Source organism: Daucus carota, chromosome 2, assembly GCF_001625215.2.
Source record: "Daucus carota subsp. sativus chromosome 2, DH1 v3.0, whole genome shotgun sequence".
Lineage (NCBI taxonomy): Eukaryota > Viridiplantae > Streptophyta > Magnoliopsida > Apiales > Apiaceae > Daucus > Daucus carota.
The window spans coordinates 30,576,660-30,707,440 of NC_030382.2; the positions used below are offsets into that span (position 1 = coordinate 30,576,660).

At 33.3% G+C, this 130,781-nt stretch overlaps 13 protein-coding genes across 32 annotated transcripts in view; 6 read left to right on the forward strand and 7 right to left on the reverse strand.

Annotated features, from left to right (window-relative positions):
* The window catches only part of LOC108209481 (U11/U12 small nuclear ribonucleoprotein 48 kDa protein), a 9,532-nt gene extending 4,435 nt beyond the window's left edge, over positions 1-5,097 (reverse strand). For all 4 annotated transcript variants that reach the window (XM_064087115.1, XM_064087114.1, XM_064087113.1 and 1 more), the window contains exons 1-3: positions 4,113-5,097; positions 3,662-3,776; positions 2,152-2,259 (exon numbers count right to left, since the gene is read on the reverse strand). In XM_064087115.1, coding sequence (XP_063943185.1) covers positions 2,152-2,259; positions 3,662-3,776; positions 4,113-5,014 — 1,125 coding nt within the window. In that variant the 5' untranslated portion in view covers positions 5,015-5,097. The remainder of the gene's footprint in view (positions 1-2,151; positions 2,260-3,661; positions 3,777-4,112) is intronic.
* Positions 5,098-9,906: 4,809 nt separating this feature from the next.
* Positions 9,907-10,910, forward strand: LOC135150492 (uncharacterized). The gene is made up of 2 exons (XM_064086822.1): positions 9,907-10,532; positions 10,601-10,910. The coding sequence occupies exons 1-2, from the start codon at positions 9,907-9,909 to the stop codon at positions 10,908-10,910; spliced, it is 936 nt and encodes a 311-aa protein (XP_063942892.1).
* Positions 10,911-15,288: 4,378 nt separating this feature from the next.
* On the reverse strand, positions 15,289-19,504 carry LOC108207327 (inactive protein kinase SELMODRAFT_444075). The gene is made up of 10 exons (XM_017377782.2): positions 19,238-19,504; positions 18,941-19,095; positions 18,661-18,758; positions 18,079-18,563; positions 17,122-17,730; positions 16,868-17,025; positions 16,485-16,561; positions 16,246-16,393; positions 15,985-16,134; positions 15,289-15,885 (listed from the first exon to the last, which is right to left on the reverse strand). The coding sequence occupies exons 1-10, from the start codon at positions 19,431-19,433 to the stop codon at positions 15,514-15,516; spliced, it is 2,448 nt and encodes an 815-aa protein (XP_017233271.1). The 5' UTR covers positions 19,434-19,504; the 3' UTR covers positions 15,289-15,513.
* A 5,336-nt stretch (positions 19,505-24,840) lies between these two features.
* On the reverse strand, positions 24,841-34,048 carry LOC108207328 (signal peptide peptidase-like 5). Its single transcript, XM_064086823.1, has 14 exons — positions 33,938-34,048; positions 33,529-33,687; positions 32,835-32,946; positions 32,570-32,689; positions 31,444-31,601; positions 30,409-30,582; positions 29,887-29,921; positions 29,654-29,801; positions 29,212-29,265; positions 29,047-29,139; positions 28,282-28,424; positions 25,518-25,588; positions 25,036-25,119; positions 24,841-24,944 (listed from the first exon to the last, which is right to left on the reverse strand). The coding sequence occupies exons 1-14, from the start codon at positions 34,046-34,048 to the stop codon at positions 24,841-24,843; spliced, it is 1,566 nt and encodes a 521-aa protein (XP_063942893.1).
* A 5,048-nt stretch (positions 34,049-39,096) lies between these two features.
* Positions 39,097-46,365, forward strand: LOC108209444 (transcription factor bHLH128). The gene is made up of 6 exons (XM_017380350.2): positions 39,097-39,604; positions 42,739-43,049; positions 43,264-43,401; positions 44,414-44,479; positions 44,699-44,767; positions 45,918-46,365. The coding sequence occupies exons 1-6, from the start codon at positions 39,247-39,249 to the stop codon at positions 45,981-45,983; spliced, it is 1,008 nt and encodes a 335-aa protein (XP_017235839.1). The 5' UTR covers positions 39,097-39,246; the 3' UTR covers positions 45,984-46,365.
* A 1,492-nt stretch (positions 46,366-47,857) lies between these two features.
* LOC108209873 (vesicle transport protein GOT1) lies at positions 47,858-60,900 on the reverse strand. 9 transcript variants are annotated; one of them, XM_064087118.1, is made up of 9 exons: positions 60,762-60,844; positions 60,496-60,656; positions 59,286-59,372; positions 56,859-56,938; positions 54,134-54,225; positions 53,962-54,042; positions 51,675-51,772; positions 51,517-51,592; positions 47,858-48,122 (listed from the first exon to the last, which is right to left on the reverse strand). In XM_064087118.1, exons 4-9 carry the CDS (start codon positions 56,884-56,886, stop codon positions 48,093-48,095), a joined length of 405 nt encoding a protein of 134 aa, XP_063943188.1. In that variant the 5' UTR covers positions 56,887-56,938; positions 59,286-59,372; positions 60,496-60,656; positions 60,762-60,844; the 3' UTR covers positions 47,858-48,092. The 9 variants fall into 9 exon arrangements, with proteins under 9 accessions (XP_063943188.1, XP_017236547.1, XP_063943187.1 ...); XM_017381058.2 differs by having other exon boundaries at positions 59,241-59,372; positions 60,762-60,843; XM_064087117.1 differs by having other exon boundaries at positions 59,241-59,372; positions 60,375-60,516; positions 60,762-60,831.
* Positions 60,901-64,086: 3,186 nt separating this feature from the next.
* LOC108210075 (glutathione synthetase, chloroplastic) lies at positions 64,087-71,003 on the forward strand. Its single transcript, XM_017381329.2, has 12 exons — positions 64,087-64,461; positions 64,922-65,091; positions 66,087-66,162; positions 66,520-66,650; positions 67,373-67,495; positions 67,590-67,670; positions 68,118-68,198; positions 68,287-68,356; positions 69,131-69,252; positions 69,340-69,479; positions 69,572-69,764; positions 70,333-71,003. The coding sequence occupies exons 1-12, from the start codon at positions 64,150-64,152 to the stop codon at positions 70,454-70,456; spliced, it is 1,623 nt and encodes a 540-aa protein (XP_017236818.1). The 5' UTR covers positions 64,087-64,149; the 3' UTR covers positions 70,457-71,003.
* Positions 71,004-75,488: 4,485 nt separating this feature from the next.
* Positions 75,489-83,371, forward strand: LOC108209075 (clathrin interactor EPSIN 2). 7 transcript variants are annotated; one of them, XR_001804487.2, is made up of 16 exons: positions 75,489-75,592; positions 75,742-75,764; positions 76,296-76,368; positions 76,548-76,599; positions 77,622-77,701; positions 77,958-78,036; positions 78,212-78,295; positions 78,402-78,547; positions 78,773-79,144; positions 79,517-79,558; positions 79,626-79,718; positions 79,798-80,057; positions 80,553-80,695; positions 81,379-82,186; positions 82,285-82,937; positions 83,096-83,371. XR_001804487.2 is itself a non-coding variant. In XM_017379803.2 (15 exons), exons 3-15 carry the CDS (start codon positions 76,334-76,336, stop codon positions 82,800-82,802), a joined length of 2,712 nt encoding a protein of 903 aa, XP_017235292.1. In that variant the 5' UTR covers positions 75,489-75,592; positions 75,742-75,764; positions 76,296-76,333; the 3' UTR covers positions 82,803-83,371. The 7 variants fall into 7 exon arrangements, 4 of the variants coding, with proteins under 4 accessions (XP_017235292.1, XP_017235294.1, XP_017235293.1 ...); XR_010288758.1 differs by having other exon boundaries at positions 79,804-80,057; XM_017379803.2 differs by having other exon boundaries at positions 82,285-83,371.
* A 1,874-nt stretch (positions 83,372-85,245) lies between these two features.
* On the reverse strand, positions 85,246-90,665 carry LOC108205586 (pentatricopeptide repeat-containing protein At1g06710, mitochondrial). Of its 2 annotated transcripts, XM_064087122.1 has the most exons (4): positions 87,581-90,665; positions 86,993-87,110; positions 86,812-86,922; positions 85,246-85,712 (listed from the first exon to the last, which is right to left on the reverse strand). In XM_064087122.1, exons 1-2 carry the CDS (start codon positions 90,452-90,454, stop codon positions 87,075-87,077), a joined length of 2,910 nt encoding a protein of 969 aa, XP_063943192.1. In that variant the 5' UTR covers positions 90,455-90,665; the 3' UTR covers positions 85,246-85,712; positions 86,812-86,922; positions 86,993-87,074. The 2 variants fall into 2 exon arrangements, with proteins under 2 accessions (XP_063943192.1, XP_017231029.1); XM_017375540.2 differs by having other exon boundaries at positions 86,812-87,110.
* A 4,289-nt stretch (positions 90,666-94,954) lies between these two features.
* LOC108205865 (PTI1-like tyrosine-protein kinase 3) lies at positions 94,955-100,144 on the reverse strand. The gene is made up of 8 exons (XM_017375975.2): positions 100,018-100,144; positions 99,171-99,348; positions 96,942-97,195; positions 96,702-96,828; positions 96,307-96,580; positions 95,674-95,806; positions 95,497-95,583; positions 94,955-95,406 (listed from the first exon to the last, which is right to left on the reverse strand). Exons 2-8 carry the CDS (start codon positions 99,262-99,264, stop codon positions 95,287-95,289), a joined length of 1,089 nt encoding a protein of 362 aa, XP_017231464.1. The 5' UTR covers positions 99,265-99,348; positions 100,018-100,144; the 3' UTR covers positions 94,955-95,286.
* Positions 100,145-106,647: 6,503 nt separating this feature from the next.
* On the forward strand, positions 106,648-115,298 carry LOC108209797 (PTI1-like tyrosine-protein kinase 3). 2 transcript variants are annotated; one of them, XM_017380915.2, is made up of 8 exons: positions 106,648-106,891; positions 107,418-107,598; positions 113,122-113,375; positions 113,458-113,584; positions 113,708-113,981; positions 114,401-114,533; positions 114,653-114,739; positions 114,829-115,298. In XM_017380915.2, exons 2-8 carry the CDS (start codon positions 107,502-107,504, stop codon positions 114,946-114,948), a joined length of 1,092 nt encoding a protein of 363 aa, XP_017236404.1. In that variant the 5' UTR covers positions 106,648-106,891; positions 107,418-107,501; the 3' UTR covers positions 114,949-115,298. The 2 variants fall into 2 exon arrangements, with proteins under 2 accessions (XP_017236404.1, XP_017236403.1); XM_017380914.2 differs by having other exon boundaries at positions 106,651-106,873.
* A 6,226-nt stretch (positions 115,299-121,524) lies between these two features.
* LOC108207329 (uncharacterized) lies at positions 121,525-122,676 on the reverse strand. Its single transcript, XM_017377785.2, has 6 exons — positions 122,527-122,676; positions 122,169-122,445; positions 121,993-122,092; positions 121,788-121,909; positions 121,631-121,718; positions 121,525-121,576 (listed from the first exon to the last, which is right to left on the reverse strand). Exons 1-6 carry the CDS (start codon positions 122,674-122,676, stop codon positions 121,525-121,527), a joined length of 789 nt encoding a protein of 262 aa, XP_017233274.2.
* Positions 122,677-126,184: 3,508 nt separating this feature from the next.
* On the forward strand, positions 126,185-128,631 carry LOC108207330 (calcium-dependent protein kinase 24). Its single transcript, XM_017377786.2, has 8 exons — positions 126,185-126,658; positions 126,733-126,856; positions 126,983-127,126; positions 127,226-127,378; positions 127,634-127,749; positions 127,839-128,006; positions 128,121-128,354; positions 128,485-128,631. The coding sequence occupies exons 1-8, from the start codon at positions 126,185-126,187 to the stop codon at positions 128,629-128,631; spliced, it is 1,560 nt and encodes a 519-aa protein (XP_017233275.1).
* Positions 128,632-130,781: the final 2,150 nt, after the last annotated feature.

The following is a 130,781-nucleotide window of genomic DNA, read 5'->3' on the forward strand; positions in this document are numbered from 1 at the left end:
TATATTCTTATTTAATTTGAATTATTTAAAAAATTATAAACGTAATAATACCAATTAATGAATAAAATAATATATTTAAAAGTAATTATGAGCTAGTCATCCAGATAAATTAGAAAAAGGACTATAACAAACAACAACATTCGACATTCATTCAGATTAACTCTCATTCAGAAATTTAACTCGTCCAGAAATAACTGTTCAGATTTAACAAATGACCCCTTAGCCTTAGAATCCATTTCTAAGACATGTGTAAAGCTAAACAACCCTTAAATACTTGTTTCTAAAGAAAGTAAGTCGACAAATATTATTTTTCCTAAGAATAAGTCCATATTTGTGTGTGTGTGGGGGGGGGGGGTATTGCTAAACTAGCCAAAATGAACGGTCATAAGTACGTAACTTGCGCAAGATCAAATGGTTCAAAAAAAAGATACATGTCACATATTCGTTTTACAAATAATCCAAATCTGACGAATTATTACTTAGATAAAATATGATCCAAGATATGAGCACCTTCGACTAGGTCTCATATCTTTTATAAAATGATCATATCCAAATGTCCTTTTATGATCCATGATTCGTATTCGGTCAAACCATTATATTTTTAGCCCATTAGATATGCAAGTAAATAGCCATTTTATTGTTTCTTAATATTGTCTATAAAATTTTCACGAAATACCATCTATCCACCCATAAAAATGGAACAATTATCATCATATATATTAAATATATGTATTTTAAATTTTTGAATCATGACTAATGTGTTTTAATATTATTATATTTATTTTAAAATAAATGATAATCATTTATATAGTTCAAATAAAACATTTATTAATATTGGTGGATAATACTTGACCCGTATTCGGACGATCATACAAAAAAGATGATAGAAATTATGATACTAACTCTCATATTCAAATTGGATCTAGACCTTAATATCTAAATCGATTTATATCCGCATAAAATGATACTGGACCAAATCTACACATACTAAAAATAAATCATGTACCAATGTCCAGTTTTTCACGGATAATTTTATAATTCTACTCCGATTATTGGTTCAATTCACATAAATAATTTTTTGGGTAAACTAATTAACTGATAACATTTAATATTGTTTGTGTAAATGAATTAATTAGAGATTATATATGAAATACATTTTTATAAAGTGGGCTCAATAAAATGTGACAAGTGCAATTAACACAAGTATTTATTGTGTAAATAAATTAAGTGAAGACATAATATAATTTTTGGGTAATAAATGAATTTAATAATGTAATTTTTGTAATTATATTTTTGGGTAGGTATAATTGATAATTCAAGGTAAAAAAATTTGTCGCGTTTTTCCCTTGTTGCCGTTAATATATATAGAGAGCTTGTGTGCTTGTGTGCTTATGTAATAAGTTACAAAATGACTTAAAGAGATAAAGTTAAAATTTAGAAGTTGGTGGAGGTACTTCTTTTAACATATTTTGTTTTGTGATTTGATTTAATAGAAGTTGATGTTATCATTCCTTTTATTTTCATATTTTTTATAATCTATAAGTTATGCATAAAACAAACAAAAAAGAGTTTCAAAAATTCACCACGGCGAACTATTACATATGTTCACCATGGAAACTATATTCTAATCATCTTTTTGATAATCCAACCAAACAGAGGATGCTATCTTACCAATATGATATTGAATACAAAATTTTATTTTGTTTAATGAAGTGAAGCATCATTTTTATAATAATATTAGTTTCTTTAGCAATTTTAAAGCTATAAGTTAGTTTTGTATTTATAATACAGATTCATAATTACAATTCCTTAATATCTGATTAAAATTTGTATATTTGCTTATTTTGTTAAGATATTCACATCCATACCATTTAAAATAGAAAAATTATGATTTTTCAACCTACACTAAGTTTTATATAGTGAATTCTAAAAACTCTACATGGCCAAACAAATAGATACTAACTTAAAATCTTCACATTTCACGTTCCACCATAAGTAGCTTTTTGCCATAAGCAATTTATTTATTTAAGTTTACCAGATGGGCTCTAAATGGTGTCAAAACTCTATTTGAAGTATTGTGATTGGAGCACTCACAACAAAGAGAAATTTCAAAACAAATCAAATGAAAATAACATATTGGACTTGCATAACCTGTGTTGTTGTTCTCTTTATTTTCTTGCCACGATATGACATTCTTCGACGTTTGTAATCCCTTTCTTCAGCCAACAACTCTTCTCTTGACTTGGTAATACTTTTATCCTGCAAAATTAAAATAATGGGATCAAAGAGACAAAACCAATTAAAATGTTAAGTTCATATCCAAAAATGATGATGAAGATCTATTACACCCTTTGAATTTATCACCATACTCGACTGAACCTAATACATGCAACCGGACATGTGCCCACTACAGGACAGAGCATAGGCTCAATGTTCCAAGGACTTCTTAGTTTCACAGCCATCCACCTTACCTGTGTTGGATGGTTGTACAGTTGAACACAAACTTATTCCTCGTCATATTCTTTAAGAGAAATTTAGACTTTGACCAAGTGAATGAACACTGATGAGATGAACTAAAGATGCACAAAGAAAAGGATGAGAAAGGAGAAAAAAACATATAAACAGGTATTAATACTGGAATCTTAATATCATAGGTTTAGAAATAATATCATTTGTAAATTACAAAATCCTTAGAAAATCAAGTTTAAAGATTATGTATAATTTTTGTCTGTTGTACTATCCAAATTAATACGGATGTCTTATCTAAATTAATACCCAACAACAAAAAGAAGGGAGTTTCTTAGTAGCATCCTTCTATTTTTGCCTTTTCCAACTGGTACCATATCGTATTTTTGACTTACAAGTGCTACTCTTATAGTATAAGATTCACATATAGCATATAGCATGCCTGGACGTTAAAAAAAACTTTAAAATGTAAGTAAAAGACCTACTTACCCATTTAAACTTAAAATTTTCCGCAATATTTACAACCTTAAAAAAATCATCGTCAAATATAGAAACAACATCTAAAACAAACACGTTAAAATATAGGAACAAAAACATCAGAATATGGTCTAGAACATAAATATATGATATATTCACATGCAAATACAAACTTTCATACTGGACGGGTTTTGGAGACCCCCGTCCTACTGAACTGAACTAAGAGGGTTATCTTATTAGAAAAGATAAGAACGTAAAGACACTTTTTTTAACCCTAATATAATTGGAATCGATCATGATTGATCCCTCGTTACTTCTCAACGAAGAAGTAATAGGTAGGGATGACAGGATTTGAACCTGTGAGATTTTATACCCAAAACAAACGCGCTACCAAGCTGCGCAACATCGGACAATTTGTCGCACAATTTTTATTAAGTTTAGTGTATAACCGGAAGACCGTGTTTTAAAATGTAAAGGTTTTTATATTATATCACATTCCAGTCGTGTGACGACCTAACATTCGCCGCCTTTATCTATTCATAGAATCCTAATATTTCAAAATTTCAGGATCATACAGACCATTTCCACATACCGGCCAAATCCCCTGAATATGGAAACATAGCTTTATTGATTTCAGAAGGCCCAATTTCGTTGAAGCATAAAACCACATATTTTTATTTATAACTCCTTTACCAGGAATCATGTCACTAAAATTTACCTTATTATGTCCCCGCTGCCAAGAGAACATATCATGTTCAATTATAGGCTTGTAGTCCGGGCGCTTGTGCCTCTCTTCCTCAGCTCTCTTTGATATATATTCATGCTCAGCCGCTCTAAATTCAGAATAAAGACATTAGGCCCTTCTTTAGAAACACATTACAGTGACTTATTCAAGTAAGTAAACAGGGAGCATCATTAAATTTACTCCAGGCTCCGTGTTAGAAACAAGGCATGTTTTCATATTTACTAGTAACAAATAATACTTGCTACCAACAACGAAATAGACAATTATACATATTCAAACCTTACCATGTTAGTATCATCCAAAAACATAAAAAGAAATGTACAACTTACAATATTCAAACGAACCAAGGAGTATTAAGAAATGATTACTCAATAACTAAAAGGATGAAGTAAAATACACAGCCATAAGAACAGAAGTGTTATACCGTTGTGAACGATTAAGCTGCCTCAAGGTCCGAGCAGCTTTCATTTTTTGTTCAAGCAATGACCTCTCACGAAATGCTGCAACGGCATCTTCTACTTGAGAAACGGATACCTCCCCATCACAGACAAAATCATCCTTGCCACTCTCAATTGTTTTATCACTAAACATCAACAAGTTCATCGTAACATTCAATACCAAGTGCTTGAACAATCCCAGAGCAAACAACTTGCCATTCATTTCCCCGAACAATATACCCACTTGTGTTCCATACCACCCCAATACTTGACACAAAACAGGACAGCTAAAATAAAATTGATTCACATCTCCATCACCGAGAGCAACCGCTTCAGTAAGAATCGGCCTCAAACACGACCTCAACAACAGCACAACATGATCCTTAACGAAAACATCAATAGCAAGACCATAGGAAGGCGCATTAACAAGAACCCATCTGGAGACCACATCAACAAGAAGCTTGGTTCTAGTGGAAGCTAAACACAATAGAAGCCGACGAATAATGCAAGAGTAATGTAAAGGGTAATCATTCCAGCCATTTGTTTCTTTGAGAAGAAACATATAGTCTGAGGGGAGAAAGCGATTATGGGAAGTGTGGGACAGAGCATGGGGAGGCTTGTGGTGTAAAAAAGGAGGGAGAGACAAGGGGTGGGGAGTAGGGGGAGGTAGAGAGACGACGGAGGGGCAGTTTTGGTAGAAGAAAGAGGAGGAGGGGGAGGGGGAGGAGGGGGGTTGAGGGGAAATGGTGGTGGTGGGTGGGGAGAGGAGGGTTGTGATGGAATGGGAGAGATAAATTAGGGTTTTCAGAGATGATAATGTTGTTTTGAGATTCTTCTCGTTATTAGGGTTTTCGGGAGGATTCATGGCGGAGGAATTCACCGCCTCCATAGTCTTTTACTTTTCGATCTTTCTCGGTCGGAGAATGGGTTTCTTGCCCGTGATTTCAATTAAAAAAAAACCCAATACATACCTGCAGAATCATTAGATATGAATTATGGTTTATCCTCTGTCGTCCCAGGTCATGGGTTCGACTCTGGCTCACCCCGAGAATATCTTCGAACAGATACTCACTTTGTAAGGCTATAAGCCATATTAGTCAAAAAAAAAAAAAAAATTATGTATGTGTTTGGTTTGGGTGAATGATTCCGGAAAGAATGGAATGAAAAATGAACTATATTATGGGCAATTGTTAACAAATTTCATTCCTTACTCCATTCCATTCCTTACATTATGTGCTAGAGATCATACCTTCAATTTGAGATGAAATGCTCCATTCTCTTCTACCCCCAATTTCTTCTCGAATCTTATCATAGCAATTTTGCCCTCACTTACATTTATTCCAAAACTTCCATCCTATCTCTATTAGTTCCAAGTAATTTTACCCATTCCATTCCATTCCATCCATTCTCCTCAACCAAACACAACACCTAATGTTGTGTTTGGCTTGGGTGAATAATTCCGGAAGAAATGGAATGAAAAATGAACTATATAATAGGTAATTTTTAACAAATTTCATTCTTTACCTCATTCCATTCCTTATATTATATGCTAGAGATCATACATTCAATTTGAGATGGAATGCTTCATTCTCTCCTACCCCCAATTTCTTCTCAAAACTCATCATAGCAATTTTGCACTCACTTAAATTTATTTCAAAACTTCCCTCCTATTTCTATTAGTGCTAAGTAATTTTACTCATTCCGTTCCATTCCATTCCATTCTCCCCAACCAAACACAACATGGGTGTAGATTCAAACCTTTTTTTTTGCCTTCTGTTATAATTTTCTGCGGATCGGATTTCTTCCTTTATGCGGAAGAAAATTATAGCGGCAGGCAAAAAAAATTTGCTTGAATCTGAACTTTTGAAATATAGATCCGACCCCCTGGATGAGTATATTATATAAATCCTCCCTGGCAAACACTTTGCCAGGGACCAGGACCCTTTTATTTTTATTTCAAATTTAGCTTACAACGTTTGATACATGATTACCAATGTCCAAAATAACATAATTATGGAAAATGACCTCACATACCATTTATTAATCCTTGATAATCTAGCGTTTTCAATTTCGGAAGAAAACGCCATCATTTTGTTCATTCTTTCAACCCCAACAAAACCATATGTTAACGGAGGATTTTGGTGAACAAGAATTTTGTGAGTTTAGAGATTTAGGGTTTATGAAAAAAGAGGGGATGAGCTTGAGAGATGTCTCGATTTGTCTCGTGTATCGGATCTCATATCCCAAGATGCATGCGTACCTATGTTTTTATAGGATCAAGCCCACGCAGTTCTGTTAGGATTGGGCCTATGCCGAGAGACTTTAGGGATAAGCTACGTTAAATGCTGATTTAATTGATTTTAATCTGATATAATCTTCGAGTTATGATATCTTTCTGGATTTAAAAGATACCGTTTGGAGATATTTTCTGTGATTGTTGATTCTTTCCTCGTTTCAGAGAGAGGATAATTACTTGTGGTCAAGTAATTAATTAATAATCTTAATTAATAAAAGAATTTGGGAGATAAATAGAATAATAGGCTATGCCAAAATATGGCATAACACCATACACAAAATAGCGCTATCTTTTTTTAACTCCAACAACATGCTATATCGTGTACCATTTTGTTCTTTTAATCCAGCAAAATTCTACATCAAAAATAAGGTTATGTTTTTTTAACCCCAGCAAACGCTAGACGATGTAGCATTTTTTTTTATCAATATTCAAAACACTACACGATGCATTGTTAATAACTGGTATCGAGGGTCATTTTTCCGGATTCTAATATTCAGGAAATGATTGATAGTGTGATAATGGGGTCTAACACACAGGTTGAATGGAGTTTTGATCAGACTACAAATTTAAATTGATTTATCAAACTCAAAAAAAAAATTGGTTAAATTATTTTAACAACTTAAATGTTTCATAATAATCCTGAAACACATTAAGAATATAACAACCATTCAATGTCGATGACTTTAAACGATCGACTGTTTAATCGTGCCATATCACGTGACACATAAAATTTATAACATTCAATTCAACACAAATCGAATATATGCATACAATCCATCCCTAATTTAACATACTCTATATCTATTAACTTAGAAAGTCCACTCCCAATATATACACACAACTCCTAATTGTGAAGATGGTGATGAGAACCACTTAGGAATTGAGATTCGTTTGATTCCACAGAAGAAGAAGAAAATTGTTGAAGTAGTAAATGAAGAAGTTATAGTTGAGGAAGTCGGCGAAGATTATCCCGACGAAAAATCATAGTGTGTAGTTCTTATATACATTATTTGTTAATTATGTTCGTCATTTGCTAATATTTATTGTTTATTAAGATTTGTAATATGATTTTAATTAACATGAAGAAAATGTAAAATGTTGAAATGTTATACGAGGGTCATTTTGTCCATGTTTCATATTTCTCCTTATACAAGTACTATGAAGAAGGTTTATGAGAATGTTGATTTTGAGAACCTCACTCTGTCCAAATTAAAAATATGTTTTGCTGATGTTGTTGGTGAGTATTGACTCATTATATGTTAAAGCTCAGAAAACAAGATAAATCTACTGAGTCAAGAATCAAAGGATGTATTGGTTGAAAATTATGATATGAAGGTTGTGTTACATGTGTATGTTGTTACTTGTTATTCCTTCAAATGTTGAATCTGATATAGAGAGGGATGGTCATGGACGTAGTGATGATGAGTATGTTGAAATTAGGAAAAAAAAATATAAGGAAAAAAATGGGTGACGTTGATAGACAAGCTAATTTAGGTGAAATGGATGATGGAGTTGATGGTTTTGATAATAGTGAATCAGACATGACATATTATCTTAGTAGTGAGGAGAGTGATGATGAGTTAAGTTTTGCTATCTCCCTTCCAAAAATTGACATTTGAAAATAAAAAGGATTTTTAGGCAGATTGTGTTATCTAGTTTTGTGGCTAATGGTAAACTCTATCAATATATACATAATAATTTAAAAAGGGTCCAAGTTGGTTGTGCTAGTGGTTTTCCTTTTAAAATATGGTTAAATTATAGTAAAGAAAAAGATGGGTGGGAGTTGAAGTCAATTATTAATGAGCATAATTGTGCGTGGAATTATAAAATCAAGTTAGTCACTACCAAGTTCCTTATAGAGCAGTATGGACACAATAAGAAAAATCCAAATTGAAAAATTAATCAGATGTAGGAAGAGTTTAAAAGGGTCCTTAAAGTGGATATTTGTGATGCTATATGTTGTAAAGTGAGGAAGGAAGCTTTATCAGGGATCGAAGAGAAGACGAAGGAACATCATGCAAAAATAAGAAAGTTTGGTGGTGAAATATTAAGCAGTAATAGACATAACACAATTAAGATTTCAACAGCAAGGCTTTTGGAAGGAGATGCCAACAGATTTAGGAGAATATGTGTTTTTTATACTGCACTGAAGAATGGATGGAATGCCAGTTATAGACTAGTGTTAGGACTAGATAGGTATTTTTTTTTTAAACTGTGACTGAGAGACAATTGCTTACTACAGTAGGAAGGGATGACAACAATAACAGTTATCCTGTGGCTATGACAGTAGTGGAAGCTGAGAATTATGATTCATGGAAGTGATTTTTGGAAAAACTTATTGATGATTTGGATCTTCAACATGGTCATGAAAAGACGATTTTTTCCTATTGATAGAATGTTATGCATTTTCCTTATATTTTTGCACCTTCAATTGTATTATTGTGCAAATGTTTGTGCTTTTATTGTGTACAAGGGTTGGACACAGTGGCAGAGGCACACTAAGGCCAGAGTAGGTCCAGGCCCTCCCTGGAATTGGGCCAATTTTTTTTATTTTTTTTTTGATTTTGCAAGCCCAGCCTAGCCAGCATTAGTCCTGAAATCCCAGGCCCACAAATCAAATAACAAAACCACGCAACAGGGAAGCTGCAAGCGAGAGCAGTAGCAAATTAAGTGAAAAACATTAGAAAAAAAAAACAATACCTAATTTGTGATTTGTGAAGACAGAGTGAGTGACGGGTACAAACTAAAAAGCACCGGAGTAGTCGAGTAGAGCCCCTGGACACAGCACGCTCTTCAGTCTTCTACTCTTCTCCGCTTCATAGCTTCAACATTCTTGATTCTTCCAATTCCAGAGGTTCATTCAAATTTTTAGGTAATTTCAGATTAGTATTTTATTTGTGTATTTGTAATTAGATTTTAGAAAATTAATTATTTCTGATTTATAATGCTGTGATTTGTAATTGTGATGTTTAATTAGGATGTTATTTACTTTTAATTCATAATAACAAATAATAATCAGTTGGTTAATTGGGTGTTATTAATCTATTTGTGACAGCTATGAAGAGATATTATCAGTCTATGTTGCAAAATGAAATTCCTTCAGTTTAATCCGAAAATGTGAGTGAACCCAGTGTTCATAATCGCCAACAAAATCGTGAGGAATTGAATGTGGATGAGTTGCCGATTGATCCCGCAAAGAGAAAAAATATTTCTGACTTCCATGTTAATGACAGAGTGAAGGTCAGAAGGTTTTATTTGCAGAAGGGACCTTGCCAACCGAATATAATTTTTCCTTAGAGATTGTTTGGGACTAAAAAGCGAAGATTTGTTTTAAATTGGTACAAAGAACATCCTAGTTGGCTAGAGTACTGTGTTTCCGAGGATTCAATTTATTGTCTATGTTGTTATCTTTTCAAACCTGAGCGTGGAGGCCAGAGTGGTGGTGATGTGTTTGTCACTCAGGGGTTTACGATGGAGCTAGTAATATGCAAGGAAAGTTTAATGGTTTGAAGAGTTTGATTTTGAAAGACAATCCTTGTGCATTTTATGTGCATTGCTTTGCTCACCAGTTACAGCTAGCACTTGTTGGTACAGTGAGAATACATCAGAAGATATCAATGTTTTTTTCACAACTTAATACCATTACAAGTGTTGTTGCCGGATCATGTAAACGCCAAGACTTGCTTCGTGATAAACAAACTACTGAAGTGATTGAAGGTATTTGTAGTGGTCAGATTTCCACCGGAAAGGGACTGAATCAAGAATCAACTTTAAAGCGTGCTGGGGTTACACGATGGGGTTCGTATTATACTACATTATTGAGCTTGATCAGATTATTCAATCCAGCTATAAGTGTATTGGAGCATATTGTTGAGCACACGGATGATCATGATCTTCGAGGTAACGCTGAACTAATGTTGTCAACCATGAATAAATTTGACTTCATTTTTCTCTTGCATCTTATGAAAAATATAATGGGAATTAGTGATGGATTGTCACGTGCTTTACAAAAAAAGGATCAAGACATTGTTAATGCGATGAATCTTGTTAATGTCACAAAAAACATGTTAAGATCTATGAGAACAGATGGATGTGAATCTTTTTACAAGAGGTTACTTCATTTTGTGAGAGTCATAATGTTGTTGTTGTTGATATGAGCTCAAGTTTTGTTGATCCTAGACGAGTTTTACGCAAGTCCGAGGTGTTAACAAATCTACACCACTACCGCAATGACATGTTCATAGATATTTTGGAAAGACAAGTTCAAGAATTACTTTTCGGTATGTCATGTCTTGATCCTCAAAACTCATTTTCTGCATTTGACAAGGAGAGATTGGTAAATTTTGCAAAATTGTATCCGTTTGAATTTTCACCGGTTCATATTATGGAACTTGAATGGGCACTTCCTACCTACTTTCAAGATGTCACGCATGATGAAAGATTTGTGGATCTTGATGGAATTGCGGAACTTGGTTGGAAAAATGGTTGAGACAAGAAAACATTTGATTCATCCTTTGGTTTATTTACTTATCAAATTGGCTATGCTTTTACCGGTCGCAACAGCTGGAGTGGAAAGAGCATTTTCTACTATGAATATTGTCAAGACTCGGCTTCGTAATAGGATTGGGGATGAATGGTTAAATGATCTTTTGGTAGCATATATTGAGCGAGACATTTTCTTAAGCGTAAAGACAGAAGAGGTACTTCAAAGATTCCAGAATATGAAATCTCGCAGGGGAGCACTTTAAACAGGTAATTGTAATGAATTATGTTGTTTATGACTGTTTTTTATTGCATTTTTCTACTTGTAGTTGGGAAAAAAATTAATTTATTTTGGCCCTCCCTGATTTTTATTCGTGGCTCCGTCACTGGTTGGACAAGGGTATTAAGGAATTTCTCCTTCAAGTTGAACATAAAATTTACGCAAGGCACATATCTGCTAACATGAAGAAGCAACATCCATGCAATCTACTGAGAAATGCTTTTTGAAAGGCATCAATAACAACTCATCGTCAGACTTTTAAATCTACAATGAAAGAACTCCATCATGTGTCTAGAGCTGTTTTGAAAAGATGAGTGAACTTGAACCGAGTATGTGATCTAACGCTTACTTCAAGACACACTCTTTGACTGATTCAACTGAAAATAACATTAATAGGTGTTTGAATTCATGAATTTTAAAAGTAGAATATATGCCTCTCATTGATATGCTAATGGAAATACATGTTATGATTATGACAAAGAGTGCATCAAAAGAGATATAAAATGTTCAATCTTGATTGTATCATTTTCCCAAAATAAATGAAAAATTAGAAGAAGCTATAAAAGAATCATGTGATTTGACAGTCCTTTAGATGGGAGGGAAACTTATGTGCTTAGGGGTAAGGGTATCTCATGTTTTGTAGATCTTTAAAATAGGACATGTTCTTGTAGAGGGTAGGATTTGACAGAGAAACCTAGTTTTCATAGAGTGAATACTATTCAAGAGGCTAGAAAGAACTCAATTGATTTTGTTGCAACATGTTACTCAAAGGAGACAAATCTGCAAACATATTCTTATTGATTGGATGTGATTAGAGGAGAGGATTTCTAGGAAAATGTTGAGGGCGATGAAGTAGTACTTCATTTACTTGTGAAAAAAATTAAAAGGTAGACTAAAAACGATGAGAAGAAGGAAGGTTATGAAGGAATTATGTCGAGCGATAACAAGATTAGGGCTAGCTACGCAGGAAAAAAGACGTATTGTGGTTTGTGGAAAAGAAGGTCATAAGAGGGACAAATGTCCAGATAAAAAAAATCCCACAAACAACAAAGAGGAAGAAGAGGAAAGAAGAACACTTCTATTATTTCATTACGATAATAATGATGTTTTATTTTTGTGAATAGGTAAGATTGATAAAATTATAGATCATAATGTATTTGATAAGCAAACTGTGATGGATGTAAATGAGTAGATATTCATAAGATGATTTAGTAAATAACTTAATTTTCTTATAAATTGAACATACTTATTCTAGCAACCAAATACATGATATCTCAAATCCACATCAGGTTAATTATAATCCAAATTTCAACTTCAAATTAACTAGCACTCAACTTAGACAGAATGCGTGTTTATATAGTCACATGTAAATAGTAATAACAATTAATTTTATAAGAGGACTGTTATAATATTATAAATATCAAATAAGAAAATTAAAAAACCCTTTTATGTAATAATAATATCCTAAATCAAAATTTAAGATATTTAGAACAAACGAGTACTTCAATAATATTCTAGCGACGCCTCAAAACACCAGTGCATCTAACAAATATTTTAATTTTAAGACGCTAAGCTAGCCTTTAACCCGTGCGAAGCACGAGCGGGTATAGAATTCGTAATTTATTAATTATAATTTAAATTTTAACATCATCTTATTAGTATTTTAGAATTGATGAATTGGATTTTAACCAGATTATATTTACCAACTGATTATATTTTTTGGACGACTACAAATTATACCAATGTCGGTTCATTATTATATAATATATAAATTATATTTAAAAGAATAATGGTGGAGTTTTTATCTTGTACTACATCTCAAGTGTTTGTAATTTAAATGGTATAAAACTCTTCAATATTGTAAGAGGTGAGAAATTTACATGTGACAGACTTGTAGTTACAAAAGAGATGAACAAACCAAAATTTTGTACGATTACAAATTATACTCATGTTGGCTTATTATAGTATAGATAGATAGATAGTATTGCATGCATGATGTCGTAAATCACCTTTTATCAATAAAAAAACCAAGAAAGAGTTAAAAGAGGGAGAGAGTGCGTAAATTATACCTCCTCCCCAAGTCCACATCGACTGGAACTAGATGACCCTTGGCAAAATACAAAGACAAATATAAAATCAATAATTAAATACACAAGCATTTATGCAGTGGAATTATTGCTCATGCCGGCTGATGCCTAATTTTTATTTTAAACTACGTGCTACCTACAAAAAGAATGATTGATGTAGATAATTATAAGTTTTCTATGAAACTACTTGATGATGTGAAGTGATGTTTGTTCTTATCTAATTAACTTAGAAACAAAGAGGAAACTAAGAAACAGAAGTAAGTTAAAACATTGGTGGATCCAAGGATCTTCTACATTGTAGTGTCCGTCACCAGAAGTTCTTAAAGTGAGAAACTGTTTAGATAAGACTTGTAAAATCATGACTCTGCCTTCCTCTCTCGGCAGAAAATTATTTCAATCTAGTATGTCTAGTGCTGGAGTAGCAGCTGAAGATGGTTTCTTGAAATTAGTGTATCCGAAACGACGAATAGAGTTGCATAGGCATCCAATAACTGCAGCACAGGTCCTGGAAAGGAATCCCAGGTGCTGCGTGGCGCGTCCTGATGTGTTTAAGTACCCTTGGGTGGTGGTTCGGCCTGAGTCGGTTTTGTCTCTTGGCAGAGTTTTTTATGTTGTCCCTCGCCACACGATTCACCGGTTGTTGCAGCAGCATGGAACGTCTTCGCCTAAGAAGGCACAACAGCCGGTTAAAGAGAAAAAGGCATTGTCATGGAATGTCAAGATTTCACCGCGAAGGAAAACGTACCATGGTGAAGAGTTTAATGATCTGGTCGATTCGGATGATGATGATCATGACAGTAACTATATTGAGCTAATACCGTTTTATAAGCCCTTGAATGACGATAGAGAGCTTGCTCGTATTCAAAACAGCACGAGGCAGGAACATCGTAATAGACAAGGTACCACGTCACAGATGAAAATTGTGAATCACGAAAGTAAGGAGGATAGTGATAACAACACGCCAAGACAGAGGGCGACGAGATCATCAAACAGTAATGGGGTATACAGCCGCATTGATAAACCACCAAAAACGGAGAATTCTGTGCCAAGATTATGTGATGTGGAGCCTCAGAAGAAACAATACCCAATTGAGCATTGGCCAGTCAATCGCGACACCAAGAAACACCACTATGAACAACTGAAGCCGTTTGACTCGTGTGGGTCATTGAGAAAAAACAAAGGGGTGAGTGAGCCTAGTAGCAGCACAACTGTGAAGTTCTCTGGTTTAAGATCTTGTCTAAAAAATCAAATCAGCGGAAGTCCTAGACTACAGCAGTTAAAAGTGTCTTTCAATGAGGAAATTGAAGTATATGACCTGAACGAAAGAAATATGCACTTATTGAGCAGATGAAACTTCAGGCATATGAATCCTCGAATTTTATCTGCTATTAATCTAGCCAAGTATTGTAAAAATTCCTTGTCCATAGTATAACATAGTAGAAACCCCCCTCCTCAACCAAAATCAAAAAATATTTTCTCAGATTCATATATATTTTGAAATACACCACTGTAATTGTTCGTCCAGCTAAGCGAGCCGTAACTCCACAATATTACGATATTATGTTATCAGAGCGAGGTTGGAACGGTCCGTAACAATCTCCGATGAGCTCCGATATAGGCGACGGACTTCCGATATAGGCTTAGGGGAGCCAAATCACACACAGGAGGCGGAATTCGACAAGAACCGAACCCGATGTGTGATGGGAGAGATTGTTAGGATTTATGCCACATCAATTGTGGGAGGGGCATAAACCTAAAATATAAGGAGGCAAAACAACTCCAATAGTATGAGGCCTTTTAGGAGGTGCTCAAAAGCAAAGCCGTGCGGTCTCAGTCCAAAGCGGACAATATCATACTATTTGTGAAGTTATGGATCGCTTAGCTGGCCAAACAATAATGTCTTAGCTTACATTGGAACTTTTCCTTTCTTTACGGCAGTCCATGGCATTCTCAGATTCCAGGGTAAAGTATCATGATTTCAGTTAAAGCCTTCCGAGGAAAATTTCGAAACAATTTGAAGCATTTACATGATTTTGGATACGAGTGCATAACAACAAATGCATATTCACAAATTTGAAGCAATTACATGATTTTGGATATGAGTGCATAACAATAAATGCATATTCACACCCTACTGAACTGCTCACATGAGCCACAACATGAATCCTAATTCCATTTACAGTTATTGAAACAGGATAACTGTTTAATGAGTTAACTAAACTTCCTTCTCTACCCTGAGTACTCTACATGACTTTCATGTTCTGGATATATCTGGAAAGTGACCCTTGTAGATATTCTTGATAATCTTCATTACGAGGTAATTTAGATTTGTTTTTGTCCATCTTATTGGCAGTTCCGGCAATTTTATTTTCATCCGAAAAACTCACTTGCTTGTACATGCTTTGCAGTTGAGTGTCCTTCAGGACCTGGTGTAAGGGATTGCATTTATCGTCGCTAATCCCTGCATACACAAGTCTATTTCTTTGAAGCTTTAAAATTTCTGATTTATTATCTATGTGGTCTTCAATTAAGTTGCGACCAGGAAATGTGGAGGCTGGCTGTGAATGAGGACCAGGCACAACTCTGGGCATATATCCTTCCAATATTTTCAGCACCTGCAAGACAAGCACAATGAACTTTGATAACCACTATATATAACATTCCAGCTCTCTTTACTGAATCAAAAAATAAAATACTAGTATACAAATTATAACCTCTGACATCCTCGGCCTTTGATCAGGATCAGGTGAGATGCACAAGCTTGCAGCTTGGATCATGCACTCCACTTCCTTCTCTACAAAGTCGTGATCTAGTCTCGGGTCTACTATTTCACTTGGTACCTTGCTTTCAAGAAATTGACGGCTCTGTGTAAAGTTGATAAAAAAATTTCAATGGGTTCTTTATAGGGTGCACTGCTGAAAAATATGAATTTGATTTATTAGATGAGGACATCAAGCAAAGGAGAAAACACGAACCCAGTCTGGCATATAGGGCTGTTTTGCATTTCGTGCAAATTCAGTTGCTTTAATGCCAGTTAAAAGCTCAAGCAAAACCACTCCAAATGCATATACATCAGCCTTTTCTGTTATTAGACCAGTTTGAGTATATTCAGGAGCCAAGTACCTACCACCAAAATAAAATTGATTTTGTCAATCAATTACAAGTATTCATAATCTAATATAAGTTACAATTTTGTGTTGATACAGATACATACCCAAAGGCACCAACAATTCGTGTCTCTTCTGCTGATTGACCATCAGCCTGCCACCTTGCTAAACCAAAATCTCCTACCTACATTGAAACCAGATAGTGGTTAATCATTTTAAAAGAAGAGAAGTCAATCAGTCATATGCATCTGCAGTGGCAGGGAGGGAAGACTTATCAAGCGAAGGGTAAATATAACTGGAGAAAACTAATCAATCTTACAGATTTATATATGACATGAAACTACAAAAATACAGTTAAAATTACAGTATCAAGCCTGTTTGTATTATGTCCCTTTAGGTTATTTTATTCGAATTCTATGAGTATATCATTATTGCATAAGAAATTAGGCATAGTCACATTCAGGAAATGTCACTTATAAGTTATACTCACCATAGATTCAAAGTCATGTGTTAAGAGAATGTTGTTAGGTCTGAAATCTCTGTGCACAATACAACCAACCCTGCAATCTTCATGAAGGTATCTCAAGCCTCCTGCAGAACCAACTGCAACCTTCATCCTATTCTGCCATGCCATCGGCTCACCTCTTCCTTATAAGTGCAAGCAATATTTATATGAATATATTCGTTCAAGAAGCATTAAGAAAATGATGAAAATTTCATGATTAATTCTTCTGTTACACTCACCATATAAATGCTTGTCCAAGGAGCCATGACAAACAAACTCATAAACAAGTAGCCATTCCATCTCAGTGCAATAACCAACCAGTATCACTAAATTCTTGTGCTGTGCACAGCTCAAGACTTCAACCTCAGAGCAAAACTCTGAGGCTCCTTGTGCACTCAACACCTTGTGTTGCTTCACTGCAACAACCTGACCATCATCCAGTACTCCCTTGTACACATCACCAAACCCACCCTTGGCCAAGAAGTTATTTTTTGAGAATCCATTAGTTGCTTCCTGAATCTCCATGTAAGTGAACTTTCTTGGTGCCCTCCCAAAAATCGGGGCATTGTTTTTGCAAACCGAACAAAGGGGTGGTGGAATTGGTGGCTGCTTAACCGAAACAGACATAGCCTTTCTAATGCTTGATAATCTGTCTATCTTTGCAACTTCAGTAGTCTGATTGGTTTCTGTTCTTAAGTTTTGTTCTCCTGACATTGGCTGTTTTGGTCTTGAAAGCTTAGTATCAATAGATATCCTTGGTGCTACTTGAGGTGGATGAGTATGGATAGATATCCTTGGTGCTACTTGAGGTGGATGAAATGTTTTGATGCCAGTATTCCAGTTAATATCTGCAACAAAATGACATTTATAGAGATTGATCAGATTATTTCATATTCAGCATTCCTTCTCACTCGAATGACAAGGAGACAAACAGACAACAAACATCAGCAAACCTACAAAAATAAATTCCTTAAGGTTTGAACTGGATACCCTGTTAAGTAATTAACTCTCCTACTACCTTATGGAGTTCATAGGAGTCCTTAATTATCATATTACAATCAGCAACATCTCATCATTGTTATCTCTACTGAGCTCACTTTCCTCTGAATGTTCTATTATTGAGATATATAGACATATTTAGGTAGTATATACAGTGTCATACAAAAAAAAAGATGCATGAAGCGGAAATTCCTTACCGCTTCTACTTTTGGATAGACCGCTTTTTTCTTCAAGAATTCCAGATTTTGACTTTGTAGGGACTTCGAGTTCTCTCAGCACCGTCTGACTCAATGGTTGTGATTTGCTATATCTGTTGAGAGCTCTGTACGTGGCTTTAAGTTCCACTCGATGTTCGCCTAAAGGGGAAAATATATCTGGCTTACTGATTCCTGTCTGGTGGAACTCTTCAACATACATTTTGGGGGATGATGATGAAGAGGTTGAAAAAGTAGTAGCCTCTAAACCTGGACTGGTACTCTGGCTTGTTGTGCTGCTAACATTAAGAAACATGTCTAGCATATCAGCCACTGTTGGTTTCTCAAGAAATTTAGCTTCCTCTTTGACCTTGTCTTCTTTATACAAGTTCATTGGTTTCAATGCTCTTTGAATGTCACGGTCAATGAGTACGAGATTACAATTAATCAGCTGTTTTAGGGAAGAATGGTCTTCCTTCTTCAGGCATCTGCAGTAGAGTAAAGCAATATTTAGTGAACCTTGAACATTAAGAGGTTTCAAGTTTTCCAATTACTGAGTATTATCTGTTATGTATGTATGTATACCGATCAAGAATCACCCATGTTGCTCCGATTTCCAGTGCTAATTTAGTAATAGATCCCTCAGCAGCTTGGTCTGCCACAACTCTTACTTCAGTACGTACCTGATAGACACCACATAATTTAATGAAGCACATCCAGTTTCTGGTTAAGTATCAAGTATTTATCTATTTATGCAAGTTATCAAGATCCAAGAAACTAAGTATTACGACGTGTTAGCAGTCAGGTATACATTGATGATTGGAAGATAGTTTCATCACAAAAATGCGCGGTAGGTCTTACACACCTGTACAATGCTATGCAGCTTCAAGAGTTGGCGAATAATCTGTGTGCATGAATCGTGTGTGTCCTGGACCAGTTGATCACGACAATTCTCCTCTGCAATCTTTTCTTTTAAATTCCTAGTATTCTCCCTGCGGTTACACTTTTTCTTCAACACACCTATAGTTTTAAAGAATACCAAATCATGCCTTGACAATGTTGCGCACAAGTGCTTTAAGAAAGGCTATTACTCAGTCAGAATTGATCCATATATATAGTTATGCATCAATTACAAGTTAGTATTAAAATTAGACACACGAACCAGTAATGAACTGATAAAGAGTCCGGGGAGGATTATTTTCAGCTACTACACGAAACGGAGATGAAGTTGAAGGAAGAATGGCCAACAAGATGAGAGAGTCCTTTGGTTTGATCACATTCTGCACAGCCCATTCGAGAGTATAATCAGTCACCTCCTTACTGGCATCAACAGCTACTAATATCACTTCACTCGGCATGTTATTACAAGTTAAGAACAATGACACTGCCAGTACATATGTTGCCAAGTCTTTATATAGAGCCTGACAAGCCAATGAACCTGATTCACTTGGCTGATAAGGTCAGACAAGATGATATTCAAATTTTATATATTTATCAAGCCAGCTCACTAATTAACTACTTGATAAGATGGCTGATAGCGTCAAAGCAGCACTCTGTTTAAGGATTCAGTCATTAAAATGCAAAATAATGAAATAGGCATATGGTGATTGGTTTTATCAACTCAACACCGATAAATATGTGTATCCATTGCGCATGAACATTTCTCTAGTAAGTGTGTCTGTGGCAGAGAAGACATAGAATGACAGATGTAAAAAGGGTTGACAAGCAAATAGGACATGATGAAAGATTCTTGACAAGCGTCAGAAAACACCATTTGGCATGAAACGTTACGAGAAGAGGCCAAGTTTACGCGTTGTATGGATATCTTAGTAGTAGTAGCTAGGCTGTCTAAACAATTTCTTGCTTACCAGTTCTTCGAGTTTGATGTTAAGAGTAATATACTCAGCCTAAAGGAATAATTACAAGCCACCTGAGACTGCCCATAAACTTGACATGGCCTAAGCAGTCCTTTTCCCAAGTCTTTGATCACATAATTTAAGTTCGTCTATCTATTCACTAATTATAGTCATGTTTCCGGGAATATCAAATAGGGACTAAATTTTGATTACAAAACTCAAGCTCCTAGACCGTGTTGGCTCTCGCTATCACTATGTTCATGATTAATACTCTAAATATCAAGATGCAGAAAAATAGTCTCAAATAACATTTAGTAACGCTACATCGTCTAGCGTTCTGATAGAGTTAAAAGGACACAACGCTAGTTTTATGTAGTATTCTCTTAGGTTAACATAACAGAACACTACATCATATAATGTTTTGATGGGGTTAGAACACCAAAACGCTACACGATCTAGCGTTTTTTTTCCAAATTCAAAACGCTAGATATTCAAAATGTTAGATTATCAGGCATTACTAGCTGGTATTGGAGGCCATTTTCTCCAACTCTGTTATTGTGGGCATTACCTCCAGAATTTGTGAGATCCGGGATCATTTTCTAGCTCGGAGATCGAATAAATTTAGTGACATACAAAAAAACAGGACACAGAAATAATTTAACGGACAAAGAATATAATTCATACAAACAAAATAAATAATACACATGAAAGTGAAAAAATATATAAAACATACTGGTAATACAAAACTACAAACCTAAAAGGTCCTTAGAAACATTAAAAAAGTGCATTTGCTGCAGAGAGGATTCTTATTAAAATTTTAAGTAAAAAGATATGTATATAATTTAGAATATCATTTTATCCTAATATAGGGATTATTGCAGATTTCTTAAAAAGCGATCATAAGCTGATACTAGTGCCAAGATCTAGTTCCAGACAAGCGGACGTTATTGTAACAGCCAACAATGAAAATGACCCCTGTCTAAATGGAGTCCGGATCCTCTATCCCCTCTTTATGTCTCCCTACGTGTCCTCACTTTTTCATTGATCAGTTTTTTACTTATCACGTGATTTATAATTCTATAATTCTTATTTATTTTCTCACAGAGCTTATTATATAAACTTTTTCAAATCCATAGAAATATATCTCAGTTATTTAAATATCTTTTTCATATAGTACATAATCAACTAAAAATATTTTTTACATGATATAAATATAATATTATATAGTAACTTTATTTTTATGTTTTCTACATGAAATAATTAATTAAAATTTTGAAAATTTTAATATTATTAAATTTAAAAGCAAAAATATACTTTATTTACATTATCTTTTCCATATAGTACATAATCAACTAAAAATATTTTTTACATGATATAAATATAATACTATGCAGTAATTTTATTTTTATGCTTTTCTATATTAAATAATTAATTAAAATTTTGTAAACATTAATATTATTAAATTTGAAAGCAAAAAAAAAACTTTCTTTATGACTTAAATTATATTAAAAAATTGAGATGTTATTTATATAATATTTAATCTAATAAAATTAAATTGGTATATGAAGGAAATTCACTGGTACATTTTTATTGATAAACCAAACTATACATCATGGAGTTAATATTTAATGCAACAAAAAAAATGATTGAGAATTTATAAAATTGAAGTCTACATTGAGAAGAAATAAATTAAACCTGCAGTTACAAAAGATTTTATCTCAGAGTTCACAGAAAGTAACTCACTCAGTTGAATACTTGTAATTTATATGTATTCTGCAATAACAAGAGAGAGATCACGTGAGAAGTAAAAGAACTAACCAATAAGAAACAGGGGACACATAGGGACACAAAGAGAGGACAGAGGATCCCGACTCATCTAAATGAGATTATACGAGCGAATGTCCGTATCAATATATATTATTATTATGAAAGCATGTATTAGTACTATTTTTTTAATAATATATCAATTATCATGAATTCATGATAGAGGGATCATCAGATTTTAATAGAATCGGATAAAACATTTTCTCTAATTTAAATAGTCTATCATTTTGTATAGTTTGAATTTAAAGAAATTTAAAGAATTTATGGTGTGCAACCATGTATAGGGTTGTATAGAAACAATACTTACTTTATTCGGACGCGGTGTGGGGTTTAAAGTGTTGAAATAGATTGAAGTGATAAGTAAAATTAAATTTGTAAAATATTAAACTGTTTGAATAGATTTACTTATAACTCAACGGATTGTTTTTAATAAATTTAAATTTATAAATTAACATACTTTTCTAATTAAGTTATTAATACAAAAAATTTATTCATACATGAAACTAAAGTTGCTAACTCAATATTTAAAATACGTGTAATATTAATATATTAAATTTAAAGTTGCATAGTAATTTTTGAATAATTCGTATATATTCTCTATTGTTTTTAAATATTAAAATCTAAATTCCTTAAATATTCAAGTACCACAAGATTGTAGTTAAAAAAATAAGGTATTTTTTTTTCATAAATACCCAAGTCTGAAAAGTTTTTTACAAAAATATTATAATTTTTTTAACCTTTGCAAAAATACAATCTTTCAAATGAAAATTGCAGAATGCCATTATTCTAAAATCTTTATGCAAATATAAGGTGGTTGCATATGCAACCATATCTGCAACTGCTAGCACCTATATGCAATCACAAATACAAATTTGAAAAAATTTATTGGAAATTACATTAAATTATATAATAAGTTGCAAGTGGTTTTTTCTTTCAAAAGTCGCAAAATGAGTACTCCTTTGAGGCCAGTACTAATATTACAAAACTAACCTGAAAATTCACAGTTATCGCAAAATCAATTAAAAATAAACCAACTTTTCTCGCTCTCTCCCGTCTATACTCTTATCTCTCCATACTAAACATCTCTCTCTATCACTCCATCTCTCTCTTTATCTTTCTCCCTCAACACCCCCCTCCTGCGGCAAAATATGTGCTTATGCTTGTGTATGTGAGGAGTTGAGAAGGTTTACCAAAATGAGAAAACATAGGCAATGATGAGGTGGGAGAGAAAGTTTGAAATCAAAGAGTATATATGTGCTTGCGTTTGTTTATGTGCTTGTGTATGTGTGAACTTTTATGTGTATATGAAGCTAGGGTTGCAGCATGGTAATTTTTTTCCAAAAATACTCAATGCATTGTATATTCGTAATTATTTTCGGAAAATAGTGAAATTGCAAAAAAGATCTTACAAAAATCAGTATATTTGCTAAATTCCCAAAAAATAATGAATAATGTGAATTTGTAGAGTTTAGTGTCCAACTAGAAGAGAAAAGAAGTAGAAATATGAAAGTTATAATAGCACATTGCAACTTATTTCAACTTATTTGAAGAGTAAAAAAGTTAAAAAATTATCAGAATTTTGAGTATTCAATTAGGATTTAAATTATGCTACAAAATCTGTTGGTATTCAATTACGATTTTAAATTATGCTTAAAAAAATTAATGGTATTCAATTGAGTTTATTTAAAATCCACTAAATATGATGGTATTCAAATGTTGGTAGATTTTTTTGGACCTCATAAAATGATGGATTTTGTGTGCTTGTTCGGTGTATTTTAAGATATTTGAAAAACCACCATAATCCATGAGATTTTGAAGTATTGTGCTTAAATCTAAAGAGTCTACATCAACTCCGAGACATTTAATCTGGAATATATATAAAATCAAATTCGATACAATCATTAAAATCCATAAACTATATAAGTTTATTCCTCAAATTTGATATAAAATATTAGATCTTAGTAATTTAGGACATCAATAACTATTCTCATCTCCAACAACATTCCTTATATTCATTCCTTTTGTAATATTATATCATCAAAAGATTTCATTACTACAAAAAATAAAGAGAGAGAAAGTGTTTGTTTCCAATAAATATTACTCCCTCTATTAGGATATAATAATCATTTGACTTTCTTGTACTTTTAAGAGTTTTGACCGTACATTTTTAAATATTACTTTTAAATATTTTTTGTGTGAATAAAAATATTGGTGTCATATTTTTATTCACAAAAAGAAATTTCTAAATATATTTATAAATGTACAGTCAAAGTGTCGGGTATCAAGCCACTATGAATGGGATTATGATTTGAGTTAGAAATTAGAATTGGATTAGTATTATGATTAGGTATATTAGAATTAGATTCTAATTTGTCTAAATTTGAGATGGCTATATATACATAGTCATATTGTTTGATAGGCATGCTTGAGTATTGTGAGGCTTGAGTATCCTAGTTTGTTGGATTGTGTTATTGATAATGATTTTTGATAAATAATACAAGTTGGGACGTGGGTTTTCTACGTCATATAATTTTTGTGTGTGTGCTTTGTATTAGAAGATTGATCTCGTATATCAAGTGCTTTTATTATGAAGAATTGGGCCACACGCAATTCATGTGTCCGAAAGCAAAGGAAGACTTAAAGGAGTTAAAGAAAATTCGAGAGAAGGGTAGTGCTTTGCTTGTTGAGACGCTTCGATTGTTGAAATATATCATTTTAAATCTTTAAGATAATATAACTCAAAATTAACTAAAAAGATGGTGCAACTACCTTGAACTTCTTTTGTAAGGAAATTTGAATCGAACCAATACTATGTCCTGAAATTGAACCAGGATATTTAAACGGTGAGGATTCTAAAAGTGGGTAGATGGAACATGATGCTGCATGATACAAATAGTGTATATATGTTCTAAAGTAAATCAGAATAATCCCTTGTCATGTCTAGTACTAATAGAAATTGTTTTTAAAAGAAAACAACATATTAAGGCCTATATTAATTTCAAAACTTAAATGATGAAATAAGAGTAATCATTTTTTCCCCTACAAATGGGACATGGATTAAAAAAAATTATGAATCTATGCATCATCAAGTTCCTCCCAATGACTTGTTAGATTTTGAAATATCCTCTAGGGTGGAATTCCATAGCTCTTTCAGCTCACCTCTCTTTAGACTCAATCCGACAATTGTTCCTGGGCCACATTGTGAAAGTGTAAGTAGAAAACAAAACATGGATAACAAATTAATTAAGATTAATTAAATATGAAACCAATCATTATGGACCTAGTGTACTTGGAACAAGATACAGTAGAGCTGGTTGCCCATGTCCATCCATCAAGTACAAACCTACGTAAGTACAGATGAGGCCTGCGCAGAGAATCTCATATAAATATACAATTTTAATCATTTTTCAAAAGTTTAATAGAACATGTTTAGGAAGATATATTATAATGATATATATGGCATGTCTTGTTTAACTAGTATCGTATCTAATTCTCAAACATTTCCTATAGTTATGAAATCTATCTAGCTACATATCCTATGTTTAAGCATTATAGTTGGTTTAGCTCCAAAAAACTTTAAATATTATGGTTGCATTCGTTGCTACTCTATGAAAAATATATTATTATTCGGTTGAAGACAGTTAGTAAATCCCCTGATTCCTAACATTCTCAATATTTTCAATACTTAGTGGTTGCATAACTTGAAAGAAAATAATTTGCATCATTGGCGTCAAAGAGGAATACTAAAATCAGAATACAAACCGCACGAATAGCCAACCATCAACCAAATAAAGTATCCATCTCTCACACCTTTCTGTTTTGCTTTGTCAAATCTGTGCATGAATAACACAAAAATTAGGAACAAGTTTTAAAGAGTCATAAGTAACAAATATTATAGACAAGGAAAATTAATGGACTCACCATCTCACTCTCCTGTTATTGCTTTTGTTTCTTTAATTTACACAAACAGAGTGCCCAACAACTAAACATAGGTCGGTCCAAAAGTGCTAATAAATACATTAGCTATTGTCTTCTATTTTTAAAGGCCCCGACGTTCTTATTCAAATCGATGCGTGGGATGTTACAAACACCACATCTATTGTATTCCACGCCGTCAACAAATTCACACATAAATTGACGAACCCCGAATAATGCCTTTACACTTCCGGCCGGGTCAAGCTCTTTAACATTTATAATATCCCAAACCCACAACTCAATGCACATCGAACCCAACAACCCATCACAGCTCGGTCCAAAAGTGCTAGCAAATTGGTATACATAAGTTGTGGACTTGTATCTATAAAGGACCAAAACCTTCTTATTATTCTAACTATAGGGGGATTTTACAAACGTTGCCCATTCTATTACTAGGTGTATTCAATTCGCACCATTTTTAATTTGTTTTTGACTATTTTAAATTCCAAAAATTATTTCAAAATATGTTTAAAAATATTTAATTATTGATCTGTGGCTTTCAAAATTTTTGTAAATTATAATTTGTTGAGAATATTTGAATTATATGTATCATATGATTCTTAGAGCGGTGAAAAATATTTCATTTGGACCATTAGAGATATAGGGTATACCGAGTTAACCGTTGGGGGTAGTGGCATGACACTTCCGTGACAGTTTGATTGGTTACGCAGTCTTGGGAGGAGCTTTGACCAGTTTTAATATATTTTTTTCAGTGTTATTATTTGTTTAGGATAAGTGGGTGCACTTAGTTTGATTTGATTGGTGATTTTTTGAACAAATGTCTCTTTATTACATAATAATTATCCCTTGCATTTTCCATACTCGGTGATTTAAATATATTTTAAGACAGAGAAAACTATTATCTTGAAAATATTTAAATTATTAATTTAATATAAATATAATTATTTTTTGTCACATTCAGAAATTTTAAAAATAATTAGAAGTTAGATCTAAGAGTGAAATCGGAGAACTAGAAAACAGTCAAATGGAGTGAAATTACAATGAAAATATATTATATTTAAGAATTTGTACCCGAAAATTAGTTGAACGAGGATAATATGGGGGTATCTAATTACTTTAGTTTCATGGAACATGGTGATAAAGATGTTTTTGAAAAGAAAAAAAATTCTTGTTCAAAAATTTCTGCTTGTTCAAGAAAAGCAAGTGGTTGATAATTTTAATGAGGTTAAGATGATCAAATTCACTCCTTCACTTGATCCCACTTCACTTGCTAGTTAGCTTTTAAAGTCCTTTCCATTTTATTCCAGTATAGTTCTTGCCTTTTACAAAACTCATAATGAAGTTTGTTATTCAATGATGGGAAACATGAAAGAAACTAAAACTAGTCCTTTAATTCTGTTAGAAATTAATTTAATTCTATTTATAAATATTTTTTATGTAGGTCTGGTAGTTATATAATAGATTATATAATAGATCCACGTGTTATTCGGTCGTAGTCCATTAAGATTATTTAAATATATATTCAATTTTGTATATATAGTGACGTAATCCTCCACATATTATCTAAAACTTAATTACCGGAATAATATTAAATATTGTGTCTATTTTATGATTGTGATCCATAGTTTTATTGTGCCTATTTCATGATTGTGATCCATATATTTATCTCCCTTCCGAAAATCTTGGATAGTCAATAATTTATCTTTCATTACTTTCATACGTCATACATTATGTCCATTATTTTAAGAGTACTGTTACACTAACAATTGCATGATAACCTGTAGGGCTTATATATATTAATGATGTTCGTATACAATTATGGTTTAAGGGATGGTAGTAAGGCTTTTGTTGTTGCTATTCTTTGTTGTGAAAAAATATGGTAGGAGTGGACGAGACTTCAAATAGGGTAAAGGTTGAAGTTGTCCAAAAATAAAATTGGATTATGTACAAATAATGATCATTCAAGAGTTCTCTTGATTCCACAATCATGAGTCTGCTTTATGAAATATGCTTTCAAACTGATAAGGATTCTTAACTTTTGTTACCTAGATGCAATATCTGTCGTATAAGTTTAAACTACTTAAATAAAGTAAATTTACTTGCAAGAAATATTGCTTATATATATGATGATGATATAAAGGCAAACTATGAAACTACTACTTTTGTATTCAAGTAACTCTGTATAGGTCTTACTCTAGAGTACTCATTAAATGTTTAGTTCTCAATATGGACCACTCATCCAATACTCATATCGTTACTTGCAATACTCATCAAATGCTTAAGTCTTCTTATGGACTACTCATTAAATGCTTACGTATCATTTACTATCCATGCTTATGTGGTTTAGGTCCAATATATCCGCAATGTTCAACCCAAGGGTTTTAAAGAAACCCATGCCTCTCTCTGCCCTTTAGTTTAAATAGTGAAAGAGACTAAGGTTTTTTATGTCTAGAGGGTATGAATTAAGTTGATAATTAAAGTAATTTATTGTAGAACAATGAGAAAGTTATGCCTATATATAACAATAAGGGTAAGGGAATCAAACATGTTATTTGTTAACAGTAAAAAAGATTTAAACAATAAAAAGTACCTAAAAGCATACGCAACGAGCAACCCTGGGAACAGGATGTCTCCGAAACCAATCATGTTATAACCACCAAAGGGATCGTGAAATTTTGGGGATCTTAATAGCATCGGAATGGATTCTCCGCCACTATTATCACCTTTGGCAACCTATGTTTTACATATGAAAATATTACGAGGGATGCATACAACAAAACTACAAACATGACATAGTTGTAAATCCTACTACATGATTACACACTTATATACCTAGAGCATATTGTTAGGAATCAGCCAATTCTTGAAAAATATATATCAATGATGTCTAGTACAATCATATGTACAATACAATTTTTATTATGTGTTTTAGTAACTCCATCAAAAGGTTATGAATTGATTAACAAGTCCGCTACCAATATCTTGATTTATAGCTAGACTAAATAGCTCATTGGTTAGGTCATTATATCTCCATTATTTTGAGATAAATATATATAAAGAACGTATTAAATCTCATACCATCACATGAAAAACTCTCACTAGCTAGTCAAGTAAATTGATGGGTTTGGTGTGTCATAATTAATGCTAGCAAAATCTAAGTTCCTGGTTTGGGGAAAGACATGTGAATCACAATCTACCATAAGGAAATCATTCCCCGTGGATCATGATGACAATCAATAAATTGATCAAGAAAATCATTATTGCAGACTTATATATTTATACGTAAATCATGGCTTCACAGGCATGCTTCTGGTGAACAAGCAATATAGGCACAACAAGAGTAACTAAAACTTACCGAAATCATAACGCTGCTACCGAATATATAAGGAGAAATGAAAACCCAAAAGATGTCATAACAGAAAGCACAAGAAAGAAGTGCAGTAGCAACCTGGATAAAACAAACAGAAGCCATAAATTTTATAAAAAAAATGATTAAAAATTCACTACATTACCGAAGTACCTTAATATTAGGTAATTGAGCCAGCTGCAAAACTGTTATCATCAAACAGATACCCTGTCAACAAGAGAGTCATCTTAAAGAAGCAACATCATGTATCAAGAGTGAAGGGAAAAGATGATACTGAAGGGGTATTCTGTAATGTTGCATAAATATTTATCAGCAGATTAACTGTACAAGAAGATTAGTTAGAATGAAAATTTAATAATGAAGACTAATGTTATATACTAATATACACCTAATTCCTCCAGTTTGTTTATGTACGTAATATTGTTTAGCATTCACCCCTACATTTCTTTGCAAATACATACAACTACTAAATTAGTAACTGCCTAGCAGTGATATCATCCCATTTCCTTGCAAGCCTATAAATACTTATCATAATTTCAAAAATTGAAAGGAATTTGCTAGAAAATAAAAAGAAAGCATAGCTGATAAACCTTACAAGAATGTCTTGCCCAATCCAAGAATAAGATGCCCTCCGTGTTACGGCCCAGAAAATGGCTAACGCAAAGGACAAAGCCAAAACCAGCAGAGAGAAAATAGGAGTCTCTCCGAATAGTGGTAATCCGACTTTTTGCTGCTTCCATTTGCTACTTAGTAAAACATATAAATATCAATTAAAGTTGAAGTGGTTAATTCTTTTGCAATACGCAATGCATTGAGTTTGAAATATACCTTGAGACAACAGATGTTATACAAAAATGCATCCCCTGTTTTGTCAAAATAGAGTATCGACAAGGTATAAGTTAACAAATAATCAAACATCATTTAATGTAAAGTTGGAAACTGTTGTCCAAAACAATTCTGATTCTTAACACATAAGAATAATCGGGAAAGTCAAAAGAGAAAGGGAAAAAAAATCTTACTTCCGTAATACTATGTTAAAAAAACCATCATGAAAAATGTTGTATTGCCCTCAAATAGAAACAAGTCTAGAAATGTACGAAACTATTGATCGCATGATAGAAAGAAAATTATATATTTAACAATTAGTTTTCATTAAATTTCATCACAAATATCAACCTTCTACAGGCTCCTTGTAAAACTTACTATATATGCAGTGATGTAATATATTATATTACAATACAAATTTGAGACAAAGGGTAAGAATAGTACTAGAGTGTGTCAATATTCCTTATTTCATCTCATGGATAAACATAACTATTACATATACGAATAGTTAAACATGAAACACACCTGAACACCCCCAATGCAGAAAAGTATAATCAACACCCAGACAAACGATGCCGACATGAAAAAATATAGCAGTAGCAGAAAAACAGATGCGGTTATGACAAATGTAACCGCACTCATTAGGTTAACTTCTACGATTTCATCCTCATCATCATCTGCTCCAACCTTCGAAGATTTCTGTTAATGAAAAAAAAATACAAATTTAATCAATATACTTCTACAATTGCATATTTATACCCACAAACTAATGCACACACATCAGGGAAATTCTTAAACTTCTCAATATCAAGGTAAGCAGGTTCCAAATCCTCATCCTATAGAGATAGATCTTAAGAAACAAACAAAAACCTCACCATTCAATAGATACTGAGACAAAAATATTCAAAAGTAGTTTTAGCTATCGTAAAATAGACTTGTAAATAATGTCCAATAGATTGGGAGAAATATAAGTAGCTGGCTCATAAACATCAATTACTTTAAATCAGGATCAATTGGATGGGTGAATAAACTAATTCTTCACAATTAGCAACAACATATGGAATCTCAGAAACAAATGCACAAAAACATACTTAAGTGGTGACCAACAATATGCATGCATCAAAGAAGGCATCAAGGATCAAAGAGGGGGTAGTTTCCTGGTTCCTTGATTATTATGTTGAATGTGTATAAACCTTCATTGATGGGAAGCACAATAAAAGCTGAAACTTTTATACAATATACAAGACTAGCAATCCCGTGCTAATTTTCTTTCATATTCCTGCTTGTACTCATGTTAGTTAGATTAAATATACCCATATGTAAAAGAAATTACACATTTGTTTCATTTCATGCTAGTTCATTCATAAATATTCATAAAAACCTTCCTAATATATATTACACACTACACATGCACTCAAAAGGAAGCCGATAATGTTTTAATGACTTGTAAAGAACCAATCTCTGGTATGGAAGCTTATAAAAAAAATTCTAGGACAGCAGTACACGAAAAAACAATGAACTATGAAATTCTAGATGAAATCAAGAAGGCATATATGTGACCTTTGGTGAAAATTCATCAGAGCTCTCCTCACTTTGTTTGCTTGCAGTAAACTCTGACCAAACTGCAGCACATGCTACAGTCCCAACAGTCATAAACCACAGGAATACCACAGACGGGTCAACGATCGAGCGCTCTGGCGCATATAGTAGTAATTCCACTAAAATAAATTGATAAATTAGTAACAAATAAATCAACAGGGATCATTAAATTTACTACCACAAGTTCACTACGGAGAGATAAAATATATACAAAGCTAAAAGCATAAAACAGAAGCAATATAATTATTATATCAAAGTTAGCTATTAATATGTATGTGTATTTTGGTCATGGAGTCTGAGTATCACAAACTATACATTTTGAAATATTCTCTATGAAAGTGTGGTAAAGTGTTCAGTAAAATCAGCACCTAAGTAATTCGTTAAAGGCGGCCTCTCAAATTTAACCGATTTGATGTGCCATATGTGGAATATGGTACTCCATGGAATGCAGTAGAACCTTAGGTTACTAGGTGATGGGCAATGTAATTGAATGCATTTTTCAAAAAGTTATATTCACAAATCAAATTGAACATCTAATAATGAAGTGACTAGCTTGAATGATAATCACATACATATCACTATCCATTTTTACCACTTTAAATTTGTAAGACATGGAACACTAAAAAAATAGTTCCAAACAAATAGCAATATTTTTTACTAACATTTTATTCATATAGAGCACTAGAATTTCTAAAAGATAAAGAATATCTTTAATTTAGTTACTGCTTAGCAAAATATCATGCTCCATTTGGTTCAGGAGTTAGTCGAATTGTGAGCCAAACTAAAGGATAAAGAACGGAATTCATAAGAAAGAGCGAAAATATAAGGAGTTGAGACTTTCAATGATGAAATTTGTTAAGACAGTGAGTAAGATTGAAATTGAGGCATTTCTTATTGAGTTGATGAGTAATGGAAAATCATGAATGTTTATAAGTTAACTAGATTAATTTTATTACCATTCCTAACCATCCCCCCTATTTTACAAAATCAAGGTAGTAATACCTGGTATATTATTAATTACAAGGTCAAATTTTGAAATGTTAGGACTGTAGGAGGTTCATCAATTACACTTTGCTTTACAACTCACCGTTGTTTTTACCTCCCATGGAATTGGTGAAACGGTCTCCATCAGACTTTGTGATAATGACAACGGGAATTTTAATATCTACAGATTTATTGCTCGGACAATCAATCACAGGAAGCTCATCTGCACATACGAGAATAGAATAATAGGTAAAAATATTTAACTTAGCATCTCGACCAGAGTTTTGCTGGCTTTTGTTTGATTAATTAAAATGGTGCAACTAAAATACTAGATGGAAACAAAGCATATAAGAGCCCAAATATACAACCTGGATCATCATTAATCAATAGCAAAATAGCTGCACCTCCAGATTCTGCGACTTCAGCCTTCACCGAGAACTCACAAGTACCACGTGGGCACACGGCAATTGAGCCAGATAACTGCGAAACAACATGTAAAGAACATATGAAAAACTTTTGAAGTGATATCATGACGGTTGTGAATAAGATAAACCACTTTTATTTTGCCTCTGAACTCCCAAAATATGTACTGCTTATGAATTGCTAAAGACTAGAGGTAATGGCAAGTCGATACAACTTTGTTGGGGTCATAGCAAAAATATATGATGCCTCAGCAACATTTCAATTGATATATAAAAGAAGGCTTACTTGTGAACTCTTTTATGTGATAACATTTGAGTAGGAAATAACATTCTCATTTGTTTTTATAAAAGCGAGTTGCAATGTGTCACTCATTTACGTGCCAAGATAGGTAGAGGTTGCCAAGGAAATGGTAAATGGAGAAAGTAGAGATCAGTGATGATAGTAAGTAAATCCTCTGCAAGTTTAGTTTATATGTAGGACACGTATAACTGCCTACAAAAACAATCAAGGGAAAGTGAGAATCTAATATGTAGACATACAATACTAAGACAATGAAATGGAAGTAATGAACAGTATCTGTAATCACATACAATATAACCAAATTAATTGTATGACAAAAAATTGAAACAAAGAGGGAACCTTTTCGCTTAGAGTAGAACAACAATCCGAGGGATTAGGATTTTTTGCAGGTAGTTTAGTAGCATGTTCCTTTTCTTGGGGTAAGTCAGCACCAAATTTTGCATCCAAACCCACAACTTGATCAACTTTCTCATCATTAATCCAATACCTAACTATTACCTGAAAATATAAAGAATAAATCATATTTGAACGAAAGATTTGAAGCTAAAATACAACAATAGTTGAAGAAGATGATGTTTAATCAGAATGATTATGAAGTATCATCACCCACAAGGCAACATTTCTCATATATAAATATGTTCATGTATGATGAACATGATAATAAAAAATATATATACGCAATGCCCATTTTATTTGTAATAAGAAAAGAGAAAGAGGAATAGCCAAAAATAATGCAAGAAATATAAACCTCTCGAACATCTTCAGACTTGCGACAAATGGGAGCGGCATGGGAGTGGAATGATGAAGATAATAAAATGAGTAAAATTGTTGATGGGAAAAAGAGAGAGTACGACGCCATTCGAATCTATTAACTGGGTGGCGCTCAACCCTCTTTAAAGCCTATATCTCAAAGCATCAACACATTCAAGAATCCACATATAAATAAATTTATGTATAGAAACAGATACATAAATGGAGGAAATATCACATGCACTCATTTCTTTGTTTGCCTTCCCTACTAAAAGTAGCCATTCCATGTCTTATTCACACGCAATTATTACTTTTAAAATAACATAAAAATACACAAGTAGAAGTCAAAATTTTAACTTGTCAAAGAAAGTCTAATGAGGTTGGTTATAATGAATGGCTAAATTGATCAGTAAGAGCAACTCCAACCATGAAAAACTCTAGCTAAAAAGTGAGTTGGCATGCATATCAAAATTTAAAAAAAAAATAGTCGATCTCTTGAAAAAAAATCACACTCCAACCATCCTCAGCCCTTGTCTATAATTATAACCAAGCTCCTATGGATGACTATATTTGTCGAACCAATACAAATTTGTAGCAAATACCACGTCATCTAATTACCATATTTAAACAATACATTCTATTTAAAATCACTTGAAATAATAATAACATAATATTTTTAAAATATAGTCAATCAATATAGCCATCAATACCATCGAAGCAAAATGTCTTACAAGTTCAACAAATTATACATAATGTCTTAGAAGTCCAATTTAGCCAACCATTATCTCCAATGGGGTTAGCTATAATGGTTGGCTAAACTGGACCTGTAAGACATAATGTAAATTTTGTTGAACCTGTAAGACATTTTGCTTTGATGGTATTGGCTATATTTATTGGCTATATTTTAAAAATAGTATGTTATTATTATTTCAAGTTATAAATAGAATATATCAATTTAATATGGTAATAAATAATGTGTAATCTTCCTACAGATTTCTTACTTGTAGAGGTTCGACAAATATAGTCATCCATAAGAGCTTGATTTTAATTATAGACAAGGAGAGAGCATGGTTGGACTGTGATATTTTTAAGAGATTATCTATATTTTTTATTTTTGGTATGTCAATTCAGTTTTTAAATAGGGGCTTTTCATGGTTGGAGTTGCTCTAAGAAACAATATAAAATTTGTTGGAACTGTAACACATTTTGTTTCGGTGGCACTGGCTATATATTAAATATAACATGTTATTATTATTTTAAGTTGTTATAAATAAAATGTATTATTTTAATATGATAACTGATGACGTGGCATTTGCTATAGGTCTGTAGTTTTTCGACAAATATAGTCATTCATAGGAGCTTGACTAAAATTATATACAAGGGAAAGTATGGTTAGAGTGTGATATTTCATGATATTATCTATATTGGGATGCCGACTCATCTTTAAGCTAAGGGTTTTCCATGGTTGGAGTTGCTCTTAGCTTCCGTTGTATTAGAGCAAATCCAATCTCTTAGCTATTTGAAGTCTTAAATTAAAATATAAGAAATGTGGGAAAAAAACACTCCAACATAATCCTAGTGATTCCTTAAATCACTAACATCCACTAAGATCTTCTGCTTTCCTTAACTCTTATTTTATTATATATATTACAAACAAACACTTTCTCTCTCTTCACTTTATGTAATAATGATACTTTTTAATAATAAAATATTATATAAGAAATGAATATAAGGAATGTTGTTGCAGATGAGAATAGCTATTGATTAAAGTTACTGGATCTAATATTTTATATTAAATTTAATGAATGAACTAATATGTTGTTGGAGTTGCTCTTGGGGGCCGTTTAGTTGGGGGTAACTAAGAGCATCTCCAACGGCGTTGGCTATAATCGTTGGCTAAATTGGACATGTAAGACATTATGTAAAATTTGCTGAACCTGTAAGACATTTTGCTTCAATGGTACTCGCTATATTGGTTGGCTATAATTTAAAAATAGTATGTTATTAATATTTTAAATTGTTAAAATAGAATATATCAATTCAATATGGTAATAAATGATGTACAATCTTCCTACAGATTTTCTTACAGACCTGTAGAGGTTCGACAAATTTAGCCATCCATAGGAGGTTGGCTAAATTTATAGACAACAGGTGAGCATGGTTGGAGTTGAGTTTTTGGAGCTGTTGGCTAAATTTTTTTATTTTAAGTAAGCCAACTCACTTTTTAGCCAAGGGCTTTAGATGGTTGGAGATGCTCTAATAATAAGAAAGGGAAACAATTAAAACGATTCTGTATATGAGTGTTTGCTTGACTAAAAGTGTCAATTCCTTTCATCTCTTTTAGTTTAGATTTACTCAATATATATCCCTCCTTATTAACTCCCCACAAGCAAGCTACCCACATCAAGAAAAATAGGACGTGCATGACTGAGGAGCATAGAGGAGCTATATATATATATCACACAAAGATGCAAATAAACATAATCTATCCTTTATACTTAATTATTAATAATTCAAATACCATCAAAGGATGCACCACTGTTAGTCGATAGATAGGAATTTGTGTACTTGAATTCATTTGTTTCATATTTTTACTCTGTCACAAACATATTATAGGGGATGCATCACTCAAACGTGTTTGCTTTTCTGGTTTTTTTTCCTATTTTCGTACATGTCATTATTATCAACATAGTCGTCGTATACATATAAATTGATTAGTCTTAGATTATAACCCTACAAAATATAACATAAAACAATTTGGTGTCGTTTGTAAAAAACTAGCTAAGAAGCTGTTCAATCTATACAGCAATGGAGGACGAGCCACCACATAACGAAGAACAACGACATGGAAATGGAGAAGGAGACGGTGAAGACACGTTATCAGTCATCAAACAACTGCAATCCAATATAAAGATGTGACGATTAGAAAACAAAGCTCTCAAAAAGAGCTAAACTTGGTGAAATCATTCAAGACGACCGGGGAAACCATAATCAATAAGGTACGACGACTAGACATGGATGATACCAACGATGTAGATAAACATGAAAAAGAGACGCCGCCTGAGAATGACGAAACAGAAAAGACGAAGGAAAGGGATGAGCGTGATCATCAATGTTATACATGGGATGAGAAAGAAGAAGAACATGGGGAGACTGTTAGCTAATCTGTGCAAACCAAGCAATTAACTAAAAGTTGTGTTCGTGTGTGTACGTAATGACAGAATAAATTATAGGAGACAGAAAACAAACGAGAAAAACAAATCCGAGTCTAGTGCAGAATTGTCTCTTTAAAGTGTATTCTTCCACTCACCGTGTGTGTAGAACGATCGCTTCACATGATAAAACGGACTATGATGTCGTTGCAGAAGACCGGCACCGGTAACGAGCTGGATACCAAGTAAGAGAACTATTACCAAAATAGAGAGAACAGAGAAAAGATGTGACAGCTAGGTATTTACATCACAGTGTCATATACATAAAAAATTACCTAGCTAGCTAAACAAACATATATTTCCAACATTTATATTTGAAGCATATAATAAAACCTAAACAAACATAAATGTTGGAAATATATGTTTGTTTACCTGTGGTTTATGACAATTTTGTTACTTTGTATAAATTTTCAAATCTTGTTTTTTGTCCAGACTCCCAAGTAAAACATCACAGAAGAGAAATTGAGAAATGTCATGAAAAGCTTGAGGTGTAATTTAGCTATACTCATAAAATAAGGTAGGATAACTGTGGTTGAGAATCACACACTTTTCAATAAATGAGGTCAATAAATGAGACACTTGGTGGTTTTAAGTTACCACTAAAACATTGTTGGGATATTCATTTATATAAAATGTCTTAAATTTTAGTTTAGGACATTATTTTAGGTCACTCTTGAACTTGCTCTTAGAAAACAAACTATACACTTTGTCGTATGAAATGATATTGTGCATTATTTGTCTTTTCAATTTACACTTTGCATTTCGTCCGACAAAGCGCATACTAATTTTTTAAAATTGTCATAAACCACATCTAAGTTCGTCTTCGACATTGCAGACTAACATGCTAGTTCTCAAACTTCAGTCTAACCCTGGTAGTTTCGAAAAATGAGTTCAGTTTCTTCTAGAAATGCTATTAGAAATATAACGGGGTTTCCACCGCTGTCATTCATTCTTCTCGATCTAACTAGTTAAATATTAATGTATTTAATTATTTGAATCACTTTTCTTCAATCTTCTAGAAAATTATTCACTTTGTCTCAGCAGGTTCTTTACGTTAATTTTTTACATGTATTTTAAGATTTCTATAAAATATAATTATATAATTTTTGTTTTTAAATTTTTTTTATTGAATAAAAGTTTGACGTTAACATTTTATTCAAAAAAATTATGAAACCATTATAGAAGTCTCAAAATACGTACAAATAGTGAATATAAACAACCTCCTCGAACGGGCGAAGAGACTATATACCAGGAATATTGATGAGGATTAAACCGGTGTTTGCGAATTCACTTGCAGAGGTGTGAAAAACAGTACACCTTGCTAACACCAAGTCATCACTGAAAAGTATCAAGGCAACTAAAGACTACTCTGGATCATATATTTATCAGCTGTAATTTGTATGAGTTATATACCAAGAGTTTGATTAAACCGGCGTTTTATGGAGTCAGTTACACAATTGAGAATCTCTGAGCTTAATCTGTATATTTATTAATAACATAATTTTTAAAATCCACGTAATAGATATATCGTTTAGAAACAGAATAAATAAAGAAAAATGAATGGATGGTGACGTTGAGAAAAGAGCAAGTTGCATGATAGCAAACCCAGCGTCCCGGCCATCAGTGACACAGAAGGCCAACTAAAACAGTGTTGTAAAAACGAGAATCATATTTCATCGGTCATAACAAGAGTTAACTAGAGATTAATTAGATAATTTAATATTAATCGAATGACCAAATAATTAGAGATCTTGACGAGTTATATCGTAGAAATTAATCATGATTAATTACCGAACAAAGAAAAAGAGCGATGGATGGAGATATAAAAGATGATGCAAGTGGGTTAATCCAGAACATAAAAAAGGATGCAAGTGGCACAAATTGTTGAATGTGTATTAGGCAAGGGGAGATGTATTTATTAAAAAATTCTGACACCACCAATAGGAATATAAGTAAACAAAAATGCACTAGACAATTACTACAAGAGAAAGTCACGTGGCTTGCTTGAGATGTGCCCCTGCTTTCCTATAGCAAGCAAAACCAGCAACTCGCATTCGTAGCAAAACTACTTATAAGTTATAATTACTATTGCAGCATGTATCCACCACCGTCTTCCTCAACATCATCATCATCTTCTCAGCAGAGCTTGGGTGAATCCAACCGCCTCAACAAGGGACTCGGTCTCAACCGCTACGACTCGGCTCCGGGATCGTTCTTAGCCGCGGTTGATTCTGTCATCGGACAAGCACGAAGCAAACAAGTCTCGCCGCAGCCTTACTTTTCTGCTGGTTCGAATGGGAGCAACGCGCCTGATCATAATCTGTCGATCAATGGATTGCAGAGATCGTATGGATCCTCGCCGTCTTCGTCGAACGGAGGAATTCCGTTGATTCGTCATAGTAGCTTGCCTGCTGCCTTTTTGAACCGCGTGCCTTCGGCGGCTGCTGACAACGGTACCTCCTCTCTCGAAATTTCATTTTTTCGACATTAGTCGCTACGATAATATCTGTTCTGATATTTCTCGGGATGAATCCTGCAATGGCCTTTCATTTTCATTCTACATTTTTTTCACCTAAAATATATTTTTTACATATTTTGCTGGGATTGTTGATTTCATTATTACAGAGATTTTAGTTGCGAGAAAAGTCTTCTCACCTAAAATATACTTTTTTCACGTCCTTATCTACATATAGTAATATAAATCCTTGTCTACAAATAGGAAAAAAATATAATGAGTTAGTGAAAGGGATATTTTCCATATATACTTAAAGGTAATTGTTAAGTAGACCTAAATTTATTAAAGTTTAAAAGCAAACACCTAATGATAATTAGTCTTCATTAAAATAACAAGTGTGCAATAGACAATATAATGAGATTAAGAAATGATGCAAATAGTTAATCCTAAATATATAGATATGTATATTTAAATAACACAAGTGGCCCGAAGACTTTGTATTAGGCAAGTGGGAGGTATATTAATCTGACAACCCCACCAGTCCACCATCACAAGGTCACGTGCGTTACTGGAGATGCCCAGCTTTTCATTAGCTTGTTTTGAGAAAAAATTCAGCAACTTTTATATTTTTTAAAAATAATTATTTATTTTTTGAAATAAGAAATATCGGATACACTCTAAAAACTTGTATGTAAAAAAGTACCTAACTATACAATTTTTTTTAACTAGGTACCATTTCTTAACAAAAAGAATGTCCCGCCCCCGTCTCCTTTTACATGTCTATTTGACTTTTGATCAGTGAAATTGACTATATTTTGGCTGAAATTTATATAAATTATATAATTGTAAAAATAATAAAAATTATATCATTAGAAAATAAATCTAGTCTATTTTAATATGCAACTTTAAGATTTTAAAAATAACGATAGATAATTTGTAATGTTTAGTCAAAAATTGATCAATTTGACTCTTTGAAAACTAAAATGGACATGTAAAAGGGATAGAGGGTTACTTAATTATATGATTAAGTGCGGCAAACACCTTTCTCACCACTCCCTCTATGTCTTTCCTAATTCATTGAAAAACTAGCCCAAATACGAAGATTTTACATTATTCCATAATAGTAACAGTAATAATAATAATTGAAAATCAAATAATAAATAATAACATATTGTAAATTATTTTAAGAACGTGTTTGAAACTGTCTAATTTTTTTCAGTTTTATTATAACTTCTTTTTAAATTAAAACTCAAAAGTTCGTAGAATCTAAATATATTATCATAAATACTAGAAATCATAACTTTGTACTTAATTGTGATAACATTCAAGAATAATGTGCAAACCTTTATAAATAATATTTTCACTCTTTTGAACTCATATTTAGAAATATCTGCAGCTGATTTAAGTGACAGATTTGAGACTGTTTTGAGTTCGGTGACCAACTGGATATATCGAGCCTACTTTGATGACTCACGTGATTATTAACCCAATAAGTTTATTGATGCTTTTAAAAAAAGGTTTGTAGAAGTGTTTGAAGTTAATTTGTTTTTAATACATTCTTTAAATAATATTTTAATAATTAGTCTTGCTAAACAGATTTAAATGTAAAGGTACAAGTGACATTTAATTAATTTGTTTTTCAAACATAACACCGTTGTGGGATGCCAAAATGAATTTAAAAAAGTCTTATCTTTGTTGGATTATGTCATTATGTTCTTTCTTGTATGTGTGAAGCTTTGGGGCGGTTTGGCGAAGCTTAAAAAAAGTGATTTTGTGCTTAAAGTAATGAAGTGGATTAGAAGTGAGAAGTAATAAGTTAATAAAGAGTTTGGGAAATAAGCAGAAGCTCCGAGAGAGAACTAACATTCTCAGCTTCTTAAAAGTGCTTCTATTTATTTACACAAACGGGTCAAGAAAAGTAGAAGCGAGCTTCTTCAATACAAACAGGCCCTTTGTTTATTTATGTCCAAATATTATTATTAATGAAAATATTTTTCTCAGTTTTCAGCATGTGCATGAAAGTACAATATTTTTCATGAAAGGAAACCTGCTTTGAAAATTGACATGATTTTCTAGAAAATGGCTTCTCTCGTTCAAAGATGAAATCGGTGTTTTCATTCATCATTTTCACCAATTTTTATAAATTTTTTCGGCATAGTTTTTCGTCATTTCAATTTAAGCAATGAAAAAAAAATGATTCAAGTAATTTATTTCTTGAGAACCTCTTTTCTAAATATATTGTAAAAATACTTTCAATAACATTCCATATTTAATAACATTATTTGAAACACATTCAATTTTAACCCAACATCTTAATACTCCCTTTGTCCCCTTTTTCTCTAACATGTCAAAATCTGAATTTTATTCAATAATAATAAATAAGCTATATGTTACTTAAAATTTGTATTGATTTTCAAGTAAAATTAATAGATTTCATATAATTTGCCATATGGACTTTAATATGGATAACCTTTTCGGACAAATGAAAAAAAGTAAATGAGTACTTAAAATTCTTCATATATTAATCTATTTACTAATGTCATCTTTTTAACTAATAAAAATAAAAACTAAATTTTATTGTATGAGCTCACATGTGTATGATTATCCACCCCTTTTGCTCCAAAGAACTCCAAAGTGTTATCTTAAGTGCTGCAACAGACAACTTCGTATTCACCTCTTAACACCCAGGCTTGCATAGTATTTGATCAGCTAATGTTAAGGATCTTTCACCAGTTTTAAACTTTTGTTTGTAGCATGTTTGTTAAGAAATTCTGAAAGTTAATTGGGCTTTGTTAACATATGTATAAGATACTGTGTTAATAAGTACACACAAAATTGTTTACATAAAATTTGTACATAATGACATGACAATTGATGTGGTCGGTTTTAATTGGGATTTTTAATGTAAATACAGGGGCATTTTGATTAAAACCCACCACATGTCATTATGTACAAAATTTTGTACACAATTATGTGCACCAAGCATTTTTCCTTTTGCATATGAAAATGATACACCAGGACATCTAAAAGTAATAGAGGTCAAGTATGTGGCAGCCACGGGTGCATTGCCATTAATCCTTGTTTCTATATAAGGTGTGGACTAAGACTTACATAAGCAGAAAATAATTTCAGGTTTTTCAGTAACCAGGGGAATGGGAAGCTATAATCCTCATGGGGGCACAGATAATGCAAGTGGGATACAAAGGCTAAACTCTCAATTGAGCTTCACTAGACCAGATTCTCTTTCTCAGATAACTGAAGAAAGTGAGGATGTTGACGATGACATCCACGGAGAAGGGCATAGGAAAGCTACTCATTCTTTCGCCACGGCCAGTTTTGGGATGGGAACATGGGACAATTCAAGCAATATAACATTTTCAGGAGGACGAGGAAAACGAGCTAAAAATGATAATGGTGGTGGTCTAAACATCACGGAATCACAGGTACTTAAATATAGTTCAGCAACATTCAAGGCCACTTATGTTGTTATTTGCATTTGAAGTATGGAGAGATCTTAATCTCCATCTCTTTGGGCTGGAAAACGTTCCCTACCTTCCTGCAATCTGAGGGGATGATGTATATGCAATTTGTGTTATTACTCTGTAGTATTTTTTTTGAATTTCAGTTCTCCATTTACTAAATCTTGTTTTGTTTCAGTTCCAGTTTGGCTTGTCAGAGATGGCTTTAGATATGGCTTCAATGGAACATATGATGGATATTCCTCAGGACTCTGTACCTTGCAAAGCTCGAGCAAAGCGTGGTTGTGCTACACACCCTAGGAGCATTGCTGAAAGGGTGTGTTCAAAATGTTAAAATAAATTCATTCTCTTTACAATCTTACCGGTTTCAATCATTATTGATAACAATTTTATCAACTGTACGACAATAACCATTAATCCGTATTGACCAGTAATAAAGTTTATGAAAAGGAAGTTTTTTATAATACTGTCTACATGTCATGACTTCTATGGTATCTTGGTACTCAAGTGCAGAAAACAGTTTTTGATTAGTACTTTATATCAAATTCAATCTACACTACATCTATTTTTGTCTTCCCGAAAGTGTTTGGTCAGCCCATCTCAAAGTCCTTGTATTCATTTAGTAGCTAACAACACAAAAACCTCACCTTCAATGTCCAAACTTCTTATAGCTATGGTTTTATTATTTGAATTCACATCTCTTTAACATTGGTGTCTTCTTTTCTGGCCGTCTTTCTTATCTGTTCTTCCTACGTATTAAAATACACAAGTTACTTCTTGGTGTCCTGTATCTCACAGAAAGAGCAAAACGCTATGTAATTCCCCAGTATACTTCTAAATAGAAATTTAAAAAGAATTCAGCTTCTGGGATCCTGTAAAATAAGTAAAGTAGTATCAAACATATGTGCACTGTAAATTATATTTTAGTTTACTCTATTTTGAAATCTGTTTTCCTGTAGCTACTCTTTCTATTGTTGTCAACTAGGAATGAGGCATTTCATTAAAAGTTTTTTATGGTGGGAGTGGTGTTATCTTCTTATCTCTTTAGTATATATTATCATGTCATGGAGTATTAGTGTTTTACAACGTTCTTTAGGTTGAGATATCTTTAATTTTGTACCTATAAATATCAATGCTCTAGCAAGGATATTGATATGCTCTAATTAGCTCCAATTGTATGAAATTGTTAAAAGCTCAGAAATTGAGCACATTTAACATTTTTTATGAACTTCCATTATATATTCATCTGAATATTTGGGTTATTTTGGAAAGAAGGATGCGAATAAATTCTATTTTTATATGTATTTGAATGTTTGGGGTTATTCTAGGAAAGAAGAACGCGAATAAGTGGGAAATTGAAGAAGCTGCAAGATCTTGTTCCTAACATGGACAAGGTAATGTCTTTACTCCCGCTGTTGACATAAGGGTGTGATTTCATACTTCCATTCGTGGGATGATTTTAGGCTTTATGTACAAAGTTAAGCTCATTCAATTGCAACCCTGGAAACTGATCAAATAAATATGAGTCTACTCCCGACCTATATGCCATATTTGCCATATTCAGAAAGTATTAGTAAAAGAGTGTTCAGCATTGTGATTATTGTCTGCTGCAGCAAACTAGCTATGCCGACATGCTAGATTTAGCTGTTCAACATATTAAAGGTCTTCAGACACAAGTTCAGGTCAGTTTATGCTCTACATCCACTTTTTTATGCATTATAACTTCCTGTTCTCCAGTTGGTTATGATATTTAGAGTCAGGTTTACATCCAAATATTGTCAGCTATGTGTGCGCTATAGTAAAGTACTCACCTTGTGTCCTCTATTTGAAGTCCTTAATCATATTTGTGTCTTAGATAGAACTCATCGGTACACTCATCGTTTAGCACCTATTATAATATTGAGCAGTCTTTGTCATAACGAGGTACTGGACAGCAGTATAATTCTAGCTGGTATAAGTTAAATAGTGACAGGCTTATCATATGACTTACAATTTACACTGATAAATGGTTTGATGTCTGAACATTATGTTAAAAGATTTTAAGTCTCAGAATAAAAATTGAAAAAGTTTCAACTAAAATACTGATGTAATCCAGAGAAGAGAACTCTAAAATTTACCAATGCTGGCCTTCAAACTCTTCTAAGAGTTGTTCGTTATAATTGTGTATTTCCAGGATTAAGGCAGTGTCCTAGTTGATGTCCCCAGAGTTCCGTGACCATTAGGCTTTTAGAGTCGTATTTGCAGGATAAGGCAGAGTTGTAGATTGTAAATCCAGAGTTTCGTGACCAAAAGGCTTTAGATGCTTTTATTTTTTTCAAGTAGTGGTCAGTTACAGAAATGTATGCAGTCACTCACCCCAACTCCACTGAGGTTCAAACTCTGGATAGCTTGTTACCAAAGAGTAGACAGCTATCCACAAGGAAACCTATCTTACTAATAACATAGAAAGGGGCAAGCCAAAACCTACTCCTAACAAGCAGCCGGCTTTTCATCAGCCGTTGCGCGCTTCTGTTTTTCAGCAGGCTTCTTCAAATATCCCATAAATGAAGTAGGGGCTATAACTTATAAGTGTAAGTAGCTAGCAATACCCGAGATACAGCTTGTTTTTATACCTTGTCATACAATATACTAATCCCTCTACCATTACCTTTCCAATTCGGTAAATATGCAAATGATATTTCCCTAACTTTGGTTTCAGGAGAAAGGTACGCATTAGTGTTATTACTTTTTCATGAGCCATCAACTGGGTGATCTTTTTAATCAATATATGATATGCTTCTTTGCACGATTTTCTTTTTAACCAGTTACCATTTTTGTTCTCATGTTCTCCAGAAGCTTAACACAGACCTTGAACACTGCACTTGCGGATGCAAGCAAAATGCACCATGCAACCAATAATGAAAACTGAAGCCAGAGAAATTTTGTGTTAACTGTCTGCATTCATTGACATGCAAATCATTCAAGGAAGGAAGAAAAGTTGGAACATCTGAATTTGTACATTGATTAAGAAGCAAAGTATTCTTAGACTTCTTCTGCTTCTTGTTTTGTCCTAATAAATTTTGTTATGTACATCATTGCTACAGTTTATTTTATAGTTTGGACTTCCAGTCCTGTTAAAATGCATGTTTGTTGGTTTGAGTTACTAATAGATTGTGAAGTTGATGGTTGTGACTATGGGTGTATCATGTATTCATGTATGTGACAGGCTCAGAGACGGTGCATAAGAATTTAGATCTGTAGTATGGTTTGTTCAAAGTAAGAAAGTTTAGCCATTTGTTTATATTCAGTGTAATTTGTATTCGCAGTATATCGTTAGTTACTTAAACTAAAAGGATTTGATTGGTCTTCGAAACATGCCTCTAAAAATAAAAAATAAAAAGGCATTGAAAGGTGTTTTGTTCATTCTAACTGACCGGAAACTTGTGGTTGTGTCATTCAACTCAAAAGAAATTCAGCCACATAATTATATTTTTAAAAAATTTCATTCGAATCATTGGCACTTACACTCCATTAAAGATTTGACGGAAAGCACTAATCTTGGTGACTTGGTTTGAATAAATCCATCGTAGCATAGCGCTTTGATCACTTACTTGAAATAGCGCTTTGATCACTCAACTGACTCGGAACTTGCAATTTGATCAGTTTGATCACTCAACTGACTCGAAACTTGTAATTTGATCATCAAACTAATGAAACTTTCATCCAGTAACTGGTCATTACATCTGATAAAAATTGAAAAGAGCTCTCCTACAACGGCAAGTACTCTCCTATAACACCTCTTTACATCAAAATACACAATATCGTCAATGATTTCACTCACAAAAACATCATCCTATTAATCTATTGTCATTTTATATATCTTTTTATTATTGTGAAAAAGTCCATCAAAAATTTAGTGAGTTTTTCAATAATGGGCTTAGGATATATGAAACAACATGAGATAAAACAAAGGTTAAGTTTTGGTTGGTGAAACCAATGATTTTGATTTTATGTATGTGTACATTCCTATTCCTAATGTTAAAATTTTGTGCAAACTTGATGAAGGTTTTAGAACAATTGAGAAGTCAGTTATGAATTCATAGGTTCATGCACTAGAGCAAGTCCAACAATGTCCTAACTAGTGCCCTATATATATAATAAAAAATTATGTCCTAGTGATTTAGGACATCATTTTAATATAACAACTCCAACAATATGTCTTATTATTGTGCCTTATTATTTAAATAATAGAATATTTGAATTATTGTTGAAGGGAAGTGAAAAAGAAAGAAAAGAGAGGTGTGTTGGAATGGGAGTAAACTAATATTTTATTGATAGAAATGGTTTAGGGCATTGCATGATTGTGCCTCAAAAATAAGGCATTTATTAAATGTCCTAGTGTTTTGAGGCACCACTAGAACATTGTTGGAGCACCATTTTACTTCAAATGCCTTAAATTTTGATTTAGGACATGATTTTAGGGCACTCTTGGACTTGCTCTTAGAAAGTCATTGTAGTTTCTACATTTAATATTGGTACATGGAACCTGAGTAGGCTCATGCATCTAATAATTATCTAGAATAATCTATTATTACTATAAAATGTACTCTGCATATTTGCAGAATATCACAACTAAGAAATCAGAATTTATTCACAAATAAATTCCTTGTTCTCTCAGTAGTAAATCAGCAGTGTAATCAGCAGTGTATGTGTTTTTCTGTGAGTTTCTGCCTAAATTGTTTAGTCTGATCTTGGCCTGTAGTTAACAGTTTTAGCTACAGTTTAGAGAGTGGGCACAAAGAAATCGCCTGACCATTAACCTCGTAAATATAGTTTTATATGGCACTAAATTTGTTCAGGGCAGCATACAATACGATCAAGTGCATAAACGTAAGGTAATATTCTCTCTTGCAAAGAAAAATTGAGTGCAGTAAACCATTCAAAAATATAGTAGCTTGAGTAAGCGGTGGATGGTTAGCCGACTATATTTCTTCAGTACGACAGTAAGAATCCTAAATTAACCAAATATCAACCAGGCCTCCTCAAACGATCAAGTACCTGCAAGAGAAACGAACTAGATATTAAGAAAATTTCTTCATGTGACTTTTACTAGACTATATTCTCATATGATTTTCCCCAGATCCTACCTCACCCAACTACCAAGCCTCAAACAAAAACTTTAAACCAAGGGCATGAATTTAACAGTGAAAACCTTTCTATCTTCACATTATATGAAAATAATAGTACTAGGACTATAACTTTCTTCACATCTCCCTCGACTGCTACAAGAAAATATCTCACTTTGCTAGTTAAATAAATGGCTTTCTTCCAACAAGAGAACACTGGCAAAAAATGTTCTCACAAATACCGGTAAATCGTCCGCTGGTAGATAAATTCATAGCAATTTTCAACCTTTTTCTACTCACTGACCATTGCTGCCCTATAGCGTATTAACTATTAGGTTACAGACAAAAACAGAAACCTCAAGGCAAAGGAAAACTGGCAAACATCTAGCACAGAGTTTTTTAAGGTTTTTTTTTAAAAAGATCAAACTTAATGCTTGCATGTCTTCCACCTACCAAATATATAGCTGATGCAGTTTTATTAGGTAACTAGCACTGTAGCCCGTGCAAGGCACGGGCATGTTCTCACGCGTGTGTATGAATATTGATAGTTTTTTCGGTGTCCGACAATACAAATAATAGATGATTTATTGTTGTGTTAAATTTGGGTTCTTGTTGTTACAGTATGGTACAAACATTTTTCAATCGTTTAAGTGTTGCACTAATTGTTAATGTGAGTTAGAAATAGATGTCCTTAAAACACTGTAAACAAAAGTGTCATGTTTGTCTAACTCAAAGCATCAATCTTAGGTTTGCCTGTTTGAGAAGGTTATTCTCGAGGGAAATAATGGGGCCGTTTGGGTGAGCTTAAAATAAGTGCTTCTTGCTTAAATTAAAAAAGTGGTGTAGAAGTTAGAAGCAAGTTAAGACTTATAAGTGATTAAAGTGTTTGGGAAATAAGCAGAAGCCCTGAAACAAAAGCTAGCATTAGCTTTTTATAAGTGCTTCTTGACTTTTTACACAAATGGTACAAATAAGTGCTTCTAACTTATAAACCAGAAGCCCGGCTTTTAAGCCGGAAACAAACACCACCAATGTAAGAAAATTCAATACTAATTTCTTCATATCCTCTAGCCTCCAAGAATTCTTATGTATAAAAGATATGAGTGATTGGATGAATAAAAACACCTAATTTGATAACTTCATTCACCTAATCGATAACTTCAAACACCCAAGTTTGAACAACTAATAATATCTTAAGCATCTTGTACTTATCATTGTCAACAAACTATTTTAGCCAATAATTGTAATCCCACTTCAGACATACTCCCTGCATCTTAATTGATGGTCTGACCTTGCGCTTGGGACGTTGGTCTCCTGCTGAAAGGCGCAACACAAGTATCACATCGATATTCCTCTATTAATGGAGTATCACCTTGATATTAAACTGGTTCTGACGTATCATCCTGATACTCCTCGGACGGTTAATATCTAGCGGGTATTTATGGCCTCTTCTTAATAAATATTAATATCTTGATAAAATATTGATGAAAATTGCTCTTTTGATGGATATTTATTAAATAATTTATATAAACTTACAAATATATATTTGCTCCATTCCTAGTGGAGTATCACACTGATAGTACTCCTCTACTCATGAAGTATCACCCACATATTCAAGAATTTAACTAAACTTATAAATACACACACACACACACACAACACACACACATATATGTTGTTCCACTCCCATTAGAATATCACACTGATACTCTCCTACGTACTCGTGGAGTATCACTCTGATACTCAACTGGTTGTGATGTATCACCATGAAAATCCTCTAAATAGTAAATTATGTTATGAATATTTGGGAACCTTTATACAGAATATTCGTATTTTGAATTTTTGATCAAATGTAGTTGAGACACGAGCATGCAGGGTATTCAGGGTCGATTCTTACTGAATATTCATATTTTGGTTAAAACGTTGCTGAGAATGGATTATTTTGGTCGGGCATTCACCCACGAATTTAATTAAGCTTTTATAAATATATGTTGCTCCACTCCTAATGAAATATCACATGATACTCAATTGATTGTGACGTATCCTCATAATAGTCATTTTACAGTAAAATATATTAAGGGTGTTTAGAGTCCACTTCACTGAATATTCGTATTTTGGTTAAATATTGTTGAGACACGTGCATGTTCTCATACGCATGAATGGATATTATTATTCTTCCCACCGTCCAACAATGCAGATGGTAAAAAGTTTGTCTGTTCAATGCAAACATGTATTTTATTACCTGAGCGCTAAATTAATCGTTAATGTGAATTAGAAATAACTCACATGCGAGCAAAATATTACAATGATATACATCTACCAGTGAGGTTCCAACTTGACATTCAACTGGTTGTGACGCACCATCTTAATAGTCCTCCGACCGTGAAGTATATTGTTGGTATTTAGGACCCTTTTATACTGAATATTCATATTTTTGTCAGATATTGTTGAAAATTGAATAATTTAAATAGGCATTCATCCAAGAACTTAATTGACGTATTTTTGTTAAAAATTATGCAAAATTAGATTTTTTAACTATAAATTAGTAAGTGTTATACATGCTTTGACGATGTAATTAATTGCCTACCCATTAATAATTAACATATTATTTATAAATTTAATTATAAATAAATTAATATGTTAGATATAATCACACATATTAATTACATGTATTAAAAAAGCATGTAAATATATTAATTACATGTCTAATTATGAACTCATTAAAGTTTTAGATATAATTATGCGTATTAGTTGTAAGTTATTAACTATATATATTAATGGAAGACATATTAATTACAAGTTATCAATTATGTGTATTAATGAAAGAGAGGGTTAAAAGAGTAATTTATGTTGTGAATAAAATGTGGCACGTTGGTCTATTATATAGATAATAGATAGATGAGCTTTATCTGTTACTCACAAATTGTTAGCCTACTACTGTACTGAACTTGTTGCAACTGAGGATGTCGCAACATAGTGTTATGTTGGGCATATCTGGAAACTAATTTGTTAATCTACTACAGAATTTGTTGCAAATGAGGATGTCTCTACATAGTTCTAATTACTGGGCTCATATCTGGAACTTAAAATGATATTAAATGTCACCTCCTTGGAACTGGAAGTGAAAGAGAGAAGTCAAGAAGGTTAAGAAAGGTGAGCTATCATCACCATCACATATTTTTATTTTCTCTCTACTAAACTGAAAGCTAGATGGAGCATTCTGTGTATTTTAAGAGTCAAGAAAACAGTCCAACTACTGTGAGACTTTCAAAAATAGTTAACATTAAAATGCAATCTGGAAATCAAAGAAAAGGAAAACAACTTACCATAACAGGAAACTGAAGTATCAGTCCCAAAACTGGAATCTGATATAAAAACACTTTGACAGAAGACCAAAAACCACTACAAAAAAAAAAACAGAGAACTTCAGTCATTAATACAATAAATTAATGATCAAATTAAAAAGGGTCAAGTAGATACCAACCCGAATAACACAACACAGGCATAAATCTCAAAGATTATACCAACTATTGGCCACCGAACAAATATGAAGAAGAGACCAAGAAGGAAGCAAACAGAACCCTGCATTGTGCGGGGATGGCGAATATCAGTTCACATCTGGAATCTAAATGCAATTACAGTTTTTCTTAAAAACATAATGAATAAGCAGGTAATCACTGGCCGAGACTGGAGTAGCAAAAAAGTAGTAAACACATGTACAAGCAGAAAAGTTCTAGGGTTCATAGTTCTAGACAGGTTTTACTTTGTTAATAAGTTTGAACGCCCCCAAGTGAGAAAAGGCCAAACAAAAAATTTACACAAACTAAATTGAAATATTATGTTTTATTGCAATGAGAACAGAAGGGCTGATGGTAGTCTTTCCTTACGAACTCAGGATTCTTATGTATTACATAGCACACTTAAACTACGATAAATTGATAGCCAATGGACCAATAAAATTTATCAAGATTAAATATACACTATCTCTATTATATTGGGACAAAAAATTATATTAATTTATCGAGGTTTCTCCGTATTCTCCCATTCCCCGGTTGCGTTTACAACCAGAAGTGTTATACCCAAAAAGTAGGATAATTAATTTGTGCTTTAACCAGATGACCTTTGCGGTTATGTACCATACACGGTAGGGGTGGCTATCACAGCTCGGCCTGGTCTTGCTGTTTGGGATCAACCATCCTTGCATAAGTATCTCAAGCATTAGTTGAGAAAGAAGCCTGAAAGAGGTAATTCTGAGTGAGAGGGCTAGCGTGTTTATATAGGCTTAAAGAGTCTCAGACTTTAAATAGTTTTAGGAACCTTAGGGAGAATTTTAGGTCCTTGTGGAAAACCTTTTCCTTATAGGTTTCCATGTCTTGGCTTATAGGTTTCCATATCTTGGAGGCTACTCTTGATAGCAGTTTCCTTCCACTAGGATACAATTATTCGGCTTTTAATTAGCCAATTAATTAGTGACAAATTTAATAAATAATTGGGGTTTAGACATTAAATTACAGCCAACCTTTTGAACCAATCTAGTAATTAATCGAACAATACGAGTCTCTAGAATTAAATGTTGCTTATATCATTTCCTCCCCAAGTTCAAGGAAACATATTCACGTTTCAAAGAAGTTACAATTCATTTAAAGACCCAGGTTTGATGGTGTTCAGCACTTGCAACCCTAATGGAGGCTTTAACTTTAGGCACTCGGTCCTTTGGTCCTAATCAGGGCTTATCTTCGTGCGTATCACGTGCGTCGATAAATATTAGAAGCATCCATACCCTAATCAAGGTCAATTAAGGGTCAGTTGACATTCAATTGAGCAACTGAACTTTTGGAAGCACTAATCATGCCTTAACTGAGGCTAATTAAGGGTTGGTTGAAGTCCAATTATATGAATCAAACGCTTGTCGGCTACAACTGAAGCCACTTGGACTTCAATTAAATAAATTGAAATTTAGACTCATGTGTGACACTTCAATTGAGTTGAATCAAAGTCCAATGAGTCCCTGTAGGGTCCTGGTCAACTGGTCCCTACAACCAAGCCAGTTGGACTTCAATTAAATGAATTGACGTTGTAGACTCATGTGTGACACTTGAATTCATTGGAGTTTAATTTTCGTAGAACTGAACTGAACATATGGGATCACCCATGGCCATGATTTAATTTGGCCATTCTAGGCTTCTAGTTGACTCGCACCTAGAATCAATAGGTGGGATCGTCACTGGAATCTATTGAGTTCAATTGGAGTTCAATTGCCATGATTTAATAGATGTAGAATTATACTAATCGAGAAAATGTGAGCGTTTAGCTCTTTGTTCTTTCTGGGTCAAGTGATTTCGATCTTTCATGGGCTTCAAGCCTTTATTTATGGGCTTTCCTAGCCTTCTAGGTCTAATGACTTGCAAGCCCGCTTGTTTCTGTAGCTTTTATAGGTTTTTACCTAAAAAATCAATGCAATTCAATTTTTACTTGCTAAATGACTTTTCGACCCTATGATTCATGTAAATCTTCACTTTATATTTATTATATCACATGTTCTCTCATTTATAAAAGAGTGGGAGTTCATGCAAAAGAGTGGGAAATCACAGACGCGCGAGATGAGCAAAGAGAGGGAGAAAATGGAGAATCCGGTTCGACCGAAAATTCTTGAGTTCATGCAACAAAACCTTAATGCCGGGAAAAGAGATGTCACTAGGACACTTTCTGTTGTCCTATAAACAAATATATTAATACATAACAATAAATCAACAATAAGTCTTACTCAGCACCTTGTAGTTCGCTTTTGTTGTAAAGAGTTGCAAAGTTGAACGCCAACTCAGTAATAGCACTACACCAGCTAAGAAAAATATCTGATGGAAAAGAAAGGTAACTTAACACAAGTTTAGACAGCCACAAACTACAGTAAGAGTCACAAGCATAACTCACATATGAATTACTTACATTTGCTAATGCTAACAACCCTCTATCAAAGAAGAGGACCACAGCCAGAAATGAGAAGAAGAATCCAAAGCCAATTAACCCCAATCCAATTTCTGAAGAATTGAGACAAATTGTCATTTTATGAAATCAAAAAAGCCTTCAGTATAAGAATGACAATAAACATAATTGATAACAACATTTGGTATTGATAAATATAGGAAAAGAGAGTTACACGCAAAGGGAGTTAAATTATCCTTCAAGAAAAAGAATCACTTGTGACTAAATTGTTAAAGCTTTTAACATTAATTTATCTAATATATTTAGCTATCATGTCATTTTCAAATAAATTAATATTCCGCCAACCAATTTGGGTATTACTGCAGACTACGTAGCTGCTACTTTTTTTCGTCATCTTCCTCATAGTCAAATTTTAACTCCATCATCCTTTTATAGGGTTTATATATTTATGACCAGATTACATAAATCTTGTGCAGTGAATAACAACCCAACTTCCATGTACTAACTGAAAGACAAGACACCGTCAAGGTCGATGTGCATTTGATGATGATATACTTTAAATTAAAAACAATGAATTTTCCAGATGGCATTACGTAAATCAGAATAAGATCATGTAACTAGTCTCTATTAGACTAACAAAACAGTTTTACTTCTGTTCAAGTCACCAATTTTATGTGAAAACTGAAAAGAACAGACTGATAATGAGCAACCTCATTCCAACTTTCAAACTAAGAGGACTTGGAATAAGCAGAGTGGGCATGATGATTGATAAACAGACTTTAAATAAGCAAACATTCAGCTTGAGTAGACTTCAAAAAAGATGAGTTGAACAAGCAGACATCAATCAGCAAACATCTAGATCCTTAGAATCATCTCTGAATCTGATTGTCCAAAAACTCTGTTAATATTTAAAATATACTGCTGTTAATATTTAAAATATACTGCTGATATTTCAAAAACACAGAAGATAAAGGAAAGTCTTTCAGAGACAAAAGGCAAGGTTACAGGCAGCTCAGAAGGAACCCAGAGCCAACTTCATGTAGTTACTCTGTATATAGAAAAATTTGCAGCAGCTTGTTCTGAAAAGTTCAAAACACAAAGATGTTTTTGAAAGAAAAACTATATTGACTTGTCAAACTGCAGAAAATGTATAGACAGTTCACAATTTAACTTGCCTATTTAGATTAGGTAACACTTGGTCTCGAAGCCGGATTCGGCTACATGGGTTCAAGGATTAGCATACTACATTGTAACTGGTAAATATAAGATATCATACTTGTTTATCTGTTCTTAAGAGAATATAGACAAAACTTAGCAGTGTTTTACAACCAGTTGTAGTCTTAAGCTCCACAGTTTTTAACCACAATCCCTTCATCAATAAAATTAATTTACTGTGAGAATATTGTTTTTGTTCTAATTTTTTAAGATTTACCAGAACATAAACTGTTCTAAGTACTTTATTTATTAATATTCAGGGGTCGTTTGGTTTGCCTTGGGGAAGTGGAATGAAATCCAGAAAGGGAAATGTGAAGAAAGGATAGGAATGATCCTAAATTGTTTTACCTGTTTGGTTTTGATTCGGAAACGGCATGAAAAATTATATGATTAGCTTTACATCTGACTTTTAAAAGTTCATATAATTTGTTATTTATAAATGTCATTAGTTTTTATAATAAATTAATATATAAAGTCTATCATTTTATAATTTACAAAAACTAAATTAACTTTAAAAAATAGTTTACATATTATTTTCATTTTTTTGATGATTTCATAAATAAATAATAGATGAAAAGAAAAAAAAATTAGGAAATGGAAAGCAAATACCTAGTGGGGGGTGGGGAATGTATAAGGAGGGATATTGGGTAAATCTAAAACTAAAAAAGGTTAAAGTGAATGACAATTTTAGTGAAACAAACGCCAACAAAGGGAAAGTTTTATAGAATTGGATACTTTCAGTCTTGTCCCCGTCCCTTCGCCCCCCCCCCTGGCCCTGCCTTTTTGTGCAGACGGGTCAAAGACATGAATTATTTTCAGATTTCCTATAGAAGATACATGATAGGCCTTAAACTGGCATATGAATAGACTTTAAGACGATTTCGAGATAGAAGGCAGGTGATCAGGTGTTAATTCAAAAACATTCTTAAAAGGAGTTAAAACACAAAAATAAAATAAAAAATGAAGGTTGCCAATAAAAAAATTTCCCGAAAAGATAATTATATAATAATGGTAAGCCAGATGAAGTCAAACTAGATGCATGCTTAAACAACTCCATTCATCATCTTTCCTAGTTCTAGTTATTCAAACTAGATGTATCTTTATGCTTCTAGATAGAACTAACAACACTCACCCGTAAGATTCTTAGAGAAACATGAAAAAAGAAGATGCAGCAGCACAATGGTAACACAAGGCAACCTAATATTTAAATGGCATCGAAAGCAAATGATGCTGTTAATCGCCTCCTTAAATACACCTATATTTACAATCTGTCAGTTTCATATGCTTTTGCATAAGTAAGATACCAAAGTCTTAATTCAGTTAAAAAGATTGCATGAATTATGTTTTACAACAGATTGATTCAATAATGAAAAAGTAGTCAAGGTGTGAGGAAAATAATTATTGTCACAAGAACCTCACTCTGACAAGGCCACTGGTTGAGAGACTAAAAAATCGACTTCCTCAACAAACTAATGCAAATGTATACGTAACAGAGATTCATATTTCATCTTACTTTTCTGCTCAGTTAGTTCATATGCCATTTTTATGATACCCAAGATTCCTTCTCATCACCAACGTAGGTCTTACAAAAAACTGCAAAATAGATAACCGTCAGGGAATTTCAAGAGAGATTTAGTGCCACATACCCACATAGATGTTCTATATTGTTATATATGTATTAGTTAAAATTGTATATACAGTGAGAGATAGAATATTAAAAATGATTGGATGTATATTATTCTTTCATGAAAAAATATACAGATGAAGCATAACATCATATTCCAGAAGAAATATCTCAGGTTATTCATGGTAAAATTTTAGCATAATACTATTCTTAGTCATATAGACTAGTGTACTTTAAGATCTTTCTATTTCATGATGGTTAAAGGGAGGCAAAGACAACAGCAAGTTACTCCAGTAAAGTTGTGAAATAGAGTGAGAAAAAAACTTGCTTCTCCATTTAATGATCAAAATGAGAAGTACAGAGTATGATACAAGTCTAACAAACCAACATGTATTTATTCTATATCTACACATCTAACAGATATGCAAGGTGAAATGACAGAAATAACCCTACACCTAACTAACTTTTGTTCACTCTCTTCACTATGCTCAGTAGGGATTCTGCACTCCCAGTTTGCCAAGTAAAAACTGTAGCCTAGATTCCTGGATGCAGTGAGAGGTTTAGCAAGTAAATCTGCAGGTTGCTGAACAGTAGACAGATACAGAAGTTGCATAAGCCTTGCTTAACTTTATCACAAATAAAATGACAATCTAGTTCGATTTGCTTGGTATGCTCATGTAGAACTGGATTCTCAGCTGTCAAGCTACAATGGAATGTAGGAATTTTGAACTTGAGTTCAGCTAAGAGATTGAAGAGCCAAGAAACTTCACAAGTGGTAGTCAATGATTTATCATAGCCTAAAAAAAATCTTGCTACTGTAGATTGCTTTTTACATTTCCATTTAGTTTAAGAACAGCCTAGCATAACACAAACCTGATAATAAGGTAGCCCAACCACAAAAGGCTTAAATACAGATAAGTAAAGCACTTTTTATGTCTATTTGATTGATGTGTCAGTGCTGAATAGCAACAATGGATAGAAGAAGTCGCATATTTTCAGTTTTGGCAACTAGTGCAAATGTTTGAAAATAATCCAACCATGTCGTCAGAGTAAAGCCTTAAACTACTAATCTAGCTTTTTACCTATCTAAAGAACAATATGATTAGTACTTTCTTTACAAATCCACTTGCCATCTTTATTATCTTCTTTTAAAGGGTGACAAGAAGGTCAGTGTTATCAGAGAACTTAGCTGGTATTATTTTGTTTCTGTTTTGTTTATGACAGGTTTGGAAACAATAGGAAGTTGGATCCTGAGTATCTTGGCTAGGTACAGATGGAGACAGAATAGAGTAATTATGTGTATGGAGAAATTGTGTTGACAATGATGTAAAGGTCAACGAAGGTGAATGAACTGTTTCAGAGATGTAGATTTATCACATGATCTAAAGCAGATGAATAGGAAGAATGTGCAAATGAAAATAATGAACTGTCACATTCTAGATCAACTAAAAAGTTTGATTGGGAAAAACACTTTCATAGAAACATACATCTCGTGCGGAGTCTAAGTTCATGCATGGGTTTATAGCCTCTTTTATTCCGAGGATAACCCAAGAACAAACATTTTACAGTTCTAGGAGCAAATTTGTCTTGTCTTTGGAACAGAGTGGAAGCATATGCAAGACTTCATATGACTATAATGGAGGTCTGTGAAATAAAGCGTCATACGGTGACTTATTCAGAAGAAAGAGATGAAGGTGAAGGTGTTCTATTCATTAAGTTGCAGTGAGGAGAGAATCCCCGACATATGAATCAGTAGGCACAATTGACAGGAATCTGAGTGCTCTTGCAACAGAAAGAAGGTGTCTGTGCTTTCTTTCCGCCCTCCTATTTTGTTCAGTAGTTTCAGAACAGGAACTTTAATGGATAATACCTTTATTTTGAAAGAAAGATGTAAGTTATTTATTGAAGAACTCTGTACCAGACCTGCTTGAACTGTAGCCTTAAAATGATTGCTCACAGAAGTCAATAAATGTTGTGATAAAGAGCACATTTGAGTTCTACTAGATGAAGTAAAGTTCAAATATCCAGTACAATCATCAACAATAAGAGAAGTACACGTAGAGAAAAACTTTGTGCCTTTACGGCCCCCTTAAATCACAATGTAACAATTGAAAAGTAAAGCAGCATGACTAGCACTGTGGAAAACTGGAAATGAAGTTCTACTTTGCTTTCTTAAGCGACATACATCACAAGGTTGAAAAGAAAATGATTTAACATGAGAAGAGACACAGCTATTACTTAGGAACATAAGAACAGAAAATGGCACATGACCTAACGTAGAATGCCAAATTAATGATACAGCTTGATGAATAGTACTGTAGATCGCGGAGAAAATGAGTCTGTGACAGCATAAACATTTGCAGGAAGGAAGTTCATAAGCTGGTGTTGAAGTCTACCAATCCCCTGTATACAGTCATGGATGACACAATTATTTGACAAAAACTGAACACCAGATTTCAAGGTAGAAGTCAGTTTAGTGACAGAAATAAGATTGAGCTAAAAGCTTGAGACAAGTAAACCAGCATAAAGAACAATAGCTTGAAAAGTAGAGCATCATAAAGAACAATTTCTGCTTTGAACTGTAAATGGCCTTTAAGTTGAACTTGTGTATGTTCTCCATTAGGTAATCAGATATCAACTTGACAAGAACTGATATTAGTAAGCAAATGATGTGAACAAGTGATATGTTCTGACACCAGAATCAAGAATCAGTTGAGTTTGATTCAACGTAGAGAGTGTATTGAGGAATTAACAAGCAATTGTTTAAGTTCATATCAGCATTCTAAGTCCCATTCTCCAGGGAATCTGAGGATTGACAGAAGTAGATGGTTGAGAAACAATGCTAACCAGAGCAACCATCTTATTTTCATTCTTTGAAGGCTTGTTAAAAATGTTTGGAAACTTGGAGTTTGGTGGGAAACAAATGAGATGATAACAAGGATATGTTGTGATTTTGTCATGACAAGCATGCACTTATATATGCACAGAATATTCGTAAGAAAAACATTTTATTGATTTGTGTCTTTTATTATGTGTTCTTTATGATTCACATCTATATCTATATAAATCCGCTGTTGTACTATAGAACTTTGAAGAAATTTGTATTGGTGAGACAGAATTAAAAAAGATCTTCCTTTATGAGCTCTGTCAAAACATATCACCTATCCATTCAATGAATAAAATAATACAACTCCACACTAGCATGTACACTATCTAATGATTAGAGAAATATCCATTCCTCACAGATGATGGAAATTAGAGGCGAAATGATGCAATTGGATGCAAAAAGGAAGCACGATGTTGGTTCCTACAGTGACAATAAGTGGCCATCGACAACTAAGACCGATACAGATGTGGTAGATCGTAGAGCAGTGAAAGGGAGCAAATATAGTAATACATACTAGCCTGATTTCCCTGTATGCTTGCAATAACAGCACGAATTGCGGTGAATAACAGCACGAATTGCGGTGAATTACAAAGAGTTCCACACATATCAAATTACTCTTGCTGTGGAGTAGCTACTTACTTTGATCTTTGATCTCTGTTTCTGTACCATCAATTTGGAGAAGCCAGTCCACAATTAAGAAATCGAGTGGTAAGTTTCAGAAGCAGATGAATTGCGCAATGCTATCTTTCATTTAAGTTAGTTTAAAGCGGGAGTAACTTGTACAGCGAATTTAAACCTAACTACAAGGCGAAAACACAATAATAATCAACTAAATTCAGAGATTCATATCAACCGCAGCATATAGATTGTGTGTGTCATGGTGGCGGATTTAACACAGAACGTACCTGTAACGACTCAACACAGCAGTAGAGACTCTCTTCGAGTATCACGTATCTCCGGGCAATTGTTTTTGGGGTCCTGTTCCCTGACATGTGGTTGTCAGGGAACGTTTATTTGACAACCTACTCCCCAGCCGTTGGATCGACGATCCAACGGCTGGGACAAAAGATTCAGTTTTTAAGTGTCCGCGCTTAAAAACCGCGGACACTAGGTCTTCCCGCGGACACACATGCCTATCCGCGGTTAATAACAGCGGACAACAGTGAAAACCCTAAGTGTCTACTTCTAAAAAAATATGAAATTATACTCTCTTTTTTTTTAATTTATGGATTTAGATGATTATTATGATTAAACTAATTTTGTTTTGAATAAATAACAATTAACTTTATTTTATATTATATGTTTAGAATTCTTTGTTTATATATTTTTAATAGTTAGTAGATTATTATTAAAATTATCATTATTACCTATACATTCTAATCTTGGTATTTTATGATAAATTTAATTGTTATTTTTTTAAATTTTTTTTATTGATTGACTAATTTTTTTGTGAATAGTTAATATATAATTTTTATTCTTGTCACATATTATATGTTATAAGTATTATTTATTTTTTGTGTTATATAAAATATATTTAAATTCAATTTATTTAACAAAAATATAAAATGCTACTTAGACAATGTATGTTTTTAGACGTTTATGCTAAATATTTTTGTATTTTCTCGATCCTTCTTGCTTTCTAGCTGCATGGTTTGCTGTTTATATTGTTTTTTTCTTTTACTTTAACAAGCTTGTGTAATGTTGTAAAAGACTTTGTGGTTAGGGTGATATTTATGTACTTAAAGAGAATATATAATAAATATTATTCTCTTTTATGTGGTATATATAACACATAAATATTATTCTCTCTAAAATATATAAATATTATTCTTTTTATTGGATATATATACCACATAAATATTATTCTCTTTTAAATTAATTTAAAACTTAAAACAAGAAAAACGTCTAAAAAATATACATTGTCTAAGTAGCATTTTATATTTTTGTTAAATAAATTAAATTTAGATATATTTTATATAACACAAAAAATAAATAATACTTATAATATATAATATGTGACAAGAATAAAAATTATATATTAACTATTCACAAAAAAATTAGTCAATCAATAAAAAAATTTAAAAAAATAACAATTAAATTTATGATAAAATACTAAGATTAGAATGTATAGGTAATAATGATAATTTTAATAATAATCTACTAACTATTAAAAATATATAAACAAAGAATTCTAAACATATAATATAAAATAAATTTAATTGTTATTTATTCAAAACAAAATTAGTTTAATCATAATAATCATCTAAATCCATAAATTAAAAAAAAAGAGTATAATTTCATATTTTTTTAGAAGTAGACACTTAGGGTTTTGTCCGCTGTTATTAACCGCGGATAGGCATGTGTGTCCGCGGGAGAAACACGCGGAAAGACCTAGTGTCCGCGGTTTTTAAGCGCGGACACTTAAAAACTGAATCTTTTGTCCCAGCCGTTGGATCGTCGATCCAACGGCTGGGGAGTAGGTTGTCAAATAAACGTTCCCTGACAACCACATGTCAGGGAACAGGACCCTTGTTTTTGTATTTTGTTTGTATTTTGTTTGAGACCGTTTACGTAGATAAAAAATGTAATTGAAAATTAAACACCTTTATATTGTTTTGAATAAAATTAATAAATATTATTCAGTTTTTATGTAATAAAATATTATTATATTAAATTTCTAATTTAATAATCACAAATAATTAAAAATATATTTTACCTTATATATGATTTGGATATATATATATATAATTATTTAAATAAGGGTTTTGGTCCCTGACAACTGATTGTTATTTGTTGGGAGGTTTTATCTAACACATAGCTCTATTATCATCTGATCTGTATTTCAAGGGTCTGGATCGAAACTTGTTTTTTTAAATATCCGCTATAATTTTTCTTGATAAGAACTTTTCCTATCTGCAGACCACGCCCCTGGAAATGTGTGTTAAATAACTTGTGTGTCATGTTTAAGAGAGAACATTAGAGAGAAGCCATAGAATCCTTATCATATTTATAGTCTTAGTTAGTGTTCTACAACAGAACTTAAGTATTAGTTAGGTTTCTACTCACATGTAAAAAATGTTAATATCTATGTATCATAGTTTAAAGTTATTTTTAAACACACACAATAATAAAAAAAACATGTCTTTAGATCCAGATACTAAAAATCTATTTAAAAATTAAAATTATGCAACAAAATTTTAAAGATTTTACAGTTCTCTTTTAAAAAGGGATCTTTTTAAAAATACTCATCTGTAAAATTACTTTTTTAAAAATACTATCATCTTTTTCATTGTTTTTAAAAATACCTTTTCATAAAAAAAAAATTTCAAAAATACGATTTGCAACTTTTGCAACCTCATTTGCAACCTTGGGCGGCGCAGCCGGAAAAGTTGCAAATGAGGTTGCAAAAGTTGCAAATGAGTTTGCAAAAGTTGCAAATGAGGTTGCAAAAGTTGCAAATAAAAATGGAAAGTTGCAACTGTTGCAACTGCAATTGCAACTAGTTCAACTGAAAATTATAAGTTGCAAAAGTTGCAAATGAGGTTGCAAAAGTTGCAAATGAAGTTGCAACTGCAGTTGCAACTTCATTTGCAACCTCAGTTGCAACTAAATGCAACTGAAAACTATATATAGTTGTAAATGAGGTTGCAAAAGTTGCAAATGAGGTGGCAACTGCAGTTGCAACTTTTGCAACTTCATTTGCAACCTCAGTTGCAACTAAATGCAACTGAAAACTGTAAGTAACAACAGATGTATGGTGTGCCCCTGGCGGGGCCATTAGATTACAATAGAATCAACTAAGTTGCAACTGCATTTGCAACCTCGGTTGCAACTAAATGCAACTGAAAACTGTAAGTAACAACAGATGTATGGTGTGCCCCGGGGCCATTAGATTACAATAGAATCAACTGAATGCAACCATATGCAACTGAATACAACCATATGCAACCATATATGCAATTACAAATCCTGATTTCAAGTTCCAGTTTTCAAATATACATTTGAAAACTGGAACTTGAAATCAGGATTTCAGCTGCATATGAAGTTGCAAAAGAGGTTGCAATACGGCTGGCGCCGCCTGTAGTTGCAAAAGTTGCAAACAGTATTTTTGAAAAAAAAAATTTATGAAAAGATATTTTTAAAAATAATTCTGGAAGATAGTATTTTTGAAAACAATAAAAGAAAAGGTAGGTCTATTAAAAACTAGTATTTCAAGGATTATTTCACTCCTCATCGCGACCCAAATTTATATCTTTCCACGGGTCGAAGCAGTAACTTTCGAATAATGCTTCAATGGCAGCCATCGACTACAACTCAATTGGCATCAACACTGACCTTGATCGCATAATCAATCTAAACAATTCTCCACTTTGTACTTTCCCTTCCCAAAATCAAGTCAAAACCACCAACACTCACCTCAGAAATTCACTCAATTTGTCTCTCAAGTGCAGTAAAGTTGAAAACTTTGAGACCCATCAAAAGATTTTGTCAAGAATCATGTCTGACCCTCACAGAATTGACCAAGATTTGCTGCAAAAGTTGGTCTATGATGCACTTGTTTGGAGCTCTCTTCATGGGCTTGTTGTTGGAGATAGAAATATTCAGGTTAGTGTGCCGTAAAAGATCAAACTTTATGCTTATATGAATAAATGTGTATATATGAGCTGAATTTTTTGTATCTTGGTGTTTTATTTGGCAAATATTTGTTTCATTTGAGACTCGAAATGTTGATTGTAAAATCTGAAAAAAATTTAATTGTTATTTGATGCTTATATCAGTTTTTTCCTGTCATGTTGGGTATATAAAATATTAGGACTTCGATAATGACTGCGACTAATGCAGAGACTTAAGATTATATACAGTAAAGTGTAAACCTTAGATTTCAGTTAGTTGAAGAAATTAGTACTAAAGCTGTCATTATGTATGATTGTGAAGTTTAGGCATCTAATGCTTCAATATAGTTGGAGTTTGAGGTTTAAAATATACATTGTTTATGATAATGTGTAAGGGTCCAAATTGTTGTTGAGTGACTTCTAATCAATGTTGCAATGCTTTGAACTTATAGAGGTCAGGAGTAGTGCCGGGTGTGAGTATGGTTCATGCCCCAGTTGCTTTATTGCCAACATCATTTCCTGAAAGTCACTGGAAACAGGCTTGTGAGCTAGCACCCATATTTAATGAACTTGTCGACCGTGTTAGTTTGGATGGGAAATTTTTGCAGGATTCACTTTCCAGGTTTCTTCTCTTTACACTTATCTCCTATATACTGCAAAAAGTAACTAGATATCCTCATTCCTTTAACGAGTTAATAATTACATGAAATTTGAATAATGACTCATCTAAGAATACCTGTTTTGTTTAATATAGTCACATGCCAAGCAACTGCAGGATTGTGAGCGATCGTTTTGTCAGCCCGAGTAGACATATACTTTTTATAACCTCCTAAAAAAGGGAGTTTCATTAATATATAATATATGATATATGATCATCAGATTGGGAGTTGGGAATCACAACATAATCTTCTGTTGCAATTTTCACCCACTTTCTTGTACAAGTAGTCTGTTGTGTCCATGTCATTGCCTTCTGAACTTAACCGGGCAGAATTTACACGAAATTTCACTTCCAAATTCTGCTAACACTAATTTTATATTTAATAGAACAAGAACTTGAGAACATGTATATATCCAGTGCGTATGTGTTACCTAGCATGCGTTGGCTGACTTTTTAATTTTTTATAATCCGTGTAAGTGTGTAACACCGTATATGTCTGCTAAAAGTTATATAGTAAGTAGTGGATGATTAAAATTACAAATGCTTACCTTTTTATATACTTGTGTCATTAAATTCCACATTGTGAAACTTGATCTTAAAAACTCCATTTTCTATTTTTAGCAACAATTTATATATTTCTAGCATACTAGCAATTTGTTTCGTGGTTATTGGTTTACCTCAAAAGAACAGTAATTTGTTGACCAGAAGTATCTCGACCCTTAGCTAGCAGAGAGTTATAAACATCAGGCATCTTGCCTGGTGGAACAGCTACATCTAGTACTAGACCAATGATCTATTTTGATATTATTCATAATCTTGTGCTCATTTTCTTAGGTTTTAATATTTCTGTTTGTTACATTAGGAGCATCAAATGTCATTTAATAAGCACTCTAGAGTTTACATTTTTAATGAAGATGCTGAAAGCTGGAACTGATTTAAACCTTCTTTTACTATTGCAGAACAAAAGAAGTGGATGATTTTACTTCCAGGCTCTTGGATATTCATTCAAAGATGCTACAAATGAATAAAAAAGAGGTGTGTCTTATAAGGGTAATTTCATAAACCGTATGTTCATTGTAGACCTATTCTGATTACGTCATGCATTTTTATTCTTTTCCTGACAACTATTACTCACAAGATTCTAATTACAACCTTGCGGGAACTGAGAATGTATATTGTGGTTCTACAAGCTTCTGGTTTTCATAATCATCAATTTATATTGTTTAACACAAGATCGATTGGGATAATAGGTTTTGTCTTGTAGATAAACGAAAATCATATCACCAATAGTTTCTTAGGATATCGATTTTTTTTTGTCGGTGACTTGATGCATTAAATCTTAATGTGGCTTCCTGATAAATTATAATATTATTTTATTTAACACTTTATTAGGATATACGCTTGGGGTTACATCGGTCTGACTATATGCTTGATGAGCAAACAAAATTACTACTCCAGATAGAGCTTAATACAATTTCGTCTTCATTTGCCGGGCTAAGTTGTGTTGTAAGTGAGCTTCATAGGTTGGTATTATAAACTGTAATCAGCTACGCTTAGTTGTTAACTTGTTATGTTCCCCTGACACAAGTGCTTTTTATATATAATATACTTTTCCTTGCAAGCACAGACATATATCATATTATAATCAAACATAAATATAGAGCTGGAAATTGCATATTGATGGAGTCGTGTATAATTGCCTATTGTAGTTCTGTCTTTATCTGTTAAAGCGTTTTTGTTCGGGCATTGATTACTCTTGCAGCCAATATTCACTTTTTGCAGAAATATTTTACATACTTATAAGTGGAGATGAACCCTTGGAGATATATCATTTATGATTCCAATTATTGTTTATTGGTCATTTCGAGTGGCTTCTTTCTAGTGCCTTGATCAGTTTTGATTGTTAAGGCATCGTGCTATGACCAGGCCTTTTTTTTTTTTTTTTTTCTTGTTTTTTGCTCCTACGGACTGGTTGAAGAATTGATTACTAGGAAGGATGCCTGAGAGCAGAATTTTTTATCTATTTAACTGATAGATTGTCTTTGTTACTAAACTTGACAGCATCTCCCAATTCTTTTTCATTCATCCTCTCCTTTCCTTCATCAGTATTGTTCTTTACTCATTTACCTTTTTCTAGACAGAATCTGGGACATTTCACTACCTTGAACAAATAATGTTTCTTTTAATTTTTTTAAAATATTAACTAATTATCATATTATAGATGATCAGTGTGTGCTTCTTGCAGGAGTTTAATTAATACATACAAAAAACAACTTGGATTAGATTCTAATAAGGTTCCTATTAATACTGCTGTCACTCAGTTCGCTGAAGCACTGGCCAGAGCTTGGACAGAATATAACAACCCAAGGTCTGAAAGTGATACGTATATGTTATTACCTAAAGTTTGTTGTATCTGTATTCCATGTTATTAATGCATTTATACATTTTGATATGTGCCATAGGGCTGCTGTTCTGTTTGTCGTTCAACATGAAGAAAGGAACATGTATGACCAACATTGGTTTTCATTAATTCTAAATGAAAAATATCCTTTTCTCATAATTAGATTGCGGCCTATCTATGTAGCCTGGTCCTCTAGAATTTTATTTTTGGTTTTACTTCACGTAACTGACTCCCTAAACAAGGAGTGAAATGGGGAATGTATCATGTTAAAAGTGAGTAAATATTGTGGTAGTGGAGTACTAGGCTACTAGCCTCTCGAATAGCTCAAAGCTGTTTTTCAGTTCCTTTTTACGCATTAATCTGTCCAGTTTCTATAAACCATCTTTCTTATCTTATTTTTATCCATGTATAATCATACTTCTCTTTAAAGACTCAAAATCACAACGTTAAATTTTAAAGAGAAAACCAAGAGGTTGAATTCCCTGTGATTTTTATTCACAAGGGATTATGGGGGATCTTTAATAAAAACAGTGCAAGTATCTGTTTCAAGATATGTGGCTACAGTGGTTTCCTCAGCTTAATTTCATACACATAAGATTACAACCGTTCGTAAGACATTAGCTGAAATCAGTGCACAGGGGAAGCTTCAACCAGATGGAACCCTTGTTATGTATGTAAAACCTAATTAAATGTGATTCATTTTATAACATATTAGATTATCATGTACAACCTAACTTTTAAGTGTTTATAAATTGAAGAGATGGTGAAGCCATTGCAGTAATTTATTTCCGAGCTGGGTATGCACCTACAGATTATCCAACAGAATCGGTGAGTACATCTATCCCGTGATTGCCCAACAAAGTTTCTTGCTTTTATGTACATAAAACAATTTTCTCTGCACACAGAAATTTGGTACTGTGTTGCTGTCTATAGTTGTTATTGGACCCAATGTGTACCTGCACCTGTGCTCCTGAAAGGGGGGTTGGGATAAAAATGAAGAAATTTATCTCCATGATGTGTAATCCGTATCTTCATTTCTTTTCATTAATTTATTTGGGAACACAGGGAAGAACATTGGCTCATAGTATTCACTTTCTTTTCACTTTTCATTCATCTTGTTTTCTACTCTGCACAAATTTGGAAACTTTTGCATGTGTGCTACTGTACTTTCTTAGATTATTTACCCTGCTACACTAGAGATGTAGGAACTGTTAACTCCTTCATAACTATTTGCTGGTTTGTTTGTAAAAAGTGGGCCACCAGGAATCCCATTTGCAAGTTTTCGCCTGCGATACGAGTACGACCAGTCAATATGTCAGACATCTGCTGTATCCCATGTTTTTTAATTAATAAAAAAGGTTGAATTTGTCCTCAATGTCCAGATATTTTATTCACGACTTTACGATCGATTAATTAGACATGCGCCATTGTGCGTAATGGTTTTTTTTTTTTTTGGCTGCTGAGACTGACATTATTATAGTTGGAAACATATCTTCCAACCATTCCTTTATCAGCATTCCTAAGTTCTCTAGGGCTCAAATGGTTGTGCACTCGTGCCTTTGTTATGTCATACAACCTCATTCATTCTTTTTCATCTTCCAGGAATGGAGAGCTAGATTACTGATGGAGCAGTCCTCTGCGGTGAAATGTCCTTCGATATCTTATCATTTGGTTGGCACCAAGAAAATACAACAGGAGCTTGCAAAGCCTGATGTCCTCGAACGGTAATATGCTCAATGCTCTGATTGTACATTATATGCGATATGATATATCTTGTAGTCCATGAATGCTATTCCTTAACCCTTGAACAGCTTTCTTGATAACAAAGATGACGTCGCCAAGTTACGGAAATGCTTTGCAGGACTATGGAGTTTGGAAGAATCAAACATATTCAAGGATGCAATCGAAAGACCTGAATTATATGTTATGAAACCACAAAGAGAAGGGGGAGGTCTGTTCTCTTGTATATATTACCAACCTGATTGACCATAAAGTTAAGTATAAAAATTCTTATTATAATATCTCGAGCTCTTATTCCACTAGGGAATAATATCTATGGATATGATGTGAGGGAGGCCCTGCTAAGATTGCAGAGGGAAGAGACTAATGAAGATGCTGCTTATATCCTCATGCAAAGAATTTTCCCAGTTGTTGCTCCCACAATTCTGTTGCGCGATGGCAGTTGCCATAAAGATAGTGCAGTATCAGAGCTTGGAATTTATGGGGCCTACTTAAGGTATGTACGGATTGCTGAATTTATATAATAATTTGTTTTTCCTGCAGAAACGGTTGCTTAAACAGGGAAGACCATGAAAGAGTTTTAAGTAATATACTAATGTCTATGAATTTAGTTGGCACAATTGGTAGATAGAGCCATATACATTTACGTGTATATATTGTTATTGCATCTGTCCTGCAAAGACCGGCTAACTATTGGACTTGATAAGTTGTTGGTTCAACAATCAAAATCCCTTTCCACGTTTTTAACCAGTTGACTACACTTGATTATGATAGCTCACTTATTTCCAAGACAGATATTTGAGGTTTATATGCGGGGACACTTGGTGCTCATTTCTATTTCGAACCGATTTTTTATTTCTCTGCAATGAAAAGTTAAGTTTTACGTTGTGATGTTAATACTACTTTTCCAAGTTCAGGAAATCAGGCGAAATTTTATCTGTCACATACAGATTATTTCTTCCAAATACGTGTAAAACTCTGTACAGCTAGTCTTTGCAATATGAAGAGAATATACACATACAGCAGATAGAATTTCATCTTGCAAAAAACTTTGAACTGTGCAGGAACAAGGAGCACGTACTCGTGAATGAACATGCTGGTTACCTGATGCGAACAAAGGTTTCTTCATCGAACGAGGGTGGCGTAGCAGCAGGATTTGCAGTTTTAGACAGTATATATTTGACTTGAAAGAAGCATGCTTTCTGGTTATTGCAACTGTTTGATATTGGGGAATTGGCACTTCTATACATCCAGTCGTGCATATCGGCTCAGATAATGCTTGGAGTGAACCAGATAAACTGGGAAACAGTAAACTGTATTCTTTAATGTAGTGTTGTTTACTTCCTATTGGTGTGTTGGATCCACAATTAATTCGATGGATCCTTAGGATTGGTATATTCTTTTATATCCTGAACTTCTATGGATCGAGCCAAGTATCACAACTCTTTCTTCCCATCCTGTATATTGTCCTTTTTGTTACGTGTTGGACTAGAAATTTATTACTTTTTTTTATTAGTTAGTTATCAGACGAGATTTTACAAAAATTTTTTTTTTCATATATAGTGTATAGTGAAGTGCTGATCTGGATTATGTATTTGCATGGAAGTTCCCTTTAGTGACCACTTTGTTAAATTATCTCCATTTAAAATTTACTTTCATTCTTGAAGAGATGTGTGCAGTACATAAGTTCTGCTTGATTTAGTAAGCAATAAAGTTTACGCCATTTGGAGAGTTCTATGGTTGATTATTATCATATGAAAGAACATACAGATTTTAGAGTGTCAACTGTTTTTGTATATACATAGTATTATCTATTACCTGTCTGAAATTGTCTCAGTAATTACTGCCAGGGGATTGAAGTTTTACATTCATTTGGATATATACTAAATGAGAAGACAGAATACAACTATCTGACTATTTTTCGTCAGAGAAAACCTTAAGCAATCCTCATACTACAGAATTACTTAAGAAGATTCAATATCATCTTCAATCCACTCATCCATTTTTACGCGCTCGATTGTCCCACAATGCTTGGAGCTTACGCTCTTCAGAAAGTGCAGCCCTGGCCTTTTCCCTTGCTTCCTCACAAGTTTCCATCCCTGTATTGCATTTCTCTGCTTCTTTTTGATATTGTGAAGAGCTTTTCCTTGCATCCATAACCAATGCTTTGGTGTGTGCCAGGTTAACTTCACCTACACTTTTGTGCAAGCTGATCTCCTCTGTAAGTAAAGTTATAATGTCCTTGGTCATTTCCGTGTTCATCTCCGGATCATCTTTCCCAGTCTGGACACAGAATACAGACAATACCATGTCAACTGATATAAGCTATTACTCCTACACAAGTGAATCGGCACACAGGGAGATTAACTTAGCTAACCTGATAACGAGCTGTCAGAAATCCCTGAAGACGCAAGAAACATCAGTTAGAAGCTGACATACGAATGTCTCAATAAATGAAATTGAAGTTAAGTATTAAGTGTGACTCAACAAACACAGAAAAGATAACAAATTTGCTGACAAGGAAATCAGAGATGTGGTCAGCACTGTTAGTTAGTGTTCATCGAATCTTCCTTGATGTGCTAATCGTCTTATATATTTTTTTTCTATCAATCTAAAGCAAATATTATTAGAAGGAAAGATGAATCCACACTAGAAAGGCTTGTGTTTTGAAGCAAAACCACAATAACTAATAATCAGTGGCGGAACCAACTCCATAACCGGCTAACCTCCAGAAAACTATCAGGAGATGACTTTATCCAGCCACTTCTAACCAAAGATAAAAAAAAACATTAGACCGAAAAACTATAATCACAATTGTTATGTTTGAAGACACATAAATTGTTTTTCTGCAAGATCAGTTTTAATCAGCACAAACATTCATATAAACAAACAAGTGCTAAACAGATCCTACAAAATCTGAGAAGTTGAGTTTTTTCATGATAGTGATTAACTCAGTTTGAGATATTTTAGTATGACTTTAATTTGATCTCATTCTAATCAAACTCAGCTTTTAGTACTTTAACAATTTGCTCGGCACAATCAAGCTTCGGTTTCAAGTACCCATTTTCTTGCTTAATTCTTTCATTTCAACAAGTAAGACTCCTATATTTCATCTTTATCTTCAATTTTTTATTCACATTAATTATCTTAGATTACTCTTTTGTGGCAGCTTCCACACTAGTGTGGATATTGAACATGTCGATGCTCACCTCCTAAACAATCTTTTATAATTGTTCTTTTTTAAGAGCTCAAAATGTAAATATTAGCGAATCGAAGTAGTTAAATCAGTTATAATCAAGATTGTAACTTATTATTTTTGGATGTAGGTGGTTCATTATTTGAATTGGTCATCAAATCAAATTTAGTAATTCCACCAGTTCATCCTCATCGGTATCATACTATCATTCCAACTTTTACACGCTATGATTCAAACTCTTCTCCGTAATTTCTTATAAAAAGCTTCATATTTTGCCTCAGGTTTTTAATAGTTGTTTGTTTTTCTTCACCTTTGACTTTGCACTTTATTGCAAAGTGCCCAAGATCATAACATTAAAGCACCTAATCTTGTATTATCAATAGACCTTGTCATGTATCCATCTTTAGTTCTTGTACTTGATCTCATGAACTTGCCCTCGTAGTTGTTGTTAGTGTACGAACTCTGGTCTTTTTCTTTATATGATCGAGGCTTCTCGAAACTAATATTAAAATCTTGCTAGCCAAGTAAGCCATTAATTTTATTCAATTCATCCAACTCTTCAAAATATTTAACTCATCATCACATAACAGCTTTATCAGTTCATCTCATTCATCATCAACTTCAGTTATTCTCACATGGTTATTTGCAACACCATCATCAAAATAGGACTTCAGCTACCAAGACATTTGACACATCAATACAGATAATATGTAAGTAAATGGGTACTTCAATGGGTCATTCCCCTTGCGAAAAATGTAACCAGTTAATTCATATTGATTATATGCAGCCAACCTCTAATAGCATCTTCAATGGGGCTGACAATAATTGTCGGCTAAATTGGACCTATAAGACATTATTTAAAATTTGCTGAACACGTATTGTTTTGATGATACTATTTTTAAATATAGTATGTTTATTATAATTATTTCAAGTTGTTATATATAAATTGTATTATTTTAATATAGTAATTAATGACATGACATTTGCTATAGATCTGTAGTGGTCAAGTATAGTCATTCATGGGAGGTTGACTAAAATTATAGACAAGGCCACAAGGGGAGGGTATGTTTGAATTGAGATATTTTCATGAGATTATTTATATATTTTTTTATTTTTGACATGTCAACTCACTTTTTAGCTAAAGATTTTTCATAATTGGAGTTGCTCTGACAAGATTCAACATCAGTTATTATCATATTAAAATAATATTTTTAGTTTATAACAACTTGAAATAATATTAACATAATATTTTTAAAACTATGATCAATATGTATAACAAATACCATCAAATTATAATAACTGTCGAATTTGACAAATTTTACGTAATTAATATTTTATATTATTTAATCAACACCATCGGAGATTCTAATTATAACAACAAGTTTTATACTCCATTCGTCCGTCCCAACCAATTATATACATTTGTTGTTGACACAGATACCAAGAAAAGGTGTAAAAATGAGTAATATTCAAAAATGGGTAAAGTGATGGGACACATTTATATTTAATGATAGGTTAGAGATAGTGGAGAAAAAGAGTGGGCGTAATAGTGTTTATATATTTTTTTTGAGGAAAAGCGAAGAATTTAATAAATAACTGAAACACAGTCAAGACAAACCCTCGAACAATCACAACCTGGTTAAAAAAAATTAAAAAACGAGCTAAACATATAGCTGCTTTGTTTTCAGATTGCTTAACATGTAGAATATTTAAATTTTTTAATCCAAAAAGTATTACAATCAAATCTCGAGCAATCCAACCTACATCAATTGTGAACATCGAAGCATCAGAATTGACAATCACATAAGCAGCATCACCTGTAACCCACAGTTCAGAATTATCAGTTACATATACTGATATTCGATCAACAAATGATCCCAAAACATAAACAATTTTAGGTCGTCAGAGGTGAGCTCTTGCGATATTCACCACAATGCCATATTTGAATCAAGCCTTATGGATCATCCAAAATATATAAGTCCTTCTTGAAAACGTTCCCGAAACCCATAACAAAACACACAAAAACATCAAAATAAACACAAACATCCCAAAAAGATGAGCACGACCTTAATGACAAGGTACTCACCAAGAACTCACCCAAAAAAGGGTTAGATCTTGATTTTATTAATAAAATTGATAAATTAGAGATAAAATGGAAGAACGAAGATGATTAATCACTAAAAAGGATGAAGGTTGAAGAGCCGAGAAGTGACGGGTAGAACCCTAATTTTGGAGGTATACTCTTAAAACTGCAAACTCTTGTCCAAAGAATGAAGATAGTATTATAGAATGAAGATAGTGGAAAAAAGTAGTGGACATAATAGTGTTTTATATTACTCCATCCGTCCCATTTCAGTTGTCACCTTTGGTTTTGTGCCGGTCAAATTGACCAAAGTTTGACTAAAATTCATTAATATTTTATCAATTGAAAAAATAAAAAAAATATGTCACCTAAAATAACTTTTAATCTATTTTAAGATGTAATTTTCAGTTTTTTAAAATAATGGCAGAGTAACTTATAATCTTTGGTCAAAAGTTAATCAATTTGACCAACAAAAATAGAAATGTGACAAGTAAAAAAGGGACGGAGGGAGTATTAAAAGTTAATATTTTTGGAATGTATAGAAATGATGGGACATCCCAAAAAGAAATCAGTATAGTTGTTAGTGGGATGTAGGGAGTATCAATCAATGAAAATAATCCAATTAGACGAGCCGGCTCGACTCGACTCGTGAAATTAAACGAGCCGAGTTCGAGTAAAGGTTTGGGCTCGATTAAGTGTAAAATTATACGAGCTGGCTCGCTCGACTCGTGAAAACCGGCTCGTTTAGCTAAACGAGCCGGCTCGACTCGACTCGTGAAATTAACCGAGTTGAGTTCGGGCAAAAATTTAGGCTCGATTAGTTAACCGAGCCGACTCGGCTCGATTAAACTTGACTTGAATTAGGCTCGGCTCGAAACTCACCCGGCTCGGCTCGAATCACAGCCTTAGTTAGACATTTTTTATTCGTATTGAAAAAATGGATCAACAGAAACGCTAACTGGTGTACGATAGTCTAGAAATACAGCCCAGCATTAGAAGTTTAAAACCTGAAGGAAGAAAGGGGCCAATCAAATCATTTTTCTCGGTGCGCTGTGCTGTCTTTTAACTCTCTCTCTTTCTCCGTTTCTTGACAATTTCAATTACAAAGTGTTACACAAAGTCTTCAATTTTTCAATATATACTACTTGTCTCATTTCTCAGCTTATTAATTGCTTGCTTTTTTCTTACTATTAGATCTGGGCTGTCAATTTTTCAAGGTGAGATCTATTTTTATTTGGTTTCTAGATCTGCGTTTCTGTTGTTTCTGCTTCTGATGTTGTTTACAGATCTGAATTTTGTTGCTGTTTTTGATCGCTGAATTAATTATCTTCTTCATATTGATTATTATATCTACCGGGATTAAATTGACACTGTTTGATCATTCATACTTGAATATTTCAAGTCATCTATTGCTTTTTACCATTTTTTTAGTATCAATTGAATTTTGATTTTATGTTTTGCAAAGAGATCATAGGATTGCAGCTATTCTTACTCACAATCCGTGCTATCAGATTAATAAATTGTTAGCTTTCCTTGTTCGAAACTGATTAAGATGATTACTAATTTGTTAGATGCAATATAAAACTCATTAGTTGAATGATTTCGGAGCTGCTATTTCAACCTCATTATGTGATTCAAACAGCAACTTCGGCTACCATTGCCCATTCGCGTTTTATCTATTTCTGTATCATCACCTTCTTATTATAAGTTGTATGTTTACCTAACAATTAACTTTTATTGTGATCTAGCTAATAGGGAACATTTCGTTTCCTAATCCAAGCTTCAAATGAAGAAGGCCTTAGGTCAAACTGTTCGTGATTTGTAAGTCAATTTCTTGCTGCAAAATCATAGTCCAAGTATATAATCGAATATAGTGACTGGTTTTGTTTTCATGCTTGTTAACGAATACAGTGACTGTTTTTATTTTACTTTTCCCAATCGGCATGGTAGAGATCTAACATATTAAATTATTCATAATTGTGGGCTTTTCCTCCATGCAGAAAAAGAGAGGTGAACAAAAAGGTTCTTAAAGTTCCTTCTATAGAACAGAAGGTTGGTCGCATCAGCTTAACTCTTTCTACTAATTCCATGATTTCCTTTCTTTAAAAGCGTGATAACTTTTGAGCATTCATAAGGCTGTGTGTTGTCTGCACCTTGTAACAGGAGATGCACTTCTCAGACCCTTCTGCATTTGAAATTTTTTATTTCTAGTACAACTACATGAGCAATTGTTGTTTAGTCTTTTCCTTTTTAATTTCAGTAGGCTTTTAAGCCTAGTGCTCCCAATAACAAGGGAAAGAGATGTAGTTTAGCATCCTGTTAATGGTATAAACTTTGATCGAAGTGTACTATTTATTTGTCCTGTCGCATATTAAGTTTTGTATATAACTGTTGTATATGATTATTTTCAGAGCAATTCTTTTTAGTGCATCCATTCTGTGTCGACATGTGTGTAAATTTGACGAGTTAGTATTACATATCCTCCTTATGTCCTGGCAGTATCAATGCAAGTTGTACATTTATACTTATCAACTTATTACGTTTTTGAGATATTAACCTGATTCTTCTTTGAAACACAATCAAAGGTTTGTAATGACCTTGTGCTCAGATATGACATTTTTAATCTGGGCAATGCTACAGAATTAGGCCATTTTCACACACACACTATAAGTTGTTGTAAAGTAATAAGTTGTCTGTCACCAAGTTTATGCTGTCAACTATTAAGTGATTGTTTAAACTTGCACAGATAAATAATAGTTTTCGTTGTTCAATACAGGAGTTCTGTAGAGAACAGTAAATCCCTTCTGTGACCTTTTATTTCCAATTTCTTGAAAGATCAATGGGTTGTCACAAACTTCTCTTTTCAGTAATCTCTTTGACTATGGATCATTATTGTTTGTGTTATGGGTTGAATTATCTGTATTATATGGGCACTTGTCTACTACATGCTAGATGTGATTACATAATATTTGAACAGTCATTCTGCAATTTTGAACTCAAAGATTAAATGCAGATGATATTTGAAGCTGGACTAAATCTCGTGGTTTCCATGGTTTTCTATTTGTCTGATTTAGGTACTCGATGCTACAAGCAATGAGCCGTGGGGCCCTCATGGTTCACATCTTGCTGATATTGCACAAGCATCAAGAAACTAGTAAGCTTCCGATATGAGCTAGATTTGTTATATAAATCATTCTGATTCTTTTATCCAGACTTTTAAACTCAATTAAGAGCAAAACATAATAGTCGAGCAAAAGTTAATCCAATTTTATAACTACCTTTGTTATGACAAGTTTATATATGTTGTAGCAACATGTTGCCTGCAACCTACTAAGTAAAACTATTCTTCTTCTATCATGTGTGCACTACGAGTAAAATTTGTCTCATACTTGCAATATTCATTTTTGTAGTCATGAGTACCAAATGATCATGTCAGTACTATGGAAACGTATAAACGACACTGGGAAAAATTGGCGGCATGTGTACAAGGTTTGTGGTGTTGCTCCTACATACGTTTCATTGTTGCAGATAATCCTTCCCCGATTCAGTGTCTTCTCTGCGATTGTTGCGCATTATATCATCCATATGCCGAACTGAAATGATAGCGGTGTGTAATTCCTTTCTAAGTGATCTGACTTCAAAAATTCTTTGTTTTCTCCTTCAGGCTTTGACTGTCCTGGAATACCTGGTTGCCAATGGGACAGAGCGTGTCATAGATGAGATTAGGGAGCATGCTTATCAGATATCAGTAAATTTTGATTCTTTGAAGCTGAGAGTTTTTAGCTTTCAGTAATATGTTGACCTAAAGTTTATCAATTTTCCAACTTTGCTGATTATCTATTTTTTCTTGTCAGACATTATCCGATTTTCAATATATTGATTCAAGTGGACGGGACCAAGGTAGCAATGTCAGGAAGAAATCTCAAAGTCTTGTTGTACTTGTAAATGATAAAGAAAGAATACAAGAAGTTCGTGAAAAGGCTGCTGCCAATAGGGAAAAGTGAGCTGGTTTTTTTCTTAGTGAATCATCTTCATGTTCTCATTTGTATACAAAATATTTCCAAGGCTTTTCACATTTCTTTCGAGAATATTTTTGACATAGTTTACTAGGCTTTACTTTCTTAAAATTAGAGAACTTGTTCATCCATATAGCCTAGATGTTCTTGCTTGCAAAGTTCTGAATGGTGTTTCTGATTAATTAATTATACAAATACAATTTAAATAGGTACCGCAACACTTCAACAGGTGGTATGTATAAACCTGGTTCTTATACGAGTGGCGGAGGGTATGGTGAACGCTATGAAGATGATCGATATGAAGGCAGTTATGGGAGCAGGGATGAGGATCCAAATGGGTACGGGAGAGAAAGAGAATGGCGCTCTAGAGATGATGACAGATATAGCAAGTATGGTGACTCCAGTAACCGTGATAGGGATTATTATGGTAGAGAGTCTGAAGAGCGCTCTGGCCGAGATGGCTACAAGGATAATAGTTCTCGCGGAAGAAGTCAGAATGGAGATGACTACAATTATGGTGTGAGAAGTAAGAGTTCTGAGAGAGACCGCACCTACGAGGATGATAGTCAATATTCTTCTAGGTACAGTACATGTACTTTGCATTGTATTTTCTCTTTCTTTTGTATGTTGGGGAGTACTGAGCTTTTGATGTGTTACTGTTTCCCCTGCTGCCAATTCCCTTTTCTTTAAAATATTAAATATTTTATAGTTGTTAAAGCTAGTTTAATGACTAGCACCCTTGAAGATGCTCTTAGTATTCCAAACTGGTCTATGGAATTAGTGGAGCATAGTTTCAGGAACTATTGGCCCCTAGCCTCTTAAATAAAGCTGAAGTACTTAAAGTGCAGTTGCCTTTACCTATACAGCTGTACATGGTTCTTATTCTTGAAAATACAATGTTCAGGATTGCTTGATTGACCTAATTTTTTCTCTTTATACCAACTTTACTGCAGGGTAAGTGGTGCGAAGGCTGATGACCATTACCAGGACGAAAGGTAATGAAACACGACGTTATGATGTAAACAAAGCATGAGTTGTTGCTAATTATTGTTCTGTTCTCAGTGTTGCAGGCAGGCGCGCTGAGCAGATTCGTGCTGCACCTCCCAGCTATGAAGAGGTTGTTGGCGAGAATCGTAGCCCTACTAATGTTGAAAGGTAGAAATTATCACCTAGTTTTTTTGTTTACTTTTAGAGTGCTCTATGTTAAATTGGTTTAATGTCTCCTTGGTTTAAGAAACAGTGAAGCTTCAAAATCCGTTGCTCCAAAATTATCAGCTCCTCCTCAAAATGCCAGTGATCGGGATAGCACGTTCTCTAGCCCGACTATGGCTCCTGCTTTAGCAACTTCTGCTGCGCCAGTCCCAGCAACTTCTGTCGCGCCAGCTCCAGCAACTTCTGTCGCGCCAGCTCCAGCAACTTTTGCTGCACCAGCTCCAAATCACAAGGAATTTGATGGCGGTTTTAATGCTTTTGATCCACGTGGTACCTTTTCAGGTACCATTATTTCCTGCCATTACATATAGCTGACTTAATCTCATATGCTGTTCAAGGTCGTTTGGCAGTTTGTGTATCATTATTCTTAACAGTCACAAAAATTCTTTTGTAATACTATATGATATGATGATGCATGCATGATCCTGTGACTAGAGTTATTTTGTACTGAACGTGGTTAGCATATATCTGTAGAAGATAACTAGAGGTGAATATTGACGCAGGGTAAGAATTTAAAAGAATTTACGGAACAGCATGATATGAATAAATATTATTCGCAACAAGTATAATAATGATATTGAAGTATGATGGCTTTGCATACTGTCACCTAATTGAAATTTAAAAGTATCATTCCATCATGTGCATGTGCTATATAAATATGTGTTTTGAGATCTGATCTGCCCAGGCTTGGTATTTACCAGCAAAATTCTTGGTCATAAGCAAACAATAACACATACAGTATCATCTTCATTTTTGTTTTTTTTTAATCTTGAACAGCTGCTCCGACTCCCGCAAGTAATTCCGATGTGGACTTCTTTGGCTCTATGTCAGACTCATTTGCTTTGAACTCATTAGCCATTGTGCCCACTGCGGCAGAAACAACAGAATCTAACGCCTTCACCAATTCTGGATCTAATCAGGTGGGTCTTTGGTATTTAGTGTGATAATCTCCCATAGCTTCAATTTGTATTTTTGGCAAATATTATTTTAGTTCTGTGATAGTGATGCACTTTCTTTTATGAAAATTTAAAAACATGTTATGTCTTTTCATCTGATTACTCAGTATTAGAAAGTTCTTGCTGTCGTATACCAAAAATTGTTGGTGCTAGTATATGAATTAGATCATGCACTATAAAGTAATCAAAATCCTAGCAGCTGTATATCAACAATTGTTGATTCTTAATATGGATAATATATGCACTTTTGAAGTAGACAAATATCTCATTTTCAGTTATATTAGGATCTGGTGATCCATATTTGTCAATCCTATTCCTAAAAGTTGCAATGTGATTTTATTGTTGACCTGTGATTACAATAGAATGGCAATACTGAATATTGTAAATCGACCATGCTACAATATTCTTACTACTCTAATATGTATTTATTTTCGTGTTAAAAATAAATGTACAAAATTTTTCTGTATACTAAAGAGGTGATGAAGTATTCTGTAAAAGTCTCCATGTCATGGTATCATTTTCTACTCTGCATGCACCGATTAAAAGTGCCATTTTTGTTTGACTGTAAAGTCAGTTGTAACTAGTTAGCGAAAACATTAGAACAAGAGGGTTGTAACTGCAATTGATATCCCACTGGCTTCATGCAGACATCTGAAGATCCTTTTGGCGATGGCCCTTTTAGAGCTATATCTTCTGTACAAAATGTCCCAACTCAGGTGCCAATTGTTGAGTCATCACCCTCCTTCCAAAATGGCATAAATAATTCCGAAACTCCAATATTAACTTCTCAGAATACAGAGACTGCCAGTAACTTTGGTTTCGGAAACACTGATATTTTAGCAGATATTCTCCCACCATCTGGACCTTCTCCCACAGGTTTTCCTGCTCAAATGATGCAGCCAACCTCACAATTAGGTTTTGCAAGTCACAGTGGGCCTCCTCCAGTACATACAGGTTTTCAAGGTCAACCGGATCAATATTCATCCTTGGCAGGCTATCCACCTCATTTGGGCCAAGCTTCATCTCCAGCAGCATTTCCAGCTCAGGGACAAGTTGGCGTACAGACAAGTTTTCCATTACAAAGTGGGCAACCAGGATCCTTTACAAGTTTTCAATCTCAAATGGGGAGCACACAAACGTCCAGTTTTGCTGCTCCCAGTCAACCTTCACTACCTGGAGCTAATTTTAATGGGAATTCTGGTCACCAATCTGGCTCGGCAGTCCCAGCACTTCAACCTATGCCACCACAAAGATTTGCTGGCGCACCTGCAAATTATAACCATATGAATTCACAATATAACTTACAGACGACTTCTCAAATGCAACAAGCAGGAACAACTTCTACAGATTCTCTTGCTATAGTTCCTCAACCAGCAAGTGACAAGTTTCAGACCAAGTCCACAGTTTGGGCAGATACCCTAAATCGTGGACTTGTTAATCTGAATATATCTGGATGTAAGTTAGATATAATGAGAATTATATTCTTTGTGTTCCGTCTACTAGTCAATTCCCTTTTAAGTAGATATCTAATGTCACTATTATCTTTGTTTCAGCCAAAACAAATCCTTTGGCTGATATTGGTGTGGATTTTGATGCCATTAATCGAAAAGAGAAGAGGATGGAAAAACCTAGTCAAAAACCCGTTGTATCAACTATTAACATGGGTAAAGCTATGGGTTCTGGTTCTGGAATTGGCCGGGCAGGTGCAAATGCTCTTCGAGGTGCACCAAGCCCAATGGTAGGTAATGGAATGCAAGTGGGCATTGGTGGAGCGCCTGGTATAGGCTTGGGCATGGCTGGTGCTCGTGGTCCAGGCATGAATATGATTCACGGTCCTAGTGCAGGAATGGGAATCGGTATGGGTATGGGTATGGGAGGTGGTTATGGAAATCAGCCTATGGTTGGAGGAATGAACATGGGTATGGGTGGAGGTATGAACATGGGTATGAGACCGGGAGTTGCAATGCAGCAGCAACCATCAGGATTTCCTCAGGGACCGGCTATGGGAGGTTATAATCCAATGATGGGTCCAGGAGTTTATGGTCAACAACCATACAATGGTGGCTACTGATGAGAACAACCAACTTTTGTCTTCTACAAAGACCATGAGATTAATTAGGATCCATTTGATGTGAATAGTTGGGCGTTCAGTGGTTTTTCTGCATCAAAGTTTTGCCTTCAGTTTGCACAGCATAACTAAATATTGGTAAATACCTTTATATTTCAAAGATTTGGCTTGTACGATATAATGTTGTATTCCTCCGATTATAATTTTTTCCCTAGTTTCCTGTTGTACATGGATGTCAACACATTCGTTTTTCAAGCTCATTTCTACTTTGTCATGGAAGTTGTATATTTCGGCAGTTACGAGTCAAAAACAGCTTACAAGCAAATATGATGGATGCCCTCAAGAACGTGGATCGAATGTAGCCCGGGTGGAGTATTCCAACTGTTGTGAAGTATACCGAAATAGCTTTTAAGTTTTTCTATCTCCATATTCATATGACATTCCACCTTTCTTTTCCTTTGAAAGTGTAATAAACAAGAATTTTGATTTTCTTTTGAGCAACTTGCATTTGCTTATGGTGGACGAGTCAAAAAAAATTATTCAGAAATATAGAATTAGTTGGGAATTCTTTAGCTTTTTTGTTCTATTTGTGTGTTCTTTAGTTGTAAAAGTCTAAAAGAAGTTGCCAAATCAATTCTGACAACCCCCATGTTGTGAACGAAATCCGAATAATATATTTGGGCAAAGAAGCAAAAAGTCATTGTATGAATGCGGGTGATGAGGGAAGTAAATGGAAAGCATATAAAGAAAACCTTGAAAATATTGTCTGCAAAGAATATCAATGAGCATTGGGTAAAATTAGGGGAAAGCAATGTACATTCCGCATAAAACAGTCGGGTTGAACAAACTTAATTCAGCATATTAATAATGATAAACAAGATAAATTGTATTATGAGTGTGATGAATTGTATTACGGGTGTTTTCTATATCTAGGTTATATATTGATGAGAGTAGTCTCTCACTCTTATTAGTACTTGGAATGAATGATACATTGATGTATTTATATCACTAACACAATCAGAATATACTCGTAACAGAGGACAGTTGTGTTCACGTAGCATAACTACTTTTTCTTCATTTTGTGAAAACCACAGTATGGTCATCATCCTCCCTCAAGCTTGTAATGGGATATTTGAGCACACTAAGCTTGGACAGTAGATGATTTAAATCATAAGAAGATAAGCTTTAGCAAGTAAACTAGCAGGCTAATCTTTAGAAGAAACATAAGCTGTAGTGATCAACCCTTTCTGCAATTTCTCCCTGACCAAATGACAGTCGATCTCTATATGTTTGGTCTTTTCATTAAAGACCGGATTTGCAGCAATATACAATGCGGACTTGATGTCACAAAACAGAGTTATAGGTTTAAGCGTAGTAAAACCAAGTTCAGAAAACAAACTAACAAGTCAAGTTATTTCAAAATATACATCAACAACAAACAAGAGCCCAAAGTAATACAATAGCCAGTTAATGATTGTCTGATCAGAGAACATCCTCCCAGTCCGCATCTACAAAAACTGTAAGAGAAAGAGTGCTATGTGCAGACAATAAGATACCCTGTCCAACAATGTATTTTAAGTTCCGAACCACCTTTCAAGCAACATCATGACGACATTATCCGGGAGATGCAAGAAATTGAGAGAGTACATGAACTGCATATGACAAATCTGGCCGTGTAATTGTAAGACAAATCAATCTTCCAACCATCGGTGATAAGGTGCTGGATTAATGAGAAAAGGGGAGGTAGCATTGCCAAATAAAGTGTGACTCCGCTCCACAGGTATAACGACAATCATAGCATTTTCAAATCCAACATCCCTGATAATATCCGAAGAATACTTCCTTTGGTTCAAATAGATGCCCTGGGAGGATCTATCAGCCTCTATGCCTAAGAAATACTTCACTGGCCACAAGTCCTTAATTTTAAAATTTGAAGCCAATTAACCTCATGAATCTTAGTTGAGTTATTACAAAAAAAAAAATGGCCATGAAGTAACCCGAAAGAAGCAGAAACAAATTATGATCTGAATGTGCCTGTTTAAAGCCAAAATCCAATAAAACTGATTTGGATTTGATGAACAATTTTCCAGGAGATTGCTCAAGACCATAAATGGATTTAATAAGCTTGTATACAAGTGGGACTTTAGATGTATAATGAGTGAACTGAGTAGGTAAAGTGTATCCTTGAGGTATTGAAATGTATACCTCTTCATATTATTCACCATATAAGAACCCATTCGTCACATTCATTTGAGTAACCGACCAATTATGTTATAGCAGCAACAAATAACAAGGCTCAAACAGTAGACATTTTTGCCGGGGCAAATGTCTCAAAAGTATCAAGCTCCTCTTTCTTCTTTCTCCATAAAATCTTTTCATAATCTTTCTTCTTTCTCCATAAAATCTTTTCATAATCTTTTATTCCATTCCATCCAAACCAAACGCATGCAACATGAAAATATTTCACAGTTATGACAATCCAATTACAAGTAAACAATGCAGTAACCGGAGTTAAAATTAGAGTATTGATTACCCTATCTCGCACCTCATTTATTTGTCGTTTGTACTAATAAGAAAGTAAAACCTCCTTCAAGAAATTTGTTCCCTACATACAATCTCTAATTCCAGCAAATTTTACAGGGTAAATAATTGTTAGCGACTGTATTCTTCAAAATAGCTTTTGTCTCCATGATTGCTTACAGTTATATGATATTCACAGAGTTTCCAGTAATACCAATCGACAATAGCATGTAAATCCTTCCACTGAACGTAACTTGCTAAGAAGCCCAGTAGGTTTCGAACATGCAATTATGCCATCATGTCGAAGCCTCAGTCATAGCCTTGGGTAAAGGCTTCTTCTCCCCTTCCATCATGCCCAAAAGCTCAAGTGTTCGGATCCTCGATCACACCTCCCTGCATATGTGTATGTATACCTTTAATCTAATGCATTGAAAAACATGCAACATACCCAAAAAAAATAATACCATCAGGTCCATTAGTTTCATATGAATCCACTACTACATAAAAAATGGAACCACATATTTTATTTTATCATTGTAACCTGGCTCTTTGACGTCATGTATTATTTGACTATTGGCCATCAAAAGAGAAATAAACTGGTCTGGCGACACCCATTAGCAACAATGGAAGAAGTTTTTATTAATGGCAAAAGTGTCGGCACTTCAATAAGCATAAATGCCAAATATTGATGCATGTATTATAAGGAGTATACTTCATATATACTGCACATATAACATGAAGTGGCCTTATGAACATTTTATTGTACCTCTGGAAGCTTAGATGCCAAAGCACAAAGATAGTGACCACAGTTAAAAAAAACACTAAAAGTAATAAAGGTTTCTCCTATTGTAATATAGACAAATATCAATATAATGAGAGAAGCTAAATGCAGAAATCTTTATGCCTACCACTAAAGCTGCGGAATTCGTAGGTATAATGTTTTTTACAGATACTACAAATTACTGCCACTAAATTCACTAATGAAGCTTGAAAATCACCTACTTCAAGCATGCAAAATCTCCCATCCACAGTCAATATATACCAACCTAACAGATATGTCCACAACTCCCAATATTGCATATTTACAGCATAAGAAAAACAATAATTATACCTTGATATTGATATTGATAGTAGTGACAACCTAATAAAGCTCACATTAAAGTAACGGTGAGCAACCATTATTTAAGGGGAGTGAGAAGTGCAAATGGAGCACGGACCCTTTGAAATATCATCAGTGTGTTAAATGTAGAATTTCGACTCCATTTTTCCTCTTATGGTTGATATGTTGTTTACACCGTAACTTGGGTAAATATGTAGGTGATGGGAATAAACTAACACTACTAAACCAATCCTTAATAATTCAAGTTCTTCTTTCAGCGTCCATAAACATACTATGAAAGTTCACAGCAGTGGAAGCTCAAGGCATGCAAGTAATAGATTTAATCTTGCATTTGCAAAAACTGCAATACACTATAAAAAAATCACTCAATACCTTGTGTGCTAGTCTGTGAAGGGGCATGCATCTCTTGTCAAAGGAAGCAAAAGTGAAGAAATCGCATTGCATTGTATCCCAATGGGTATGCTTTCACTACCTTGTCTTTTACTGAAAATGTGGTTCTCTGTCAATTCGATGCATAATCCTTTCAACGTTCATTTCAAGGCAGAGATATTACCCATTTAACTTGGACACTGAAGACAGTCATCACACCAAGCTACAGGTGAAGCCCGCAACTGTCGCTGCAAATTTGGTCTGCTTTATTTGTTTTTCTTCTGGGTTATCCATATAATATCCTGCCAAAATTGAGTGATCAGTGATGCACTCTCTAACATATGTGTATGTGCAGCAAACATATAGATAATACGAATACTATGTCATCCATTTAATTTAAGCCTGTTAAGCAGGTTTTCTTGCAAGGAGGTCAACCTCAAAAATCCTGAAGAGAGAAGAGCAGTTACAACAGCAACCAGTGAAAAACCATCAAAGGGATGGATACATTTAGTGGAACATCCTAGACATTGTCCATTAAAAAAGAACATAACATTTAAGTCCAATCCCTATTGAGATGACATTACTGATATGCTTCATATGACATTACTGACATGCTTCATAGCATAGAATTTGAGCAAAGATGCAGAGCCATGTTGAGTGCATTAAAGTCTGACACATGTATTACTTACACACTAAAATGTATGAGCAGTCCATATATAACTGAACTCAAGCATGTACATATAATTAAGATGAGAAAGGTCATGTTTCATACCATGCAACACAGGCCATGTGAAAGCTGAAGTGCCTCTTCCCACCTGTCCACTCTAATAAGTCCTTTAATAAGGCTTGTGAAATCACTGATCTCAGGAAGTCCACCCTTGCGTATCAGGTCTGTATATAACCCAAAAGCCTTCTCAAACTTATTTGAATAACAGAGACTCTCAATCAAAGAAGAAAATGCATCTGTCTTTATATATGAATCCACTAAAGATGATGAAATGTCCTCATGAAGCTCCAGAGCTATTTCAAGTCTTCCAGCCTTGCGAAAACAGTCAATCATTAGTCCGTAAACTGGAACAAGTGGAATAGACTCGCATTCATTTATCTCAGCCAAAACACCTAGGCTGCTTATAAAATCTCGGCTGAAGCCTTCAATCACCTTACTATAGCTAGCTATATGCCTTGGCCAATATGTTTGCTTCATCTCCTCAAGAAGTTGGAGGGCCTCATCCAAAAGACCAGCAGCACAACAATGATTTATTAGAACACTATATGTCACATAGTTGGGAGCACAACCTTTGGTCCCCATCTGTGCCAATAAATCAAGACTTTTAGAAACTTTACCAGCTTTCCCAAACCCATCCATCATGGCGGTATAAGTGACAACATTTGGATGACAACCTTTCTCTTCCATCATAAGCATAAGCTTGTAGGCTTCATCTGTCTTCCCAACTTTACATAGACCGTCAATCATCTCTGTATAGATTACAACATTAGGAGGGCAAGAATTCTCTAGCATCTTAGATAACACCCTGAGGGCTAGATCAAGCCGTTTATCTTTAAACAACCTGTCAATTAAAGAGCTGTAGGTATAAGCATTTGGACTGTACCCATGTTCGGACATCTTAGAAAATATCTCTTGAGCTTCTTCCAGCTTGCCAACCTTGCAATATCCATCAATTAAAGCATCATATACGATATGATTTGGCACACAACCTTTTGAAGACATCACATCCAATAGGTTACGAGCCTCTTTGACTCTATGTGCTTTGCACAAACCATCCACCAAGGCTCCATAGGTAACAACATTTGGCTCCATTGCTTTGTTGTCATCAACCTCAAAGTACATATTATCATCATGAGCTTCTTTAACTTCAATCATTCTTGCATAAATCTGACAAGCTTTTTCTGTGTCTCCAGATTTACAATATCCATCAATCAGTGCACTAATTGTAACAATATTTGGTGCGTGTCCTTCCGAAACCATAAGCTGAAAAAGCTCATTTGCATCAGATACCTTTCTTGCTTTGAGGTAAGAATGTATAATAGCTGTATAAGTCACCACGTTAGGGGAACAACCATCCCTAACCATTTCATCAAACCAGCTGCGAGCCTGCTCTATGAGGCCAGCTTTACAAAAACTGTCAATCAAAATTGTATAAGTATAGACATCTGGAACAATTCCGTTCTTTTTCATTTCACTGAACAACTGGAAAGCCTTATCTACTTTTGAGGCATTACACAGATAACTGATAACGTGTGAGTATGTACTAGCATCAGGCGTAAAACCCTTGGTCATCATTTCACTAATGATTTTCTGAGCTTTCTCAAATTTTCCAGCCCCACATAGGCATCTGGCAAAATTACTGACATTAATTTTATTCAAAACAACCCCTGCATCAAGCATTTGACTATAAGTTTTTTCAGCCAGGTCTAGCTCATCTAAACTTGGTAACTCTTTCTTTCCACAAATACCACCAATTAATATGTTATACACTACATAGCCAGGTGGGCAACCACATGCCACCATTTTTCTAAGCAACTTGTATGCATACAAATATTCTCCAGTTTTGCAGAAGGCATGAATGAGAGAATTAAAAATTTTAGGACTTGGATAACAACCTTCTGTAATCATCATACTTAAAATTCTCTTACATCTTCCCAGCTTCTGTTTGTTCAAGCACCCACAAAGCAATATCTTATATGTTACAACATTAGGGAGACAAGAATTAACCCGCATTATATTTAAAATATCCATAGCTTCTTCAAAAAGCGAAGCTTCACACAGCCCAGATATCATTTGACTGTAAATCACGGTATCGGGGGTAAATTCTTCCTTCTCGATCAAGTCAAGCGCTTCTTTCCATTTCCCCTTTCTACAAAAGGTATAAGCAAAACAACCCAACGTATACCTATCCATATAAAGCCCCAAATCAAGCATCTCCTTGTGAAGCAAATTCGCCATATCCAACTTATCCGCTTGTAGCAACACCTGAATCAATGCATTATAGGTCCCCCTCGACGGCCTATACCCCAAATCCTTAAGCTTGCCAAGTTCCTCCAAAGCTACATTCCAACACCCAGTTCTACAAAACTTCGTAATCATGACATTAAGTAGTTTCCCAAGAACCTCCTTATCATGTTTCTTAATATCACTCAAAAGCTGCTCGGATAGTCTCCGATTCTCCCCACACCCCAACGCATCCAACAACGCATCATAAACCGCAACAGAATGAGTATAGCCTATCTGATTACCCGCCCACAAAAAGAACTTAACACACAACTCAGCATTTTGCATAGAATTGAAAACACGAATAACAAAGTCCTCATTCAATTTAGGTCTAAATTGTCTAATTAACTTATCATCATTATCTCTAAAAGCACAAACAAGTAAATAAACATCATTGCAGCTAGTATTACCTAAATCACTGGAAGTTGAAGTGGATACGGCATCGCGTATACGAGAAAACTCGTCGACTAAGAAAGGATCAACAATACGTGAAGGCTGATTATTATCGTCATCATCATCATTATCATTGAGATTGGGGATTGAAGGTGTGAATTGGGAGAATTTGAATCTTGGTTTGAAGAATGAGGGTGTGAGTGAAGATGTGTATTTGAGAAAGAGAGGTGCTTGCCTTCTCATTGAATCTGTCAGGAGGGTTTTGCTTACATTGAATTAGGGTTTTAGTTTTTGCTGCCTTTCTTCCATGTTTCAAACTTACATTTAAGAGCTGCAGCCTGCAAGTACGGTACAATCCCGTTAAATTAACATCTTAGGGAAATTCTCCGCCAGCCTCCACGCGCGGGTCTATAAATAATCGGCTCACATTAAAATTTCTCTCTGCTAAACTTTCGGAAAAATGGTCCCAGGCCTGGTAGTGTAAATTTCGGTAATAGTGTCCGTGTCAGCAATCAGGTCGATTTTTCGGGTCAAGTTAAAATCATTTAAAATTAAATAAAACTGAAAATTGAAGTTATTAGAAACAAAATTTTAATTTCGGGTCATTTCATGTCCATTTCGTGTTAATCAAGTGGTTTTCAGGTTACTTTCGGATTTTGTCTCAATAAATCGGGTTGCGGGTTCGGATCGGGTTCCGGTCGGGTCTGATATTGCCACCCCTACCCATATCTCACATATTCCGGAAGTAATGTCTAGAGTAAAAGAGCTGGAAACAAGGGTCCCACATACCAATTAGTGACATATGATAATCTAGCATTTTCAGTTTTGGCATGAAATGTTTTAAGTTTTGGGATGAAAACGGTAGATCGTGTAGCGTTTTGCTGTTTTAACTCCAACAAAATGCTACACCTCATAGTTAGGTTAACCTAATTAGACGCAACAAGATGTAGCTTTATGTTGTATAGTGTTTATAAATAACCAAAACGCTACACGATGTAACGTTATTAAATGGTATTTAGGGGTTATTTTTCTAGATCGTAATATTTAGGGTATTAATAATGAATATAATGATAGTTAAACCAAATCAAATTTTCGGAAACATGATTTTTAAATGAAACTTCTCTTTTCTTAATACCGAAATTATCGAGATTTTTATCTAAATATCAGTTGAACATCTCTTCATGTTCTCTGGTTGTATGGTAACCTTTCATGTATAAAAAATTCTTTTATTCGAAATATATTATTTGAAACTTCTCTTTTCTTGATATCGAAATTATTGAGATTTTTTTATCTAAATTTCTGTTGAACATCTCTTCACGTTCTCTGATAAAACTCTTTCATTCGGATTATATTATTTGAAACTTCTCTTTTATTGATATCGAGATTTTTTATTTAAATTTTTATTGAACATATCTGCATGTCTTCTGATTGTATAAAACTTTCATGTATAATTCTTTTTTTCATTCAGATTAGATTAGATTATTTTTCAATACAATTAATCGATGTGAAAATTTTACAACATAACAAACATTACTTCACATTTAACTATTTTACTAGTATAAAAAGTCTTTTCTTTCTCATTATATTGCTTTTCGATATAATGACTTGGGAGAAACCGACATCACTTCACATTTTACGATGAGCTATTAACCAAAAAACCCAACTAACTTATCATTTTTTTGCCAAAAAACCTTTAAACTTTTTTTTCACTAATAACCTCAATAAACTTTACTAAATCTTTGAAAAAAATTAACTAGAGTTACTTACAGCTGACGTGGATTAACCATGATCATATTATATCTTACGTGAAAAATTAATTACAATTAATCAAAAAATAGTAAAAATAATTAAAAAAATATATCAGCACCACTAAAATCAGCTTTAAGATGGGTTGATCAGCATCAGTGTTACCTTTCCCCTTCTTGTTACAGCAAGCATTGCTTTGGTAATTCACTATGATGCAGTTCCTTAATACACACAATAACTTCAATGTTATGCACTACTATAGTGAACGCTTAAAATTTGACTGGATAAATGAATTCAATAATAACAAAGTTCAAGAAAAATTATGATATTACTGGCTTGCGTTGTAAGTTCAACATGTCAAATTTTTATATCTATTGATTTTCAATCTTTAAAATCTAATTTCAGAACGTTCTCACTAAAAGACATAATTAAATACAAAGGTCTACTCTGATTCTCTGTGAATACTATCTCCAGTACGCGTGCATAACTCTTTCAAAATCACATACATGCCTTGCAAATTGCTCGTGACTATAATCTTGAACATCAAAGTCACCGAGAAGTTCTAATCATTTCCGGGATTTAGCAATTATATAAAATCAAATTTGTTTGTATAAGCGTAATTTTGATAAAGATGATGAAACTCTCAGATATTCAATGGGTTTATGAAATTAGAATATTATAAAATATTAAAGGATAAATTATTATTATTAATGAATAGGCACGATATGGCACACACATGTACAAAAAGATATAAATCTGGGAAAGATATTTTACAAGTCAGATCGGCAGATTTAACCATGGTTTATTTTGTATTTTTTTATATATTTTAATAAAGTTTATTGGGGTTGTTAATGAAAACAGAAGTTTAAAGGTTTTTTGGCAAAAAAATGACAAGTTGATTGGATTTTTTGGTTAACTAGTTGAGAATCCGCGCGTTGCGGCGGCCTATAAAAATTATATTAATCTAATATTAATATTTGTAGAATAAAATAATTTTATGACTGTCTATAAAAAGTATATTAATGTTTCAAGTTAATATTTGTAGGATAAAATAAAATTATATTATAAAAATTTTGATGTAATACAATTACAAATATATAAAATTGCAAAATTGGACTATAATTCATGGTGAAAAAATGAAAATAAATTTATACACGTAATTAACAATTTAAAGCATGACGAATCTTAATTTTATTTGTTTTTTTTTGGAAAAGTAATCATGTTCTTACATTGTCACCTTCCTCCAATTTTTTTAAACTGATTGTGCACAAAAACATTTAACTTAAATATAACTACCCTCTTAAAAGTTGCTTGAACGGAGCAAACAGATAATGCATGAATAATTTTTTCATGTATACAAAGTAAATAATATAAAAATTAACAATAACAAACATGTCCGATGAATAAAACAAATATTATAAAACAATAACCAACAAACATACATCATTAATAGTTGATTTATTTTATTGACATCAACCATCAATATCTTGTCAAGACTATATTCTTTTCCCGTATTTGGATTTGTCGACTCCAATATAACGGTCTATAACTACATTTGCTTGCAACAACCTTTACTGTAACAGCCTTACACCTCCGAATTAGAAATCGAACAAGAGAAAGGTATTTCCAATTTTTGATATTTTTCATCCAAATATTTCAGAAAATTAAAAAATAGAACGGAGCGATGTGAGGGGCGCCACCTACACGCCCCTCGCTTCTCCTTTAAAAATCGAGTAAGAGAACTATCAGGTAGGTTTGTGGTATTGAGAGATGAGGTTGTGTTTAGATGATCAAAATCCTACGATCTATACGGGTATTTATAGGTGGAGAAAAACTTGTTTGCTACTCTTTCCCATAATTAAATAATCTGAACAAAATCAGATTAAAATTTTCAAGCTACTATATTCCATAAATAATCTGTCTTTCCCATAATTGAATAATCTGAAACAAAATCAGATTAAAACTTTCAAGCTACTATATTCCATAAATAATCTGAAACAAAATCAGATTCTGAAACTTGCTTCTAATATACCCGAAACTAAAAAAGGTACTTCTAATTTTTGATATTTTTCATCCAAAAATTCCAGAAAATTAGAAAAATAAAACGGAGCGATGTGAGAGGCGCTACTCTTTTCCATAATTAAATAATCTGAACAAAATCAGATTAAAATTTTCAAGCTACTATATTCCATAAATAATCTGTCTTTCCCATAATTGAATAATCTGAAACAAAATCAGATTAAAACTTTCAAGCTACTATATTTCATAAATAATCTGAAACAAAATCAGATTCTGAAACTTGCTTCTAATATACCCGAAACTAAAAAAGGTACTTCTAATTTTTGATATTTTTCATCCAAAAATTCCAGAAAATTAGAAAAATAAAACGGAGCGATGTGAGATGCGCCACCTACACGCCCCTCGCTTCTCCTTTATATAAGTATATTGATTTCATCCAAAAATTCCAGAAAATTAGAAAAATAAAACGGAGCGATGTGAGAGGCGCTACTCTTTTCCATAATTAAATAATCTGAACAAAATCAGATTAAAATTTTCAAGCTACTATATTCCATAAATAATCTGTCTTTCCCATAATTGAATAATCTGAAACAAAATCAGATTAAAACTTTCAAGCTACTATATTCCATAAATAATCTGAAACAAAATCAGATTCTGAAACTTGCTTCTAATATACCCGAAACTAAAAAAGGTACTTCTAATTTTTGATATTTTTCATCCAAAAATTCCAGAAAATTAGAAAAATAAAACGGAGCGATGTGAGATGCGCCACCTACACGCCCCTCGCTTCTCCTTTATATAAGTATATTGATAGCTCTTTTACGATTGCACTTAGTCAGGAACATTACATGTCTATTGTACAAAACTGATTCATAATGTACAGAAGTATTGTGCAATTGTTATTTTTTGATATAAATTTTTAAGCTGACATTGGGCGTAAATTGTCATATCAACTTCTCAAAGATTACTGCACATTAGTACCATTAATAATAATTTAGTATAATATTACGGGCACAAGACTTGTATAATTGCGACACGGATCCACTCAAAGCACCCCGAATGCACAAGACATTCCACCCCTTCGATTTACAAGTTCGAACCAGAAAACAGTCTTGACACACACCAACTCTTTACACTTATAATGTGGACATTCAGCATCCCTAAAACAAGAGTACGTAAAAAGTCACATTTCAAAGCCCAGAAGAAAAGAATATCCTTTTATACATATAAAGTGAATAATAAGAGAGAAATGGATCAAGATTGTGCAAGTAGTCGCAGAACTTCCGACACCCAAAACGCATTTATTTCCTCTACATCTCTGGAGCTGGGGTTGCAGCCTTGAGAAGCGGTTGGAGTGCCTTGACAACAATGCTCATATTTGGCCGAAATTCGGCCTCATACTGCACGCATAGTGCTGCTACAGCTGCCAGCTGCAAAGCAAAGATTTGGTGCTCAATTACAACGAATACTCCGATTTATATTGATTAAATTAGTACAGAAGTGGAAACATAGCCAGAAACCTTTGCAACAGCTTTTGGAGGATACTCTCCTTTGAGTTTTGGATCCACACACTGTTTAACTTTGTCTTCGCTTAGTCTTGGAGTTGCCTAATTCATAAAAATGGAACAATTTCGAGCTTTTAGATTTATAATATGTGGTGGAAGTGCCCTAAAATCAAGCTAAGAAGAAAGGCTCACCCAAGTGACAAGACTCTGCTGTCCTCGAGGCATTGTATGATCAACAGGCTTTCTTCCAGTCAAAAGTTCCAACAGAACCACACCAAAGCTATAGACGTCACTTTTCTGCGTCAACTGTCCTGTCATGGCATACCTGTAAGATTTGCATCAGAACTGCAAGCAGAAGAAGATTTCTACATAACAAAAGAAATTATATATCTGCATCAACATGTCGCATAACTGTTCACAGGGATTTGAAAAACCGTAAACTGTGGAAAATACTTCATAAAATGGGGGGATTACTTCCAATTATAAAGACAAAATATATCTTCAATGCTTAGCTATGAGCATAAATACCCAGATCTTTCTAACCTGAAACCAAGAGATCTATTTGTTTCGAAAGATGCCCATTAGTATCTAACAATTATATTCAGAAGTTCATAATGACTGCTACTGCATATAAGTGACTAGCTGACAATATTTTCCTAATAATATGAAGCACAGTAACAAACAAGTAGATATGGTCTCATTCATATAATACGAGAGCATAAAGCTTTGTAAGGCCCGTGCTAATTTGTATAACACTTAAACTTTAACAAATCAGGTTAGATATAAAGAGGCACATGAAACAAAAGGAAGTAGTTGGGGCATTACTCTGGTGCGTGATAACCGAAAGTTCCAAGAACTCGAGTAGAATGAAGGCGAGCAGCCATGTCAGGTGCCTGATTTGAAAGATTAAAATCTGCAATCTTGGCTTTAAAGTCTTCAAATAAAAGCACATTACTAGATCTGATATCTCTGTGTATTACAGAGGGTTGAACCTTCTCGTGCAAGTATTCAAGCCCCCTGGCTGCATCAATAGCTATACGTACACGTTGCATCCAGTCAAGAACAGGACCTGGCTGTGCTCCTTGTACTCCTTTCCTACCTGTAAGCATAAAATTATTACGGATATAACTCTTGTACAAGCATTTAAAAGGAATAACAGTAGAAAACATTATCCAGCTGATTCAAAGTTCAAACTATCTGAGCAATGCTGATTTTATTACCATGCAAAATGTCATGTAGTGATCCCATTGTGGCAAACTCATATGAAAGCACACGGTTATGTCCTTCAACGCAATAGCCCGTCAACTCTACAAAATTATCATGCTTCAGCTTCGAAACCATGGCAACCTACGGCACAAAAAACCCTACAGTTAGACACTGAAGGACAGCATATATAGGTAAAAGATCAAGAGTACACGCAGACACAAGAAAAAAAGAAAGCATTTTTAAGTAGTAAATACCTGAGTCAGAAACTCATTATCTGACTCGGGCTCCGGGGCAGCATCAAGCTTTTTCAAAGCCACAGAATTTCCATTACTTAAGCTTGCAAAATACACTCTTCCATAGGACCCTTCACCAATCAATGCGTTTGATCCGAAATTATCTGTTTTCTCCTTTAACTCATCCCAAGAAAGTGCTGGTACCTCAATGGTTGGAACTGCTTTCTGCACTTCATGTTTTACAGGAGCCGGTACCTTTGAACTTTTCTGGTTTCCTTGTGAATTATGATGGAATACAAATATTAGAAGAGATTAATCATACAAATAAGAACAGCCGATTATATTAATTTTAGCAAAAAGCAGATAGGACAACAAATTACAGTTAAATCCCAAGAAATACTGTGCCGAACACAAGTGGCAGATCGAACTGCCAGTTCTTTAGGAAAAAGATACAAAAGTTTTATATTTATATGCTTTCATTTACAGTGTCACTGTTTGATGGAAGACTCCTCAAAACGAGAACAGGCTGTCTGACCAAGATTGCAGCGGTGAGAAAGATCGTATCCATCCATACTATCTACTACATTATTATAGTTAGCAGAAACGTGTAAGTAGGTTATTTACCTGTACATTAACATTTGGGTAATGGAAGAGGGAACAACATAAATGGGCATGATATACCTGAAACTTTAAGTACATAAAAGCATCCCACTTGCAAGTCTAAAACACAAAATGACACCATTTGCAAAAAGCCAAAAGTCGAAGGGTTCTATTGTAAAATTCACTATCATCAATATCCTTCGGTACAAAAAGAGGATTTCAGTTATCATAGGAGGAAGTACAGGGAAAAGTCATTATTTGCCAAGCTTTTGGAACAAAATTAAGATAATTTCTTATTTAATATAATCTTTTTAACATTCAGATATGAACTCTTGATTCTTTACTAATTACCACCACCAAATCATCTTCCGCCGAATTTGTTCCACTAGTATTTAATTTATGACGCACAACAAATTATACATCGATAAAGAATACAGCGATTGCTAAGTCTCAAATTGTGAACAAAAAGTCGAGTACCGGTTGACTTTTTTAAAGCTCAAAATCTGGAGGCTTGTGATTTAAATATTGGTCAAAGACTCAAAGTCATTTCAAAATGACTGCCTTCTCCAAGGGAGACATCGTCTTACATTCATAATCAACTATAATCAACTATAATTTCATAAGGTCTATATAACACATAAAGTTTATCCTGTTTCATTAAGTGTGAGGAGCGGTAAGTTTGGCATGTCAAGTATTCATCATTTAGGCCTGGAATAAAAGTAATGTTGCCTACAGTGAAAACTTCCCAGATTCATCTTGAGTACCATTTACCTTTACGACCAATACACCCACACGGATCAGTTCAATAACTTCATAAAAAACATCCTCGGAAGCCAATATTAGTGTGTGACATAACTATCTCCATTTACAATGAAAAGATGAACCTAACTTCAAAAAAGTAACAATGTATAATTGGCATCTCTGTGTTCTGTTTGAATCAATAGCCCTATATTACACTTTGCAAAAACAATAGTGTAGGGATATCTCATTATCACCGACAAGGAAAGGCAGAGACATTTATCCGGCACATGAACGAAGGCATTAGACCAAAAGTCAACCGTTTCTATGAAAATAAATAGATAGCAACTAAATTTAGACAGGTAAGCTATAAATTTAAAATTGACATAGTACATAAATTAAGACTATAATTTGAATGTACGAACTGGAACTGGAACTGAAACTAGTAGAGGCACAACTTCCAAATATTTGAGTTTTCAAATAGAACAAATTAAAGATAGTGACAGAGTTTAGACACTAAAAGAACTAGGGGCCTTAAATTCACCAAATAAAAAACTTTCTTAACTAAAATAATAATATAGCTTTCCACTTGGCTCTGTAAATCCTCCATATTAGTAACAAAGTATTGGTCTCATATTAATACTTATCTTGGGCGGACTCATAGAATACAAAGGTAGAGCGCTAATGCCGAATATATTTCTCAGAAATGTTACAGTATCATATCACAAACATTATATGCTGCATAACTACGTTTAAAGAATCTATCAAGTTGACCAAGTGAAGATACATTGTGTTTACATATCACCAGAACCATAGACATACAAGGAACCGTAAAGCATACCTAAACTGAAATAGATAATAGAATCAGCATACTTTAGGAATTACATGTGGGTGAGATATTGAGAAAGTTACCATCTGTATGCTGTTTAGGGCTTTTAAAAGGCTCGCTTTCACGTCGAGGATATGATTCTTCTGCTTGACACGAACAACACAACCACTTGCGCATCTTTCCTTTCTTTCTTACGTAACAATTGTCGTCAATGCTGTTTTTCTCTAGACGCACAATGTAACCTGGAGGAGGTGTATGTGCCTGCATAGTAATATCACGATTGTAGTGCGACTTAAACAATGTTACAACCAATTTTTAAAATATATATCCTCGTTAAATACAAAACAAAAAATATAAACATGATTGCTTTAAAGAGTAAAAAAGCGGGTCAAATTAGCTTAACTAAGCAGTCTATTTGAATTAAGGCTGAATTTCTTAAATGTTGAGAAAGAAACAAACTTAACCCCGTAAATTCCCGAAGAAACCATTCAACAATGTAAAAAACAAAAATTAAAAACAAAAACTTGGTAAGACACTCTGCATACACAAAAGTATGTTATATTAAACAATGACAAACGTAAATGTATAGAGTGTTATAAATTAACATATAATCTAACTCGTATATTCGACGATTCTGCATTTGCATATATGATACATAACTTACCACTAAATCACGATTGAATCTTCTATCCATGGAAGAAACACAGTATATGTCCCAACAACAATGATGGATCAGATTATTGATAGTTAATATTATCTTTAATTGTTAAAAGAAATTAATAATGATTATACTGATGATCCAAATGAGGTTGAGAGAGGAATTGAATCAGAAGCAGAAAACAAATCCCTAAACAAGCGCGATTAATATTAAGATTATAAAATACAAAAAAATATGAAAGCATAAATTAAAATTATAATTCAAGGGATGACCTGAAATCTCTCTCTTTCTCTCTTGCTCGACCAGAGATGATTGTGTATCTCACACGTTAATGGGGTTGGGGTTCTGTTATTTTAGAGAAAATGAGAGAGAGAGATGGGCAAATGCCAATACAAACATATTAATTTTGCAGGTGCAGTTAAATGCAAATCAATTTTACTTTTCAAAAAATTCACAAATATCATAATTTAAAATTAAAATGATTCAAATAACATAATCCAAAAAAAAAATGAAATTAAAATGCTCCAAATAATATAATCCAAAAAAAATAAATTGATCCTGTGTTATCATCTGAGGTTCATTGATAAATTACCGAAACGCAACATAGAGTTGTGTTCGACCATTTTACTTTTCTTTTTTTCTTTCTTTTGTTCCTTTTTAAAAATAATTTTGGTGACCCACCATGATGTTGCGTTTTGCACCCAAAACATAATTTATAGTTGCGTCTTGAACTCAAAACATCATTTTAAGTAACGTTTTGAACTTTAGAAAATATAAAAATTAAATTGATTGGCATTAGGGTTCACATGTGGGTTTTAGAATGATTAAGTTTACTTGAATTTAAACGGTTAGGATTGAGGGTTTAAGGACCCTAATTAATTCGAGACTTTAGGGCCGTGAGGCCCTAAAGCCGGGAAACCAGTTTAATGAGGTAATAATTGGAACGTAAATTAGTATTCGTTAATATTTTAGGGTTCATATTTGGGTTTTAGAATGATTAATTAATACTTGAAATTAAATTGACCGACGGTTAAGGTTTAGGATTGAGGCCTAACCCTCGAGCCTAAATCCTGATTAATTCAAGACTTTAAGGCCTCAAGGCCTTAAAGTCGAGGAAGCAGTTTAATAAAGTAACTTAACAATCATTAATATTTAGGGTTCATATCTGGGGGGATCGGATTGGGGTCGGGCGGGGCGGGATGAATGCCCATCCCTAGAGTTACTAGATACTCTTTAAAAGAGAGGAGATATGATGAGTTCTTAAATATTTGAAGAATTTCTAGGAGTCTATTGGAACTCTAATTTTGTATTGATCTTTAAATTTGAAGTTAAAGAGCTTGTTGCCCTGGAGATGCTCTTAGATCTAAAATCATTGGAGTTTTCGTTGTCTTTCTTATTCCGACTTCCAAGCAGGTGGATTTTCAGTCCGATTTCTCTTTTTTATGTTGTCCTGCTCCACATCTATTCCCGGGGAAATTTTTAGATCTAAAATCATCGGAGATTTCGTTGTATTTCTTCTTTGTTTCAAGCGGGTCGATTTTCAGTCCGATTTCCCTTGGTTTTGTGGTTCCGCTCGAGATCTAAAGTTTAATTATCTTTTCATTTTATTTCGCGGTTTGGTGTAGTCTCTTCTTGGTGAGAGTTAGATTGTTTTTCTCCTCGATGAGAGTTTTGGTTATTTCTCTCCTTCGTTTGCGAGATGATGATTTTTGATGTAGTGGTAAAAGTTGTCAAGGGACTGTAGTTATGTTCGATAGCTCCAACACGATTAGCTCCAAGTAGGTGTGGAGATAAGAAATACTTGTAAATATCTCATCTTCAATGAATTGCCCGATTGATGGATTAATCGGCTATTGTTTCCGTTTTATATTTGTTTGACACGACTATTTTTATAAGTGTCGTATGACTTTTTATTTTTGAATTGATTTTTTACTAAAAATTATGCAAGATTTTTATAAACTAATATTCACGCACATGTATATACACACATCGGATGATCGGAAAGGATAAGAAATGAAATCAAGATTTCTACTTCCGGTAGTTTTTCACTTTAGCTTTTATCAAAAAACTGATCCTTAAATTTTGAATGCATAGGAAATCTTCACTCCAATGTTGTAGATGCTCGTTTGGCTCTGACAAATGTTCAGCTTAACCTTGGTTTGTCTCCTTCCAGAGTCCAGAAAGGATTTACTGGAGAAAGCAAAGTTTGTTAGTTTGTGGCTTTGACTTAGCCATGAATATTTTGAATGTACCTATAAAATAGGTTTACGTTAAACTAAATGAGCGTACTATCTGATAAGTGGATAAGTGGCTACGTGAGAGGCTGTTGCTGAAAGGACGGAAAGAAGGTTGTGAATAACCTCAATAAATAGCTGACGCACAAGCTTCAGAGGAACACAACAAAATACAGAATACAATCTTCTTGGAGTCCTGAAAACAAATACATATATCTGTGTTTTACATTTATATTGACTCGCGGGGTGTTCAATCTTCTTTCATTGGTATCAGAGCTAGAGGTTTAAAGGTGAGAGAACTGAAGGTGTCGCTAGGGTTTCACGTAGCTGGGTGTCTTGAGGCTTGGTGTTTACTACGTCCAATCATATTCTTTTATTTATTTGTGCTATTCATTTGGTCTAGTATGTGTCTGTTACTCTTTACAACAATTAATTTTTTAAACATGTGTGTTATGTATCCAGGTAATTTTATTGATATAATTGTTGATCTATTTTTGACAAAGTGAATTATTTTTGTGAGTTGCATGATAATTTATTGTTAATTGCAAATCTTTAATTTGTGACATGTTTTATGTTTTTTAAATTTTATTATATAAATTGTTGGCATGTTATATAATTTATTTGCATGTGTCATGTTGTTTATTAGTTGTAAAAAATTGATTTTGTAATTAAATATGCCATATTTATATCTTGTTGACATGTTTAATTGTGATTGATGATTTTTTTTTTTGCGTGTTGGTAATATTTATATATTTGATTCTCTATTTTTTAGGATAGATTGTTAATTTTTGCTTGATGTCTGTCTGTTATATATGTGACAATTATATACTTATGTGCTAATTTTTCCATGTTTATATAATTAACATGCATGATTTATTATTTGTTTAACATGTTATGAATGCATATATGTTGTTGACATTTTAATTGCCTTGTATATGTCAGTAGATTAATTAATTGTATATCATGACATGTTAATTTAGCTTTTATAATTTACTTGTTTTAATTGTGTGGAGTATAATTATTGTATGCATATCTTGTTAAAATGTATTATATTTTTTATCTGAATATATTTGCATGCTTAGTTATTTGTTAATTATTCTGCCTGTATATATTTTTTGTGAGGTAAGTTATATTCATATATTAATTTTTTTTTTGTATGAAGTTTTTTGTGTCCAACATGCTTAGTTGTATATTTGTTTTAATTAACTGTGTTTATTTTTATGTGGCTCAGGTTTTATTGTTTATGTGATTTTACTGTTGTTGTTTTTATTTTATACATGTTAACTCTGTATATTATTTGTTAATTGTTTAATTTCGTATTCACATGTTTTTAATCTAATCTCTGTGTTGATATAATTGCTTTTTATCTATATGCCAATTTTGTTTTATAATTAGTTTGTTTATATCTTCTGTGTTATAACCTGTTTATACAAAACTATACTTACGTATATTGTATCTCTTTGGTAGATACAAAGAAATGGCGAGCAAATTGATTGCATCTGGCTAAAACAGAGAGGCTCAATGGCACCAACTATGATATGTGGAGCCGGAAAATTCGATATGGATTAATCCATGATAATCTAGAGAGTGCAATTGAAGAAGCTGCACCAAAATTGGGAAAAGAAGCTACTGATGCTGAAAAGAAGGAATTTGACACATGGAAGCTGTGTGACAAGAAAGCCAAAAGCCTCATGCTGATGTTTATGGATGATAATCTCATTAAGGTCTTTGAGGTCTACACTACTGCAAAAGATATGTGTGATGCAATCAAAGAAAAATATGACACCACTTCCAGTGGCGGATCTGACTATAAACTTAAGGGGGGTCAATTTTTTTAAAAAAAAAAGTTAAGAGGGGTCACAAAAAAATTAAGGGGGGTCAATTTCAATTTTACAACCTAAAAATATGTATAATATTAAAAAAATAAAAATTTAAGGGGGGTCAGTTGCCCCCTCTTGTCCCTTCTAAGATCCGCCTCTGACCACTTCTGAGGTGAATGTGCAGCTCCTTCTGCACAGATACAACACTTGCAAAATGAAGGAAAATGAAAATGTTATTGATCACTGCAACAAAATGATTGTGATGGCCAAGGACTTGGCAACTGCTGGTAATGAACTTTCAGAAAATATGCAGATTGGTGGGATATTAAACAGTTGCAACAACTCTAAGGCACAGTGGAAAAATTAATAAGGTGGATGATCTTCCAAGTGCACTTGCTGTTGAGCAAGATTTGGTGAATAGCAGAAAAGAGCCAGAGCTGAATATTGTGCAAGAAGATGAATCTAACATTGCTCGTGGGTATCCAAAAAATCACCACAAAAATCAAAACAGAATTGGTCCATCAAAAGGGCAGAAGAAGGTTCCACAAGGTGCTTGCTACACTTGTGGGAAGTATGGCCACTTTAAGGCTAATTGTACCCAAAAGCAAGGAAACAAGGGTGGTGACAAACGCCCAAAAAGAGGTGGCCCACAAAAATATGAGTTTGTGGGAGTGATTGAATGCAACACTGCACATGTTGCTACCGACGTTAGTGGTCGGTGGATTGACTCTGGTGCTACCCACCATATTTTCAAAACAAAAGATGGGCTCACTGAATTCACTGAATTGAAAAAAGGGGAAAATAGAGTTTTCATGGGCAACAACACTTATCTTGAAGTGGTTGGAATTGGCACCTATAAATTGGATGTCAGGAACAGTATCATGGTACTCAAGAATGTGTTGTATGCTCCGGGAATGAGAAGACATTTATCAAACATGTTAGTTTGATGGGATTAAGAAATACTTGAGATAGATCGCACGAAAAGTGGGAGTATGATAAGATGTGTGTAAACATTTCAACATCTTGGCTAAGCAGCCAAGTGGAAGATGTTAGTTTGTGGCTTTGACTGAGCCATGAATATTTTGAATGTACCTATAAAATAGGTTTACGTTAAACTAAATGAGCGCACTATCTGATAAGTGGATAAGTGGCTACGTGAGAGGCTGTTGCTGAAAGGACGGAAAGGAGGTTGTAAAAAGCTTCAATAAATAGCTGACGCACAAGCTTCAGAATAACACAACGAAATACAGAATACAATCTTCTTGGAGTCCTGAAAACAAATACATATATATGTGGTTTACATTTATATTCACTCGCGGGGTGTTCAATCTTCTTTCAAAGTTGAGTCAAACACTTGGTTGTGCGCGCTTGAGAATGAATTTTTTTCTAAAACAGATATCGCGAGTAAATTGGTTAAACAAAGGTGACGATAATAACAAATTCTTATTCACTCGATGTCGTGGTCGGGGAATATTAATAAGATTCTCACTCTAGAAGACGAGTCGAAGAATTTAGTGACTTCGCATGATGAAATTGCTCAGCAGTGAAATATTTTAAGTATATCAGGCTAACTCCAACCATATAGTCAAATTTTAATCGTCAAATGATCGAAATTTAAGATGAGATCCAAATTTTATTCAGTGATCTAAATATAGATTAAAGTTTATTTATCAATATTATATTCATATTTTTTGATTTTAGATATTTGAAAATTATTAACTAGATAAAGATAAAATGTCACAAAATAAAAATAAAATAAAATATTATAACTAGATAAAGATAGAATGTCACAATATAATTCGAAAAAGAGAAAACGGTACATAAAAATAAATTTAAAGAATTAAAATATTATAATAAAAAACTAATTCTCAAAATTAGTATATTCCTCCCACAAACGCTCAATTAGTAGATTTCGAAGTTCAAGATCGATTATCTCAGAGGAACAAAAAATGATTTAGTCGATGACTAAATCGATAATTTAATTTTTATTTAAAGTTGTATTATCATTTAATTGTCTATGTTGTATTATTTTGTTTCATGATTTTATTTTCATGTATTATGAACTTTTATGTATTTTGAAATTTTAATTTATAATTAATCACCGTTTTAATTAATCTTAATTAATATATTTTTAATAATATTAACAAAATCATCAAATAATAAAAGTAAAAAATATTTTAATGTTAAAAAGATTTGAATCAGTGAATAATAGTAATCCAAATTACTATTCACTAATCCAAATTTGGATCAATTTTTAGTCCACAGTTGGTGTATTAGAGCAAAATTATTTAAAATCGGATTTTTGAATCAAGGTTGGAAATAAACCGGATTCCTCGATTGTCTGGAATTCCCAACTGATCTGAATCTTAGCTAATATACTTGTCATGCCTTTCAGTTCTGAGGACTACATGTCATCCAAAGGGGAGAGTTATGTTATTAATTGGATGACTCTTAATTTAACTCATATTTATGTGAACAAGTTTTAAACACCTCTTTTATTTTTTTGTAACCTACACTTGTACAGCTTATATAAGCACCCTATGTACTTGGTTGAGTCGGCGAATACAAATGAAGTAATCTGTCATTCTCTCTAAATAAATATTTGTTTTTATTAGTCTCTAGTATTTAGATCACTAAAATACTATTATATATCATTTCCTTAATTTTTCAAAAAAAAATTAACGACATGATATATAATTGTATTTTAGTGGTTCAAAAGATGTGTAACTACTTCATATATTTTTTTGAGTTAAGCTTTGATATAAAACCCCAATCTCAAATCTGTTAATGGCTACCAAAATTATGGCTACCAAAATGTAATTAACTATGAAACCCACGGAATGCAAACTATATTGTGTATGCATAATGCACTGTATATTTTGAATAAAGTCATCCTTTCTTCTCTCTCCACCGCCCCACTTGTCTCTCTTTCCTCCCTGTCAAGTTTTAGAGAGAGAAAGCAAAACTCCATTTCTCCCATCTGTCTCTCTTCACTTTTCTCTTAAAAAAGACCAATATCATTTAGTGCCAGAGAGAGAGGACGGAGAGAGAATCATCATATCACATTTAGTAAAGTAAGCGAGATATTTCCGGTAATCCCTTGACCTGTAATTTTGTTCATGCTTTCATGCTCTATATTTCTTATTTTCTGGAGATTTGTTTTCTGTTTCTGATTTGAATCATCATCTCAAACTGTTCTGTTTTTTTTGATTATTAATTTCATCCGTTTGACCATTTAATTGGGGTTTTACTGTCATGGACAGTAGATTCAATCGTAATTTAGTGGTAAGTTCAATTTTATATATGTATATACGTTTGACTTCAATTAATGCGGAAATGTAATGTGTTTATATTTTTATGGATTTTTAGTCATATTGTGATGCCAGTTTTATACTTGGTTTGATATTTTCGACATTTAGGAATTCAGTTAAAATTTAGTCTGCACTGCTCCTTGACGTAGTTTTAGTTGTCCGACATGCTATGAACCGGTGTTTTGGTACTACAAGTAGAAAGCTATCATGTTTATCTTTTTCGGGCGAGGTTATCGGGTTAGATCTGCGAAATGAGTGATTGTAGGATTGGTTAAGTTATGCTACAACTTGTAATATTACTATGCAGGCATATACACCATCTCCAGGTTACGTTGTGCGCCTGGAGAAAAACAGCATTGACGACAATTGTTACGTAAGAAAGAAAGGAAAGATGCGCAAGTGGTTGTGTTGTACCACCTGTCAAGCTGAAGAGTCTTATCCTCGTCATGAGAGTGATCCTTTTAAAAGCCCTAAAGATCAGACAGATGGTAAGTTTCTTAATTTCATCCACTTGTGATTCCTGAAGAAAGATAACTTCTATGTTTATGGTTGTGGTAATGTACTGCTATGTAAAACTCTGCTGTAAATTTCTACCCTGCTCACAGAATAATGTTTTTGTCAGAGCTGAACTGGACCAACTTAGTAGCTATTTTGATGTGTATTATGCAGTATATAAAGAATTTATTGTATGATTCAATGATAAATGTCTGTGTTTGCTTCTATAAGGTTCATATCATCTTTTATAGCAATATTTCTATACTACTGTTGGCTTTTGAGGACGTTGTGTAATGTAAACAAAATGATCTAATGGGGTGTATAGTCCTGAAGAAAAATTAGTTATTTATAAGTTATATCACTATATGTATACAGAAATCAAGTATGTCACGTTTGGAGAATGCAGTCATTATGAATCAGTTACACAAATCCCCAAATCACAATGCCTTCAAATGTTAAATTCTGTCCTCCACAGCAAATAAAACCAGACCAAGCCAAACATGCTAGGGCACTGTAATATTAGATACTTGTTTGTGTCTACCTTTTCCCAACTTATTAATTAATAAGACATACTCCCTACTCCATCTTCAAATTACTTGTCCCGAATTGATTAGACTTTTTTGTTGTCACATTGACCCAACTTTGACTAGAATCTAAAAACTGGTCGTATTAATTTTGAAAATATGAAAAATACATTTTAATGTAGATTTTCTCTATTTTAATAATATAAAATTTCATTTTTCCTTCAATTATATAATATATATGTAACTCAAGTCAAAACTGGGTCAATTTGACAAAGATAGTGAAAACAGGACTAGTAATTTGAAATCTTGGGAGCAACAATCACTCTATTCCTTAACCGTTGTAGACTTTATCGTGCATCATTAATTAATACAAGTGGAACAAATCTGTGGAAGATACTTTGGTGGTGATAATTTCTTTTATAAAACAATTACAATTTTGTTTTTTATATTTATAGATCTTGATTTTTGTTTGGTTGTGATTTTAGTGAACATGTTTTTCCTTTTAAATGCTGGATATTGCAAAGATTATAAAGGGCTTAACCTAATATCATTTTAGAACACATGGCAGTTAATACTCCCCCCCTGTACTATCTACTATATCACTACGAAATCTTCATTGTAAGATTCTTGTAGTGAAGGTTATTGATGAGATTGTGGTGTTTGACAGAGCTATCTTATTGACAATAAAATTCAACTCTTTGACCCTCAGCATAATTATCATTAAACTGGTTTTGTGAGAACTGAGAAGTAGCTCTTTTGTGTGAGTTTACACTTGGCATATAAGTGTACGTACTATAAAAGCAAGAACACAGACAAATGAGTAGCACAAATGCTCTAAATTGATAAATATATAAAAACAAAATCCTTGTTGTGTATCCATCCTACATTTTCTTAATACTTAAAATTATAATTTCATCTGCCTAAATGTCTCTTGGCTCTCAAGTGAGGTCTCTACTATGGATAAAAGAATTAAAAAATTATTTTAATACATTATATATAATTGTTCAAGGATAAATGAGTATTGATTAGGTATTATAGTGATATTAAGTAACTAGTTTCATTTCTTGAAATTGTCTTCTTAAATAGATCTTGTGGTCAAGGAGTTGCAGATTTCGCATCTTGATGGATTACATGGTTATTTTGACAGTATTGTTAAACAATCACATTCACATGGTTGTGACAATGGGCAGCCGTTGATAGATATGAAGAATTTATGTGAACAATTGTATGATGAGTATGAAGAATGTAAGAGAAGCTATTTAAAGAGTTGTGCACATGGTTGTCACGTCGACAAGTCGAAGCGAGTCGATTGACCTCCGGCTAGTCGACTAGTCGATAAGTCGTAGACTAGTCGTAGACTAGTCGATAAAATAAAATAAATGTAATAATATATATATATATATAGAGTCATGCTCCAGTGAGAACCAATATTATGGTGAGATATGAGATCTAATCTCAGCCACTCATTTAAATACATTATATTCATCTTTCGCCATTCATTTAATATTTTAACATTTCACCATCTTCTAATTCAACTACCTATCACCTTCAACCACATTTGACCACCACCATCACCTCCGACGACCACAAGAAAATCACCACCGGAAAACATAAAATCATCACCGGAACACTAAAAATCACCGCCAGAAAATCAAAGATCAACACCAGAAAATTAAAATCACCATGCCACCACCATCTACAAACCACCATCACCACCCCCAAATCCAAAAAACCACCAATTACAAAACAAAATCACCATCGAAAAAATCATAAAACACCACAAAAAAAACGAAAATCACCAAATCCAACCACATACAATTACATTGTCACCGTCAAACAAAAAATCACCACTAGAAAATGAAAAATCATTGCTTGCAAACGTAAATCACCCTTAAAAAAAAATCACCGGACCTTGTCACTATCTCTACCTATCAAATCCAACCACTGTTACCACCATCAAAAGACCCTCCACTGTTTAAAAAATCATCGACTACAACCCAAAAATTAACACAAATCAATCAAAAGTGGAAGATATGAAATGAGCGAAAAGAGTTGTTTATATGTATACTGTGTGTATTGTTCGTCAAGGGAGGGGGAGATGCAGGAGATGATGTGATGATGTATGTGTGTCTGCCGGCGATGGCGATTGAGCCGTCGCGGCGCTTCGCGGTTGACGGAGCTCGCGACGCATATGAGAGAGAGAGAGATAGATAGAGAGAGAGGGGGAGATCCGCTGTTCTAGAGGGCGGGAGTGGGTGCGTCTGTGTGTGATGGTGGTGAGTGGATGGTGATGGTGTTCGAGAGAGCCGGAGTTGCTGGATGGAAACGACTGAGAGAAAGAGAGAAGACAGTGGGGTTAGGGCAGTGGGTGGGTGGGTTATAATCGTGTGGTTATGATTTAATTTGGGGACAAGAATGTGTGGATGAGATTAGATCTCATATCTCACATTATTTGGGGTTCTCATTTGAGCACTTGCCATATATATATATATATATATATAGTCAAGTTCTATGGAGTACAAAAAATATTGGAGTACAAGATTGATACAATATAATCTAGTCATTTAAATCTTAATTTTTTTGTTCTACAATATTTGTAAACATCTGACAACCTCCAGATTATGTTCTACAACATAAACATTGTAATCAAAAGATAGAACAATTACTTTGATAAATCGTAGGACATTATGTTCTGCAATATAACTTTTAAGCAGAACAATAATCTTAATGCTCTTTAAAGTTGAAAGATATTAATTATTATTTGATTATTATGTTTAATACTATTTATAAATGATAAGTTATATACAAATTTGGATAATCAGAGATATTATTTATGATTAAACTAAAAAATTATGATTTTGTACTCCAATACTCCAATATTTTAATGTACTCCATAGAACTTAACTCTCTATATATATATATATATTAATATATATTTATATATATATGAACATAATTATCTCTGTTATGTACTTGCTTAATCTAATTTATAATGACAATTGTGGTACTGGAAGTGTTGTGCAGGAAACAAAGTTAAAACAGGAGTGCAGTGCATTACATAAACATAAGTACATAACATTTAACACTTAGCAGTTCCAAGCAGATCTAGTAAACACAAACAAAAACAAAATCCTGGAAAGTGGAAATAATAAAAACAGGGCAGATTGCAAACAAATTGGTTAAAAACTTAAAATCCTAGACTTTAGACATCATCATAAAGATCTAAGATGTTATCTTGTGCGCGTACTTCGTCGTTTCTTTGACTGTTGTTGTTAGGTGATCTATATCCATAATCATTATCAATGTTTTCATCATCGTTTCTTTGACTGTGGTCGTGGAATGGAGATTGGCGGCTGTGATGTTTAGGACTAGGGTTTTTATTAGTTTACTTTACTCTGTTTTATTTTTATCAAACATTGACCGGGTTTTGACCGGGTTTGGGCCGGGTTATAAACCAGTCGGTGACCCGAACGACTTAGCAACACGACTAGTCGACTAGTCGACCGACTAGTCGACCAGTCGAACGAAATTTCAACATTTACCTAGTCGACATATTGTGTGGACAACTCTTTACCGCTTGGTCGACTAGTCGACGACTAGTCGCGACTAGTCGACCGACATGACAACCATTGTGCATCAAGTTGACAAATCACGTAAGACCTTCTATTGTGGAGAAACCTAACGTGACAACTCCTAGTATTATAATAAATGATAGCACCTTTAGACATGTTATATATGTAAGATGATAATTTGCTTGTCTTCGAATTGTTGTTCGAGTTTGCTGGCTACGAGTTCATAGAGTAAGATCATACAAAAGGATATCACTTGCATTTCAATGATTCAAAGTCATTTCTTGAGGATGTCAAAAGGATATATTTTTGGTACACATTGACATTAATATTCCTCAATACCTATGAAGCCTACGAAGTCAAGTATGTTAATGATATATCTCAATGTCTTTCAAAAATTAAAAGGTTCATGTCTAACTTTTTTGTAGTCTGGAATGAAGATGGTGGATCCTTTCCATTATGTTATCAAGCTTGTGGTTGAGTTCTCTTTAAGGAAGAAAAATGAAGTGATGTAAAAATTAAAAATAAAATAAAATTGTATGTAGTATATATCGGCATTCAGGAATAAATTAACTGTGCGTGATCAAGTATTTTTTTATTTTAAGTAGATTTTTAGGAATATTCTAGTATAGTTGTATTATTTACAGATATTCCTTTTATTAACAGCTTGCTAATATTCCTTTAACAAATTAAATTCAGGAATTAAGATTGGTATCCATGACGAAAGCCATTGTAAATTTAGTCCATATGTAGAGAACCTGGTGATGACTGATGATTGCAATCTTTTGAATCTTAATCAAAGTTCTGACAAAAATCTAATTTACTTTTAGAGAGAGTAGTGTCTTCATTAATGCTTCTAATATTGTTAATTATAAACATTGTCTCTACTCTCTAATTTATATAGAATAAAAATTATGTGCAATATTTGTGGAGTGCCTTTCAGTATTTTTAATTGGTGGATGACTGCAATCCATGCATGGTTTGGGATGTGTTTGTAGGTCTATTTAGTTTGGTTGTTGATTTGTACTCAAAAGACACTATATTGAGGTTGTTTGGTAAGGAGGTTGTCAATAGTCAATATTAGAGTAATGGGGGAGCCAAGGACTAGTCACATGCTTTTCTTCCTGCTTTCTACTCATTTTTCTGTATTTGTTCTTTTCCAGCAATGCCATTTCGCTTTGAATGATTATTCTCTTTTTATCAAACATCTTAGAGGTGACATTGAAAATGAAAGCACATATATATTGTTTTAAAAAAACTAGCAGTGTGATTTATAAATTTTGATTCTTGCTACAGTTTTTTAGAGTTAAAACTTTGATTAGTTGGTCATCCTGCTGTTTACTTAGGTTAGCATGATTGATTGTGTCTGTGTCATTGATTGTATTATATCTTCTAATGCTTTTCATCTATATTGACATACAAGGGAACCAGAAAAGTTCAAAGGTCCCGACTCCTGTCAAACAAGAAGTGCAGAAGGCTGTGCCAACGATTGAAGTGCCAGCACTTTCTCTGGACGAGTTGAAAGAGAAAACTGACAATTTTGGATCAAAGGCATTGATTGGTGAAGGATCCTATGGAAGGGTATACTTCGCAAGCCTAAACAATGGAAAATCTGTGGCTGTTAAAAAGCTTGATGTTGCACCCGAGCCCGAGTCAGACAATGAGTTTTTGACTCAGGTATCTAATTTTCTTATTAGTTTTTTTCTTCTACCTAATTATGCCATTCTCTTCTCATTGGATGCTGGTCTTAATACTTTAGGTTGCTATGGTTTCGAAGTTGAAGCATGAAAATTTTGTTGAGTTGACTGGTTACTGTGTTGAAGGACATAACCGTGTGTTGTCTTATGAGTTTGCCACTATGGGGTCACTACACGATATTCTGCATGGTAATAATATTTTCTTGGCTGCAGTTAGTTATAACTTGAAATTAGTTAGACTATATTTTTTTTTTGGTGGTATTCCTTCAAATGCTCGGAAAAGTGAAACTCTGTAAAAATAAAATTTTAAAGGCAGGAAGGGAGTTCAAGGAGCACAACCAGGCCCTGTTCTTGACTGGATGCAACGTGTACGGATAGCTATTGATGCAGCAAGGGGGCTGGAGTACTTGCATGAGAAGGTTCAACCTTCTGTAATACATAGAGATATTCGATCTAGTAATGTGCTTTTGTTTGAAGACTTCAAGGCCAAGATTGCAGATTTCAACCTCTCAAATCAGGCACCTGACATGGCTGCTCGCCTTCATTCTACTCGAGTTCTTGGAACTTTCGGTTATCATGCACCAGAGTAATGCCCGAAAGCCACTTTTTGTCGTTTATGCCTAATGCCTTATTATATTTAATATCTTATATAGTAAACAGGTTACCATGGACCATAAAAAGCTATCTGCTCTTATACTTTATGACTTTATGTATAACTAGTTTGTTACTTAGTACATAGTTTTAATTTGTGAGCTAAGCGCTTTTATTTAGTTGTAATCATGATGACTTCTAGATGTATGATCAAATAGCTTCTTATGAGTTCTTAATTCCTGGACGCATCTTTTGAAATAAAAGTTCTTTTTGGTTTATGCTAGGCAACTGGGTAAGTGTACTCTTAGCTAAGTTTTGAAGTTGTCTTCTTGATCGTTTCACTAGAGAGTAGAGATTTTCAATATTTTTAATTCCATGTGAATAGTTCTGAGACGTCCATCTTGCATCTTACAGGTATGCCATGACAGGACAGTTGACACAGAAAAGTGATGTTTATAGCTTCGGCGTGGTTCTTCTAGAGCTTTTGACCGGAAGAAAGCCTGTTGATCATACGATGCCCCGAGGACAGCAGAGTCTTGTCACTTGGGTAAGCCTTTTTTATTTTTATTTTTAATGCTTATACCTTATTTTAGTTTTCCCCTAGTAATTAGTCTACTACCATGATTTATATGCTAAAAGCTTGATACTTTTTTTTTAATCAATTAGGCAACTCCCAGACTAAGTGAAGACAAAGTTAAACAATGTGTTGATCCAAAGCTCAAAGGAGAGTACCCTCCAAAAGCGGTTGCAAAGGTCTGTGTCCCTCATTCCATCTTTTCGCCAAATTGAATTACATAAGCCAGAGTAGTGGCTAAAATTGATTCTTTGTCTTTGTTTTGCAGCTGGCAGCTGTAGCCGCATTGTGCGTGCAGTATGAGTCTGAGTTTCGGCCAAATATGAGCATCGTTGTCAAGGCTCTCCAACCACTTCTGAGAGCTGCTACCCCAGCTCCAGAGATATAGATAAAATAATTTCTTTTTAATTGTTTGAATTTCTGCGACTACTTGCACAGTTTGGGTACATGTTTACAAAGTCGTCATGCACTTTTTAAGTATGCAAAGATATTCGTTCCGTTGAAGTGTAGATGTGGGTTTGCATGTCTCATGTATGGGGACTAGAAGCGTAGATGTGGATTGCATGTTCTCTGGTTTGATATTGGTTATGGATGTCCACTAAAAGCAGGGGGTGTTTTGTTTGGCAAGGCTGTTTTGTGGTTTGAACTTGTTAGAGTGGAATGTTTCTGTATGCATGGATGCTTTTATCTTTGAGGATTGAATCGCTGTTGATATATATGAATTTCAATTATTTGGAAGATTGAGGATCGTAGTTTCACAAGCCTCCACTTTCCCATTTCTGATCAAAAATTGAAAACTGAAGTTTTTCTTCTTTTTTTTGGTAGTCGGGAAAATGGAATTTGGAAATTGTTCGGTAAAGTATAAACCCACTAAATTAATAGTTTCTAAACTGATTTTTTCTTAAACAATAAAAAGTTTTGATCTCAAGTTGGGATCAATATTAAACTCTAATAACCTCTTTATTATTATAATAAATTTTGAGTATCAAAATATTAGTCTCAACGTTAGCATACCATGATAATTTTGATTATATACACGTTTTCTTATATATTCAGAGGATATAAATATTTTTTAAAACTAATTTGTGTAACTTTTTTTAATTAGAATAATTTTCGTTTCATGCATCTCATCTGTATTATCATTAACCCGTATATTTTGTGTCCAATTTACAGCAACAACTTTCATTGATTGACGAATATTATGGAATGTATATATGTCATCTTAACATTGACCTTTGAAAGGGGATGATTGACGAATATTATGGAATGTATATATATCATCTTAACATTGACCTTTGAAAGAGGATAAATATCAAGTTGATGACTCGTTTCGTCCAAATGTATCAATTAAGTGACTGATTTCCAAATTGATTCAAATTAGACACTCATTAGAAATATTTATATCAAAAATATTACTCTATCGTTAGTCGAAATTTTGAAAATATTATATATTGAGTTTCACAGATTTTTTATGAATGGTATTACATCCAAATGAAAGATTCAGAGTCCTACTATTTTTGCTAATATTTTTAGATTTTTAAAATTTTATCAACTATTTATTTTTAATTTTTTGATTGTTTTATTTGATTTAAATAAAAATAAATAGGAGATAAATTTTTAAAAATCTAAAAATATTATCTAAAATACTAGAACTCGGAATCTTTCATTTAGATGTAATACCATTCATAAAAAATGTGCGAAACTCAATATATAGTACTTTCAAAATTTCGGCTAACGAAAGAGTGATATTTTTGATACAAATTTTTTTAATGAGTGGCTCATTTGAGTCAATTTAGGAATCAGTCACTCAATTGATACATTTGGACGAAACGAGTCACCAACTTGATATTTATCCCCCTTTGAAAGTGTTAATGTCATGCTCCCTTCGTCCTGCAATAAATTCCGCCTTGACTTTTTACATGTAGTTAAAAGTGTAAAAAACATTTTTATATGATATTTCTAATTTTTTTTTGAATAAAAATATAACTGTCAAAATTTTATCCATAATAGAAAATTTTGAAAAATACTATGTACAATTATGTTCTTTTTTGCAACTCAAATTATGTGAGAAAAGTCAAAACAACACTTACTTTGAGACGGAGCAAGTAATATATATTAGAGTTAATTACACTTTGTGACCCCTAGTTTTGCTCCAAACGCAGTTTAGTACATGAATTTTAAAACGTGACAATATACACCCTACACATTCCCGTGCAAGTTGGGACCCCTGGTCACTATACCGTCCAAATCTGCCGTTAACTTTAACTGTTTGAGATATAACAGTGTGTATATTAGTTTCCACCAGCTATTTTACCCCCTGTGACCCCTCAAAAATTATGTATTATATTTTGAAATTACTTCTGAACACGGTGTAAGCGTCTTAATAACCACACAACTTTTGATGTAAATCTGTATAAAACACCAATACACCCACGACTTTACACCACGCACAATCACAGTTAGACCACAAGCGAATCATAATAATTTATTATTAGTTCCTGATAATATATATCACATAAAATTCACAAATAAATTCATCTAAATCTGTACAAAATATCATATTAATGACACAAACATTAACATTACTGACATGACATCGTATTTCAAACATACCAATATTTGATTACCATCACTATAGGATCATGCCAGGATTTGACTTTGATTATGATCATAATAATGTCAGTAACTGGTCACTTGCATTTTCGACAGTATTTAATGTCCGTCAATATTTTCTATTTATTTTTTCATTGATCCTTGAAACTTATCATTCCAAGATTATCATCAGTATATTAAAGGTGGCTTCATGTAGTGGATTTGTGAAGATGTTAGCTGCAATCTCCAAAGATTAAAAGTGAGCCTTTCTTCTTTACAAATCATGATAGCAGGGCCAAAAGGCCATTCATGTATAGACCTAGCAATTCGTGTCGTGTCGTGCACACAAACACGACACAAAATGAATTCGTGTACCTGAATCCAAACACGAACACGACACGAAAAAAAATGAAATAACACGCCACTACACGAAGTACACGAATTTTTTGTGTGCTTGGAAATACACGACATGAATTGAACAAGAAAAGTACACGAGATGAAATATACACAGAAAGTACACGAGACAAAATGTACACGAAAGTACACGAAATGAAAAAAATAAAATATTAAATTACATTTTAATATTTTAAAAATTAATATTTAATTAAGTTTTATATATTATTTGATATTATATCTATGTTATTTATAAAAACTACTATTACAATTAAATTATATATGATAAATCATGTTATTATTATATATTATTAATTATCTATTATTATAATTAATTAATTATATCGTGTACTTCGTGTCGTAACGTGTACCCAATGGGTAAACCCAAAACCGACATGAAATTATATCGTGTACTTTCGTGTTCATGTACTTAAATCGTAGACACAAAGACGAATTTTTCGTGTCGTTCAATCGTGTCGTGTACGAAATTGCCGGGTCTATTCATGTGTCCTGAGCAACCACTATTTATATAATACATGAACTTTTCTTTATATTATTCTACACACACAAATGTTCAAGAATTCTTAGGAACCCATACAAGCTTGGGCTCAATCTTCCGGTTTTCTATTTAACATTAGAGTTATCAACTTTTTCGACATCAAGATTTCAAACTTAGTTTGGTTTCTTTTACACCTCTGAAGCCTTATGTTTAAATTCCTTAGGCTGAGGTGACACATCAGAGTTCACTATGTTAGAACAAGAATCAGCCCTACCACATGACTTAGTACTAATATACTCTTCAATCCATTCTATTTTCAAGTTAAAATAATTGGCCATTATACTTCTATTCATTATATGCAATCAAAGTAATCACAAAGTGGATAATATTTATTTTTCAAGAGAATGGTGTGACCACATAATAGATGATTGGGATATTTAGCTAGTTTTTTACAGACCCTCAAATTTGACACAATTTTATAGAAACGTTAAAAATGTGATAATAATTTTTGTATTTGTGGATTTTTTTTCATTTCTTCTTTTTTTATTTCCACTATCATGTTTTCAGTTGGCTTGATATCTACATGGGCCTTTTCACTTAATCATCTGATTTTTGTTCACTCATACTTTTCATATACTCATATTTTCAACATATTTTCATATGATGTTTGCCTTTTCTGGAAAAAATTTCATAGGCAGGGGAGCCTAATAATCAAAGCCAACTCCATTTCTCACAATTTTGTTTTTTCTCGTGACAGTTGTTATCTAAGTTTGTGGTATTTCGATATAATTTCAACTTAAGTCCATTCTCATCAAACTTAGTTTGAAGCACTTTCTCAATTTGCTCACATAATTGAGTTTCTGTATCAAGCATTCGTTCTTTAGCTTGATTGCTTCTCCTACTTGATTACTTTCATACCAACAATGTTAAATTCCAATTTCTTATTCTTACTTCTAAGTTATCTATCCACATTAATTAGCCTTAATATTTCTTCTATGACTACAATGATACTAGTGTGAATATTAAACATCTCAATACTCATATTTTCTATGATCTTTTATATTTTTACAGAGCCGGGCCTGAGGGTGTGCAGAGTGTTCGACGGAACAGGGCCTTAAAATATCAGGGGCACATTTTTTTATGTAGGTTTATATATATGTATAGTCAAAATAAAAAATAGCTAAAAAAGTAAATTTTATTTTTAAGATTAAAAAATTGTAAATGAAAAAAAAATTAAAAAATGTTATACACTTCAATAATTTTTAAATGTTATCTTAAATAAATTATATAAATTCTAAAAAATACTAATATCATAATCATGTTAATAGAAATAAATACTTGCATTGAAAATAATGGCATTGAAAATTGTAAGAGTTACCCTGCTCTCGAGGTAAAATTTTAATTTAACTGCTAACTTCACTGACTTCATTAAAATTCTACTTATACTATTTTTTTTCTTTCTTGATGACCATATGCAATATTATATCATTAAAATAATGATTCAATCTTTAGTAACTAATTTATTTTAAATTATATTTATTTTTAATTTATACATGCATATATATATATATATATATTAAATATGAAAAAATTAATTTAAATATAAAATGCATTGAATAATGGGTTTATATAATTTTAAAACAAGTATACCTCTAATATAAATTAAAATTGTATATGTATGCTTTATTTATTTTAGAAAAATTTCTACTTTCTAACATTAACGTTCTAAAACTCTTTATATTCTTATGTTATTTAAACAGACAGGTGACTTCTGTTTAATTAATACACAGCATCCTCTCTTCTCATATTCTCTGTTTAAACGTTTAATCTTTTCACCACTCATCAGTCATCACCATTGAAGTTAATCTTTTCACCCCTCATCATCATTGAAGTTAAGTATTTGTGTGCAAGTGCAAGTAGGGTTCCAGACGCAGGTGTCTAGGGCTGCAAGCCTGCAACTGTTGGTGTCTATTTCACCACTCATCAGTCATCACCATTGAAGTTAATCTTTTATGCACTTTAATTGTGATATGATTTTTACAGTTTTGTGTCAATTTTTATTATTTCATGTACTTATATTTTTAGACTATTAGGGCAGTATTAGGGCACACTTTTTACATTTTGCACAGGGCACAATAAATCTCAGGCACGGCCCTGTATTTTTAGGCAGTAAGATCAATTATAGTCAAGATTGATAAATTCGATTTGGACGTAGAGGCTCCTGCACTGGTACAAGCCATCAAAGCAAAATCATTAAACTTCTCTAGTTAATCTTCATTTGTATCATATTCACTTTTTTCTCAGCAATATAAGATTTACATTGTTGCTTTTCTAAAAGAGCTTCATACTTAGCTTTAAATTTCATATAGTCCTTGTTTTTCTCACCTTCTTTGGCTTCCTGCATCTTGTAGCAAACTGCCCAAGTTCATCACAGTTAAAGCGTCTTATCTTGGATATGTCAACATACGTTGTGTGTATCGACCTCGTATACATGTGTTTGTCCTTTATTTTGTGAACTTTCCCTTGTTGTTGGAGTAGGAACTTTGATCTTTTTTCTTGAATTATCTAGGCTTCTTCAATCTTGTATTTCAATATCTACTTGTCAAGTAAGCTAGAGAATTGTATATCTCATCTAGCTCTTTAAGAGTATAAAACTCTTCTTCTCCAATTTCTAAGATAACTAGTTTCATTGGTCAATACCGATCTTCTTCAACAATATTAATTATCCTCACTTGGTTTTAGGCACAACCACCACTATTGGATCTTGAGCTATTATTAAGAACATCAAAAAATTCAAAAATATGCCCTTGGTTTGATTTCAAATAACTACTCTACAACATATATTTTGAGAACAACATACAACAACTCAAAATTCATTTTGCATAGATTTCTACCTTCCCTTATGAAAAAGATCTTTTGTTCCAAGTAATCTGGAAAAAAGAAAAAAAATTAATATTGACTTCGTGAGTCTCATAATATTTAGTATGTAATTGAAGATCATTAATCAACATGTTGAACCTTGCAAACACATCTATGATGCCTTCCTTCTTCTTTTTTTTTTTTACCTTAAAACCTTTGTCTATGTTTAGATCTCATTTTTATTGTGGTTTGAGACGATATATCAACTAGTATTTAAGCCCGCGTTGCTGGGCATATGCATAATAAATTTGTTTGTAATTGAAAGTATTCTTAGTTCGGTTGAATGCTGAGGATATTAAAAGCAAATGTATGATGGTGAACTCTGAAATTTGAATACTTAAATATAGAATGCAAATTACATAACGGTTAACAGAGTTCTTGATACAGAGGTCTTGATACAGATTTCTTAAAATACATAGTTCTTACACAAAATCCAAAGGTAGAATTCAAAAGTACAAAGTTTGTTAAACGTTATTACAAAACCATACATTACATAACATAAATAACATGATGGAATAACAGGAATGCTGCATCTGTTAAACGTCCTCTCATTGCATCCTTTTATTTGCGAACATCAATGGAGACGCCAATTTGCCAAACTGTACCATTCAATCTGTTAGCATTTATTTTGGAAACCATACATTACATAAGATCCTGCACTACTAACCTGAATGCATCTCTCAGATCCTGCACTGCTTCATGTTGAAGATTTATGAAAAACCTTGTCGCCGGATAGTTTGTCAACTTTGGCTCACCTAAAACATTAAGTTGACAATGGTCTATAAAAGTATTAAAAAACAGGAGTGTATATATTTGAGGACTACCTTGGATTAGCCGAGCTTTAGAACTGGATATTATAACAATTATTGGATGTTGGCCAGCATTATGGACTTCCTGATTAAAAGATTCTGCCATTTCATCGTAGAATATCACTTGTGCAGAAGTGCTGTTAAGAGTTTTTTACAAATTTTCAGTTTGTTAACATGCAATAGTTGTATTAGAGCATAGATTTAAAAGATTAACAGAAACCTCATATCGTTGATGGTAAACTCAATGCTGTTTTTGACCTCATTATATTTGTTCCGGTATGTAGTGATAGGCTGCACTTGTTGTAGAATGCCAAGAACATCTACATAACAAAATAGGCAGTTACAAAAAACTAAGATGGGTTTATCGAACTGTTGTAGTAAACAAAGATCACTCACCAATTAGAAAGTTGCTTTCCCTTGCAGTGTCCATTAGAGCTGAAAAGTCAGTGAAGTGAAAAACATGACGCGGGATATAATCTACACCTTCAGCCACAAAGACCTCAGTCATATTATACAATTCGATGAAGACATCATTTTGAAAGCATCTTTGAGTTTGCATGGTACCATACTGCCTAACAACAAAGTTATGGACAACATAGGTACCTCCTTCAGTAATCAAATTCTGAATTTGATTCATGTTTGCTGCATTTATCCATGCCTCAATGCGGCCTCCCTATTAACGCAAAATTACCATTAGTAATCCAGCACACATTGATGGTGGAAAAATGTTAGGTAAATAAAATGTTTTACTTACCAATTCATCGACGAAAATGCAGTGTATACCCACTGTATCTCCTTGACGATTAATGGCTGGCCAAAGCCTTGTAACTCGGACTTTAAGCTTCCATGCAAGTGTTGTTTGAGGGCGTAGGTTGGCTATCATTTGGTAAGGGATCTCAGCCATGTTTGTTTGAATTTTTTCTTTCAAGCAGAGCTGGATTTAAAGCCAAAGCTGAGTGCACTGTATTAAATGTTTTAGTGTTCCTCACTGTTTTTGCTTTGGGTGGTAGCCTTCCTGTTCATATTTGCAGTCCAGTCTGAGTGGCCTGCAAAGCCTATTCTACATTTCTTGCTTTATCTCTACCACCTGCAAAGTTAATTAATATTTTTGTCATATATTTTTGGTACTGTCCATAAATTAAAGGTGCAGACATTGAATCACAAAAGTTTTTTCAGTTGATAAAAACTGCAGTAATGTGTATGTTAGTGTTTTTTCATGTAACTCTATGTAGAAATGCAGTGTATATTTTCATTTACCTCTAGTGCTCTGCAAAGTTGATGGTTTTGCTTTTGCTTGATACCTCCCATCACTGCTTCCCTACTTTGTTGGTTTGTCTTTGTTTCCACATCTGTTGTTGATACTCTGTGTCTGTTTGAAATTTGTTCTTTCAAACTTGTGTTGTCAAATTGAGTAGCTCCTGCATAATCTTGGGAAAAAATAAAGGAATATAGGTCTACTAAATTCTGATAGCTCAAACTAGGGGTGTACACGGATCGGTGAAACCGACCGAACCAACCCAAACCGACCATATTTCACCCGAACCAATCCGAACTTTTTTGACCCGATTGGTAATTGGATTGAAAAATGAGTAACCCGATTTAATTGGGTTGGACACGGGTTTCGGTCTTTTTTAACCGATCCAACCCAACCCGATTAAAAAATATTAAATTACATATAAAAATCATTCACCCCACCCTAGTAACCCATAATATGTTAGCCTAGTCCATTTAACTAATTGTTGTTTTGTTGTGTTTTGCTAATTGTTGATTTGTTGTGCTTTACTAATTATTCATGTTCAACTTAATTTTTAAATTTATTGCTGTAATTATGAAGTTTGTGATATCGAGCTTAACTTGGTATCGTGCTTTAATTGTTTTGGTCAGTAGTGTAGGTTTTTTAAAATGTTATAGTGCTTAACTCATTTTGTATATACCGGGTATTTCACCTACTTGTTGTAGTACATTCAGTTAAAGTTTTATCTTTTGATGTGTCGAAATTTGGTTTTCCTAGATTATGGAAAAGAAATTATTTTATATTTCATAACCCGACCAAACCGATCCGAACCAATCCGAACCGAAGTAATACAAATTGGTTTGGGTTATGAATTTAATTTTTATGGTTTGGGTTGAGAATTTGAAAAACCGATTTAATTGGGTTGGGTCGTTAAATTTCTTCAACCCGCCCAACCCGAACCGTGTACACCCCTAGCTCAAACTGTATTCAGTTTGCATTAGAAATATTTTCAAAGTAATCATTCTTAATACATTGGGTAACATGAAAAATATGGAAATGAAAATCTTGGCAGCACACCAGACCAAAATACAGCAATCAAATTTGCTAAGTCTTCATACGTTAATAACAAAGGACATAATACATAAGCCAAAAGATGATGTTTTAAATATTTTGCGTTGTGGAACAGCAAATAACAGTGGTCAAAGTTCTTCAGAGGTGTAAACTTGAGCTTAAGTTCACATCGGAGATTTCCTGTGCATTGTCGTTTGAAGTTGTTGCCTGTTATCATAGAAATGTCAATGTTTTATGAGCAGAATTTTACAATTTGTTATTAAACTAACTTGTAACTAACAGGACCTGAGATGTTTGAGTTTGACTGCTGGATGCACCATCCGTTGTGTTTGCAGGTAGATTCACAAAACCTCTGCAAATGTTAGTAGCCCAGTATAGTTTGAAAGTCTTGGCAATCTTAATCTCATCCATCCGGATCACCATACTATACTCTTGCCCAACAATAGCTAACAAACAGTCTGGAATTCCTTGCACACTGAAAACCTATTTCCAAAGAATTATTATATTTTAAATAAATTTTATTTAGTATGTAATTGAAGATCATTAATCAACATGTTGAACCTTGCAAACACATCTATGATGCCTTCCTTCTTCTTCTTTTTTTTTTTTTACCTTAAAACCTTTGTCTATGTTTAGATCTCATTTTTATTGTGGTTTCAGACGATATATCAATATTATCCCATATTTACTTAGTTTTTCACAGTTGATAATTTTGTTGTATTTGAAAATTTTAGTGATTCTATAAGAATCAGCTCCTGGTCAATTAAGGATACCTTCTCCTTCTATATCAATATATTATGAAAGATCTTTCTTGATAAAAGTGTGGTTTCACAAATTCGTCTCTCTCAATAGTATTAGGGGCCATGGTCAAGGAAATGAATTGTCTTTTTTCCAAAATCAAGAAACATGTGATTTACTATTTTGATAACAACATCGTCTTCTCTTGCCACAAGGTGTCCTCTTACTTTAGCACAAGGTGTAATTGGCATTGTCTAAGGGAGGGATCTTGAAATCACTTTTATTCTCAGATCTTTGACTATATGTTTATTTAGTCTTTACTTTGATATCAATTGTTAGGTATGAGTTCTACATATAGTGGGTGCATGCGTGCTGATATAGTTTTCTTGATTAATTCACACTATTGAAACTTTGTATCTGTTTGCTTCTAAAAATTAAATATAGCTGTTTGTCACAAGTTTAACTTTAGATTGAAAATATGAGTTCAAACAAAGACGCAAAATTGAACTTCAAACTCAATATTATCAATTGAAATAGGTATAGATTATAATTCAAATATTAGAATGAGTTTAGGGGAGGTCGGTATGGGTAATCAATTTTCTTCTTATATTTTCATTTTATTTATATAATTACATGTTATTTGTTGATATAAAATTAAATCAATAACTTCAATATATATATAAAAATATTTGAATTAATTAAAATCAATAACTTAGAAATATTACAAATATAATATATTAAGTCCATATACATAAACTTAAAGCTCGATCGTGCATCAATTAAACTCAATTCTTGATTCTAATCTCTTATCGTTCCTCGAACCAAACCACCATTGACCTACTCATTACACCTCGTGAAACCTAATTATATATTTTTTTTACTTTTAAGAAATATATATGACATTTCTTACCAGTAAAACATCAGAAATGATAATAATAACAATATGAGGATATTTTTTGTAAAGTTTTAAAGAACTTATATTAAAAGAGAAAAGTGAAAGTGACATTTATCATGAAAAAGGCAACATGAAATATTACACTATTTTAAATTATGCAAAGTTTTGTATATAATATAATATTGAAAAAAATATGAAATTCAATTCTAAATAAATAATTAAAATTTAATCATTAAGATGAAAAAAATGTTTTGAAAGAGATTTTAGTTGTGTAAAATAAATCATAAGCAATATGATGGCGGGGTGGAAGTCAACCACTTCTTTCTCATAAAGAATAAAAGAAAAAATAGATTATTGTTACCGTAAACTCAGCCTCAAACTATATTCATCCAAGTTTCAACATTCATATATGTCCTTAAAATCCTATATGATAATAAGTATTACAAGAAATAGAAAAAAAGAATATAAATCCCTATGGGCACTCGTGTCTCTGTATTGCATGCGAAAACCGCCTTCCTGAAAAAATCCAAGCATAAGAGAAGGCGTCAATTTTCACGACCGGTGAAGGTGTTGACAGATGCATCCGGCCATGACATTTTCAGCCTTTATAAATTTGGAAAGGAGCTGGGGAGGGGAGAATTTGGTGTGACATATGAATGTGAGAATATTGAGAATGGGGAGAAGATGGCATGCAAGAAGATATCAAAAAACAGGTTGAAGACCGCGATTGATGTACAAGATGTGAGGAGGGAAGTTGATATCATGAGACGTTTGCCCTGTCATCCAAATATTGTATCATATAAAGAGGTTTTTGAGGATAAAGAGGCTATTTATTTGGTGATGGAGCTTTGTGCGGGTGGTGAGCTCTTTGATAGGATTGTTGCAAGAGGACATTATAGCGAAAGAGGTGCGGCTCTTGTCACAAAAACCATGCTCGAAGTTGTCAAGGTAACGTAGTTGGCATGCATTTATTAATACATAAACATGACATGTCAAATTTTATGCTAATTTATATTTTATAGGTATGCCATGAACATGGTGTGATGCATAGGGACTTGAAGCCTGAAAACTTTTTATATGCAAATCAAGATGAAAATGCTCCTTTAAAAGCAATTGATTTTGGCCTCTCTATATTTTTCGAACCTGGTAAGGATGTAATGTAATTATGAGACCAAATATATATACATCAAGCTAGCTATATAGCTTAATTATGTTGTCGATTGGGTAATAAATGGTGCGAGTCATTACATATCATGTTTATATACTCCACAGGTCAGTTGTTTAGGGAAATTGTGGGAAGCCCATATTACATGGCGCCTGAAGTTCTTCGAAGAAATTATGGAGCGGAAGTAGATATTTGGAGTTCGGGTGTTATTCTTTATATTTTGTTATGTGGTGTTCCTCCATTCTGGGCAGGTAACTGTATGTATAATGTAGCCTATTTCAGTAATTACTAGTATATACTTTACGAAATTAGTTAAACTCTTCAATTAATTGTTTTAATTATGGTTCCAGAAACCGAACAAGGAATTGCACAGGCAATTGTTAAGGGTAAACTAACTTTTATAAGGCAACCCTGGCCTAAGGTTTCCGAGGATGCAAAACAACTTGTCAAGGGTATGCTTGATCCAAATCCCTATAGCCGGATGACCATTGAAGAAGTTCTAGGTGTGTAGCACATGCTTTTAACTTTCACTAATCATCACATTGTTATAAATATGTATTATTTTTCTATCAAGAATCCTTTTTCAATGCTCAAATGAATTTGATATCAGCAAAGTACTGATGTAGCCATCATTTATTAAATAATATAAAATTTTAAACTAGAAAATGGAGATAAAATTTTAATTACATGGAATACTAATTATGGGGATTGAATAAAAATTTCATCAATCTGCTTATATTATACTTGTAAATATGTAGGACACCGATGGATCAAGAATGCCAATAAAGTTTCAGATATTCCTCTCGGGGACGATGTCAAAACAAGAATCAAACAGTTTTCATTAATGAACAAATTCAAGAAGAACGTTTTAGGAGTAAGTTCATCCTTGTACAAAAATATAGTTTGGATTATATGTTTAGCTATTTATTATCATTGTCATTATTGTAATTAAATTTAGTATAGGCCGTAGCTGCAACCTTGCCTGACGAACAAGTACAAGATATAAAAGAGAAGTTTTATGCGTGGGATACCGACAAGAATGGAGATCTGACACTTGAAGAATTAAAATCTGGTCTAATAAACAATGGCCATGATGTTTCTAATATTGATGTTCAGTCGCTAATGGAAGCTGTAAGGATGTCATGCTAGATTAATTTTTTTTATGAGGGCGATAGTTTCTCGCAACCTATTTAAATGAAATGTCTCTAATTATTGTATTTTATGCAAATATATACAAACTCACAGGCTGACCTTGATGGGAATGGAACGTTAAACATTGATGAGTTTGTGACAATTGCGGTGCACGTACAAAGGATGAGCAGTGAAGAACACTTGAAACAAGCATTCAACATGTTTGATAAGAACCAAAGTGGGTACATAGAGTTTGAAGAGTTGAGAGAAATTTTGTTTGAGAAACATCAAGAACCCAATAGTGATCAAGTGGCACATGACATCATATTCGATGCTGATTTAGATAAGGTAACTCAGCTTGAATTTTATAACATGTATTCTACTATAAACAAAAGGTGAAAGATTTGATGGTCTAATGAGGTACCAATAAACCATTTAACTAGCCCCTTTTAAATATTGTGGCACAATAACTGTACAGGACGGTCGGATCAGCTATTCAGAATTTGCAGCAATGATGAAAACAGGCATGGACTGGAAGATGGCGTCACGGCAGTACTCGAGAGTAATGCTTAATGCACTTAGCAAAAAAATCTTGAAGGAAAACCCCACTACCAAAGGAAAATAGAGACATGTCTAACAATATATTTTTGCCTCCTAGCTGAATATTAGAAAAGTTGAAGTGAGAGATTTTGTTGGAAGTATTTCTTTTATCAAGAGTAGAGCTCAGGACGATACAATTGTGTGATTCAGAAGATGGAGACAAAAATTACTAAAATCAAAATTCGATATAATTATTAAAAAAACATTTAATACTCTTTGATGAAATTATTTAATCAATTACAATAGCATACGCTCATAATCATGTTCGTTAATTGAAAAACAATATTATTTGGTTTTAATAGTACTTGACTATTAAAAAAATTGTTTTATCCATAATTCAGTATAAGTATGTTGTATTTTAAGATAAACTTATTCAAGAATATGCCAAAACTATTTTCCGTCAATTATCACCAGTTTCCTTTTTCATTATTAATTCAAATTATTTTGCAATTTTTATTTTACTAAATTATTGTAAAGTTATTTATATTTTATTATTTTCAGACTTTATTTTTAGAAAATGCTAAAACTTAAAGTCTCTATTATGTTTAGAGGTCATGGGATTGAATGTTTTATGTTTCCTTAAATTATTTTTTAAATTTGATTGACATATATACAATTCATGTATTCATTCAAAATTCTAAGCTATTTTAAATTATTTAATTATTTTTATAATAAATTTAATATTTAAAATCATTATTTTACAACTAGTTTTTATTTTTTAGTATAACTCATCCATCATCATATTCTTAATTACTATATATATACATACACTTACCTATATGTGTAGATGATTCTATAACATTAAATTGAAACTCTCATCTATGACATCAGACGATTCGTGTATGACATCACCCACCAAGACTTACCCGACTTTACTCAATCAACCCAGGCCTACTAGACCACACCAAGGCTCTGGAACCCTAGGCTCCAGATAAGAAGGGCATGTACTAGGCCCCACCCTAAGTGAGCCTCACCACCAAGTTCTATCTCCAGGATCCATCCCGGAGCCCCACAATACTTCTCATTTTCCTTATTTCTATTTAGTTTGGATATGACTTGTTTTAATTGGGGTAGGAACTTATATGTATGTATGTAGAAGGTAAGATGCACGCACATGTCATAATTTTGAAAGAGAGTAGGGAAGTTGTTCTCGTGCAGACTTCAGTGCGCTTAGTGTATGACATATATGACATATATAGTAAGAAAATAGATAAATACGCTCATGCACCACAATCTCCTGCATGTGTTGAACAATAATTTATTTATGGGGTTTCAGATAAATCGGTGATGATTTTTCCAATTATTTTCAACATGAATATTCTGTATAACTAATAATTAACACTTTAGAAAAAAATATAAAAAAATAATTTGGGGTAAGTTTCTAACTTAAATTTTTTTACCGGAATCCCCACACACACATATATTTGTGTGTGTATGTGATGGAGTTCATCCTCATACGTAGTGGTTAGCACTATTATAAGAATACACATAATACATACATTTATTACATTATTACTAAACATAATTACAAATATCAATTAATTGGTAAAAATTAAAATTGTATACCTTCAGTCTGAAGAATCGTCGAAAATAATGAAATATTCAAACATGATTCTATTATTGAATAAAAATTATCCAAAATTATTTTTCTATATAATCAAATTAAATATTGATTTTTTTAAAAACAAATGTGTTAAACTTTTTAAAAAAATTATATATCATAGGACTCTATATTAGAATTAAATTTTATGTTTTACAAAAAACATAATTAACTATGATCGAAACAATGAAGCACTGTACATTGTACGACACTATATAAGACAGTGTACTCTAAACTATTGATATATACACACACATCATATCATTTATCAATAATAAAAAATATCAAAAATATGACAAAGAAAAGGCCCCGTTGTCGTTTTTTGGGCTCGTAATGCCCCAGTTGTCACTGCACCAAAAGATGGCCCTCCCTGTCACTCAATAACATAACTTCAAATTGCGTTTACTAAAAATCTTGAAAACGTCACACGCAGTAACATGTTCAAAGTTTTTGTTTTGTATAAAAGACAAAACGCAACAACAAGTTACTTTTATAATATTAATTTATAAAACCTAAACCCTCGAGTCTAAACCTTAATTAATTCAAGGCTTTAAGGAGGCCCTAAAGTCGAGCAA

Excerpts from the sequence above, each read along its gene's own strand:
- LOC108209075 (XM_017379803.2), top strand. The coding sequence starts at position 76,334 with ATGAAGAAGGCCTTAGGTCAAACTGTTCGTGATTT. Across the intron at positions 79,719-79,797 it reads AGCCCTACTAATGTTGAAAG|AAACAGTGAAGCTTCAAAAT; the intron begins GTAGAAATTATC and ends CCTTGGTTTAAG. Across the intron at positions 80,058-80,552 it reads TCCACGTGGTACCTTTTCAG|CTGCTCCGACTCCCGCAAGT; the intron begins GTACCATTATTT and ends AATCTTGAACAG.
- LOC108205865 (XM_017375975.2), bottom strand. The coding sequence starts at position 99,264 with ATGCGCAAGTGGTTGTGTTGTTCGTGTCAAGCAGAAGAATCATATCCT. Across the intron at positions 97,196-99,170 it reads CCCTAAACAGCATACAGATG|GAAACCAGAAAAGTTCAAAG; the intron begins GTAACTTTCTCA and ends ATAATTCACAAG. Across the intron at positions 95,407-95,496 it reads CTCCAAAAGCTGTTGCAAAG|CTGGCAGCTGTAGCAGCACT; the intron begins GTTTCTGGCTAT and ends TTTGCTTTGCAG.
- LOC108209797 (XM_017380915.2), top strand. The coding sequence starts at position 107,502 with ATGCGCAAGTGGTTGTGTTGTACCACCTGTCAAGCTGAAGAGTCTTAT. Across the intron at positions 107,599-113,121 it reads CCCTAAAGATCAGACAGATG|GGAACCAGAAAAGTTCAAAG; the intron begins GTAAGTTTCTTA and ends TTGACATACAAG. Across the intron at positions 113,376-113,457 it reads ACAATGAGTTTTTGACTCAG|GTTGCTATGGTTTCGAAGTT; the intron begins GTATCTAATTTT and ends TTAATACTTTAG.
- LOC108210075 (XM_017381329.2), top strand. The coding sequence starts at position 64,150 with ATGGCAGCCATCGACTACAACTCAATTGGCATCAACACTGACCTTGAT. Across the intron at positions 67,496-67,589 it reads ACAGAATATAACAACCCAAG|GGCTGCTGTTCTGTTTGTCG; the intron begins GTCTGAAAGTGA and ends TATGTGCCATAG. Across the intron at positions 68,199-68,286 it reads CCAGATGGAACCCTTGTTAT|AGATGGTGAAGCCATTGCAG; the intron begins GTATGTAAAACC and ends TATAAATTGAAG.
- LOC108209444 (XM_017380350.2), top strand. The coding sequence starts at position 39,247 with ATGTATCCACCACCGTCTTCCTCAACATCATCATCATCTTCTCAGCAG. Across the intron at positions 39,605-42,738 it reads TTCGGCGGCTGCTGACAACG|GTTTTTCAGTAACCAGGGGA; the intron begins GTACCTCCTCTC and ends AAATAATTTCAG. Across the intron at positions 44,480-44,698 it reads TTGTTCCTAACATGGACAAG|CAAACTAGCTATGCCGACAT; the intron begins GTAATGTCTTTA and ends TGTCTGCTGCAG.
- LOC135150492 (XM_064086822.1), top strand. The coding sequence starts at position 9,907 with ATGCAAGGAAAGTTTAATGGTTTGAAGAGTTTGATTTTGAAAGACAAT. Across the intron at positions 10,533-10,600 it reads TGTGAATCTTTTTACAAGAG|ACGAGTTTTACGCAAGTCCG; the intron begins GTTACTTCATTT and ends TGTTGATCCTAG.
- LOC108207330 (XM_017377786.2), top strand. The coding sequence starts at position 126,185 with ATGGGCACTCGTGTCTCTGTATTGCATGCGAAAACCGCCTTCCTGAAA. Across the intron at positions 126,857-126,982 it reads CTCTATATTTTTCGAACCTG|GTCAGTTGTTTAGGGAAATT; the intron begins GTAAGGATGTAA and ends TATACTCCACAG. Across the intron at positions 127,127-127,225 it reads TGTTCCTCCATTCTGGGCAG|AAACCGAACAAGGAATTGCA; the intron begins GTAACTGTATGT and ends TTATGGTTCCAG.
- LOC108207329 (XM_017377785.2), bottom strand. The coding sequence starts at position 122,676 with ATGGCTGAGATCCCTTACCAAATGATAGCCAACCTACGCCCTCAAACA. Across the intron at positions 122,093-122,168 it reads GGAAAGCAACTTTCTAATTG|ATGTTCTTGGCATTCTACAA; the intron begins GTGAGTGATCTT and ends TTTGTTATGTAG. Across the intron at positions 121,577-121,630 it reads GATCTGAGAGATGCATTCAG|ATTGAATGGTACAGTTTGGC; the intron begins GTTAGTAGTGCA and ends AAATGCTAACAG.
- LOC108209873 (XM_017381060.2), bottom strand. The coding sequence starts at position 56,886 with ATGGCATATGAACTAACTGAGCAGAAAA. Across the intron at positions 54,043-54,133 it reads GGTTGTTAGCATTAGCAAAT|ATATTTTTCTTAGCTGGTGT; the intron begins GTAAGTAATTCA and ends CTTTTCCATCAG. Across the intron at positions 48,123-51,516 it reads TACTTCAGTTTCCTGTTATG|GTACTTGATCGTTTGAGGAG; the intron begins GTAAGTTGTTTT and ends TTTCTCTTGCAG.
- LOC108207328 (XM_064086823.1), bottom strand. The coding sequence starts at position 34,048 with ATGGCGTCGTACTCTCTCTTTTTCCCATCAACAATTTTACTCATTTTA. Across the intron at positions 32,947-33,528 it reads GTTCTACTCTAAGCGAAAAG|TTATCTGGCTCAATTGCCGT; the intron begins GTTCCCTCTTTG and ends GTTGTTTCGCAG. Across the intron at positions 30,583-31,443 it reads CTGATGAATTTTCACCAAAG|AAATCTTCGAAGGTTGGAGC; the intron begins GTCACATATATG and ends TTTCATTAACAG.
- LOC108205586 (XM_064087122.1), bottom strand. The coding sequence starts at position 90,454 with ATGAGAAGGCAAGCACCTCTCTTTCTCAAATACACATCTTCACTCACA. Across the intron at positions 87,111-87,580 it reads CACATGGCCTGTGTTGCATG|GATATTATATGGATAACCCA; the intron begins GTATGAAACATG and ends CAATTTTGGCAG.
- LOC108207327 (XM_017377782.2), bottom strand. The coding sequence starts at position 19,433 with ATGCCGAGTGAAGTGATATTAGTAGCTGTTGATGCCAGTAAGGAGGTG. Across the intron at positions 19,096-19,237 it reads TCTTTATCAGTTCATTACTG|GTGTGTTGAAGAAAAAGTGT; the intron begins GTTCGTGTGTCT and ends TTAAAACTATAG. Across the intron at positions 16,562-16,867 it reads CACATGACTTTGAATCTATG|GTAGGAGATTTTGGTTTAGC; the intron begins GTGAGTATAACT and ends GTTTCAATGTAG.